Genomic DNA, 114,370 nt, shown 5'->3' on the forward strand with positions numbered 1-114,370 from the left:
TTTGTCCACGATTTTACCGGACAACCCTAGTATATTAGACAATATATCCAAAAACTGAAGTGGGCGACGGCGACAGACACTATTTTCTAAATGCACAAAAATGAGTCGTTTTGAGACTTTAATTTTCTGGAAAAAAACGTAGAGATGCACCAATTTAATGAAATTATATTTTCTAAATGTTCCTCCTTTGTACCATATTCTTTAATGATTTATTATATTCATCTACTCAACTAATGTTAATTTAAGTTAATTGAAAAGCTTTTAAAGAAGATCGAAAGTTAGGGCACAATAAAGCTCAAACTTTTAAATTTTTTTTATGAATCACTGAGATTTAATCTAATGTTAGGTATTCGTTATATCTGTCGTTAAATCATTATGTAAAATGAAACTTATGGTATATTCATTAAATTGTTAAAGATCCATGTTTTGTATTTTGTCAAGTTATAGATTCAAAACTTATTTTAAAAAAAACACGTATTACGAAACACCTTGGAGTGAGTTTGCTTTTTTGATCATAATGGGAGCTATCTTTTAGTATGAAATTTCTAATTTGCTCTGACATTAGAAAGACATATTTTAAACAATGTTTTATTATGGACCAAGTATTTTAATCAAGGTATGTCACTCGTGAAATTTGTTAAATCAGAGATTTTTTGAGAAAATATTTTTGATAAGTACTCATAAAGTGTAACTCAAAATCGCAGAGAAAATAGAGAAATTATGTAGACAATACCTTTTTTTAAACTAATGCTAGTATTATAAGTGACTTGAATATATTGCTGTGTATTGTCGTACTGTCGCATATGTGTATTATTATTATTATTATTACTTTTTTTTGCACTGGTATGGTGCTAATGTTTATTGTGAAAATTGTGAATTTAAAGAATTAAAACTGAAGCAACTTTTCGTTCTTTTTTTTTCTTTTACATTCACATTTAATTTAAGTAAATAAGTAGTAGTTTATTAGAATTCCACATGACAAATGTTATAAATATGATAATGTAATTCTTGTTGTATAAAAAATATAGGCTTTTTGTTCTTACATGGCTATTATTGCAAGATAAAAAGGGCACTAGACCAAAAAATATACAAGTTTTCAATCTAAGTCACATTTTAAAAATCAATTATTGCATTCTAGGGTTCCCTAATCATCATTCTGGTTTCTTTCAAGGGCACGGTGGTCCAGGCACGCCATTTGACGCTAGAGCCGTATTCTCCATTAAGATTCGCTTTGAAACACTCGTGAAACCACCATCCTCCTTTGTTGTTACTGGCGCAGGAATAAATATACAGATCATTGTCAACATCATGGGTAGAAAAGAACATTCCATGAAGGATGTCCAGGTCATTTCCTGTCAAACAAAAATAAGATATTAGGGGATATCGATGATACACTAAATCCAAAAACACCTTTAATTCTCTCAAAAGCGTCAGCTCTCAATCGCTTTTGCCTCATAAACTCAAAGAAATTATCAAACACATACACTTTACAGAACTTCTAAGTGTTCGTGCACTCTAATAAATGTATTTCTTTAAAAACTTCATTATAGATTAGTGTGATCTTTTCAAATTATCATAACCCCAATAAGTCTTCCCAACAATTGGGTGTCTATGTGTCTTTGATACTGTAAATCGTTTTAATTCCACGGTGTTAAAATTTCACGATATCTCAAAAAGTACCAATCGCGATGGTTTTAATTTCACGCTGCAAGAAATTAATTCAAAATTTCCTATAAGCATTTAAACGTTTCTAAAAACTAATAATGACATTCACGATGGGTTTAATTTCGCGGAAAAATGATAAATCGCGAACATAGCGAAATTAAAACCATCGTTATCATTTGCCAATCTACAGAATTACTTTAAATTTGTAAATTAGCAACCAGTATAAAAACCCATTTAAACACATTTTGTCATTTTAATTGCTAACTTATCACAATTTGAAAGCTTTGGACAAAATTTAACCAAACCGGAGGTGATCTGAATCTTCTTCTGAGGCCAATTTTTCGCGTCACAACCAGGTTAAAAGTTTGTTCCATTGTCGCTGAAACAATTTTAGAAACATTAAAACAAATAATTTCATTGTAATAAAATGATACGAAATTAGTGCTCGTGACAGTCTAATATCATCTCAAACAGTCTGAATAACCCTTAAAGCAGTACACATACGTGCTACACGCCCAAGAATATTAACTAAAAGGCATCTGTGTGATGATGCACTGCCAAATTCCCGGATCTGAATCCCATTGAACACATTTGGGATTTTTATAAGGAATGTCAAAGCCCCCCTTCCACACAATTTAATCGGTTTAGAAATATCCATGCAGTAGGTGTGGCAGCAGGTGGGTCAATCTCCAATTCAGGGGCATATTGTATCCATGACAAAGGTGGCAGACTAAAAGAGGATATTTTTAATGCCAAACATTGCGGAGGGGGTACACAGTCAAACGATCCATAAAAAAACATGTACATGGGGTTAATTTTCAGGGTTTTGGGGGTCTTAAAATCAAGGGCTCAGGCCTTCCAATTTGGGAAAAATTAGCGACATTTAGTTAAAAATGAGTCATTTCTGATGCCTGGCATCTGAAACATACTCCTCCGTCATGTTCATGTTCTTCTCCACCCTATAAGTATATAGTCCTGCTTCTCCACCCTATAAGTATAAGTATATAGTCCTGCTTCTCCACCCTATAAGTATATAGTCCTGCTTCTCCACCCTATAAGTATATAGTCCTGCTGAGCTAATCATTAAAGGTGACGCAAATGTAACTAAACTCACTTATTTTAAAAGGTCCTAAATATAGGGAACCCCAATCCTTCAAATGGCATCGTAATTTCATAAATATTACGGATTCCGTTGAAGATTACGCTAGACGATGGGCCAGATATGAAAAAGAAGACGTTGACTCCTTGTCAGAATGGATTAATTGTATTAGATCCATGTTGGAATCGCGTATTAAAAGATTGAGGGACAAAATGAGAACCATTTATCCTTCTGTTATGAATAATCCAGAGATGAAAAAAGAACTACATGTACATAGATTAATATTATGTGATCAGTATGTAATGGTCCATACGGAAAAAGCAGGTAACAACATTGTCTTTGTTTGTAAGGCTCATTATATAAATTTAGAATCTAAGTTCCATATAATATTTTCGGACGGAAGAAACAGTTTACAGGGTGACATGCATGAAGGAAAACCATCACTCCGATATTGCAGTGCTTTAATAAATGAATTTCGTAACGTGACTTTGCCGAATTTCCGCAAACAAAATCGTTTTACGCGGATTTACAAGGTTTGTTTATTGCTGGATATGAGACAGGTATTGTTAAATATGATTTTGCGTGTGAAACCTGAACAATTTGTGCACATTTTGAAGACAAGTTAAAGCGACAAAAGAAAGTTATATAATTATATGTTTTGGGTTAAATTGTGAATGTGTCGAGAAAGATTGCATGAATTAATCTTTCAGTAATCTTTCAACGTTGGGTAACGTCAATGATTTTCTTGTATTCATTATATTTTATCAATGTTTGTAATTATCAATGTTGTCCATGAACTTTACGGACAACCCAGGAGTCGTATATATTGGATTCCAAAACTTCAAAAGAATCCTTACAAACAAAGATACATTGCCGGTTCCAGTAAATGTTCAACCAAGCCTCTTTCTGTACTCCTCACTAAGATATTAACAGTAGTGAAGGAGACATTTCAAGAGTACTGTGAACAATATATTCAAGAAGTGGTGTGAATCAGATGTGGATACATAAAAATTCCAAATAACTTTTGGACAATTTGAAATCACAAGATTTTACCAAAATCAACAGCTTAAAAATGTACAGTTTTTCAATTTTATACACAGCCAAAGTCCAGGCTTTTTGATATCATTGACAGCTGTTTTTCAATAAAAAAAGGAACTCGTAAATTTACTTTTTGCAGTACTTACTTACTGCACAATTATTTTGCTAAAACACATTCTGTTTTCACACACAAGTACTCTGAAGCTGACAACAAAAAGATGCTTGAGTTTCTGATTGACATTATCTATGTGGTTTTTGGAGACCAGCTCTTCCAACAATCCATTGGAATCCCCATGGGTATCATTTGCGCTCTGTTATTAGCAGACCTATTTTTGTTTTCATTGTTTTGTTTGGCCTTCAACTCAACATTTAGATACATCGACGACGTACTGTCAACTAACAATGGTTATTTCCATTCCTTTGTCGATAGGATACATCCTAGCGACCATGAGATAAAAGATACCACAGAGTCTGACACATCTGTTTCATAGTTGGATATATTTTACTTGAAAAAGACATTAATGGTAATCTAACAACCAAGCTCTATGAAAAACTAATTAAAATTATATGTTAGATCCGCTCGCATCGGTTAACATCGATGTTAGAGTAACGAGTATGTGAGCGGATCTAACATCTAATTTTAATTAGATTGCACCCATCCAGTCCTACCAGGCCCGAGCGAGCAGGATAAAACATAAAGAAGTTTGAAAAACAATGTACATGCACTAATGAAAATATACCAATTGACATTCACATTCCGTCTGAGATACACACCTACTGCCTTTCACCTAAATTTCCTCTGCAACTGACCACGTGTCTTAATAACAACTGTTTATGATACGCATCATAGTGACATTAACTACAGGTTGCATATCATTTTTTTCAGCAAGCACTCTGCTACACTGCTTCTGATAATTTTTCTGCATAAAATGTTACATCAAACAGGGTATATCTCTGGGTTTTTTTTTATAAAGTAATTTTATTCTTTAGTACGAAACTATCCCCTGCCAGCAAAAGGATATGTCTTGCAGTTATCTGAGCGGGTGGCGGTGTTAGTCCATAAGATATTATTTTATGTGAATTTTCATTTTGAGGGTTCGTCATGTCCTTGACAATTGGCTTAAAATTCTGAGGAGATACATAAAATGTACAAATTGAAGAAATTGTTTATAATTATACACAGGTATTTGGATCGCTTACAAAAAAAATGTATGTGTAAAAACAAGATTTTTTACACCTCAATGTTTCTCTAAGTGATCTAAAGGCCTGTGTGTTCTCAATTAAAACTTTAAAAATGCTAGATGAACACTTAGAAATTTGGTTCAGTGTATTTAATTTAGCACAGTGAAGGGGGAAATGGGATAAATTACTGCTCGTTGTATTTGAGATATTTGAAGGTGATTTAAGATAACGAACTGTGATCGATCTAAAAAAGATTATAAACATAAATATGTAAAGAGGGCATAAAAACAGTTCCCTGTAAGTTACAGAGGCGGGATCAGGAACCTAGGAGGAGTAAACACCCCCCTGTTGACCTGTCAAATGCTTTTCCTAAATGATTTACTTAATCCTCCTGAGTGTCCAGTAATTGTGAGGTTATATTTGTTTTCCTCGCTGTCCACTGAAAAGCGACTGTACTCTGCGTAGTTCCATCCTCCAGTAGAATTCATCAGATCGACCCGCATATAAGTTAGACCATTCTTTGTTAAGTCATGGATGTTGTCATTTCCTGTTTAATACAAAATTATGAATACGTTAAAGTCATGTCATCTGAAACGATTTTTATATACATCAAACATTTTACCATTTTTAAAATAAGTCACTTAGTTGGGACCATATTATTGTTATTGCAAGAAAGGTATAGCTCCAAACGCACCTTAATTAGCATTACGTTTCCGCAATTTTAGATCACGAGATAAATATACGACACTTTGTTGTATACAATTTGTTGTGTAACTTGATTCATAAATATAATATAATTTATGTAGATTTTATCCGTGTGTCAGAGATCAAAGTCACACATTTGAGGAATTGCGATTTGTTAATAACGAATCGTTAAAAAGCATTATAGTAACGAATTTCTTGTTGTTCTTCATTCATAAGTTTGCGTTTTTATTTCATCTTACCGAGCCAGAATTCAGAATCCAAGGAACCAAACCCTGCTTTGTATTCGGACCAACTCCTGTTAAACAACACAGAGCCGTCAAATCGTCTTTGTATAACCTACAAGGTAAATCAACAGAGTTTAACATTCAACAATCAACATGTATGTAAAACTTTGCATCTTAAAATACATTGTTAAAAATGATTTGGAAAAATTCATTTGCCTACTTTCATGGGGTTTCAAACTACAAAATGTTGTTAACTACTCACAGTCCACATATGATAGTGTCCACGAAAACATTTAACTTCCATACGCTTTCCATTGACAGTTAAGTTATAAATACCAGTCGAGGGAAAACATGAACATGAATAGGAGCATCCTATAATTTAAAAGAAAGAAATGCATTTAGCCCTAGACAAAATTCTAAATACATTGACTCCCTTATATATACAATTTTTTTATTCTATTGTGGCACATGCAGTGTCATAAGCGTCAAAATTTGTTTAAAAACACCGTGCAATCATAGCATATCTTTTTTTTTTTTATTATTACGGTTTGTTTTGTGTTTGACAAATTTCCATGACGAAATGTTTAATTATTACGATACACAAATATTCGTTTTTTGAAATTAACAAAACTTATCTCCATATATTTCATTGATATTATAGATAAATAACGTATATGCACAAGCACTTGGCGTCACTTATTTTTCTATATATAAAAATATTAATAACGCCATACCTAATCATAAGTTAATTTGTTATATAAGAAAAAGTCAGTAACGTCAGTTGCCTGTGCGTAAAGTCCAGAAATGAAAGAAACGTCACAGATTAATGGTTTACAAAGCAAATCACTGTAAATATATTAAGCAAATATTAAGCAAATATGTTTGTTCTACGTGTGACAACAAACAAAGACGTATTTTTAGCTAGTTTTGATAAAAGAAATGTGTGCTCTGCCAAATTATTGTTACACTTGCTGCATGTCACGGTAATGTTAACGTTAGACAATACATAAAAGCTTGAAAGCGTAAACTAGTTGGACAAATAATAATCATAGTGGTAGATTGTCATACCAAAAAGCTGAGAAAATAAGTAAAATAAGTAATTTAACTGTTTAAACAACCAAAACAATAAACCAACAAGCGCAAATACACACACACGCTGGATATTACATTCCTATCATTTGACCCAGGGTATGGCCAATATACACAGGATGGTTACTTTTGCATGGCAAATAATTCAAACCCTGAATTTTTTAAAGGCCTTTCTTGGACCTCCTAGAAATTAGAATTGTTTCAAAAGTTGATAACTGTTCGTTACATTCATATTTCATTTCGAATACTGACCTAAAGAACTACAAGCAAAAGCCTGAAGTCACCAGGTGACTGTAAAATCCTTGCACAATCATAATATTGTGACAAAGTATAAAAAAAAAAGCTGTTTTATAAGTTGAGATTTTTTTTATATTTGAAAGTTTGAATCTTAGTACAAGAGCGTTCATAGGTAATTGCGTTATTTTTTAATGACATATGTAGACAATGAACAGTATTCAAGCTTAGCCTTCCATTGAAACAATACAAATCAGGAATAGAGCAAACACAGAACTCTAAATATGGCAGAGGTGGGATCAGGTGCCATGGAGAAGTAAAGCATCCCCTGTCGACCGGTCACACCCGCAGTGTGCTCCTTGTCATGATCAGGAAAAGGGGAAAAATCCGTAGATATGACGGCTTAACAAGTTGTATGAAAAACGCAAGTATTCGAGTTAATGACAGATTATATTTGCTGACAAAAACTAATGAACATATATTCTAGTTTAACGATGTCTTAGAATGAAAAATAAAACGAAATTGAACAGATGTAAATTATCATACAATCTTAAAACGGGTTCGGTTATTCAATAAACTTTTTTTAAATATCACAGTGAATACTTTAGTAATTCGAAGGATTTTTAAAAATTAATTACAAAAAATATGAATCCAGTGAACTTTAGAAATACCTTTTCAGTCAGCTGATAAAAGCATGTTTATGTATGTTATATACCAGTATAATATTTTCCAACCTCTTGTGGTTCAAAATAAGTTTAAAAATTAAAAAAAAATTAATATATAGGTCCAAACCGCAATTACTAGTATGACAAAAGATATTTTAAATAGATCATGTATTCATGATAATAGATAAAAAGCATAACTTCCCTTCTGGCTCAAAAATAAAGGATGTAACAAGAATAAATCAACAACGAAATAAGCGAAAATCGATGCGTGCTTTTGACTCTGACAAGCAAAACATATAAGAAATTTGATAAAAGCCTGTATACTCACTAATAACTTTCTTTTGATTGAAGAAAATGTGTAAAATTTTTTAAAATGTTTAAAAAGTTGATGGAGTTTCTATCTGAAAAGCAAATGATTAATAACATGGAATGGCTACCGTATATCCGTTTTTTTTTTTTCGTGGTGATCTATTTTTCGCTTTTTTCGCGATCATTTTTAATTCGCAAAATATAAAACAGGCAGAAATTATTTCAGCTATAATGAGACATAAAAACATTACCATTTTAAACAAAAAAAAAATATTCAATCGTAAAAATAACTTACGCAAAATAAAAACTGTACTTATCTACCCCATTTTCGAATTTCCAACACGCGAAAAAAAACCGGATATACGGTATAATGAAATATAGAGAAGTCATTTTTATAGGATATATATGATATTAAATTCAAAAAGGTAATGTAGATATTGCAATCTGCGTCAAGAAGTATCAATCGATTTATATTCAAAATTTTCATTGATGAATTAATGGACCCAGGCAGTTTGAAATGAAAACTTGATTAATCTTACCACGAAAACATTACATTTAGGTAAAAGAATTTCCAACACGCGAAAAAAAACCGGATATACGGTATAATGAAATATAGAGAAGTCATTTTTATAGGATATATATGATATTAAATTCAAAAAGGTAATGTAGATATTGCAATCTGCGTCAAGAAGTATCAATCGATTTATATTCAAAATTTTCATTGATGAATTAATGGACCCAGGCAGTTTGAAATGAAAACTTGATTAATCTTACCACGAAAACATTACATTTAGGTAAAATTAATACTATTGTGGAAAACATTTGAGCCGTGGTAGCTTAATACCTTATTTTAATTCTTAAAAATAATCATAATGAGGACAGTATATTTAGGATTTTAAGTCCTTCAGTCCATGGGGGAATGAGTTTGATGGGTTGCAAATATTTCAAGATTTTGGTTTGATGCTTGAATAATAAAATATTATTCTCGCTTTCTGAGATAATGAGCATCATTTTTTTTAAATTGAAAACAAGCTTTAATAATTTAAAGAATACACTTTACAAAACATCTAAGTGTTCACTGTAATAAATGTATTTATTTAAAAACTACATGATAGAATGGTATGATATTTTTAAATTATTATAACCCATGAGTGTTCACAACAATTGAAAGAAAATGAATTATCACCGATGAAAACCAATGTCCCGTGACGAAGCTTAATAAAAAACAATAAACCTTTACTTTAAGGCACGTGTTTTGTGTAATCAGCATCTTTCTGTGACCAGTATCAATATTTTACAACTGGTTTAACTAAAAACAACACAAATCATTGGCATAATGACCTTTGAGGTAGGAAGGAGAGGCGTTGGAATGTTGATATCTGGATTATCCTTGCACCATGCACGTTTTGCTCATTTTTATTTTTGTGTTTATTTGTCCTTGATATTACTTTTAAAAATTAACAACCAGTATCAAATGAAAATTTAACACACTTTTCTATAGGTTGTGCGTCATTTTCATCACCAGCTTATCACAATTTGAAAGCTTTGGACAAAATTTTAACAAACTGGAAGTGACTTGGATCTTTGTTTGAGGCCAATATTTCGCGTCACAATCAGGTTAAAAGATTGTTACATTGTCCAGAAACAATTTTAGAAACATTTAAACAAACAACATCAATGGTGAGAAAAATAATAAGAAATTGGTGCTCGTGGCAGTCTAATATCATCTCAACAGTCTGGATCATCCTTAAAGCGGTGCATTTACGTGTTAAACACCCAAGGATATTGACCAAATAATGCACTGCCAAATTTCCGGATCTTAATCTCATTGAACACATTTGGAATTTTTATAAGAAACATCAAAGCACCCAACCATCCCCCCACCCCAACCCCCAACAACAACACACACAACTTCAACGGTTTAGAAAGATTCATGCAGTAAGTGTGGCAGCAAATGGGTGAATCTACTATTTAAAGGTACTTGGTATCTATGAGAAAAGGATGATTGGAAGCAATTATAGCGAGTGGTGGCCTTACTCCATATAGAGATTATTTTATGTGAACTTTCATTTTGAGGGTACATCATGTCCTTGACAATTGGCTTAAAATTCTGACGAGATACTTACATGAAATTTACGCAACATCGAACTGAAATATGCATCATTAACAGTGAATTTTGGAAATTATCGTATGTATGCATTCGTTCTTTAAAACTTAAAAAAAAATGTTAGGTGAACATTTAGATGTTTCGTTCAGTGTATGATTGCATTAGTGGATTTATCTTCCGACAACATTTAGTAATTGATTTCATGTTTAATTATGCTAAATGGAATAGAATTATTGTTTTCTTAAAGTTTTTATGTTAATATTACGATGGTTGTTCGAAAAGTTACAGAGTATCTGTCACTCGAATACTGCCTGTACTATTTGTACACACATGCACAACTCGCTTATGACATATTTTTTTATTCCTCCAACATTTTTAGACTTTATTCAGAATTTTTCCTGAGTAAAACAAAATTGCACCGTTAACTGCTGCTCTATGACGTTCTAAAACGTCATCGTTTTTGTCGTTTTCAATAAGGACTACCTATCTTCTCAAGTTGATTCCTTTCCAACAAAGCAAAATATTAAGCCATAATTTGGAATGCAAATCAACGTAACAATTCTTCACTCAAATTTCTAGGTTGTTTTTCGTTTTGTTCCATTTGATAAAGAATATGACGACAGACATTATTTAGTGTAGTGGTTGTAACTTGCTAAATTTTGACCTGCTCCGCTGTCCGGTATTTACATTTTTAAAATCTGGATAAGTTTTGAATTACCTGTTATATCTTAAAATAAGAAACAACGGCTTATTGTAACAACTGTTACAGATGTTCTCCAAACATTCCCAACTCCCTTTTAGCGCCTTGTTCCCTGTAACTTTCATTAAATGACAAACTTTATGCAGTTTAGACTTAATTAAACAACCTTTTTCCTGAAGTGTACCAAGTATTTTTTCCATGTTAGCATTGCATGCGCACGCACTTGCATACATATGCGTAATGACTATATCATCTTATCTACACTATTAATGTACTTTTTTTTAAAATTCTGAATATCGAAGCATTTTAATGAAGTATTTAAAAGTATTTAAAGATAAGCTTAATGAAGTGTATTTGTAATTAAGTATTGCAAATGCGCGCACGTGCATGCATGTGCATCATGACCATAACTTAAAATTTAAGCCAATCAGATTGAGCGCACGTGCATGTGCCTGATTTCATGAAAAATTCTTCATATCATAATGTAGAACATCCTAATGTATTACATGTATAGTGTTTTATCAAAAAACAAGAAAAATATTGATATTTTTGTTTCAGCCAATAAGAGTAAAACGCATGCGCATGCGCGTGGGCTCATGCAATTTGACCATGTTGTCTTATTTACACTTCTAATACATCTTTACATTGTGTATTTGAAAGCATTTTATTAAAAAATATAACATTTTAAACTATATTACATAAAACAGTCTTTTTCAGGCACCCGCACGTGCATGCGTATGCGCTTAAAATGACCTTCGTTCCGCACATCTACACAACACGCCTTTTAACCCTAAAAGTTTGTTGTTTTTTTTAACTCCATGGGATGAACAGTTTCCTAGAACACTCGCGGAACAAAAAGTACCAGAGAAGAAATAAGAAGAAATGATAATAATAATAGTCAGAAACAGATTAAAAACAATATCTTCCCAAATTTCGTTTGGAAAACATAATTAATACAATTCATTTTGATTTATTGTTAAAATATTTCAACCAAATTTGGATAACCTATGACGTCAAATAAAAAAAGATATGACAGAAGTCCACGAACTTTTCGAACAACCGTCGTATTCGTGAAAAATAAATTGATAAATTATTTTTTCAAATGACAAGAGTCGCCCTCGTGGTGCATTGGTTAGATCGTCTGCTCTAGAGTCGCCAAGTAAAGAGTCAATCCTTACGTCGCGGGTTCGAATCCAACTATGGGACGTGAAGACCGGTCCTTCGGATGAGACGATATAAACTGAGGCCCCGTGTCGCAGTAGGTACTGGCACGAAAAAGATCTCTCACTGCTCAAAGGCCCTGAGTGCCGAGCATAGAACCGGCAAGTGATGGCGTCTCCATATGAGTGAAAAATTCTCGAGAGGGACGTTAAACAACATACAATCAATCAATCAAATAACACGAATTCAAATTCTTTTGAAACGTTTTCAAGAATTATATAATTACAAGAAAGTGTAGTTAGTACCTTTGTATAACGCGAGCACTTGGTTGCAACAGGATCCGAACCATTGTGTGTGAATTCCTTCTCCCAAAGTCGACAGCGAATTGGGATTGTGTTACAAAGTTCCATACCATTGCAAGTTCTCGATTGTGCACATACAGTAGCACACTGTATTAAAGGACTACCAAAGCGTACTATTTCAAAGTCTGAAAAAATGTCAGAATTTTGTTCTATATCCATTTCTGCAGAAAATGTAAAAGTAGACTCCATGATTTCAAAAGAATACACTGGCAAAATAAAGAAAAGTGTCAACATATTCATGTTACTATTTGGTGCCAGCTTCTTTGTTTGAAAAAGCGTCATTAAATGTTAAACGTTGTTATTGACAGTAGGGTGATGCGTTTGTAATTGATACATTGATTTTATAATTTCAGACACGTAGATCACGATGGGGAGCTCAGAAGTGATGCTTACACGAAAGTATCCTTAAAATCGTGACATTTGACAAACTTCATGATTTAAAGCACATTAATGAAAAGGTTAAGTTTATGAATAATGATCGATTTCAAAAATCTACAAAGAACACAAATCTTTGACGTAGGTATAATAAATGGACCCCTGAAAAATTTCGGAGGTGGAATCAGGTGCCTGGGAGGAATAAATAGGAAAAAAAAAATCATTCAGTGCTAAAGATCTTTCATTTAAGAATGGGTACCGAAAGCCTTTCGTCGCCTGATGTCGTGAGAATCGTAAGAAAGCATCTTTGAGACTCCAAAGGAAAGTAATAATGTTCGTATAGAGGTAATGCTTGACCCGAGGGCATTCTTGTGATAGCGTTTGCTTGTTCTTTGTTTTATTGGGTATTCGACACATCAAACATCAATTAAATTATTTGTACTCTGTAACAGATTTACTGCACTTATGAACAAGCGAATATTTCCTGCAAATCGGGCTAAACACGGTTGCTAAAAAGACTTCAAATTATTATAGAAAGAACCTGTATTCCAAACACTGATTCCAAATGATACAAAATAGAAGAATTCCTAGTATATAAGTTAAACAATATGATAAAGAAGACCAACGGAAAGAATTTACATTTCTAATTATACGAAAAGTACGTAATACATGCACTATACAATTTTCCAGATCGAGCTTCCCGTAAAAGAATGGTATACCTTCATTCTATGTCTTTTTACACTTGTCTGCCTCATTTGAAGACATTTCAGTTTGACCAACCGACTGCATTTTTCTTTTTTTTTCTGCTGTTGAATTCTTAGGACAATCCGTCTTCCTTGTGCTTGTTTTTACCTTGGGACAATCCTTTACCTATCTTCCTTGTGCTTGTTTTCACCTTGGGTCAATCCGTTACCTATCCTCCTTGTGCTTGTTTTTACCTTGGGTCAATCCGTTTCCTATCTTCCTTGTGCTTGTTTTCACCTTGGGTCAATCCGTTACCTATCTTCCTTGTGCTTGGCGACACCTTGGGACAATCCGTTACCTATCTTCCTTGTGCTTGGCGACACCTTGGGACAATCCGTTACCTATCCTCCGTGTGCTTGGCGACACCTTTGGACTATCCGTTACCTATCCTCCGTGTGCTTGGCGACATCTTGGGACTATCCGTTACCTATCCTCCTTGTGCTTGTTTTTACCTTGGGTCAATCCGTTACCTATTTTCCTTGTGCTTGTTTTTACCTTGGGTCAATCCGTTACCTATCTTCCTTGTGCTTGGCGACACCTTGGGACAATCCGTTACCTATCCTCCGTGTGCTTGGCGACACCTTGGGACTATCCGTTACCTATCCTCCTTGTGCTTGGCGACATCTTGGGACTATCTGTTACCTATCCTCCTTGTGCTTGGTGGCACCAGGTGCCTCTACAGAGCGTTTCCACTTGTTTCTATCGGCTCTTACTTTTATTGTTGCTTTTCATGATAGGCATCCATCATCTGTACTCTGCCTTTCACCTTTGTAGCGCCATGTTAGCGCTATGTTACAATCACTGGTAGGATATTGTCTCAGTGTGTGTTCAATATACTACCATCGCCTCGTTAATTTGTCTCTGATTTGATTCATCCTAGCTCTCTGTAACAACAGGTCCTTCCTTCTCACTTAAACAAAACCTTTGTTTCTTATCATCTATTTGACTTCTTTGTTCAATTTCCATGATCCACTCTCAAATGAAAGCATTGGTAGTTCAAGCCTATTGTATGTATTTATTTTAGTGTTTCTTTTGATGCCGTTGGTTCTTCGTTAAGTCTGGTTAAGTTTTTGATCTTTATGTTAAGAACTTGTTTCTTTATCTAGTCCCATTCCCTTTGTTTTTCTGTCATATTTTTAAGAAAAAATTTGTGTTCAATCACCTGCAAAATCTACATAAACTAATCTGTTGCAGCCTTAACTCATGTTTTCACATGCACCAACCCGCTCCAATGTCTACCCTTCATCTATCAAAGAATTGTAAAACCTTCAATATGTCTTGATTGTCTTTGTAAGCTTTCTCTATGGATGGATTCAAAAGCTTCTTAGAGCAATGTAAATGTAGCTTGCCATTCATTTACTTGTTCTATGATGTTATGAAATACGGTGATCTGTTTCAGTTATACTTCTTTTTTTTCAAATACGAGCTTGAATTTTGCCGTAGTTGTGGATTACTTCTTTATATGATTATAATTTTTTTCTAGGATTTTGCGTACACCGTATTTTCCCGACTCCCTCTATTTGGAAACGTAATGAAGAGTCGATTATTTCATGTAACAGTATTTTCTTTTTATTTAAGATCTGGTCAAGAACATTCTCATCCTATCTTGTTGAATACTCTATGTCTGCTCGTAGTAGACCCCCCTATGATAGAGCATATTCCTTGTGTTTAGCGTTTTCCTCTTTTTGGTGTTGTTTTAGAGCATTTTTGTTTCATCATTTTTAAATTCATCAATCGCATTTTTGGTGCTGGAACTCCGGTTGTAAATTTTGTGAAGCATCCTTTATAGAATTTATAGAATATTATTGAGTTTTGATTTCTAATATCTTGAACGTTACGACCATGATACCCATTAACTTCTCTTGCTTACAATTTTTAGAATTCGGTTACCAGTAATTTTTCATGAGGTGTTTATTCAACTTTATTGTGATCGTTATATTTGTAGAAAGAAAAGATTTGCAAATTTTCACTGCATTAGAAGACCTATTTTTCTATTTATATGAAGCAGGTTTTATTTAAAATCTTATACATGAAAAGAAAACACTAGCTGTGGCCTTCAGCTCGAGATATATCTACGAAGTATTACTAAGTATCAATTAACAAAAGTTACTTCCATTGTTAATTCGATATATCCCAATGACTTTGAATTAAAGGATATTACAGAGTCTGGTACGTCTGTTTCCTATTTTGAATTTAACGTTAATGCGTTATTGGTAACCTAACACATTGATGAAACAAGAAAGTCCACAGTTTCGTTTAAAGTTATTATCAAGTTCTAAGGTCTATTTAATGATCTTGTCAGCAAAAACAATCTATCACAAAACAAATTCTTGCTAATTTTTCATACTAATTAGTCAACCATATTTTAACCTATGAGTTTTCAATGTTTTTTTTTTCATTTTTCCAAGGAGCAAACGGCGAGTTTGACAGGTCGGCAGGGGTGCTCACTCCTCCATTGCAAAGGTTTATCCCACCTCTGATATTTTAGAGGTCCTATAGTTTCCTCTGCGCCTGATAAGTATTGTATGAAAGTACTTTTTTAACTTGAACTCTCTTCATTATCTCCATATTTCATCTACAAATAAGGGGTGTTTTCTGGACTGAAACTGTGAGTTTGTACATTTCATTGAAATTTTTATATTTGTATATAAATTATTTATTGTGTTAATGATTTTTGCTTGTTTCTCGTGTTATTTTGATCCATTATAAGCATTGGTCTTCGGAATTCTTAATTCTTGCATGTTATTTTTCTTGCACCATCTCAAAGCTATTTTACAGTCGATATTGCTTTCTTCACTTTTGCTTTCAATCATTCTAGAACTTTCCATTATTCTTTTATTTGTGAAAACATTTTTGCATCTTATTTCCAATATTCTTTTTAAGGTTTCTCAGTTGGGATCATAATATAGACGTTTTTTTTTTCGTTTTGTGTGTGTGTGTGTGTGTGTGTGTGTGTGTGTGTGTGTGTTTTTGTCCATGTCTCAATTCCTAAACTTTTAACATGGTGTCGGCGTCTATTCTTCTTTCTATTTCTTTAGAGATCCATATTTTCCAAATCTTTGCTCTCTGTAGCATGTACTGGATATATTTGACTCAACCACCTTCGTTCATCATAGCACTGATGGTTTTTATCCGGGTTTATTGCTCAAAGAGCAATTGCCGGCTTATGTCATCCTGTTCAAGACAGGATGTCAACCCCATTGTCGCCATTTTAAAGTTACGTGTAAAAATATAGTTCTTACTCTCAACCGCTTCTGAGATAATACAAACAATACAAAATACAAAATAAAGCAACATAAATAAAACGAAGTTTTATCTAAATAAATAAACATTAGTAGTAATGACTTTGAAAACTTCAGTCTTAAGTCAAAGAACATACTAGTTTATTAGCGTAAGGATTTCTGATAATCAGTGTTATCGTAGTTCTCTACACTGACGAGGAAAAACAGGAGAGGGAACCAGACTGGCTTGTTTGTTTACATTTCAGCTGCGGTACCAGATTAATTCTGATTCTGACAAAATCGGACCGTGGTATTTGTCTTATACAGTGTAATTTATATTGCTAGTTTTAAAATAATTTTTTCATCAGAATTTTTAATCTGATATTCTTGTTATTTATCTGTTAATACGATATAAACGTATGATTCATGTAAGAAATTCATTTTACTCTGTAAATGAGCCCGGCTCTCTGTACTTCTGAGTACTTTGATTATCCCTCGTTGTTTACTGTGATGAAACTATTTTTTCTGCTGTAACCCTTCTTTGAACAGTGTTTAGGTCTCTTTGCATTAAACATGAGGTTATTCTGGCTGGTTCTAGTTTCCCTTTTCAATCCTATCTAAAATATTGTTGTTAAAAGATATGTATCATCTGCAGTTAGATCTTCTAATAATGATGCTAAATCCAATCTTAGTACTCTTCACACCGACTGTTGTTTCATCGAAAAGGCAGTCTCATAAAAAAAAGATGAATCGGACGTAAAACAACCCTGTTTCACTCTAGTCAGTTTCATATTTTATAATCATCGATGAATCGAACAATCGAACCCTTCATAATGATAGATAAACTTTCCCTATTTACCAAGTAGATGCTTTCTAAAAGTCAACAAAATATATATGTGTCCTCCTTTTGTTTGATTGTTCAAAGTCGTTTCCTTAAATTCTTCGCTGTTGTTCTTCCTTTTCCTATCTTACCTGATCTTTCCTTGCTTTTCTGTCTACCCCTTTCTTATTCCTGTATTCATTCTACAAAAAACTTAATTATACTCTTTTCTTGAAAAGTGTGTGTGTTGGAGGGGGATATGATTGGATGGAATGTCCATCCTTCTTTTCCCTCGTTCTTCTGCATTTCATAAATTCTATCGGTTAAAATGTAAAGGTACAAGCTTAGGTTCCTCCACGCCATTTGTTGTTCTCACAGCCTTATTATTTCCTCTGGCTTTGTTGTCTGGTGAAAATTTTTTAATAGTAAAAGACAAGAGTTACACTTACAGTTTTATGATTTTTTGTGTAATTTTCTGACCACTCAGACCTCTTCAAATTAAATATGCCTTCCTGTCCTTCAATGTAATTCAATGAAAAAACAATTAAAAACTCATTACCAATAAAATTATTGTATCTTTTCTTCATTGTAGAATAAAGTTGATGTGTATTAACGCTACATGATGACCTCATCATTATAGAGCCGTGTATCAGAAACTTCAATGAGCTGGCGCTGTGAGATAGCTCGGTAACACGCCATATCAGTCAAAGAGGTCCTTAATCATGCAGGCCATCAGTACAGGGGTTCATGTCAACTTTCTCTCTTTCTAGGAAATAACAAATTTAATTGACGATAAGACATTGGATTAGTTTAATTAATATGTTGTTCGTATTGTGTATAATTTTTTTTGTTTATCAATAACAGATAATTGTAATTAATGTCCCATTTCATGGGAATTCCAATTTTGAGAATTTTTAATGACTTTGATTAAGCACTATCATGTCGGTTGTTTGGAGGAACAACTTATAAATAACCTTCTCTTGCTGTTTATTACAATTCTGTCTGCTTTTTATCGGTTTGAAATAATGTTCAAAAACAAGAGGCCGAAGGGTCTTAATGGTCACCTGAGTGGGAAACAATTCATAGAGAATCCATAGAGTACTACAGTAAAACTCGCTAAGTACGAGCATAGATATTGCGATTTCACGGATTTAGCAATACCAGATCATATTTTTTATTGGATCCCCAACTTCATAAATTTTACGAATTCCTTGTACGGATATAACGAAATTCGAATATAGCGAAGTAATTTCAAGGTCCCAGTGACTTCGTTATACCCGAGTTTTACTGTAATATACAATAAACTGATGGAAGAAGATATTTTGCCAAAAAGCAAGAGAAATAGAATGATCTGGATCATTGAAATAATAAATCTAGTATCCTTTATGTGTTCCCATGTAAAACGTTGATCCCACAGTGTGGGCCAGCCCTACCTTCTTGGATCATGATTTGAACAAACTTGAATATTCATTACCTGCGAATGATTTAACATAAGTTTCTTGGCCTAATGGTTCTGGAGAAGATGATTTTTAAAGATAGATTTTTTCTATGAAACTTTGATTGTCCATTGTGGCCCCTACAAACTTGTGTCTACACTACCTGAGAATGTTTCCATATAAGTTTCATCTTACCTGGTCCAGTGATTCTTGAGAGAAAAAATTTATTTAAAAGGTGCTATTAATTTTTCCTAATTTTCAATTATCTCCCCTTGGAAGAAGGCATGGCCACTCATTTGAACTTAAATCTTCTTACCCAAGAATACTTTGTGGCAAGTTTAGTTAAAATTGAAGTTCACGCATGAAGCACAAACGCACGACGACGGACGGAAACAGCTAGTAATACAGAGTGACTCTCTCAGGTGACCTAAAAATACTTTCCATACACTTTCCAACAGAAATGTGGAGCTACTGAGAAGGGAACAGGCTTCGTTAATGTTCGGAAGAAGTTGACCATGCAATTAATGTGTTAAATTGAACCGTTAAAAAAAGGACATCTTAATTTTAATAATTTTTAGCTTAGTGCGTTCATAGCAAACACTTCATGGATACGATATGATGTATTTCATAGACTTGAAGAACAGCCCTCTCGATCTCATTTCCCTTCTATCGGATTATGCGTCATAAAATGAATTTTGCAAAAACAATTTATTTCTTACCTTTGAGGATAGACAATCCCTCCAAAAATCAATTATCATTGATATTATTGATAAATCTGACACTAATTCTTGATATTTATTCAAAACAAGGAAATTATTTTTTATCTTTTAGCAAACAACGATACAAGTTTGGTGCATAGTTAAAAACATCATCTATGAGTAGCAGTACAACAAACTTGATTAATCATTCAATCGGAATTATCATGATCCCAGTACAAATGTTGTGACGTGACGCACGATGTCGGAACTACAATATAGGACTCTTTATACGTGAGCTTTTCTGATCACATTTTGTCCGGCGTCCGTCTGTCTGTCTGTAAACTTTTCACATTTTCGACTTCTTCTCAAGAACCGCTGGGCCAGTTTCAACCAAACTTGCCACAAAGTATACTTGGGTGAAGGGGATTCAAGTTTGTTCAAATGAAGGGCCACGCCCTCATTCAAGGGGAGATACTTGGGAATAAATGAAAATTTGGTGGCATATTCTAAAAATCTTCTTCTCAAGAACCACTGTGCCAGGAAAGATGAAACTTATGGAGAAACATCCTCAGGTAGTGTAGATTCAGGTTTGTTCAAATCATGACCCCCAGGGGTAGGGCGGGGCCAAAATGGCCGACCAAAGTTTTACATAGAAATATATAGGAAAATTCTTTAAAAATCTTCTTCTCAAGAATGACAAAGCCATAATTGATCATATTTATATGGAAGCATGCTCAGGTAGTGTGGATTCAAGTTTGTTCAAATCATGACCCCCGGGGGTAAGGTGGGGCCAAAATGGCCGACCAAAGTTTTCAAAGATATATATAGGAAAATTCTTTAAAAATCATTTTCTAAAAAATAGCAAATCCATGATTGGTCATGGGACTACTTTTGGATTTAAACTTTACAATAAAAAATAAAACATTTTCTACTTTTTCCTACCCTTAGTGCTCAGGTGAGCGATGTGGCCCATGGGCCTCTTGTTTATTGTTTGAAATGGTTTGGGATTTTTTTTTCTTTACTACTAGAAAGAAAGATAAAAGTTTTCAACAAAAAAATTGTTAAAAATAAAACAAGATGCCTAGGGGCCACATCGCTCACCTGAGCTCTGGCTATGTAAAGCTAAAAGCAAAAAAACAGTTCAGTATTGAAAAATTTAAATATTAAAGTGGGTTCAAGTGGGATCATGATTTGAACAAACTTGAACCTACACCACATGAAGATGCTTTCGTATAACTATAACCAATCATGGCTTTGCTGTTCTTGAGAAAAAGAATTCAAGATTTTCCCCGTGTATTCCTATGTTAATCTTTGACCCCCCCCCCCCCCATTGTGGCCCCATCCTACCCCGAGGGATCATGATTTGAAAAAACTTAAATCTACACTACCAGAGGATGCTTCCACATGAGTTTCAACTTTTCTGGCCCTATGATTCTGTAGAAGAAGATTTTTAAAGATAATACCTGTGTATTCCTATATTAAACTTTGAACCCCCATTGTGGCCCCATCCTATCCTCAGGGGTCATGATTTGAACAAACTTAAATCTATATGTACACTACCAGAGGATACTTCCACATGAGTTTCACCTTTCCTGGCCCACTGATTCTTGAGAAGAAGAATTCTAAGGATTTTCCCTACGTATTCCTATGTTGACCCCCCTCCCCCTCATGCCCCACCATACCCCCTGGGGATTATGATTTGAACAAACTTGAATCTACATTACCTGAAGATGCCTCTACATTAGTTTCATCTTTCATGGCCCAGTGGCACAGGCACTTGTTTCGGTAATAATTTTTTTCCCTATATTATTAAACTATGGGTTAAAACTTTATTACCGAAACAAGTGCCTGTGCCCAGTGGATCTTGAAAAGAAGATTTTTAAAGATTTTCCCTATGTATTCCTATGTTAAACTTTGATCCCCCCCCCCCATTGTGGCCCCACCCTGCCCCTGGAGGTCATGATTTGAATAAATTTGAATCTGCACTACCTGAGAATGCTTCCACATGAGTTTCAGCTTTCCTGGCCCAGTGGTTCTTGAGAAGAAGATTTTCAAAACATGCCATTACTTTTTCACTAATTCATAATTGTCTCCCCTTGGAAGGGGGCATGGCCCTTCATTTGAACAAACTTGAATCCCCTTCACCCAAGGACACTTTGTGGCAAGTTTGGTTGAAATTGGCCCAGTTGTTCTTGAGAAGAAGATGAAAATGTGAAAAAGTTTACAACGACGCCGACGACGCAGACAACAACAGACAACGGGAAAATTTTGATCAGAATAGCTCACTTGAGCCTTCGGCTCAGGTGAGCTAAAAAAACCTATATGTTTCTTTTGCCGTAGTACATTTTCCCAAATGTTTAATATAAAATGCTTCTGGCCTTTTGCAAATTAAGAATTCTTCATAAGGCAAATATAATTCAATTGTTACATTAAATTCCTAATTTGATTTCAGTTATAACTCTACATAAAAGGACTTTACAATACACTTCACCCATTTTTCAGTACGAGTGAAAAATTATTGAAAGGGACGTTAAACAAACATTTTTTGCACTCGATACTGTATCCATCAAGACCACTATTTTCATTTTTATAACTTCGTTTTTAATTTCAATGCTTTCCATTAGATACATTATAGATATTGGTATAATATTAAACCGAGGACAGATTGTTTTGCAGTCCGAGAACTCAAAGGAAGTACACTGGATGTGTCTGATTAACGGGATCATGTCGGTTAGTTGTATCGATTACTCGAGTACAAAACTACAAAATACCTAGACGATGACGGTGTAATGGGTAGGCCTATAATATAATTTGTAGTTTTGTACTCTGTATCTGAATGAATTTCAATGCACTGGAACCATTAAAAATAAACAAGATAAAAATCTTAGAATAGCGCAGTTAACTGAGTATGTTTGTCATTCTGTCTGTGCGTAACACTCGATTTCAAAAATACCCCAAAAAGATTTTTAGCTTTGTAATGAACAATGAACTAGATGATGCCTGAGGGACACAGCGCTCATTTGAGTCACGTTTGCCCTGCAGTTCTGCAGCGTCAAATTTTGTTTACAATATATACATGTATTCCTGTGTAAAATACGGTATTGATCGCCTTTTGTAGTCAAATGCTATAAACAGTAGCCGTGCTTCTAACAAATATGAATCTACACTACCAAAGAATGCTTCCACATTTAAAATATGATTCACAATGGTTTTCCTGTTCGTGAGAGAAAAAATTATATATACATGTAATCCCTATTGTTGCCTCACCTTACCCTTGGGAATTATTACCTGAACAATTTACAAGTTATACTTACTCAGTGACCTTTCATGTTAGTTATTTTCTTTTATTTTTGATTCCAGAATTTATGCGCGCACGGTTCATTGTTATGTCTTTGTATAAAACATTCAGCATAATATAATAAATATTGCATGGAGTTGAGTGTAACATATTGAAAAAAACGTTATTTGGTAATAACCAATATTTGTCCCCCAAAATCTTTAAACGGAGAAATATTTAATATGTTTTTAAACAGGGGGATATATGCTGACTTCAAAGCACTGAATATTTTCATATGCAATGACGTCATATGATTGAAATGACGTCACGAAGATGACGTAAATTTAAAATTTCCATGATTTCTACAGAAAAATGTATATATTACGTCGGTATTTTGAGTAAAAGTCACCGAGCGCAGGTCTGATCCCGCTCAATATCTTGATATAATGTGTTGAATGATAATATCAATGAAATATGTAAATAAACAGTATAGTTCCTGAGCAAACTTGCGCTCTATAAATTTTAAAGCTAAAATTGTTGTAATTTTGTCCATTTTGTCCTCTTTCTTAAAAATGATATAAAATCGGACTAGTTTGTGACATCATAAAAACAAAAATTGTCAATAACTACTTTCAAACTATAATATGTTCTGTTAATTTATATTTCTCATACAATTTATAGACTTCAGCACATTTCAAGAATTTTCAAAATTTGACTTTTGTGGGGGCAACGATATGCAATATACCGCATATAGTTCTTTTCACCCCTCGAAAACCATTGTCAACCTCGGCTGCGCCTCGGTTGACAATGGTTTTCTTGGGATGCAAATTTTCAGTGTTACACTCAACTACATGCAATATTTATATAATTGATAATGAACATAAAAGTCGCAAATGAAACTTTTTAGATATTCTCTTTATACTTTCTCCTAATGATTGTTACAAGTTTAAATTTGTTTTCCATTTTTCAGCAGATATTCATCAATTTGTTATCTTGTAAAAAGTTGCTGCATGAACTGCTCCCAAATGTGGGTGTGCATAAGCTATAGAAGCAAAAAGCATTGAATTTCCGGATAAAAATTACAGTGCCTAAAATAACTTTTAATATATTTTACAAGTTTTTAAGAGGAAGTTAATTTTGAAAACATTAATAATTACAGATGCAAAGGACACTATCCATATGTTTATAATTTTTTTTTTGTTCACACTGGAAATTAAAGTATAAAAAAATGTAGCATGCTTGGTAATGTAATTTTTGTTTTTTGATTTTTTTCCTCGGAATTTACTTTTGCAAAAATTCCATAAAATGCTAAAATGATACGTGTTTGCGGCCAATTTGATGCTTTGTATCAATTTATCTTGTAACAATTTAAATTACAATTCCCTTTATCAAGGGATACATTGGACTAACTTTGATTAAAATTGGCCTATTTGCTCTTGAGAAGAATTTGAAAATGTGAAAAGTTTACAGAGAGATGGACAGATGCTGGACAATGGGTGATCATGTGAGCTTATAATTCCATGTGGTTGAATTAAAGATGAACAAAATTTTTTACCTTCAGTTTGAAGTCCAAATCTTAATCAATTTATCTTTTCACCAGCGCCCCAAATTAGCATTTCGGGCGCCCCAAAGCTTAAATTAACTAGTAAAGAACCAAACTTGTGTCTTTGATGCGTGTTTTAGATTAAAAAAATATTTTATAATTCACGAGCGTCCCGAATTATATTTATCAGTTGTTAATCACGAGTGCTTCAAGTTTTACGATGTATAATAACGAACGCCCCAAGAAATGTAAACTAGCATTATATTAAGATAAATGTAAACATATTGAACAAATGGAATTCATCATATTTATAATTGCATTCCCGAACCGTAATTTATTCTGATTTTTTAGGTTTTTAGGTTCAAAATCGCAGTTTATCCTTTGTATAGTGCACGTACCGCGCGTTTTCGTTGCCTCTTGTGTACCTGATTATTATGTAATGCTACATAATATTACACACCTTTTACTAGATCAGTGGGATTTGTAGTCTGTGTATACACAGTAATCATAATTTCAGACACACGTACAGTTCAACAAACATACGCCGTAATTCTGGTCCTTCGACGACTTATACCACTTTTCCATTTGAATTATATATCGAACATGCACAGACGGATCATGCATGTAAATTAAAATGAATACATCTAGAAATTAATAACAAAAATAAATACACTAACGCATTTTAAGCACTTATCTGCATTTCCACAAAGGAAAAGAAATACTGTACGTCATAGTCTCCATGACGCAGATTTAGTCAAGCAACTATCACAATTTGTCAGTAAGACTTTATTTAAAATGTTTTATTTCCCCCAATATTATCTTGCTTTATCGCTAAATTAATTCAAATTTCTTGATATAGCCGGCATTTGATAAAATTTTGTTGCCTTTTATTTGATTATGGACTTTAATACAATTAAATGACTGAAAGTGTATTATTATCTTTAATTACGCGAATAAAACTTGATAATTTAAAAGAATATCTCACCAGATTTCTTTGAAGGAAAAGTAAACAAATTAATATGTATAGACGAGCACCTGCATGTGTATCTGTGACCAAATTATTTGGGGCGCTCGAACTGCTAATAAACTTTTAAGTTTGGGCGAAGGTAACAAATTTTATTCTAATCATAAAAGAAGTAACCCATGTGAGCTTATAACTCCATGTGGTTAAATTAAAGATGAACTTATCAGTTTGAAGTCCATACAATTTATCTTGTAAGAAAGTGTCCTGCAAAATGACTTAGCATTTTTAAATACACTGTATCTACAACAATACTGTGTGCTATATGTTAAAACCAGTAATCCAATATGTAAAATATACTCATGACAAATGTTAGCAAAGAACTAGAGTGCAATTAATTTAGATTTGGAAAGAATCTGGGCTCTCCAGCTGTGATCAGCTATTAAACCAAATCATCTGCCTGAAAGGGCATTTAAACTATTATAAATGATTTGTATGCAGGACTCCTCTTGAAAAATCAAGAACACTGTCATTTACAATGTATTTCACATACAGTGTACAGTACTCATAACAAATATCTTAACAAAAGTGATAATTTGTATACTCAGTATCATAATAAATACACAAATATTAACAATAGAAGAATAATGGTAGCGGAAAATAAGGTGCCACAAAAATTAAGAGATCCACAGTATTTGACATCTATGAGAGTTGTCTATCAAGTTTAAGGACAAAAGAGTTTTTGCCAATTTGAATGGACCTAGATAGTCATAACAGTATGGCTTTAATTTTTTAAATTTTTTGTAAATAATTTATAGGATGTAGATAGTGAGCACAATCCAGGGTTGAATATTTATAAAATTTTAAGTTTTGGATGAAATGATTATTCTAATCATAAAAGAAGTCAAAGTTTAAAATTGAAACTTTGAACTGATATTCCTTCACTTAATCAGAGTCTATTTTCAAAATTATTATACATGTACAGGTCACTGTACAGATATTTCAGCATTTGTCTACTAACTTTATAGACAACCCTCATGTATGCCATTGTTTGTCACGGGAGAGCGAGATTATAAATGTTTGTGAAATTAAAAAAATAATAAACAACATAACAAAGATTCATTAATCACATTAAATATACATTGTTTACATCAATTAAAAAAAGAGTATCTTCAACACTAGCATGTTATTGAAATACATACACATGTAGCAGATATGCTGCTGAATGTTTGTCACAATACTGTCAACAGAGAAAATGAAACATGATCTGAGATGTATTACGAAAATTATATACACAGTTTATACAGTAATACTATATATATAAACTTTTAGTTTTTGTGCAATTAAATTTTTTCTCAAAGCTAACATAATTTACAATAAAATACATTTATAACCAAGTATAAGTACACATACCTAATATTACACTAAATGTACATATGCACAAAATGGATAACAGACTTTTAAAAACATCCATGGTTATTTCCTTAAAAATATCTGAAAAGTAAGTCAATTCATAACAATGCAAATGTATGTTTGTATCAAATCTGGATGTATTTCTCTCTGAAACAATCCATCTTAATCTTGAGTGGACGATTAAGATATAGAAATTGCACTGTATATTCATCCAGTTGAAGGATTTAGTAATATCTGAATTATTACTACCAGAGCATTCTCAATCTTTATACAAGTACATCGTTAATTGAAAAGATTTCCACTAAATTGTTATATATATTCTGTATATACAGTTGTAAACAACTTGTGATTTACAATAGACTCTGTTCATGATATAGAAAATATGTTTTAGAATCTTTACTTTTTAGACTATGGTAACATAGTGTCTTTTCCACAAACAAATCAAAAAATAGTACCAATGATCTGATTAGATATAAAACTATACATGTAATTTGTATCTAAGGATTAAAGAGTGTTGACTCCCAAAACATGATATAATGTTTAACATTAATTATCCGTTTTTTTTCAGCCTTGATTCAAGAATCTCTGAACAAGTTTTAAGCCTTGAGTCAAGAGACCCATGCCATGTAGAAATCCATGTCAAATGACTTCAGAATATACTCCTACTGTCACTGTCAAATAAAGGAGCCATTTAAATCAGTAACAGCCCACTTAATGTCTCAGCTGATGGCACCATCCTCATCCTCCATGTTATCTATCTCTGAGGTGGGGGAGGGGCCGTCATCAAATCCCCCCGTCATGTTGAAGGGGGACATGTTACTTGTGTTGTCATTATCATTTCCCGAGAAAAACTCAGTCTCCGTGTCTGCTGAGGAGGATTTCTGAAGCATAAAAGCAAGTGGTTCTATAACTTCTATGTTAAAGTGCAACCTGCATCATTGCTAGAAAACTGTATACAGTAAACCTCAGTTAGAACGAACACAGATATTGTGAATTCACAGATATAGCTAAGTTATCTTGGACCCACACCTATATAAATTCATCGAATTTTTTATACGGATATAACAAATTACAGATATATCAAAGTAATTTCAAAGGTCCCAGTGACTTCATTATAAGCGAGTTTTACTGTATATATATATATATGTATAAAATTGACGTGGACCTTTTTTCCTTCATTTTATTAAGATGCTGATTTGTGTTTAGCTATATGTCTGTTAAAATAAAATCATTTTAAATTCCAATACTCTCTTTTTTTCATGAATAGACCCTGCAAGTTTATTACAAATATGAAATATGCCTTCAAATGTGTTCAAAGCTTTCATGAGTGACTGTGACGGTGCACACAATGTTCCTTCATCTTGTTCATTACCCTGTTTTCTTGAGAGAAAAATTACCTCATCTTTATCAGGATCCTGGTCCTCAGTTTTAGGACTGACAAACGAGGAGAATGGAATCTTCTGGGCATTGTCCTCATCTTCCTCCTCCTGAAATGTACAGCTTATTGTCAACTTTCTTTTACGTTTAACTTAACTTTCAAATCTGAGTTGTCAACATTCAATAGTTTGTTGCATATAAAATTTGCTGAAATTACAAGCTTATATTGTAACACAGAAAAAAATCTTGAGAAAACATGACCTTTCTCAATGTCAACCCCACACATAGAGATTATTTGATTTTGAACATTAACAAAGATAAGCACATTGCGATAGACACACCTTGACTGTCAACAGAAATTTAACAAAGACAATATCATTTAACACACACCTGTCCTGATGTCCTAATGTCGCTGGGTGTGTTGGACCTGCTGCGACTTTTAGGTTTACTTGTGTCTGTTCTTAGGGCAGCCATCTGAATTTTGATTTTGTCGATCATCCACTGTGGAACAGAGAAGCCCTTCAGACTGTTCACATGTACACTAGGATTGTCTCTGTCATGGAAAATCATCATTTATACCAAACCGTCAACTTCAACTTACATGTAGTTCAAAATCTTCAGAAAGTGCAGTACATTTTTGTTCATAGAAGGAGCCAATATTGAATATTTAATTAGTGCATATTGAAAATTTTTGCAACTTGGCATGAAATTTTTTTTACTATAAAATTTATTGCCAAAAAATTCAACAAAATGGTAATGTCAAGAACATTTAATAAAGATCATTCCCTACTTATAATCATCCTCCAGGGCCAGGTCTTGGATATCTTCCAGTATCAACATGTACGTCTTCCCTCCAGTGGCGGGCATGTGTTGATTCTCATACAACCACACCTTATCATCCTGGTCACCAGAGTACTGAAAAGTTAAAGCCAAGAGAACTTTTGATTTCAGAAACTGAACAGAATTCTCTGGTATGTTGGATGCACACCATTTCTAGCATTTGTAAGTCTTTTAAAATAGACATTTATTTAAACTAAATGTGTGTACCTGTACTTGGAAAAAATGAATCTTACCTTGAAAGTCTCAGGATGTTTGATATAGATTCTTCCTCTTGTTGCCCCCAAACCAAGTGCCCTAAAAGGAAATAATTTGAATTTTTTATTGTTAATATCTAATACATCTATAATTCAAGTACATGTAATGGCTATCCTGATTTAGATCACAAAAGATTTATGAAAAGAAACATGCCACACATAGCACAGTTGACTATTTGCCTAACTTTTTACCTACCATACTTTTGTACTGGTAGTAAAAGATTCAATTAAAGGTAAATGTATGTTATCTCAAAAAAAAAAAACTCACTTATTTGCCTTGGCACCCATTACAAAGAGAGTTTCAGTAGTTAGCCTTTCACAGTCCCACTGAAAGAAAAATATATCTATGTAATATACTAGTACTTGTAAATAAAGACTTCATATCATCTTCTATTTCTAGTTCCAACAATTATTTGAAGTTAGTCATTAATTTCAAAACAATCTGTTTGACTATTTTTTTTGTCATTAATTGTAATTAATCAGAATGTTCTGTTTAAACATTAGGACGACTTCTATCATATACAATGTAAATTTGAAGAATGTTCACCTTTGGTCCTTCTCGTTTAATGGGATCATTTGTTTTTACTGTTTTAGAGGGAGTACTCCTTCTGTTGAATAAAGCAAACATGAAATCAATGTAAATTACAATTTAAGACCACATATGATTAGTCCAGGGATTAATTTAATTGAACTGTTGAAAATGCTTTCAAGGTCTGAAAATGCAAGCTTCATGATGTAAACCACTTTCTTACTTTTTAACACTTGGATCATTACATTTAATGTTGTCATTTATTTTTAGAACTTACCCTGAGACATATAATGGTGGCCGCCCCTTCTTCTACAACGAAAATTATCAAAACTTAGAATTCACTGTACAAGTAACTCTCAAAATTTACCTTTTGTGAAAAACATGTTTGATGATTTTATTTTTACTTAGACTAGTTTTGCCTTTGATTAAGCCCTCTATCTAAAGCTTTGTACAAATATTTTCCTGATTATTAACTATGTAAAGCAGCTGTTACCTTTCTAGGGACTGGGAGAACACTCTTCTCTGAATCTGTATCAGATCCTCGTCTTTTCCGAGAGATAATCTGAAACAACAGCAAAATCATTATTCCTCATTTAAAATACTGAAACTGATAAACAATGTGGGAAATAATTTACCAATTTATAAAATCTGGCCCCAGGATCATGAAATGATGTCTGAAAGATGTTTACTGTCAACTTAAACACTAAAATTTCAAATAGCATTTCTTTGGTAATGTAATATTGAATAATGTTTTCATTTCTGACAGTTTGACTTCTTCATCATAACAGAAAGCATCCAGACTTGCACTTAAACTCAAAATGTTTCATGACCCTGTGGCCTTTACTGTGAATGCTTAATCTGTAACTGAATTACGTATTCTTTAATAATTTGATACAGCTGTAGTATTGAGAGAGTTACCCACCCTTCTACTTCCTGTGCTGCCTGTTTCTGAGACAGTGTCTGAGATTTCTGGTCTGGTGGGAGTGAAACTTTGATCAGTACAGTACATTTTCTTGGCCTAAAAGTAGAAAAGAACTACTTGATCTGCACGATACATTTCCTAAGTCTAAAATTCAAAGATAATACAGTGGACCTTCAGATATCTGGACGCCAGATATCCAGATGCTTCAGTATCCGGACGACTTTTCATCTGAACAGAATTTTTAAACATAATCTTGTCTTCTTTAACTGGTGATTCAGGTATCCGGACGCGTCACATATCCAGACAAATTGACTGGGAACCAAAGTGTCCAGATAAATGAGGCTCCACTGCAATTTTTACATACATGTATATAAAAATCTATCCATAGAAAGTCTTAACCCTAATAAACTGGTTCACTTATAACATGAGCATGACCATCACTTAATTATCTAGATTTACATACCTCCTCTAAGATTTGTCTACAGACTGCCTGTACATGTTCCTCATTGACAGAATTCTCCCCATTGTTAAGCTTTATATTTCTTATCCCAGGGTTGAAAAATTTCTACAAAGATAGGATAAATGTACAATAATGAGAGGCTCATGGGCCTTGATGGTCACCTGAGAATCATGATATTTTCATGTAAGTGTTTATAAAATTGTTACATGCTTATGAGAAAAGAAAAGGGTTTTTCTTAAAATCTGCTGGCTTTCCATGCAAAAAAGTTCAAATTTTTTTAAGGTATTCCAGAAGAAGTTAAAGATATTCAATTAATAATTTACAATAGCATAGAACTAAGCATGATGCACAACAACAAAGACCAATCATGATATATCAGTTATCATGAGTAACTCAGGTGACCTGAAAAGAAATGAATTATCTATGATTGCAGTTTTGAAATTATCAAATTCATATTTCAACAGATAAAATCTGACCTCCATGTAATCTTGAATGATGACATCAATTTCTTTGTTGATGAATTTCTGTAAGTTTTGTCTCAAGATATCCAGAGATTTTGCAGTGCTTGTAATGAGCCCAGCCCTGTAATATTCAATAAAGGTAAGTACATGTACCCAGAACTCAAAATGTTAAGCTACTGACATGTTTACAATCCTAAGCCTCCTTACTTTGCCCTGTGAACAGCTACACTATGGGCCCGGTATGTTGATCTGTTGATGGAACTTGTAGGGAGATTAGCTATGTTCTGTAACCTTTTACTGAATGGAGCTTCCTGAAATGGGAAAAAAATAATCACAGTGCTACAAAGTACATGAGCATTTCCAATATGGGAAATGCTGATTGATACCTTTGTACATTTCAAGTCTAAAAGCACAAACACAAATCAAGATTTTTTCACAATCCATTCCTTACATCACACCAAATGACACACTTACCATTTCCACCATCTCTGCATTGGGGTCCCGATCTTCAGACTTAATTGGGTCAATAGGGGTCAACCTGGGCATTTCGTCAGGACTCCCCCTCTTTACCTCGGGTCTGACTGGGGGTAAACTCCTCCGTTCCTGGTCGAGCTGGGGCAGGTGTTTGGCTTCTGTGTCCTTGTACTGGGAGAAGGCATGGGGATTCACTTGAGAAAATGATGTTGGCATTTGTGGAGGAAATGTAAAAGGGTTTCTCTGCAACTTTGAATGAGAAAGAAATATAGTTAACATCACACAATGGTTTTGTATATCTACATTTTATAGATAAAATGTAAGAAAATTTTCTTTTACTAATTCATTTGCTTTTCATTAATTCTATCCATATCAATTTTCATTCCTGCAAAAAAACACAATAAAACATACCTGTTGAGGCTGCATTTGAGCAGGGTTTGGAGGTGCTTGTTCTCTCTGCTTGTTGTCAGGGGAGATATGTGGTTCATATCCCTGAGACAGCTGTGTCTGATATACAGGGTTCTGTCTCTGTGTCCCAGACACATCCGGAGGTCTTGCAGAAACTTGTGTCACAGAATGAGAACTCACAGAAACACCACTCACTGGAACATCCTGTAAGCGAACCAAGTTCACAAAAGGCTGTCGAATAGGAACAGATGTGTTTCCAATGCTCACTGTAGATGGGGGCAGCTGAGGCCTGGGATTAGTTAGGGCGGCCATTGATTCCTTGTGCCTGTGCTGGGGTTTTGGGGAGGGTGTCCTCCTGGGGACACTGATCCCACTGGCACCCACTTGGCTGACCGAGTCCCTCCCTCCTGGGCCACCAGATACCACTCTGATTTGTCCTGGTGAGTGTGAGGGGCTGGGGTATCTTTGTTGGGGATTCTGATGCGGGGATGCCCGCCTGGGGTTTGGTGAAACCTGTCTTTGAGGGGGTGAGGACAGCCCCTGCTGGGGGGATGTGTACCTGTCATGAGGGGGTATGTGTCTGTGTTGAGGAGATGGATGTCTTTGTTGATGAGGGGATATGCGGCCCATATCAACACGAGTAGGGGGAATTGGACTGGGGGTTCTCCTAGAAATGTGACCCCCTACTGTGTCTTTGTGATGTGGACTCACTGACTGCTCCTGCAATTTTGAGAGAGTACATTAAGACGGATAAAGGTGTGATGTACCCATGTTTTATAAACATGTACTGGATAAAACAGCAATGCTGATGAAGTATGATACCTCAGAACATATCTCATGAATAACACACTTAGTACATAAAATATTTAAACATTCTATAAATAAAATATCTACACATGATCAAACCAAACTTTGAATGCTTGAACAATAAATAACATATACATAACTTGGGATAAATAGACAATGTTATGTTCTATTTTCACTTTGCAAAGCAGTATCCATTGACATACAATTACCAGTCAATTGCCAGTGACTCAGCTTCTTGGCTGATTCACACTTTGACATAAAACCAAATGTGGCAAACCATTATTATAACTTTAAATGGACAAACCATTATCATAACTTTAAATGGAAAAATGTGCATCCTCAAATTTTAGAAATAGCACACTATAAATGGGATATGATATAAATATATTACTCTGTGTGGAGACTTCTGGAAAAGGTTACTGCCCTGGACATGAGGAGGCAGGGCACCTGTCATTAGTGCATGCTTCAGCAAATCGCCCTGGGTCTGAGCAAATATCATCATATCTTTGCCCTACAAATGGTTTATTTTTATTTCAATCACTATGGCTTAAAGTTTATAGTATAGTTTTAGCTCTGATACATTTCTACACACCATTGAATTAAGATTCATAAATTAGGAAACAATGTCATGCCAGCAAAACGATTTTTTGGGGTAAAAATATCTGTAAAATACATGTACAATTAAATGCTATAATAAAACGCAACAATACTCTTTTGACACAAACTTACAGAGGTACTTTCCTCCTCTGAGCTGGCTATTCTGTGTACAGGCCCTGAGTATATTGTCCCTGCCTGGCTCTTGGTCATCCTTGCTGTGGCCAGTGTCTCCCTGATCTCTGACACAGATAAATTCACAGGCTGTGTCGTCCTGTCACCTGATGGCCCGGGTGATCTTCGTTGTCCAGCGGAAGGAGCCGGGGATATTCTGCCAACTTGTATGTGAGCTGGAGAAGGAGTTCTTCTTATTGTAGAAACCTGTAAAATTGAATTCAATATATCTAGATGTAGTTTCCTGTAGCTGAAGTTTGAAGCACAACAGAAAAATTCAGTTGATAATATAAATATATGGAATACTCATGTTATCATCCAGTGCAAGTATTTGTTTTTTTGAGAAGGAAAAATCAGCCCAAGTTACCTGCTGAGGAGGACCTGGAGAAAACCTCTCCACTGAGTGAGCTGATGGTATATCTTTACTGACACCACTTTGTCGACCAGCCTCTGTCATCTTGCTGTGCTGTTCAATCAGTCCTTGAACTGATGAAGCTATACTTGATGCAGGTCCTTGTTGATATTGTCTAAACACATTTTCATGACTCTGTGTTTCTGGGTAGTGAGATATTTTTTGGAAAAGCTGTTGTCGCAGCATTCCATTTCCCTCTGCATTGGGAGGAGTGATATGCCTCTGTAGAACAATTCTCTCCCCTCCATGTTTGCCCACAGGCCCAAGCTCCCTGATAACCTGCTGTTGGGGGGCTGGTCTGGGAAGAGGTACACTGGGTCTGTGTGGGTTATGTACCCCCTGAAGGACCCACTGAGGCTGTTGAGGTTGAATTGGCCTTTGGACTACCCTCCCTGGACCTTGAGGTCTGGATGGAGAGATGCTTCTGTGGTACGAGCTGTGGTCATCTCTACCACTGACCGCATGGACTGGAGCCACACTTCCATGCTGAATAGTTGATAGAGGCACACTGATGCCTTGAATGTTTGATGCCACATTTTGTGCCATTTTTGACTGCATTTCTTGATCATTTAGTTTCCTTTCTGCCACTGTAGGCACTCTGGCTTGCTCCAAGGTGCTTCCTCTTGGAACATTATCACCAGCCACTTTCCTAGATTTGGGGTCAGGAGACTTCTTCTGTGGTTCTTTCTTAGCTACAAAATGTAACATCTAGATGAGATTTACCCAAAACAAGTTCTTATTTTAAATTAATCAAAATAACTGAAGCTTTTAAAAGAAATAAGGTTATATGCCTATTAATTTACTGTACACAACAATATACCTATTGCTTGGTGTGTTTTATTGTACTCACCTTCGCCTCTCTTTTTCCTCTCCTTTTTTGGAGGAGTTTTTCCTGTTCCAGAATCATCCCCAGAATGCATGTTTCTCACTTCTAAAAATAAAATTCATTGTTCATTCAATTAGTACGTATATGGTTTTGAAAATTTGGGATGAATTTTGCTTATTTCCTGAGAGAAAATATCACTCCATATTTATATACAGGTCTAGCTGTAGTACTGTAGTGTTATGGTTTTATATATATATCAGTCTTTGACCATAATGCCACAGATCCTGTAATGCCAAAAATGTGCAATTAATGGCACAAGATTGTTTTGCTTTCTGTTGGTGATAATTTCTCCACTATCCAGCATTGGTCAATCAGTTACCTTTTACTCCCTAGTTCTATCAATACATTCTTTAACCAATCTGTATATTTTATCTGTAGACAGACATCTCGGCCCAACGATACCTTAGCCGGTGACAGTTGACACCTTGGCCTTGACAGGTCGGCCCAAAATTATTGACATGTCGGCCCATATAAAAGACGACCCTGGCCCAAGCAAAATTTTGTGATAGAAAAAATAATTTACCTTATTTAAACAAGAGGCCCAGGGGCCACAGCGCTCACCTGAGCACATCGGGCTTGAATTTACCCCCCGCCCCTCCAGGCGTTCATCATTTGAACAAACTAGAATCTACACTACCTGAGGATGATTCCATATAAATATCACTAATCATAGCTTTGAAGTACTTGAAAAGTAGATTTTAAAAGGTTTCCCTATATATCCCTATGTAAAACTTGGGTCGGCCATTTTGGCCCCAGTCTAGCCCCGGGGGTCATGATTTGAACAAACTCTCTCCTGAGGATGATCCCACATGAATCTTTCCTGGCCCAGTGGTTCTGGAGAAGAGGATTTTTAAAGATTTTTCCTATATATTTTTATGTAAAACTTGGGTCGGCCATTTTGGCCCCACCCTTGCCCCGGGGGTCATGATTTGAACAAATTTGAATCTACGCTACCTGAAGATGATTCCACATGAGTTTCATCTTTCCTGGCCCAGTGATTCTGGAGAGGAAGATTTTTAAAGATTTTTCCTATATATTCCTATGTAAAATGCCAATTTTGAACAAATTTGAATCTACACTACCTGAGGATGATTCCACATGAATCTTTCCTGGCCCAGTGGTTCTGGAGAAGAAGAAGATTTTTCCTATATATTCCTTGTAAAACATCGGAATGTTTTCATGATGAACAAATTTGAAATGTTGTGGATGATTCCACATATTTATCTTTCCTGGCCCAGTGGTGCTGGAGAAGGAGATTTTTAAAGTTTTTTCTTTTGAACTCCTATGTAAAACTTGGGTCGGCCATTTTGGCCCCACCCTTGCCCCGGGGGTCATGATTTGAACAAACTTAAATCTACACTACCTGATGACCACGTGAACATCTTTCCTGGCCCAGTGGTTCTGGAGAAGAAGATTTTTAAATATATATTCCATGTAAAATTTTGTTTGATTTAGCAATTAACTTATTAAGATGATTACATAATTACAGTGATTATAGAAGATTTTTAAAGATTTTTCCTATATAATGTAAAATATACTTGCCCCGGGGGATGTTTGAACAAACTATAATACCTGAAGATGATTCCACAATTTATCTTTCATGGTCATTTGGAGAAGAAGATTTTTAAAGATTTTTTATATATTTTTTTCAATAAATACTTTGGCCCATTTGGAGAAGAAGTTTTTAAAGATTTTTCCTATATATTCCTATGTAAAACTTGGGTCGGCCATTTTGGCCCCACCCTTGCCCCGGGGGTCATGATTTGAACAAACTTGAATTACACTACCTGAGGATGAACGTGAGTTTCATCTTTCCTGGCCTAGTGGTTCTGGAGAAGAAGATTTTTAAAGATTTTTCCTATATATTCCTATGTAGGTTGGCAGACCGGGGGTCATCTTTGAACAAACTTGAATCTACACTACCTCAGGATGCTTCCACATGAGTTTCATCTTTCCTGGCCCAGCGGTTCTGGAGAAGAAGATTTTTAAAGATTTTTCCTATATATTCTTATGTAAAACATGGGTCGGCCATTTTGGCCCCGCCCTTGCCCCAGGGGTCATGATTTGAACAAACAAGATGTGATTCCACATGAGTTTCATCTTTCCTGGCCCAGTGGTTCTGGAGAAGAAGATTTTTAAAGATTTTTCCTATATATTCCTATGTAAAACTTGGGTCGGCCATTTTGGCCCCACCCTTGCCCCGGGGGTCATGATTTGAACAAACTTGAATCTACACTACCTGAGGATGATTCCACGTTTTATCTTTCCTGGCCTAGTGGTTCTGGAGAAGAAGATTTTTAAAGATTTATATATTTATGTCTGTTGGATTTGCCCCGGGGGTCATGATTTGAACAAACTTGAATCTACAAAACACATGAGTTTCATCTTTCCTGGCCCAGCGGTTCTGGAGAAGAAGATTTTTTAAAAATGCCATTAATTTTTTTCATGTATCCCCTTGGAAAATAAATTGACACTTAAAAGTGTGCCAAGAAATTGGCCGAGTGGCTAAGAAGTCGAAAATGTAAAAAGTTTAAAAGACGGACAGACGGACAGACGGACGCCGGACAAAATGTGATCAGAAAAGCTCACTTGAGCCTTCGGCTCAGGTGAGCTAAAAAAGTTAATTATTCTGTCTAAAATCAGATCGGGAAGGGAGTTATATTACTTTTTGCAGTGTTTTCCCCAGGCCGTTTTTGCATGGAGGTACCGACATGCATTCATGATCTCCCGCAATGCATCACATGTTGCCGCCATGCTTCCTGCTATGCATGAATTATTAATTGGGTACCATTTGATTGTTATGAGTTACAAATCTTTCAATAAAACAAATCAAATCACTAGAATCCTAGTGTGAACTGTACCCATTCTGTGCACTTGTTGTGAACTCGATGCGAATCATGGCACGGGGTATGATGCAATAGGCCTAACTGTCACTTTTTGTTTATTGCAATAATTTACTGGTATGTTACTAAGTATCAGGCTTTTAATTGGTTAAATATTAAACTGATAACCATAAAAAATAATTAATTTCAGTTACTTTCACGGTGTTTTCAATGAAAATGATCACCCTTGGCTCAGAAGTGTAAAAGCAATACACTTGTTAATGCACATGTGGGTTTTTCCAACATTCACAAGTCGTTCTGTAAATAGCATTGTTGCTCCGACATAAAAAATGATTCACTGATTAGTTTAACTCATAATATTTAAGACATTTTTTGCATTAAAGTGCTGAAAATAAACATATGTTATTAACATTATCAATGTTGATTTACTTTATGAACTATGGGGAGGTACTTAGTTCAAATATGTGCTTTTAATACACAATTACCTTCACCTATATTCAAAAGCGGGAAAAATCAAACACCAAATGAGTTGTCACAATATTTACATTGGAGCATTAGTGCTACATATTAATGAGCATCCTTTTTGTTTCAAGACAACTGCAAAAGTTAAGGGACATTAAAAAGAATAATAAAAAGGTGGAGGTCTCTAGGGGTCTATTTGTAGAAAGCAAAAATAACACAATACACAAAACAGTAAAAAGACAGTGGCTTTATAGAAAATTTTAATCTAGTAAATATTTTTTTATTAGTTCTATTTTTATTTTTTTAAAAACTCAATTGTTGAATATTTTTAAGTAAAATTTACAATATGTTCAAAATGTATTTATCATTTAATTAAATCAATGATTTTGTATTTTTTCATTTAAATATACATTTAGTTATATGTACAATTAACTTAACCAACACATGCCGCGCGCCGTCAATTCAGCAAAATTCCCCCCATGCATCAAAAATTTTCTGGGGAAAACACTGCTTTTTGCATCTCTCTCCTGTGTAAATGCGCAATGTAAATGCTGAGAGCAGAGACATGTTATTTATGTCTCTGCTGAGAGCTCAAGAGTAAAAAAAAAATCTATATGAATTTTCTTAATGTATAAAACGGTTGAAACCATTAACTTTCATGAATGTTTTCATAAGAAATGTTGTAGACAATATCTAATGGAGCCTGCTCGAAATTAACCCCTCATCGCCACCAGTATGACATGAACTTGACCACCCTCTAAAGAATGTGCCGCAGTATTTTGTTTGTTTCGCAATTAACTTATCAAACACCTTAATTACATGTATGTTTTCTCATTCCTTGACTAAAATTAATATACTCAGGGATGTTTCTATAATTAAGATAAATTTATTGTCATTTGTTTAATTTTTTCAATAAACTATTTTACGTGACAAATTCTGAAATCGGAAACATGATATATTTCTCGATGAAATTCTGTTTAGGCCGAGTTGTCTTTTAGGTTGGCCGACCTGTCTTTAATCTTAAGCAGACCTGTCTGCGCTGAGGTGTCATTGGGCCGAGATGTCAATGGTCCGAGTCGTCTGAGATTTCTTATCATTTTATCCAAAACAATTGATTTGAGTAAATTCAAAACAGATGAGTTTATCGATTGCATAAATGTTTCATGTGTCAAACTGCTATTTTATATGTGAGTGATTTTTTAATACAAAATCACTGTGATCAATATTAACTTGTAAAGACGATTATTTCATACATTTCATGGTATGTGTGCTAGATGATCAATAAGCTTTAATCATATTACATGCAGTAGCCTATTATTCTGTTTATAAACATATTCAGTTACTTTCAGTTTCAATTGTAAACCGTGGGGAACGTTGGTAGAGCACCTAAGTGGAAAGTTCCAGGTCCAGCCATGAAACAGATTTGGTGCCGTTGACCACCCCTGGACTTGCAGGTGAAAGTCCTGCCAGGGGCAATAAGAACTTGGGTTGTGTCTTCAGGGCGAATTGAATGTAATGGTTACAGTAGATACTGAGTTTATGATTGCCATGCATTTTCTCCTTTCCTGTTACACAATGAATGATTCAAAAGTCTGCAAACAAAGAAGGCAATGGAAAATGTTTGAGAAGTATTAACAATACTGCAAAGCGGTGCAATTTAAAATTCTCAGATTCTAATATGCATATGCAATCAATGTTTTATTTTACCTGCAAAGTGTGATTCGCGTTTCTGTGGTTGAATGACCGCCAATATGAAAAACCAAGAAGACTTCCGAGAAAATACGAAACTACGTGACGAGCTGAATAAACATAGAAGTTCAGTTTCGGAGAAAATAGCACAGTTTTGAAACATCAATGTTTGTTTAAGTAACTTTATGCTGAAGTAAACAAAATTCAAGGCAGCAAAATGCCTATAATTAAACCACAACATGTCGTGTCTTTTAGTAATGCTGAAACGGTAAGTAAAAGAACGAGACTAAAAAGACAATTGTGATGTTAATTGTAAAAATGAATAATAAAAAAAAAAACAGGTATAGTCAATAGGTAAGCAAAAAGAAAAGTAACAGAGCAATTTTACAACTGTAACACATATATGTATAAGTATCTTCTTTTTTTTTTTCATCTGTTCATTCTCTGAATTCCATGATTACCAACACAAAATATGTGAAAACAATTTAAAAAAAAAAAATATTTCCCCTCCTATTTTATGTGAGTGATTTTTTTTTCTATACATATCTTTTGAAACATTTTCGATATTTTAAGAACCATCCTGCAGAGAATTTATTAAAACCAGAGGGAACGTTTAAGTGGAAAGTTCCAGGTGGAAAAGCTGCAACTGTTGTACTTCAGGTATTGGTACAGTATATAACGAGTTTTATGATTTGTTAGTTTGATATCACATGTCCTCATAGTAAATGCAGTTTTCTTTATTATAATCATTAAAAATGGATTCATTTGATGCTTGGTTCATATGCATATTTGGTGGAGGCAGGGAGGAAGGGGGTAAATATCAAACTTGAAAAACATCCATCCTCCAAGGCTGTATGTGGGAGAAGAGGCAGTTATGCAATGCTTAGCCAGAATTTGTTAGTGTGATTGGTCAATCTCTGCCTCTCCTAAGACATAGAATTAGAATATGGACGTAAAGTATTCTTCTTGGAGATTTTAATACAAAAAGATCAAGGAAAAATCTTTTGAGAGCAGACGGAAAATCATAAGCCCCACAACATCAAAGTGGGAAGTGTTAGGGGCCAAGTTAGTTGCAACACAGTTCTGTTACTTAATCAGTACAAGGGACTCATGGTTATTGTGACACTTTGACAAGAAATGCTTAATTACTCTAGGCAAATGATCCTACCTTTGATATTTTCAGGGGTCTTCAGTTTCTCATTTTTCTCAAGTTGTTTTATTTATAAGGATTTATTAGATTGATGTTTGATCATTATTTTTACTTTTTTCACTTCATAGTTTGAGAAAGCAACAGAAATACATTCCATTGACATTGGCAATGAAGGTTCAGCATTTGTTGAAGTTCTTGCTGGAAAATCAACATCAGATTCAGACCAAAATTATGAGGTAATCTGATTAGATAATAATAAGATTTATTTCAACTTTCTACATTTTACAAGAGACTGCAGTTTATGTATATTTAGATTTATTCCCATTTTCTACCAAACAAGCAAAATTTTTGTGGCAGTAGTATAATACACTCTGTAGAATAGTTCTCTGATTTCCTTCTACAAAATTGTGTGTGTAAACAGAGTTGTTCCCCTTTATGCAGTTAAAAAATATTTAAATATGAAATGGTTTTACTGTAGTTATTTCCCCTCTGAATGTTTAAGAATGGACATATTTATATTTTTTTATTGTTTTATGACAGGTTTTACTGGTGGCCTCCTCTTTTATGACTCCAGTGGAGAGTAGAAATGGAACAAACAGAAACAGTGTCAGAATGTTTGGGCAAGACAAACTCAACAAAGCAGTGGCTAGCCAGAAATGGGACAGGGTTAAAATTGTCTGCACTCAACCCTTTAACAAGGCATGATTTCTGGTTAATTTAAATCTAACATTCAGTTTTATATTGAAACATATTTAGTACAATGCTTGAAAATTCGATATAAACTAATTAATTCAATGCAAGTTGTGTATTCACAATGCAAAAAAATAAAATTTGAAATTATTGAAAAGGGAAAATAAGAATCAAATGTTTGATGAAAAACTGACTAACTTTTGCTGTAATTCAGCAAGTTCAATTAAATTAGACACTGAGTATTTCATATCACTATATGTATCTTGTTGATTGGTCAGCCAGACTTATAGTAAGTTTTGTTATACATGTGTGTTATTTCAGACTGCCAGTTATGGTTTATCCTTCGTCACTTTCCACTCTCCACCAGAAGCCCAGGAACAGAAAGAAAAAGAGGTTTGGAGGATTTTAATGAATTATCTCATGAGATAACTGTCATACACAAGCACAGTGAAAAAAAAATTATTTTAAGTTACCAATTAATAAGAATTTCATTTCCACGTGGTTTATCATAGAGGCCAAAATGTTGCTATTGCACCTTTCATCTTTTTTTAGAAGAGTATGCCAGATGCAGACTGTTGTGATTTTCTGAATATTGTTGTGCATTTTACAGCATTTTTAGGTCACCTGAGTAAACTCAGGTGACCTATTGCTATCCGTTTTCGTCCGTCGTCTGTCGTCCGTCGTCCGTCGTGTGTCGTGTGTTAACATTTGAACATTTTCAGCTTTTCTCTGCAACCACTGAACCAATTTCAACAAATTTGGCACAAAGCATCTATAAGGCCTAGAGTTATCAAACCTTGACATCAAGCAGTCAAACTGTTTGCATTATTGTAATCAGCATTGAGTCCTCTTCCAAAATTGTGAAATTCACGGCCCTGGGTTCAGGGGTTCTAGTGCTAGGGCAGGGCTATATAAATTATATAGCGAAAATGCATTATTTCTTTGAAAATCTTCTTCTCTGCTCCTATTAAATAAACCAAAAGATAGTTATATAGCCACCAAAATTGTGAAAAAGGGGTTCTGGTGTTAGGGTTTGGCTCTATTGATTATATAGTAAAAATACATGATTTCTTTGAAAATCTTCTTCTCTGCCCCTGGGTATTAAATAAACCAAGTAAGTAAATAGTTATACAAGAGTGCCTCTACCAAAAAATTTTATGGCCCCAGGTGTGTCAGGGGCCTATTTCAAGGTCACTGTGAACTTTAATTTAAGTGATCTTTTTTTTTTAAAAAAAAATCGTAAAGCTAAAAATAAAGCTTTAAAATTTTAAAATTTCAAAATCCATAAAACAAAATGTAAAAATATCTTTTTATTTTCCTTATTAAAAAATGTTAAATTAAGTTTCCTCCTATATAAAACAATGAGTTTGTTAAATTTATATAGCTGTGACTTACAGCTAATTTCTATTTATTGTAACAGATGTTTATTTATGCTTTGTAAAAGTTATTGTAATGTACAAGTAATCTATCAGTCTGGTATTGTGTTGAAATAATGTATGACTATATGACAGTTTATGGAGGACAAATAAAACATATATTAATACATAGTCTTTATTCATTCAATGCAACAAATGAAAATAAATTATAAGTTACATAAATTTAATGATGTATAGGAGAGAAATTTACTTGCCTAAAATTTATTGTCTGGACTTGACCATGACAAAAAAAATTTTGAACCCCTGGTTCTGGTGTTGGGGCGGGGTATTGATTATATCTGAAATTACATGAATTCTTTGAAAATCTTCTTCTCTGCTTAGGTATTAAATAACCTAACTTGCATAGTTATGATGAGGAGTGCCTCTACAAAAAGAATTTTATGGCCCCAGCATTAATGGTTCCTGGTGGTTTGTTAAAGTGAAAATACATGAATTCTTTGAAAATGGCTTCTCTGCTCCTAGGTATTAAATAAACTAACTAAGTACATAGTTATGATAATGTAAGTGTTTAAAAGAAATTTTTATGTGGTGTGTGTGTGTATGATTATATAGTGAAATTAGTATTTCCTTGAAAATATATCATTAAAACTAAATATAGTTATGTGTTCAGTGTGCCTCAAAAAAAAAAATTATATTTCAATTTTTATATATTTGAAATTACAAATTGAAAATTATCTTCTCTGCTTAGGTATTAAATAAATTTATAGTGCATATTGATGATGAGAATTATTATAATTTTATGTTCTTGGTTTTTTTTATTAAACTGAATTCTTTGAAAATCATTTCCATTAGGTATTAAATAAAATATGCATAGTTAAACAATTTACAAAAATTGTGTTTAAGTAAGCTGCATATGTGAAAATACATAATTCTTTGAAAATCATCTTCTCTGCTGCTAGGTATTAAATAAACTAAGTAACACAACCAGTTTTGAATGATATGATGTATATATGTTATAATCTTTGAAAATTTTCTTCTCTGTCACTGTAAGTCTCTATATAGATGTATGATAAGAAATGGAAATTAGATCAGGGGGGGAGGGGGCTGACTTAATACTGAAAATGAATTAATTGTTTGAAATCAAGGCTTTGTTTTTATAAAACATTTATTTATTTTTTGATAGGCAATCCTAATCTTTTAAAAATTTATGAGGTTTATGTTGAACAATATTTGACGATTAGGCGTGCATCATGCTGTGGTATTCAGTAACCAAGGGCAACTTTAGTTTTTTTATGATGATCAATGGTGCCCTTTCAAAATTGTGAATGCCATAATGATGCAAACTGAATCAAATTGATTTAACTGGAAAGTTTTTGTTGTGCATTTTTAGTACAAGCATGCCTTAGTTTGATAATTTTATCTTTCTTTGTAATCAGAGTGGTTCCAAAAAGATTGGTGCATTCACTCTCAAACCAGAAAGTGAAGATCCAATAAGCACAGGGTCTGTGTTTGAGAAGAAGAAAACTCACCTTACCGGTAAGAAATAGTTTCACGTTCTCTTACTGTGTCTTTAACTGTTGTTATTATTTCCTAAAAAATAACAAAAAATAAAAATATGTTTTTAAATATTAGGGGCAGCAGCAGTCCGTGCAGCCTCAAAATTAGCAGAAGAATCTAGAGGGGCTCCAATCAAACACGAGGAGAGCAAACCAGTGCAGAAAGCAGCCACACCATCAGAAAAACCCAGTACTGTAAGTCAGCCATCATTCACTTATTTTGAAATACTTAAGGTATACATTCCTTATTTTATTTACATTTTACAGATTGGATGCACAAGTTGTTTTGCTATAAAAGAATATGTGATTTAAATATGTCATGTGCCAACCCGTTTTACATCCCAATAAAACTCAAAAAATGATACCTTATTACTTATATTTACATTTGTTACTGATTTATTAAAAATAGTAACTAAAGGCACTGAAGTTTTTAAAAATGCATAAGAGATTTACATTTTTTCAAAAATCAACGGTATAATTTGAATACGTTGAACACGTCATTCACTTATGACGTCACTATGAAATTATGTAATTCGCTTATGACTAAACAATCAATTTATGTCCATGATGAACATGTTTTACCGAGATGTAAAAACACCTTGTTCAAATAGTGTTATATAAGGGCAAACATTTGCAAATGTAAATATATGTATATAAAATACAATAAACTATGCTAAACCATTCCTGTTTCTCCCTAAAAAATAACAAAAAATAAAAACAAGCTCTCCCATGCTATAAAGTAATACAGTCAACCAGTATCAGCCTTTTATTTACATTTTCAGATTGGATGCACTGCATCATCCCTTAAGAAACATGGGAGTGATGAGATAAAAGCCTCCCATGAAGAAACAGTCAACCAGTATCAGCTCCACTGCATCAAAAGACCAAATTGTGTGTAAGATATAGACTTTCTTTTCAATATGTCTTCAGAAAATGGATGTAATTTTTTTTATAAAAATCAAGCAAAATATTTTAATTTAATTTTTAGAAAATTGTCCAGATATGTACATGTATGTTGCTTTGAATTGTTATCAAATCAGTAAATCTTGGTTTAAAATCTCTGCTACAGTAATTTATACTATATACATGTACATCTACTTTTTGCAGCGGACACATCAGGTCAGGCCAAGCCTTTCCACAAGCTGATGAAGGGAGTTGTATTTGTGCTGAGTGGTTTCCAAAATCCATTCAGGGGAGAACTACGAGACATGGCCACAGAGATGGGAGCTGTATACAAACCAGACTGGAAGAAGGGATGCACACACCTCATGTAATAATCATTTATTATGAGAACTGTTTACAAAGGAGCATAATGGCTGATTTCATCATTTCTAGAACATTTTGGATACATAACTCTCATCTTCTTCTGCAGATGTGCTTTTCAAAATACACCCAAGTACAATCAGGTGAAAGGAAAAGGGAAAATTGTAAAGAAAGAATGGATACAACATATGTATAAACAGAAGAAACCTCTACCTTGGAGAAAGTGAGTTCTTATAAATGTACTGATACTCAAAGGATGTTCTGCTTCATATGAATGGACATGAACATAAACACATAAGCAAGTGTCTTCATCCTTCTTTCAATGTACAGGTATTTCTCACAGTTTGATAATGACTTACTCTAACTTTTGTCATTTGTGTAATACAGATACAGACTTGGGGATGCAGATACACCAGAGGGAACAAGTGAGGAGGAGTCCGATGATGACAACACACCAGTTGTAAAGACACCAGTCCAAAAACCTAAACCAAAAGGTTGATCATTTGGTGGCATTAAAACATGTAAATAAATATTCCTTCCTTAGACCAGTTAATAAATATATGTCTGATTTTGTTTTGTAGAGAGCAAGGCCTCCCTAGAGAAGCACACTCCAAAGGGTAAAACAAAGAAGGGTGTGGACTTTGATGGGGATACAGATTCTGGGGGAGAGGAAGCTCCGATGGATTACGGGGGAGACACAGACTCAGGAGGGGATACAGAGGATGAACTGGAGAAGTATGTCTTAAAGTCCATACTTGATATTCAAAGATTGTGCCACAGGTTTTTCTTGCTTAATGCTAAATCACAGCTGAAGTCCTATATAACAAAATGTTTACATTTCAGAGTAAAGGCTAAACTGGCCTCACAATCAAATAAGAGCAATCCCTATGGTGATTCTACTGATGAAGACAAACCTTCAAAGAAATCCCCCCAAAAATCGCCATCTAAAAATAACTCAAATCCTCAGCCCTCTACATCCCACCAATCAGAAGCCAGCAAAAAAGCAGACGATAGTGATGATTCTGGCCTGCCCGATTTACCGGATTATTTCACAGACAAGCATTTTTTCTTGTATGGAGATTTTCCCAGTGGTGAGAGAAGACTGCTGACAAGATACATCACAGCTTATAATGGGTAGGATTTAAAACCATTGGTGGACTTTTGTATTATTTTCAAGTACTTTTTGAAGGATTTATTTGTAAATTTGACTTGTTTATTTTCAGGGAGATAGAAGAGTACATGAATGATAAAGTCCATTATGTTGTCACAAATTCTGACTGGGATAAAAATTTTGATGATGTAAGTTGAAATTATACCAAAATATTAGAGAAATGAAAATGAAATTAACTACACTGTGCATTCATTGTATAAATATTATGTAAAAATTCTTTGCTATAGACCATCAATGATTATATTCATGCTGTTGCTTTATACATGTAATTTTAATAAGCAAGAAATAACTTGGCTCCTTTGATTTCTCATTTCAGGCACTGTCTGACCACCCTAAACTAGTATTTGTGAAACCAAAGTGGATTCACACTTGTCACGAAAAGGAGAAATTAGTACCTTATCAGCACTACATTGTGATTCCACAGGATGATTGATGAATCAATGAGTCTAGAGATATTGAATTCAGAGTTTAGAGATATTGAATTCCAATATACAGATATTGAATTCCAGGACTGTGGTGCAGACTTTGATGAATATGATGAAATCATATCTTACCAACACTGCAGCAACATAATCGATGTTAATTTTTTCATTTATTTAAATAAATTCCTTGCATTTCAATGATTTTTGTCCATATTTCATCATAAATGTTTAGCAGAACTTGATATAGGCAGCTGTGAATACAAATATACTAGCTAGTACATGTATTTTAAATTTAACAGGTTGTTTTTCAAGAACTTATTTTGAAAAAGTGATTAATAAAATAAAGTAGAATGAAAATTTTGTTTGAACCTCAATAACTTGGGACTGGTGACTCTAAAAAAAATATAGGTTAGGCCATGCAAAGTTAATTACTTGGTTCTCAGGCCTTTTTTCAAGAAATATGATGAGGGAGGGAGGCATTTTTTTTCTTTTTTATTGCCCCCAAAACATGATGAGGCAGCTTTTTACATTGTACAAAACCTCAAAAAATGATGAGGGAGGTGATTTGGTGTTTATATTTTATTGATTTAGCAATGAAAAGGGTCAATGAGGCACCCTTGGAAGAGCTGAGGGAGGGCCTGAGAACCAAGAAATAAAATTTTTTTTTTTGCCTTAAATATTGGACTGTGCAATACAATCAATATTCCTGTATGTTAGGATTTGTTATAAAAAAAATATATGCTAGCATACTGCTGGGGCTTTGGATTTTGTAAATAAAATTTTAAATTAAAGATGTCAGGAAGGTTTTCATTCATGCCAATCAGTATCAAATGGTAAGGTTGTTGTATGGATGCATTTCGTTCCAAAATTGTAGTGAAATCCATTAGAACTTTTTTGCATCACACTCTGCTTATATATAGAGGTTAATTAAATGGGAAAAAAGAACTTTTTAACTGTCCTTTAATATTTTACAATACATATAGCAAAACAGTTTAAAAAATGTTAATACATAATTTCCAGCCAATACCCAGACCAAGTTAAAAATGTGAAATCACTTCACTTACATAATGGTAGATAAGGCCCATGGGTGCTTTGATGATTCCTAGTCTCTTGATATAAAGTATAAAAAATAGTTTACACATAGGGACTGCCCAAATGATTAATGGATTAGCAGCAAAAACTTTTTGAAAAAGTGTTTCAGAAAACTGATACTGCATATTTTATAAGAGCTGACCAGTATTTATCATATGTTGATACTGGTTTTAAAGAAAATTTTCTAAATATCAAAGTGATAAACTACATAAGAATGCAAATAATGGACGGATTTTCTTTATTTTAATAATACAGGAACATCTACATACATAGATAACAGTTACTGTAAAAATGTATATATACTCAACAAAAAAAGAAACGCATATTCAGATTAAACATGATAATCTGTGTTTTCAGTTTAATCCTATTTTTTTAAAGTGATTTTAGAGGGTTGTTAATAAAAATTAAACATCCTGTGTTGTAAGTAGGAAAGTGAAGTTTTTGTCATTGTCGACGCCTCCAAATTCAAGGGGCATAACGCCTTAACCAATCCATATATCCTTTGCGACGTCTAAGCGCTGGTGGATTTCCGATGTACGGATATCGTGCACGAGCACCAGCTCTTTTCAGTCTCTTTGGAACAATTTTTGCACTTTTATGCTGATTTTTTCATTCAGCAATTGTTGCAGCAGTTTTTACAGCAAGTTATGAATCGCGTGAGGTGCTGATAAGGGGGGGGGGCTGAAGGTTCTGTCTGGGTGTGGTTACCTGCAGACGGTCAATTCTTGGTCTTCCGACGTTAGTTTAACAGTTTAACGCCCACTGATGTATTCCAAATGCAGTTGCAACTTTCTGTTGCGTAGCTCCATTTAGTATCATCGTTAGTCTGGTTGTGTTCATCTTTGCTTCGGCGTGGCATTGAAGCATCAACACTTCAATCAAATATTAAACATGGGTTTAATAGGAGTGTTAATAGTTTCTCTAAATCCAAAATGTCAACGAAAATAGACACCCGATTTAGAAGAAATCTTGAAAAACAGTACTTTTATAAACACGTTTAATCAAGGGAGATAATTCAACACTTGGGTTTTAAAACCCCATGTTGTTCTTTAAAAAGGTCACAGGTATCCAATGATATACAAGATACTTGTTCCATGCATATTTTAAAAAATTCTTTTACGAGTTAAACAATATGCGTTTCTTTTTTTGTTGAGTATATAAATACAAGTAACAAACCCACATCGGTATCATGGGTATTGGTTACTTATACATGTAATCCAAATAGCAATTTAGTGATTCTCTCGCAAGCAAAAACACTGACCATTCAAGTACTATTATTTCTAGACTTAATCATGTAAATTATGAGGTTCATGTACATTTGGAAGTTCATATCTCAATCTATAAATTCTCCACACAGAGGAGCCTGTTTTGATTAAGACTACCAACCTATCACAGATTTTAAATTCAATTCTCAGTTTTTATTGAGTATCACTTTATTCATTTATTGGTCCTTGAAAACAGGTCGTCTCTGTGTTTTGAGTCCTTTAACAACTCCCAGGTGGCATTTTCTCTGGCAATCACCATCCTTTGTCGTGCTTTCTTGAAAGCATCTGAAGCAGCATAAGAGCACAATTTAAACACCTTTTACAAAAAACATTGATATTTATTATTTTCATGATAACAAAAATACTGTAGACATACTTTTCTCCATGTGGTTAAAATTCCGCGAAATATCTGTTTCCTTTTAATCCACAGGTAGAAAATTACACAGATTTTCTAAATTGTCACCATATGCCTTACATTTATATTAAGTATGCTTGGACAAATTTCCGAGGAAAATTTGTGACCGCGTACATAGCGTAAATAAATACCATGCGGAAAAAAGTACTTCTACAGTAGATACACACTAACAATACATTTAAGGAAATAATAATTATGTACAAATACTCCATACTGTTGAAGCGGAAAAGTAGTATTCAATTAGAAATTTGCACATATGTATATACACATACCTAATACAGACTGAATGTTTTGTTGTACTGTATTAATTCTGAAAGAGAAATAAAATTTTGTTGTAAAGTTCTGGACACATGAAAATATTTAAGGAAATAGTGAGATATCTATCATTGATGAAGTAATGATTATGGCCCTTCAGCAAGTTAGTCTTAACCTTTTTGTTTTTTCAACTTAGCAAGTCATATAAAAAGTAAAATTACCCAAGGGTATCCAAGAGAGAACCCAGTGACTTCTTGCTGGCTTTCTTTTCCAAAAATGACCTTCAAGAGAAAATCATTTACCAATAAATCATATAACGGGCAAAGTAATATTCCTGCTATTCTTGTTGTAGTCTTTGTCAAAGTACATGAATGTATATTTTAAATCTAATAAGGCTATCTTGTGCATGAGATGAAAATAATGTTTTGTTTACCTAGACTGCATTATCACATTGAATTTAACATCCACACTTCCTGTTGTTTCAGTGCGAAATCCATACTTGCTCAAATGAGGTCCCTGTTGAAAAGAAAAGAGAACAATAGATTTTTTTTATTGGAAATTATGTACCCAGTATAAAAATGGATCTACTTTGCAGCACATTTTTTTTTCTTGAATGTGTTTGGAGAAGGTCAAGACATAACTTGGACCATAAATATCTTGGCATATTCCTAATTTAGTGCAATCACTGAGTATTGAATGGTTGGCATATTCATGAATTTGGACTACATATAAATGTGCCATATATTTTATTTACAGGTATCTTATCTCTATCTTAGTGGTATTAATGAATTAGTGAGTGATTCATAATTTCTGCCAAAGCTGTTAAAATATGAAAACTGTTTTTATAAGTGCACTGAAACAATCTTTTAGAACCTTACATCAAAAGTGGATGGAATAGCAGTATATGTAGGGTCCTCTAGCTCTGGGGATCCACCAATGAAAAACCTCCTCATCTCAGAAACAAAGGATGGCCCTAAAGGTCGCCAGCAGTGGACAGTCTCCTTGTATACTCCTAAAAATAAAGCAGATTTGTTAAAAAGTTTATTAAAAATCAAGTGTATAGAGACATTTAACATTCTTCTATTCCAAAGTAATGTAAAATGGTCTCAAGCATCCTCTGGGGCATTTAGAGAATATGTAAATAAGAAAAGTAATGTAAGATGACTTCAGTTTTTATAGATTCTTGCTATACTGTAGATCATTTAATTTTCGCGACACCTTATTTTCGCTAGATAGTCGTTGACTCTTTACTAGCGAGACAAAATTTTTCATGAATTGTGGTCATTGCTCTATATAATATTAAGGAATTTTATTATACGCAAGAATGAAATTTTCGCTACACCTTATTTTCGCTAGATAGTCATTGACTCTTTACTAGCGAGACAAAATTTTTCATGAATTGTGGTCATTGCTCTATATAATATTAAGGAATTTTATTATACGCAAGAATGAAATTTTCGCGAGCATTCCATCTTGCGTAATTGCTCGAAAATAAAGTTCTCGCAAATAAAAAGTGATTTCCAGTATACAAATATATTCTATGAATAAAACAGATGGGAAATACAAACAGGTCCTTTAAAGTGTTGACAGTGTTAATGTTTACTTGGGACAGATACAGAAAGCATGGATTATGTCATTCTATATAATTATAGCTCACCTGGGCGAGGTGGGATAGCTAGGTAAGTGTAGCCCTCTGTCCTAAATCTGTTCCAGGAATCCAGAGATAACACCTCCATAAGGATGAATGGAAAATGGGGAAATGGATCTATAATGATCAAAATAATTTCCTGATTAAAAGAAATAGAATGAAATTGAAAGCAAATAAATATTTCTAATGAACAATTTTAAATGATGTGAGGTTTTCAAAATTATTTCTAATCAACTTCTGACAGATGCATTGGAAATGCATTTATAATCAATGGAAGTGTTTGAAACTTAATGAACAGATTACATGCAGATACTAGTTTTACTATTAAGATTTGTATATCTATGGCACGCCAAATTCACAAAAATGAGATAAACCTAGTTTCACATTTGATAAACTAGGTTTATCGACTGTAAACTATAGTTTACAAACCGTAAACTATAGTTAACGATTCGTTAAGTATAGTTTTCATCTGTAAAACTATATTTAACGGTTGTTAACTATAGTTTACGAATGATAATCTAAGTTTATCTGTCTGTAATAAGCGTTAACAATAGATTTTGTTGATAAACATAGATTCACGTTTGTAAACTATAGTTTACAATCGTAATCTATAGTTAAGAGTTGTTAATCATAGTTTCACAAATCGTGAAACTATATTTATCAGATCGTTAACTATAGTTAACGGTTTGTAAACTATAGTTTACAAATCGTGAAACTGTATTTATCAGATAATCTATGTTTTGCAATCGCAAATGATTGTTTTCAGTGTCAAGTATAGTTTACGGTTGTGAAACATAGATTATCGCGTTAACTATGGTTTACGGACGTAAAATATAGATTAACGTTGTTAACTATAGTTTACAGTCCGTAAACTATAGTTTACAACCAATAAACCTAGTTTATCGACTGTGAAACTATGTTTAGCTCATTTTTGTGAATTTGGCGTGCCATATATATCTATGACTGCAATATATTCAGTGAGTACATTACCTTTATTTTCTTCAATGTAAGTTTCATCTTTATAAAACATTTCAAACTCAAAAGGGAAACTAAAATGTGCCACATCATCCTGGAAACATACAAAAAGAAAAAATATGCTTTGCTATTTCGTTTAATTAAACTTTTGAAATGCCCAAATTTTGTCACAAAAGTATGTCTTACCCTGCCTTCCACTTTTGTAGCACAGGTCTGGGTTACCCAGGATAGCTGCTGATGTCTGTCCACCTTCCAATCTGTAAAATAATTACAGGTATTTCTTACAAAGCTTTACAAAGAGAAAAAACTTTTTCTGGTAAATATGACAAGGTTATTAGAAAATCTATTAATCTTTGCTGTAAAACTTAATCAAACATGACTTACTCTTAGGTATATCAACAAAGAAGTGAATATAAAGATCATCATATTCAAAATTTTTGGCTCTTTCTGAAAAGAAATAGATAAACATGGGTTCAGATATTTAAATGTGTGTATTTCTTTTTAAAAAAAATTAATTTGGATTAAAAAGCAAATGAACAAGGCAAAAAAATAAAAGTAAATGGAAGAATTTCTTAACAAACCTATTTCCCCACAGACCACAAGCCGCAACACTTCAGGAGGAGGCTAAAAATAGAAAACATTGTAGCAAATCAGAAGGATAAAAAATCCTGCTTTCCATACTGGTAAAAACTATCATTATCAAAGAATACTCACAAGTTCAAATTCATGCCCGACACATGCTGACAGGAAGTCTTTATGACGACTGTAAACCTCTCTATACATCTTCATCTCTCTGTCCTGATCTTGTCTGCAATCAATCATAATAATATCAACAATGCATATTGTAATGAATATTGTAGTTTTATTTAACAGAATTGCTCTCAAAAAGAAAAAAAATCAAATTACATGCATATTTTGTCACTTACCTACTCATAACTTTTGAATCATGCTCAATGGTATATTCAAAAACCTCTGCAAAAGAATAAAATACATCTATATTCCTGAAATTTATAGTAATAGTTGTGATATTTATAAACTACCACAGTATTTAATCCTCAGTATCTAATCAAGCAAACTTTAATGCACTGGCATATGATGCAGATGTGAATTGTTAGAGAAATGTATAAAAGAAAGAATATCAGAGCTTCATTCAATGAAACAAAGTTCGGCCAATGGGACACTAGCAACAAGAGAAGAAAAGTTTGTTGTTAAACTGCAAGCATTATGGAGTGGATGCTCCCTACCCCTTCCCAGACTAGCGGTCTCGGCGACATAAGGTTTCCTCCCTCTGTTGAAGTCTGGCCTGATACACAAGACACCGTTAGCGTCCAGCTGTAGAGAACACAAGATGACCTCATCCCCGTCCTCATAGGGTCTATAAATAGAAACATCTGTAGCTGTCACAAAATGAAGAGGAAAAAAAGATGGATACATGTATTATGGTATGGGCATATGAAACCTTGTTCTCATATCAATGAAAATAACATATTTCATATGCAAGAACACCACAAAATGGGTTTTTTCTGGCTGATTCAAATTGAGCAGGTAGAAGTTCACTGTATAAAACTGACCGGTCCTTAGGTCCCAGATCAGCCATGATGTACATGACTTGTGCCGGGGCTGCCATGATGTGGTTCTTGTTCCTGAGCTCCTCAGAGGGAGTCTCCTCCACAATGTTAAGCTTAGGGACAAATGCACTACTCCTGTAAAATAGATTACACTAATGATTTCACTATCAAACGGAATGCTGAATCTACATACTGGTATGTTTTTCCACTTTGTATGTCTATCAAAGATCAAGACTTTAAAAAACATAAAGTAATTGAAAATTTCATTGTCAGAACCCTGTCTGTACCTCTCTCTCGACTTTTTTCCACCACCAATTTTTCGTCTGCGTAGATGTGCCATTTTATCTGCTAGGATTGTAGGTGTTTCCTTTGGTGAGTTTGTCATGAAAATTACAGCCTACAATGTTAAAAAAGTCGATCAAACCACTGGCGAAACTTCGGAAAGATACATGTTAAAAAGTAATGTACATTATTATCAAATCAAGCAGATATCTGTTAAATATGTTCTTTCATGGTCTGCTGATGTGAAATATATCTTAAGTGTACAGATCATAACAAAGTGCTTGGGATGAACAACTCTTATTCATTATGAATGTACTAATTCATTCGATCTGTTAAATTTGAAAACCATATTTTAAAGCCATGGGAAAGAAAAATCACTTCTTGTAAGCACCAATTCATTATATGCAAGTTTTACTGTGTAACAACATTGACAGCTGGATGAAATTCCCTATTTATAGTAATGAAAACCCTTCTGTCACAGAGTTCTAGTTTATTGTGGTTATACACAGCTAAAAATATTTCTATTGTACTCTCTTGCATTTAGATTTACGAATACATACACCCATTGTCTTGATATATGACCCCATACCAATCTTTCAGAGAATGTATTACAGTAATACATGTAAACAGCAAGGTTAAGGACTGCCAAAGGTATATCAGTCTATGCAGAGTTTCAGGAAATCGATTACGATGTCACAGTGAAACTGCACATATGAATCTCGGCGAATAAATAATAATTTTCTTTTTCATAAACTTTTACATACATTGTTTTCTCCTTATTATTGTAAATATAAATTAATGTGTAACTTATCTTGTCATTAAAACACTATTTGAATGTAAAATTAAACTCAACTTGATCTCGCTGTACTGACAGATATGACGTCATAGACTAGTTTGACATGCAGTTTCTCTACACTTGAGATGCAGATCGAGATATTATTGAAACTTGTAAACGTGAAATTTAATTCTCATAAGCGTGATCTAACTAAAAATAAGTCATATTTTTGAATGCATTAATCAATATTTCACAGTCTTATTAACGAGGCCCAATCTACTTGATCTGCGCATACGTTTTAACGCAGCGTCAACTCAGGCACATCACAGTACCCTTGACTGCCGTCACAATTGAAAACAATAACATCACAATCAAAATGACGTCAAATTGCGCTAAAATGTTTCGCTGATCTTGCATACCTGGAAGCTCTATAGACTGTGCATATTGAAAGCTGGCTCATTCTGGCATTTCTATTATTTACATCAGGGTTTTTTTAAAATTGATAATCACTTGTAGAACATAATTTATTTTGAGGTATTAATTTCTAGGTACAGGTTCATTAATTTTATCTTCTTTTTTTTTCAATTAGTGAGTTAGAAAAAACAAACAAACACTGCAACCAAATTGAAATGTTAACGATTTTAGTCTTTCTCCTTGAACATGTTGAAGAGTTTATACACATTCCTTTTTACTGTGGACTTAATTATGCATGGATTAGCTTGAGTTTAAAAAAGTCTTTGAATCAATTAAATGCAATCACCAAAATATTTTATTTTTTGTATAATACACGATATTGGTAAATTTCGTAATTTTGTCGCCTTTTTTTACCCCCCCCCTCTTTTTTCCACGTAAAACAACGTCGTGTGTTAAGAAGAAATAAAGCATGGAGAGAAAATTATTTCATAATGTAAGAAGTATTTAATTTTTAGAAACTAATACAGTATTACAATCGTTTGTTGATGTTATGTAAACCCATTGCATCTTATATAAATGTCTAGTTGGATAAAATAAGTCCTATTTTTGTGTTTTGATATGTTCCCTTTTCACTGCAATAAAGGCTACCTCTGATTTTCTTTTCATTTTTTAAAAGAGGAATGAAAATCGCATGATATATGTGAAAATCAAACTATTTCATCATTTACATTTTTTTTTTATTTTTCAATTACTTTGTTTTTAAGGGAGTTTAGTATGTAATTGTGTATAAAAACACGAAAAATGGTCCATATCTTGAAAGTGCCCCCATTTAACTACAATAAAGGCAAGGTAACAAAATTTCACTCTAATTTTTCTTGGCATAATACATACAAATTTATTTCCAAGAATTGAATTTTTTTATCATATCATTTTCGTAATTTCCAACTAGATTAGGCCTCATTAAATTGATATCGAATAGATGTCTTATAAAGCCGCACTCATGCACTTTTATACACAAACGTACTACAATCACAGGCACAACCCCTCTAAAATCCCAAAAGTTGAACGATATCAGCTTAACTATAAAATATGATATTTTGTACACATATAGCTATTGTCCCTACTACTTTGAAAAGTGCTGGGAGCAAGTTGTGCGCTGATGATTTTTTCTGTAATTTTACATTATTTCAATGCGTATAGTGTAAATGCACGATGTTTATCAAAAGACAGCTAAATTTTATATAATTCCCGGGAATGGGGAAGTTGCTCCCAGCACTTTTCGGGTCAAGACATTTGTTTTTAAGAAAACACAATCAACTTCTTAGTGAAAAATTATCCGTATTTCATTGAACTTTTACGATATTTATATCCATACATATTTTTTCTAATTTTAACCATGTCACATGACAAACAGCTGATGTACATTATGTCGCTTTGGCCGAACTCGGTTGAAACCCTATACATACATATGCATTAGTACAATTCCCACTAAAGTAAAACTCATGCTAATAAAAAAGATATCAATAATATATTGATTTTTTGCAATATTTTAAGGCACAGTTCCTATGGGCATCCTTAACCTAGCTGATAGTAAATACACTATGACAGTGAGTTATGTTTCAAAATCCCTCTGAAGTTTCCACTGAAGAAGAATTTACAGATTCAGAAAATAGAAGTTACCTTATCTTCTTGTGAGAAATTATCATGGTCCACATATGTAAATAATCTGTTGGTTGGTTGACCTCTGCTCCTGGATGGATTTAAAGAAATTGACATCATTAGCATATTTTACACATTGTTACTTACCAACACTGTCTAGAAACATTGCCTTGAATATTTTCATATTCCATATTGGAAGACCATGCACTTTTATTTGATCATTAAATAATACTTTTCATAAACATTTATTTTTAGAACCTGATTTCACTGATCTTTCACTGAATTCTGATGAACCATTCTTCATACATGTAACTTACAGTATTTCTGTAACTTGAGCATTGTAGTCCTTCTCCAGCTGTGTTGTGCAGTTTGCAATGTTTTGGTAAAACACAACTTCTCGCTATAAAGACATTATATACATGTACTATACGTAAAACTTCTGTTGGATCCTTCATCATTATGTTTTATTTTTTAAAACTTCATTGTTACAATTAACTCTCATGTTTGAAAGTATTGATTTTCTAGGAACTATTTTACAGTCATAATAACATGTTTCAAAAATACAGTCATTTCTTTTTTCAAATGAAAATACTGTAATGCCTATGTCATTCCATTCATCAAATCTTCAATATTTTGTTTCATCAATCAATTATTCTTCAATGTTTTGCATTGTTAACTCACAACATTCATTGAAATTGGTTCCATCAATTCTTTTCTCTTCCTATCTATACTCTATAAACTGACCTTGCTGAACTCTTTTTGCTGCCAGTTGAACACCCTTTCTTCGATGTCCTGCATGCTTTCTTGCACCTTTTGCATCTCAAGATTAGAGCCATCTTGTTCTAGATTGCTTTGTGGCACAATGTTTGATGATGAAATTCTGCTTAACTTCACACTACAACAAATATTTTTATAGATAAATTCATGTATCAGTTGAATCGATTTTATTAAATCCAGTAATGATGTATGACACTTCGTGTCTAATGTACTATATCTTCATATTTTAACTGCTTTTGCACTGACAATGATGTGCTAATTCAATAATTTTGTTAATAAATCATTTATTAATACATTGTGTGAACATGTGTAGTGCTTACTCATAATTATGCCAACCCCAATATAATTTAATTTAAACAATATTTTATTCACTGATGTTAATGTGAATGGGATTAGGCAGCAGGCTCAGCCTATTTTAGCCCTCTCCCTAAATATACAATATACCTGGTGACTGCGCTAAATTTTGAATAGATGAATGAATTTATGTACACATACAGTATCTCGACAAGAATTTTCATAAGTTCATATAAAATAAAACAGGGTTATAATGAACATGCCCAAATGAAAAAGAAATCTAACAAAATACTTTCAAAATATCTTCAAAACACTACCAAATCATACTTTTATATTTTCTTAGTATGTTTTGAAAGTGTTGCATTTAACGAAACATCAATGCTATACTTTACAGGATGGGGTGGCATGGTATTTTGTTAATGTTTCATTACAATGTTGGTGTTTTATTGATGTTTCATTACACTCTGCAGAATGAAATTGCATTTTGAAAGTGTTTCATTATACTTGTCTGCATCAAATTAATATTTTGTTAGCATTTCATTTGATTAACAGACATGTTAAGGGTTGACTTATCTAAGAGCAGTAAAATCTTCCAAGAACAACTTATCTATTTATATCCTGTGTTACTAGTTTTGCGCCAATTTTCAAACCACCAGCACTAGGTCAGAGAGAAACATAGAGATTGGTGAAGGGACATGTAAAGTGTTAGTATATATATTGATCCTTGATTGGAAAAAGCAAAATCAGGATGAATCTGGATATAACAGAGGTATTTATTTATTGCATGACATAAAGTTCTTTTAAACTGGACTACAGTTAAACCTTCAATCTGTGAATGTGGATGTGTATATGGCCTGTTTTTATTGGGTTTTTGTTCATTTTAAGATTGACCTTTAATCCATATACTACCCAGCTTAGATCAGTTTATAAGCACTGGGTTAAATGAATTATAATTATACTTGAAAATTCTGTGAAAATGTTGTATGTGAATGGAGAAATGGTCAATGGATTGAGAATTATATCTCTTACACCAAAGGATTTCACTGCAGAGAATGATCGATATAAGAGAGTGCATGATCATGAATCGAACTTGGTGTTTTTAAATGTTGGAATGGTGTGCTATTGTCTATTGAACAATAATGTCAAACCTGGAATTCAAAATACTGTGAAACAAGATGTTTATAATATGTTTCAATATGAGACTGTGTTTAGATGTTTTCAAAGACTTGTGAATTTGCTAATTATAATTTTAAAAATTCAAATTTAGTGGTTTATTGATGATTTGTTACTTATGCTTTGTTAGTATTTTGTTAGAGTGTTTTGTTAGCCTCATTTGCATGTGATTTTCTATACTAATGGAATACTATCAAAACACAGTGTTTTGTTAGTAGTTTGTTAGAGTGTTTCGTAAGTATTTTGTTAAAGTGTTTTGTTAGTAGTTTGTTAGAGTGTTTTCAAAGTAACTTGTTATAGTGTTTTGTTAGCTCATTTGCATGTGATTTGCTATACTATCAAAACACTTTCAAAACATATGTTTTGTAAGTAGTTTGTTATAGTATTTTGTTTCCCCCTTTTTTTCATTTGGGTGCTTATAATGAATTGACGCTTGCAGCAAAGTGATTTTCATTCCCCATGACTTTATTACAAATACAAATACAAATACTTTATTGGCACAAACACAATTACAATAATTGGCAAAGGCCCACTGAACAACATTAAATAATGTTTACATATTTTTTCAAGAATTGTCAAGTAATTGACTTCTAAGATCAAAACAGTCTCTGATATATTTAACAGTAACTTTCAAGACTTTTTGTATATTAGTGTTTATACATAATTGTAGCATATATTTCTCATTGCTAAGATTAATATTTTTCTTTGTTATGTTATAAATATTACTAAAGAATGCGTTTCTTAGCTTAGAGTAAGAATTACAGTGAAAAAGAAAATGTACTTCATCCTCAATCACACCAGTATTACAAACATTACAATATCTTTCATTTCTTGATGTGGAAATATATCTACCACTTTCTATTGCAAGTTTATGTGCGCTTAGTCTAATTTTACTAAGAGAGGATCTCTCAGATCTTTTTTTGAGTAAATCAACATAAGGACTTCTTTTTCCTGAGTATACTTTCTTGAAGAGATCAAGTTTTTCTGAACCAAAGATTTTTGATGTTTGCTCTTGAGTGCACTGATCTACGATTCTTTGTTTAATGTTTGGTAAAAGGTGTTGGATGGAACCTGTATATTTTGTAATGTTAGAGAATCCAAGATTATCAAGAATAGAAAATAATTTCTTAGTCCAAGAATTACAGTTAATTGTGGATTGGTAAAGTTTAAAGGCCAAAGAATCAGAAGTTTTCAGGTGATTCCAATATTTGATACTTGAGAGGGAAATTTTGGACCAAAGTGGTAGTCTTTTAAGTTCTGCTAAACAACCAGCATTGGATGTTTTGCAGTGCACTCCAAGGATGTCTTTAATGAATTTTAAGTGAAAATTTTCAACATTTGAAATATCTTTGGATGAGAGATCCACTCCCCATATTTCACTACAATAGAGAAGAACTGGAAGTACAATAGCATCAAAGAGTTTTTCTAAAAGTTTACATGGGTTATCAAATCCAATAATTCTTTTCATTTTAAAACATGCCTTTCTGGCCTTTTCAATAAGCACAGCTGTTGCTAAATTAAACTTCCTATTACATTTCATCATAATACCTAAATAACAGTATCTTGGTACAATTTGTATTCATTACCATTAAAACTAAATTCATTTCCTTGAGGCTTGCCATTTGAATTAAATATCATAACTTTAGATTTATCTACATTAACTTGGAGTTTCCAATTTGAGCAATAGTTACTGAGAATATCAAGACTGGTTTGTAAACCGCTTTTGCTTTCTGAGAAGATTACAATATCATCAGCATATAACAGACAATTTACATGCATATTGTTTACTTGTACAGGATCACAATTTCCATTTTTTAAGTCATGGACAATACCATCAATAAAAACATTAAAAAGTGTGGGGCTTAAGACATCCCCTTGTTTGACACCACACTCAGAATTGAATACATCACTTAATCCATCAGAAAATTTGATTCTACTCATTGTATTACTATACATTGAAAATAAAATATTGAACATTTTTTGGGAAATATTACATTCAAGAAGTTTATAAAATAAACCTAATCTCCATACAGTGTCAAATGCTTTTCTAAGATCAATAAAAGCAGCATAAACCTTTTTGTTTTTGTAGTGGTCAATTATTGTTTTTATTGAGAATAAATGGTCTGATGTTCTACAATTTTCCTTGAAACCAATTTGGTTTTCACTTATCAGTGATGCAGAGTTTACAAATTCAAGTAGCCTAGTATGTATTATTCTGTTGAAAAGTTTTCCTAGATTTGAAGTAATTGATATACCTCGGTAGTTATTAGGATCGAGCCTATTACCCGACTTATACAGTAAAACTAAGTAGCTCTCATTCCAACTTTTTGGGAATATACCAGAATTAAGTATAAAGTTAAATAATTTTTCAAGAGGTTTCAGCATTACAGATCCCCCATTTTTTAACATTTCATTTGATATCATATCTATAGAAGAACTCTTTCCATTTTTCAAGGATTTAAGGGCATTCCTTATTTCAGCGACAGTAATTTCTGGTTCAAGGAAATGGTTATGATGTAGTTTTTCTTTCAAGACATGAAATTTATCTATTATACTTTTATGAAAATTATTGTGATTGTTGTCAGCTTTGTTAAGTTTCTTAAAAAACTGATAAAATTCCTCAGGGTGAACATCATGAGATGAAATTTGTCCAGTATTGATTTTATCTAATTTATTGAGTAATTTCCAGAATGACTTTGGATTTTTATTGATATTGTTGTTAATGTCATTACATATTGTGTTTCTGTAATTTTGCTCCTCAAATTTACATAATCTTCTGTATTTTGCCTTGTATGTATAGAACATTTTCCTATATTCTCCATTAAAAGGGTTCTTGTTTACAAGTTTTTCATAATTTTTTACTGTAATTCTCAGATCAGAACATGACTGTGAGAACCACGGTTTTTTCTTATTTTTACGAGTTTTATGCCTAGGTCCTCTCTTAATAAGTTTAGTCGATATTTTTGCACATTCAACAAGTATTGAGCTGAAGGCTTTTGAAATGGAATCACTATCAGAAAATTCATCCCTCAAAAATTCAGAAAATTTAATTTGGAATAGATTGCTGTGAATATTTTTAGTGTAGGATTCTATTGCATCATTATTCCACAAAAACTTTCCAGGAACTGGTTTTAAATTATTTGAGTTATTTGAGTTTGGTTCTGAACAGAAGCTGTCGAATATTGCACAACTAATTGGACAATGGTTTGATAGGGAAGTAAAATCTAGTACTTCAAAATAACCAATTGAATTTAGAAAGTCTTTTGATACAAGACAATAATCAACTAGACTGCAACCATTATAGGTTATACAGGTGGGTCGACCTGTTAGATCACCTGTTGTTCTACCGTTTAAGATTCGTAAACCCGATTCTTTACAAAGGTTCAGAAGATTTTTGCCACTATTGTTAATGTGCTTGTGGTCAAGATTATTTCTTGACAAAATTTTATCTGGTTGATAAAGAACATCATCTGAATTAATACGTTCAGAATCAAATATAACAAAATCAGGTTGGGTATTGGTGTAGGCATTGAAGTCACCTTGAACTATTACGTCACCGTTTCTACTATATTTTACTATGTCACTTAGTAAAACTGAATATATTTGTTCAATGTCATTCACATTGCCATTAGAATATTGGGGAGATATATAAACTACTGCAAGATAAATATCTCTTTGTAATCTAAAGAAACTTTGATCAAGTTTGATCCATAAAATATCTGGATGACTATTGTTAATTGGTATAATACCACTTATAATTGTAGGTTTTGCATAAATATGTATTCCACCGGAATATCGTCTTGCCTTTTTATGTTTTTTTCTAGAGCTTGAGTGAACTAAAATGTGATTGGGAAATGCACTGCCTTGATTTGTTTCACCTAACCAGGTTTCAACTAGGCTAGCTATGTGAAATTGTGACAACTGCTCTTGAAATAGGGGGTCTTGGATGTTCCACATACCCAGCTTCAAAAAATTTGAATTATTTGCAACATGTTCGGAATATTTTTTCATGATGAAATAATAGAGATAAAGGATACTGGATTACACATTTTGAAATTATAGTACATATATTTATATATATATATATATATAAAAAAAAAAAGATGATTTTATCGACATAGAAGCATGTCTTCTAAGATTACGAATTTAAGAAATATTCGTATAATAGTAACCACATTATACTTATTAAGTAATACATCAGTAAAGTATACAATTATGTGGTTTATGAATTACACTAAACAATAAAATGGATAAATGGTAGTATTAACTACATTAGTAACTGTAGATTGAAGCAAATTCTAGTGCACATAGATCAGTTTGATATCAAAGTTGAAAACCATATCTAAAAGCGTACTAAAAATTACAAATATAAAAGTATTAATTGAAACATCATTTCTTAAGCAGTATGATATCTTAGACAACATGATCAATGAAAGTTAATAATATAACAGTATTCTGATATAAAATAAACAGTTTCCCTAATAATGTAAGTATTAAAGATAATTATATATTGTAAACTTGATAGATATAACGAATTACGCTTTAATATAACGAAGCACAATTGTCTGTCACTAGCACTTCATTATGTGTTTTACTATATATGTGGAATGTATTCTAAGTGTTTCTGACTTTGAATAGTGTCTTGGCTATTCCTAAGACAAAGTTTGATTTTTAAACTGAATTTCCATAATTTCAATATCACACATGGTTCAAAATTGCACCTTGAAAATGAAACTGGGATTTATCTTCAAATGAACTCAAAGCATCAACTTCTGATCCTGTTTGTTTCTTCTCATACACCTCACAAACACAATTGAAATATATTGAAAAGAAAATGTATGGCGGTACTGGGAATGAAACCCCCTGCATTATTAGTGAAGTCCTGCAGATGCTCTACGAACTGAGCCATCCAGGCCGATTTCCACGGCCCGGGTTCGATTCCCAGCCCAGTCATACGTTTTCCATTTTCCTGTTAATCAATATAACTTTTTAAAATACATTAAAATACAGACTGAGGAAATTCGAAATGGTTAGAGATTGAAAAATATCGGGTTAATCAACTCCGTATGTAAACCAGGTATGAGCTGTGGAAAGATCGTAGAAAATCTAGGCTAAATGTTTGCATTACCGTATTTTTAAGTTTTTAACAGGGTCGCTAGACCTGTAATATGCAGCTCCCAAGTCAGGATCAGACAGGTCGGCCATGACGCTCAAAAACAATCAACGTCAAACAAGCGCTTGTAAGTTATAGGAAAAGGCCCGTGGGCTATAATCCTCGCCTGAAGTCCAGACTGTTTATTTTCTCTCCATCTAGAGTTCTATGTATACATGACCTTTTATATGTTTTGGGACAGGTAACAAGTCTTGTAAAAATTATTGTGCCAGAATAATTTTTAATGCTACAGTTTCTGTAACTGTATAACCAGAAATCTAGCTGTCACAGTCTGGGAGATTCCTTAGTTGTGGCTGGAGGTGACTCTGCTTACAGCGCTTAGTGACCAGCTAGAGTAAATGTGGGTCAAGGATTTAATTTAATAATGAGTTGGTTTAACAAATGCATTAGAGAAAATATACTGTCCACAATATATGTGGTAATTAAAATTGGGCTAGCTGGTTCATTGCATTCAACACTCCCACTGATGTGTTTGTAAACTTTTTTATCAGTGTTCTGCAAATTATAGTACCTGTGCATGTATAATTATAGTTTAATTTCTCATTAATATGTAAGGTGATATGCATCCATATTTCTTTGTTGTACTACAATGAATACAACTGTAAGGCAGAGAGACACATTGATCAAGGGTTGTCTATAAAAATGCCCGTTTTTAAATCCTAAGAGATGCTGCTGATCCTCCCTATCTTTAAAGCAATATGAGCTGCATGTTTGACATCGGAATTTTTTTCTTGCTAATTTGTAACTATTTCAATGACAGAAAAATAAAAACATTTATAAACTTCTTTTGTTCATATTTGCGATAGAAATTTTTTTATTAGCTTTGATTGAAGCAAAATTGAATTATTGTCGTCCTGTACAATAATGATTTCTTATATGATACTGTATATTTGGTTGTACAGAAATATTTCTTCTGAAACATTTCTAAATTTTATTTTGGGCTTATTGGTCATAAGGGTTTAGATGCAGTGGCGTAGCATCGTTTTTGAAAGTGGGGGGGCCAGGCAGAGAAAATTTTTTTTTTACTTACCTGAAAAAGTTGACAAGCAAAAAAAAAAAAAAAAAAAAAAAAGGGAAAAGTTGCCCAAAGTCGAAAATCCTATTTCGTAGGGGGGGGGGGGGGGGGGGGGGTTGTAGGTAAACTTTTTCTCAGTGTTAACTACTTTTAGTACCACTTCTTATACTACATCTTCGGTACATTTCTAAAAGTGGGGGGCGCCAACCAGGCTTTCAATTAACATTTCCTATAGTGTAAGTAAGGTTGGGAAAAAAAGTGGGGGGACCAGGCCCCCCCTGGCCCCCCCGGATACTACGCCCCTGAGATGGCATACAAATTAACCACAATAGCACATTTTACCAGCAAAATAAAATTCTCAGAAATGCAGCTCATATTGCTTTAATTGCTGGTGTTCTTAATGTGATACGTACCTAAATATTTTATTTACAATATATTTTCTTATTAAAATCCTAGTAACAACAAATTGCAATATTTATGCCCGTGACATTTTTTGAAGTTCTAATCTTTGTATTTTTTAATCCTTTTTTTGGCAGTCCATTTAATATCAGATCACATAGTGACAGACTGACCTGAACAACATATATAAAATATAAACAAGCAGCTGTCCATTAAACTTTGCTATTCATTCAACAATTTGTTAGTTCTTTGTGATAGGATTCACTGCACGCATTGTGGACAGGACCCCACCCTTGAATAAACATCCGAGGTTCAAGGATATTTTTTATTTGTCTCCTTTCATGAATAAATCTTGTACACATTTACAATGTACAATGTATTCCATATGAAAAATCAAAAAAATAATGCAGAATTAATGTTTTTATTAAAAATCATAACCCTGTTTTTATAAAATCTAACAATAACACTCACCAACTATTTTTTGTTATTTATATACAACATATAAATTAATTGATCTGAGGGCAGATCACAGTAAACTGCATGAAAATATCACCACATTTAAACTTTTTAGTGGGCAGTGAATAGAGCCCTTGGGCCCGTTTTACAAAAGAACTTATGACTAGGACCAAAAACTTCAGATGATTGTAAAATTTTGAAAAATTAATAATTCTCATGGAATTTGTTAGTGTAAAAATATCTTACCACATTCCTTTTAAAAAGTTTAAAATAATATTTTGATAAAATGTTAATTAAAAAGTTATATGAAGAATAAATCTTGGTCTTAAGTCGTAAGTCCTTTTGTAAAACGGACCCCTGGTTCTTACGTGTTCAATAAAGGGTACATGTATTATAGTTTCTATAATGAAAATTACATGTATTTAAATTCTACACTTGGAGATAAAGATATTCTGCATTATCAGAGAAGGAATCTTGTCAAGAACATAAATTTTAAAATGCACTTTGCATAGCTATATTATATCATCTATATAATAATATAAAACCAAATGTACACCTTATTTGACATCATGTAAGAATAAAATTAAAAAAATAACAATCTGAATGCAAAATAAAATTCAAATCAACAATATTAAACAACATCTAATTGTCTGCTTTATAATGTATTGCAAGAGCTGTGTAGATTCTCTGCAATGCTGAAATCTGCTTGTTTCTAGCATGCAGGATTATTCCATAAATGGTGCCAATCATCACAACTTTGTTCTTATCACAGATATATTGTCCTAGACAAGTCGCCAACACGTGTAACAGAAGAGGACAGTTACACTTCAATTCAATTACAGCTTTAGCAAAGCAATTATCATTCCTCAGAACTTCTGGATTCCGTTGCCATAACACACTGGCCCCTGGTTGACACAGTTTTTTCAGTTGTGTGTCAAGCTCCTTTAGTTCATTAGATAAAGTGTATGAATTAATTGCAGATATCGATCTCTGAAGCTCATCTTGGTCTTTGGTTTCTAAGTCCTCAGTGATCAAACAGTAGTCATGATCTAGCTTAATCACCCCAAAATCACAGGAATCATGGGTGATGTCAACTCCTCCTATGGATCTTGTGTATCCATGATCAAATAAAAGTCCTGGTACGCACTGAGAAGGTAAAAGTTCATCTTCAGGTTCATCATTGACTGACATCAAACAATCTTGAGAATCTTTGCTGGAAGATGTGTTTTCAACGGTATCAGTAATCAGTAAATTTTCTACCACAGTGTTTTCCTCCAATGCAGATGGTGGTGTTTCGGAAAGTCTTTTCGCAAAATCCATCGACTGAATCTGTTGATTATAAGTTACTAAGGCATCCTTCTGGAATGCTAGTGCAGCAGAGCATTTCTTGTAACAGACCTCACAAAGCTTCAAACCAGTCATCAGAGGGCGTTTCTGAATTTTAACTCCTAATAATTAAAAAAAAAAGTGTTCAGGATGCTTCATGTCTGAGAGTGCTGGTACATAATAGTGTGTCGGCTTGTGATTGAAAAAATATGTTTGCAAGAGGTTATACTTGCTAAAAAAAGATGCATGCCTCCTTTTTTTTTAAATGAGAAGTAGACTTTTTTCAATCTGACAAGGTCAAATTTGGGTTATAAGGGAATTGAGCACATATGAGGGTTGATCCAAAGTCATAACTTCCATAAAATTGCTACTAGTGGACGTAAATTGACAAAATTAAAAAAGATGGAAGCTATATTTATTTCAAATCAAATATGAACATTTCAGTTCATCTAATCCTTGTACCTTACTCTGGTTGCTCCTATTAATATAATTATTCTCATACATTTTACTCATTTTACATTAACTTATTTGCCTCTACTCTTTCTTCCAAGAAATGAATGTTTTACTTTTTTAATACATGTACATACATGCAATGCACATTTACATTTAAACTAGGTAAACAACTGTTCATCAGAGCTGTGGAAAACTTTTTCAGATAGCCAGTCATTCGAACCGGCAAGAAGACAAAATATGCCGGTCCGAGGTGATTTTTGCCGGTCCGAAATAGTTGCAAAATTAAAAGAAAAGCATACCATTTATTTTCTTAATTACACTTTACTTAATAATAACATTCAGTCTCCATTTCCAAGTCCTCCTCCGTTTTCCTTTTTTGCATTTATTACAATACTACATTTCATCACTTTTGTGCAGGTGTCAATGATAATTCTGCATAGTAAACATACTTTTTTAAAACATTAATGCATTTGCGAATTACAATTTACCTCGAAAATGAGTCTAAGAAATTCTGTACAGCGATAATTAAGATACCACCATCATGAAATCGATGAAAAAAAAAACGAAATCTGGGACAGTCGGGAACGACGGAAGTACTATGTATACCGCTTTACTTAACTGTGTTTGAATTTTTTCTTTAGAAATGTTTTACATACCCAGGTATTTAGCCTGCCTGTATCTTTTTTTATGTTTTCTACCTAATTCTGTCCTATTTGTAAATTTAAAAGGTCACGTGAGGCAATGCTGGTTTTGCTTTCATTTCCTATAGCCTTGATCTCGTGCAAAGAAAAAGTATTGCGCAATCGTATATAAGGTACAATAATTAAGCTGGGAAGTGCGCCGATGATAGGCCTGAATTAAAATGGAAAAAACCTTTAACAAAGAAAGAGGTCGGTCATTTGGATCGACATCAATAGCATTTTTACCGGTCACAGGCATTTTTTGCTGCATGACAGGCAGTTTTCCACATCTCTGTGTCAATATGGTCATCCATGTTTACTGAATAAGTCAATCAAGAAATTTACCTAAGAATTTCTCAACTACTTCCCGATAACTTTCTTTCATAGCCTTATTTTGAGTGAAGGAGTGTAACCTCCTAGTTGATGAGGCACAGAGTAAACAGGAACTCAATGGGATGAGTTTTTGTGAAGTTTCTGATTCCATATTAATGGGTATTATGTTCCAAGCAAAAGCAAATACAGCGTACGCAGCATAGCACCATGTCCGAGAAAAGCATGCCAAGGAGTTCCCATAGCATAAAAGTCACATTTCCCTGAAAAAGATTTATTATTTAATTTCCTTTGTAGAAAAAAAGACAAAATATTTTACCTAAATAACAACTTTAAGTATGACGAGATTCAATAGGTTGCTTACCTGCAATATGTTAAGTGATTTGATAGCTACTCAGTATTACATCCCCACAGGTGACAAGGAACATCTACCAGCCAAACTCTGAAATGTTTAAAAGATTTTTAAAAAATTTTATCCCTAAAATCAATAATCAGACAAAAAGTTTGATACAAACAATTATCATGACAGGATGCATTGTAGCCCTACCTGGTAGATATCAATATCCAGGAAAGACCCGAGTTAAACATGCATGTTGTATATAACATCCATTTTGAAATTTGCAAATACTTTTGTCAGGGTGCTGTAGATATTCTTATGATAAATCAGAACCACTCTATTTTACCGGTCCCCAGAAAAATGCCAAATCTCCAAGAGATGCAAGACAAAACTATGTGTGAGGACTATAACCCTAATCTCTCAGATGGATGCAAGACTAACCCTAACCAGTCAAATAATGTGCATTAGACTAACCCTTATCAGTTAAGTGATGCAATTCTTGCGTCATTATGAGCTAGTCCAAAGGGCAATGGGATCCTGCTGATCTGGGGACTGTTAAAGTAAAGTCTACCAAATAAATCTGAAATTCCATTTCTATATCAGTCTGATCTTTTCAGTATGTGCAAACCTCGATCTGCGATTAGAAGGATTCAATTTCAGTATGTGCCTCTTCTGCGAAGAAAATGAATGGATGGTGGACTGACAGACAGACAGCAGCAAAACAATTTGTTTTATATTTAGTTGGGGAAAACTTTTCACATAATTATGAAAAGTGTAAATTTAGTTAAAGTTAATTAATCCCCTGTTGGTTATGATATTATACATAAATATTAAATACAATGCTATTTTAATTTATATGTCACTGGTATGGATTTACGGAGCATGGAGGATACTTTGTTTACAAAATAAAAACATCCCTTGGTTTTTACAGCAGTTTTCAAGTAAACTCATTTAATTCACCTAGGGTAATGATACTTACTAACAAAGTTATAAATCAAACTATAGCACGTTTGAAACGTTTAAAACCATTTAAGCTTAGTTCCTTCGACTTTCACTTTCCCACCTCTGGCGCGTTTGCCTGGTTCTCTGTCACAGGGACAGGGAACCAGACTAAGAATTGTAATGGCCTAAGGACTACATCTTTCACCTGAAGCACCTACTGTTAATTTCATTTTCTCCCAATTTTTTATTTATTTTTTTTTACTTACCTGAAAAACTTAACTAGCAAAATAAAAAGGAGGGGAAATAGCCCAAAATCGAAAATCCTATTTCGTGAAGGGGGGGGGGGGGGGGGGATAGTGGATAATTTTTTTCTAGGACTTCTTTCACTTACAACCATACAATACTACATATCCTTGATATCATTATACTATTGTAACAGGTGGGGGGGGGAGGGGGCAACCATCATCTTTCAAAGAGACATTTTCAATAGTAAAGGTAAATAATGTTGGGAAAAAAAGTGGGAGTAACCCCCCCCCCCCCCTGCTGCTACGTCCCTGACTATATATTGAGTGGGTGGGTCTACAACTTTCAAATTTCAAAGTTTCGGTGTATTCAATGTGACGAGACCTTTCTTTAAGTACCACCAAATTTTACCTCTTGACTTTGACCTTAGAGTTTGACTTACTTTCATAAAAAATACCACACTTGGCTTAACTTTTGAACATGCACAGTACGTTGGCGCATAAACATGTATCCATTGTGACAATTAAGACTTTTCAGCTGGTATAAATATTTTTGACCTTGACCTAAGACTTTGACCCAATTTTTAAAAGCTTTAATTGTGGTCATAACTTTTGAACAGTTATACATGTATATATAATTTAATTTTACTTGTAACACGTCATTTGATTGGATAAAAGATTTTATCCATTTTGTATAACATAACTTGCCTACGTCACAATGAGTTACGTCAAAAAGCGTATTACTCCGCTTGACGTTACATTTGATTTAAAATTTAATCAATGTGAAGCCTTATCCTGGGGGGAAAATTGTCTCATTGTCTGCACTGAAATTAAATTATAAGGAATGAAGCTTATTTCAACTTATAGTTACGATATAACAAAACCCCGGGGGTAGCTTGTTTATAAACCGCTTCGCGGTTTATAAAGGGGAATCAAATTTTTACATAGAAATATATAGGAAAAATCTTTGAAAATTCTTTAAAACTGGGCCAGAAAAGCTTGAAACTTATTGGATATTTCACAGGTGTATTAATTCCTTGAAACAAGACCTTCCTTTGGGTACCAACATTTTTGACCTTGAACTTTAAGTTTTAAAAGCCTTTGAGATAATTCAAAACCCTTGCCTTAAGCTGCAATACAGGTACATCAGTGTTTTACAAACACATCTTGTTACCGGTAGTTCCATATACTAGCTGTATACAGGGAAATTTTCACCCCGTTTTATTTTTTGCCCCGATTTGCCTATCTCACAAGTGTGCTAATTTAGAATGGGTCGAAAACACAGAACACAGTTTAATTTCTTAAACAGAACTGTGACTGGGCAAATTTTGGGGAACAAACTTTTTACAAGTAAAATGAAAATAACAGGAAAAATCCCTTTAAAATTTCTACTTTACTTTCTCAAATTTATATTTCTCATTTTTACACAGAATTTCTACATTTGTAAGTATTAAGGATGTTTACGTCAAGAAAGTGGAAGGATGTGTATCATTCCAATAAGTCCTGAAATTCAGTTTTGAGACTGTACGTAATATCTAGATGAAAAGAAGTCACTAATTTTTTATTCTTAATTTGGCAGAATGGCCAAAGCTTCTCAGGTGAGCGATGTGCAACATATGTCATGTGGCTTATATATGGTATGAAAACGAGCAATATTAACTTTAAATCTGATGTAGAACTGATAACTGTAAATTTAAACAAAGATTAAAAGATCAAAATATTCAAAAGTGGAATAATGAAGTTCAAGCATCTTCAAAATTTTTAGCAGTATTAACTTTAAATCTGTATCTGAACCCCTGTAATATAAATATACATTAAAAAATAGAAAATTTCTGAAAAAGTATTCAATGACAAGCTCGTATTACCCACATTCTTACTTTTCATCAAAGGGGACACTGTTATTCAGTGAACATTTACAATTTTATTATATAGAAATGCATTTAAGTATTTAAGTTTCTGAAAGCAACACCAGATAATTATTATATTCATAAATTGCTTTCTATATAATTTTTCTTGAGTGTTCCATACTTTAATTGTCAAACATTCCAAAAACTAGCTATAAATACATCTGTGAACAACTTGATATAAACAAAAAGACAAGTTTGAATTTTGTCATTTGGTTTTATTCATTCTTAAATACATGTAAAAAGACATACAATATTGCATCTCCAGAGTCATACACACATCTAGAATTTCTACAAACAATAAATAACCTGGTATTTTTCTCCTCCAACCAGGGACAGCATCTACAGCAACCTCAAACAGAAATAGACATCATATGACTGGTCATGTGACCACCTGAATATCAATGACATGCACCCAATCTCTTAATTCGGTCTGTGATCATTTATAGTATACCTGATATTTTGTAAAATGTTCAGAAAATGAAAACCATCCATAAACTAGGTTTTCAGAGGTCAACACAGTTTACTTCCAATATACTGCTCCTCTGGCAGACAGTAATATATACAAATCTGTTAATTTTTGTTGTCAAATCCTCTCTTATAATTAAAACTCATGAAATAACATATAATAGAAACTCAATGTCTAGCATGGTCTAAAATATTTAAGAAAGTTTAACATACATAGATACATACTATACATATAATGGCTATTTAAAAAAAAAATCACATTTTACAGTCACGGGAAATAATGTTGAAGTGTATATAATGTAACAAATTCATTATCAGACAAACACTGGACATGAATCACTCTTGTCTATTGTGAACAACATATCATAAGCACCACTAAAATAGATTCCTTTGGTTTGACAAATTTTATTAGTAAAGAATGCAAAAAGAAAAAAAAAATTCTTCTAGTTTTTAAATCAGAAGTTTGACCTACAAAATTTCTCATTGTATTACACTTCAATCTTGTTAAAACTTGGAATGCCCCGTTTTAATTTTTGCAGATGTTAAATACTTTCAAAAAATTTCAGTAAAGGATGTCACTTTGAAAGACTATAATATATAATTTTTACAATGGCATGTAAAATGTAGATGAAATACAAAATGTTCTTGGTATGCACCCTTTAAAATGATTGAAAAACTTCATATGAACAATGCTAGCATATACAAATATGATCAATTTTTTTCCCAACATGTATACAATGCATCAGTAGCTCTAAAAATGCTACAAAACCATTACCCATTGTCAGACAAATGCAAATAATATATTTATTTACAAATTATCTTAGCATTCGCAACATGATATAATGTGTAACCCCTCCCACCCCCACCCCAGAAATCTCAAAGTTCATCAATTTATTCACAAAACCCTTTATTTTTGAATATCCAAGTTGAAATTTAATTCTTGATTTACTCTTTAGAAATCATTTGCATAAAATCAGCAACCTTCTAGTTCTAATCAAATGCCTCTACACATATAAAACACAGTCTAAAGTGGTTAATGAAAATTGTACATATAAAAATACAGGAAGGGACAAATTTGGAATGCAGTTGACAGAGTAATGCATCATAAATATTGGGGATCAATCAAGAATTTGGCCAATGAATAACCATGAAGTAGCCATATATTTTACAGAACTGTTTTTAAACATATTCATTCAATCAGAGCTTTTTAAAATCAATCTGATACCTGAATAGATTTAAGGCAGTGGCATTTGGAAATGTAACATGATATGAAGACAATAAAAGCAAAAAATCCTTTTGTTAATAACTGTAGTATATGTATACACATTTCTGAGTTTACATTCCAATTAAATGCCAAATTGAAGAAAAAAAAGGCTAAATCAGTTATACCTCTGACCTGCTTGGTCATAGCAAATCATAACTAATCAAAGAGCTAAAGATACAAATCCCAAGAAGATTAATAAAATGCTACTGAAAAATTACAAATAAAACAAAAACACATGCATCAACATACAGATAACACAAATGTACATGCTTTCATCTGTAATATTAATTTACATGTACCAAGATCTTTAACACAAACCTTAAATTTAAAGGTTTCAGTTTGTGTTCCCTGAGCATGTTGCAATGATGTTTTGAACACTTGCTCTAAATATTTCAGCAATGTAATTAACTTACAAGTAAAATACTTGAGTTAATGCAACTCTTATAAACTTAAAATTAATTTATACTATATTATATATAGTAATTTTCAGTTGTTTAATGCAACTGTGCATATGCTGTACAAAAATGAAATAACCCAATATATTCTACATAAAAGAAGATAAATAAAATGAGATCACATTTCGACTTTGTAATGCATGGACATTTTGCTATAATACTTTAACTTAATGGGTTGCATTGTAGTTCCTGTGTCCACGAAATGGCAGATGATTTATTTACAGACTTGGTCATCTTGTATGTACACTAATATCTCAAACGTAAAGGAAATACCAAGTATTAAAATGCCATCTCTGAGTTTTCTTTTCATTGTAAAATACTTGCTGAGCAACTTAGGATGGAACAAAAAATAAATGGAATTCAAATGGAGATAATAATGAATCAGATCAAATGCATTTGGTGTCCTAACAAGGAGTTGTCTCCCTTTGTATACACTTTCACACAATATAAAATGCAAATGAGCATTGACGGAACATTATGGTTAGGTGACTACTGTTAAACAGTGGCAGTTACAGATTTATACAATTAAACTTTTCATACGAGGGGAGCACCTTTGATTTTACACATTTTTACTCAATCACAACTTTGGAATTCATTATGCTTAACCCAAAGAGATCCTCATTGTAATAGCATTGTATTGCATCTGTTTCTCTGTACATCATTGGTCCAAAATTTTTATCACAGGTTTCTCTTGATGTGGCAGTTTTACTCCCAGGCGTGAGGGGATGGAGGGAGTTCTGAAGGCTGGGCGACTTGTGAACTGGAAATAAAAATAACAGAAATTATAAGATCTGAAAATAAATAGCAATGCTGACATGTATTTCGGGTTAATTTCATTGATTTTATACACAGTAACATGCAGAAAATAAAATACTAATAATATTATGAAAGATGTGCTTATTTTTCATGGCTAAACAAGACTGTGGGTTATATATGTAGTATCCTCTATCTATATTAATTTCAAGGGCTGAAGTGACTTCATAATATTTAAGATTTTCCTTCTTGTTTGAAAAATTCCTATGGGTTATCATAAAGAATATCCTATATGCAATTTTCATCAATTTCAGTTAAGCAAGTCTACATATTCTTTGCCAGTACCACGTGTGTAGTTTTATGACTAAGAAATTAAATAAATTTGTTTAATTGGAAAAAGAGGGAATTGCTCATCAAGGATTTTTTTTTTCGTGATTACTGAAGCTTGGGGGTTTTTTAATGACTGCAAATGAAGTGATGGGGAGTCACTGCAACAATGAATCAAAACCAAGCAGAAGAAAATAACATAAAAAGCCAGGCATGTACAATGTTCTAAGGTTCTTTTGCGCAGCAAACAATTTCAAATTTTCTCACACTGTGTACATCTATCTCTTCAAAGCCCCCTCCCCGGTAAATGGTACCCTAAAAATATAATACAAAGTTCATCAACATTGTTCTTTTTGTTTTTTACATGGTACTTCTCAGTTAATAATTTTTTCCCCACCCAACAAAACAGATTTGATGAACATTAGAAGTGTAAATAGGAGAAAACAAGAGGGAATAATGTCAAAGAAAGGTAAAAATGATGTAATAATTAGACTTAGCAAAACTGTCTTCAATGCTGCAGTGTTGTCCCCTTTTTTTGTGTTCATTAAAATCAAATATGCCAGTTGTTCTTTCTTGTGAAAATTTTTGAAACATTTTAAATTTGTAAACATTGAACTTTTTTCTGGATATTGTTTCCAGCCAAATTCCATTCACATAGTTTCCTGACAGGACCCATTTGAACACTAGCATTTTATACAGAGGATTATGGGTAAGTAATTAATGGCTGCATGGTTCTGTGTTGTTATCAAATCAAATAAGGTTATTTATAAATTATTCGTTAAGTAACCATCCTGGACTATGACCCAAAATGCTGGTTGGCACAGATCATTGAGATCAATGATTAAATTTGCAAAGAACTTCATTATTTTCCACTTGATTTTTCTTCATGTTTAACTCAGAAAAAGTATTAAAACTAAAGAGGGGGGACCATAGGAATTAGCACCATCTTTACCAAATTTTCAGCTAGTTCCTTATACTTATGGATGGTTGTGAGGTTTAAAATGAAAATTTTTACTTGTCATTACCAGTTCAAAAAACGCTCTTGAACATTCTTAAACTCTGGTAAACACAGTAGCTTCCACCTCTTTCTTTTCAATCTTACCTTGCAAAATTCTTGAATGACATGGAATTGGGATTGAGACATAGAGGAACTTTGTTTTTCTGTTGCTGTTCTAGAATATATTTGTGTAGTTTATCTGAAAGAATAAATAGCAAAAAATTGAAGAAAAAGTGTTTAATATGTATACATAGTACATATTAATATTCTTTAATTAAAATTACTGATGACTTTTGTGTTTGTTTTTGTCTTTATGTAATGAACACTGTACGATCTTCATTTCTCTGGACTGACGTTATTTTTTAATAAACACTGTTATCTTCTGTATACCTCTGCAATGATGCACTGAAGTCAGTCCATCTTCAAAGCCATAGCTGAAAGGCTGATGGCACACCGGTTCAAAATCTGAGGTATACTGACGTCCAGCGGATGTGTTATGGCAGCATTTACACATGCAGGAGTGGTAGCGCAACCGCCCCTCATCTAAATAAGGGTGAGCAAGGGCATCCGCTGCCTTTATTCTTTTATCCTACAAAGAGAACAGCAGAGTACATTACAGGGTTATATATAAAGCCAAGGTTATTTGGTAATTGAGACTGATCAATATTTCAGACCTTGTGATAAACATCACTGATTTTGTGATTTTTTTTTCTGTATATATGTTTTTTTTCTCTATTTCTCTTAAAAAAAAATATGTCCTCAGTATGGAAACCACAATTATTCATCAACACATCATTAATTGTTATTTTCCCCCCAGAATCAAACAAGATAGCAGTGTATTGATTGGAACTTGATTGCTGATGAGTGTGCCCTTGGCTACTTCTCAGCCAGTAATGGAACATCAAGTCAATATCCTAAAGACATTCACAGTAAAAGCTGTGAGAAAGGATGTTCTACCAGATTACTGAAGCATGACATTTACCCAGTCATTTACCCTTTGACCTTTACATACTCCTTTCCCCTTTCACCTGATGACTTATACTTACTGGATCAAAAACAAGCATGCGACATAGAAGATGCACGGCCTCATGGGAAGCCTGGCTGGATAGGGTGTACAGAGCAGCGAGCGATGGTGGTTTGTGTGCTGACCGCAGTATGTGAGTCTTGGCCCCTTCACAAGCTGTTCTCATATCCTCCAAGTTTGGAGTGCCCAAAAGATCTGTGATCAGGTCCAGCTGTAACATAATATACAACTATATTGAGACAAAATTTCCCCAATTTCCCCAATATTGAATATGGGCATGTATATGATAAGAAATATGATACTTTCAATTTCTGTTCATTTAAAATGTCACATTTTGCACTTAGTTTATATACAGGCTCATTGTTTTATTACCCATGGCATTTACCAGTTTCTGATTTTTATGTATTTGTGCCAGGACCTTTCAGAATATCAATGCAGTGTGTGGGACAGCAGAAGATCACTACTGTTAAACCAGTATAAAGTCATTATTTACATAAAAGGGATTAGGCTTCAAACTTGAACAGATGTAGTTTAGATAGGGCTCCTGTCAGCCTGAAATCTGCTGGTGGGGAACAAAGGCTGCTGAATGGCCAACCCCAAAACTCAGTGTAGTTAAAAAGTTGACACTCCATAAAAAGGTCATTCCTCTTCAAAGGTAACTCCGAAAATTCAGCCACATTTCACAGTCAACAACAATAACAACAACAGACAACACACCTAAACACACTCTGATTGGTTCAATATCACCATCACGTAAGATTACAACAACACGCCCACTCTGAGATCACGTTTGAAAGAACAATTCACACTGACGTAATCATCGCATTTACAGTCCAAAAATAAATACCGATACTAACAGAAAATCTGAAATACATAATACCAAGTAGGTATGAACTGTTAAGTAACAGACAATGTTCGTCACTACTGATTATCTTTAGCTTATAATGAGGTTCAATTACTTCAGAGAAAACAGTTCCTTGGATTAATAAACTTCAAGGCACCTATACATTATATAAGAACATGCACGAAACACCTGTTACATGTATAATTAATTTTAAGATTAGTAAATACATTTATTAATAGCAACATTCTTATATCCTGCTATACAGAGACCTCATATTTCAGTACTTTTTTTATGGTAAAACCTAAATACCCAATCAAGATAAAATATCCTGGGGTTGGGTTAGTTAAACAAGCAAGAAGGGCCAGTTCCATTGTCTGATAACAAGTGCTGACACGCACAATCACCTGTGCATTGTGTGCAAGCCAGGTGAAACATTTGTCCAACGGTCAGCAGAGTGTCACCCCCAGGGCACAGAGCACCACACAGAACCATCCACTTTATTAATGTCCTCTATACCTGAACCCAATTAAGAAAAACCCATTTTATTGCGAGCCCATAACTCATGCGGCAGATGGATGGAAAATCAAAGCCATATTCTGCAGTACTTACAAAGACAAAAAACATTAATGAAATAAGGAAATTCTGTCTCAAAGTTCTGAACCCCACATATTGATCCAAAAACGATGCCTTAATCCAATTCTTTAAATTCCTCTTAGGAATTTGATTCATAATACAAAAAGTATGTGTAGACAAAAGACTAGCACCTTTGTCATTACAAGTTTTGTTTACAATGTTTAAAATGTTGACCTGGATCACACCTTATCAGACTAGAGATCAGGATTAATGACCCAGCAGACATTCCACAGTTCTGCAGAGCCAGGCCATTTACTGCCATTTTAGCAAAAGTAGCTGAGGCACAGAAAATGACTAAAATCATTAGATGGCCCCAGTTCACGGTCTATTTCTGGGATGTCTAGCAATACACCATACATATTTACATAACCTTTCTTTTATGGTGGAGGCTTCAGCAATGATTGCTACATTATAACTGTGTTATGTCGATGATGGCAGCCTATGACTTATAGCGGCTGATGATTAAGGATTAGCCAGCTTTGGAGTGATTGTTGGCGGGTATATGTGTAATCCCTGTATTAATGATCTAACAGATCCCCCATCAAAAACAGCAGCCTCATACAGTTACACACACCACAGAAAAAAAAACATCTGTTACTGCATCAGGCAGGCAGCGGCCAGATACCACAGGGCACTAGATACATGAAAATTTACTTTTGATCTATTTCTGGCAGATAAATCATCCACCTCTCTGTAAATCTAGCTAATAAGGTACACAGTAAATTAATATAGATACAAATCTGTTACTTGGGTCTATTTACCCTCTTTTTCTTCTGATCAGGTCTAGCAGATGAATAATTGATGCAACAAATGACTCCATTGTCAAACATCCAGGTCTTTAATACAGAACCATTTCTCACATATTATTTTCACCAATATCATCATATGCTCTGGCTTATACAGGTTGAGCAATAAAGAAATGAACTTTTCTAGGGCTAATGCTTTTCTAATAGAGTCTGCTAATTTTTATCACTAAAGCCAGCGGGAGCTACAGGGGAAGACCTCATTAGAGCCTCATGTTCCTCTAGCAGATTTAATAACAAAATTACCACCACTGCAAGATAAACAGAATAAGTTTTCTATCTGAAAATGAATTTCAATTTTTTTTTTCTTCAGAGTATATGCAAAACACAGGATCATTTGCACTTGCTAAAAAACATGCTCCCCAGCTGTTGGTATGTTGCATAGTAACTTTATCTTATACTAATATTTCTAGGTGATAATGGACACATATTATATTTATGAAAACCCCAGACAATACGATGTTTTGCCAATACAGCACATGGATAAGGCATTCTAAATAGATATGGGTTCTACAGCTTGCAAACCAAGACACATCCTTTCATTACTGTCATATCACTAACAAGGCAAGAAAAATGACAACACTCAAGTTGTCATGATCCATCAGGGGAATTAAATATCACAATTTTTTTGCTATACATGTATAATCATTTTCTAAATCAAATTAGGGCTGAAAAGCCAATAAATTAGGTATGTACAATTGGTAATTACATCCTATGACTTGACCTGACTATTCACCTTAGCAAAATATAAAATCTCTCTCTTCATGTAGAACAATTTTTGTATCCAAGGTGAAACTGTATACAAACACATAGTAAAATACTCAGAAAGGAGAAAGTATGTGCCCTTGGACCTTGGTTGTATCAATTGTATGATGATTTAGTTTTTTCCCCCAAAAATTTAAAAATACACAAATCTCCTTAAAAACATTAACACAGCGACAGATTCAATGAATCTTCTAGGCTTCCAACTCACAATGAACCAGTAAAATCTATAAAATTATGCCCAAAAATTGAAAGCTGCAAGAAAGCAGACTAGCTAGATACAAAACTGTCTTGGCAAAGGCAAAAAGTACATTTGAAATCTGCTTTTTATCAAAATTTACAAATATGTTTTCAAACGACCCTTGAAAAATTTGTATAGGAAAAGGCCAAAATCCTCAGTATCTAAAGTAGTGAATACAATTATGGGTGTACTATAAACAAATTTGTGGGATATACAGACCTGCTGAATAGGACTTTGAGCCTGGAAGAGAATGCGACGACCCAGTAGTTCCGCAAAAATGCATCCTACAGACCAGATATCGACCCCTGAGTTGTAATGTTTGGCCCCCATAAGGATCTCTGGAGCGCGGTAGTATTGAGTCACAACCTCTTGTGTCATGTGGATGGATTCATCTGGCTCTTCAATTCTTGCTAACCCAAAATCACAGATCTGAAAGACATAAAAAGAGAAAACCCTGTTTAAGTTAATGTGTTGATAAAAGTTGTTTCTTTTTATGCCATCTGAAAAGATCTAAAAGTAACTGTATGAGAGATAACTTTACAACAGACAGAAAAAAGATACATGCATTTTTAAAAAAAATACTACCAGTAAATCGTGCAGAATACTAGTAAATTGCAATCACATAAAAAAAGCAAATGTTTTCCTTCACTCTGTTTTTTAAATTATCAACATTTAAATAATTACATTCTAAAATTTACTGCAACTACTATAATACGCTATATATTTTATACTAGCAATAAATTATCTTCAAAACTTCTAGAATTCTGCTGGTTTATACATTTGTTGGAAGGCATTAACCTTTTAAGCATATGATGGTAAAATGATGTTTAGTGTGGCTTGATGTCTTAATGCACTTTTAGGCAAAAGAGAGCAATGTTTCTGTTGTATGTCTATAGGAGTTTCATTTTTTTTATCTCTTCCTAATGACTTAATGAAGTGAAATTGGTGTTGCATGAAGCTTGCTGATCCTTTAATCTCGGGAATAATTGATACAGACCTTTAATACACAGTTGCTGTTGACTAGTAAATTCCCTGGTTTGATGTCTCGATGTAATACACGTGCAGAATGGAGGTATTTCAAACCTGCAAAATCATCGTAATTTACACCTTTAATAACATTTAAATAAGTGATAATGAGAGAGTATATTGTTTACCACAGAATTAAATGAAATGACAGTATTGTTACTAATGATTAATAAATAACATCATAAATTATATACAATGTATATAAAATATTATCAGTGATTCATTTACAGTAATTGTTTATGGACTTTTACGAGCAAAATGTTATTCTCTTTTCCAAATCACAGTCTTGATAATTATAGAATGTTTTTGTTTTTATCAGAAAATGGAAATTCCCTCCACATCTTTTGGGAAAATGGTACAGGAAAACGTCCTTACCTCTGAGTATTTGGTACAGAAAGACTTTGACATGGTCTGATGTGAGTGGCTGTGGGGAAACGATGATTTTGTGCAAATCACTTTGCATCAATTGTGTGATGACATAGCTAATATCTAGTTAAGGATCACATTTACCAATTAATAAATACCTACTTATGAAGACTTATCTCTTGTTCATTTCATTCCATTACAAAATCTCGAATTTCCTTTTTTATCCTGGTTTTATATACCGGTAATTCATTATCTTTGAGGCATATTTATTTACCATCATATCTATTCATAAACAGTCAGAACATCTCGTATTTCATCAAAGAGAAAGTATTTCACTCTGCTACAGCAGATCATTTGTTAACCTGTCTGGAAAATACCATCAAGGACCCTATTATGATACATATTGTATTTTATTTCCTTTGCTTTGTTAAAAATCAAATAAGCTCGACAACAGAATGTAACTTGTGGACGAAAACCTGAAAATGGATTCTTATTAAAAATTGAAAGATGTTGGATGATACTCAGTCACCATGGCAATATATTGTCATCAAGGAAATCTTTAACCTGTCAACAAATCTCGCACAAATAATCCAGGTTTCTGAACTTCTCCTACAATGCTTTTACCATTCCCCAATCAATACGAGGATTAGGCCCCCAGTACAACTTTCTCTAGCTTTCTTTCTCCCAATGGCTTCCTATTTTAGAAAGCTGTTATCCCTCTGTCTCCCTAATTATCAGTGAAAATCTATTTGTTAGAGCTTCGTCAGGGATATCATATTGGAAGAACAACACGTGTGGATAATAAATTAAATCCTCTCAGGTACCATGGTGAACCAAACTAGTACCACATCTCTCTCAGATCCAGCTATGGCTGAATTCACTATTAAAATCTTGATTTCTGTCACACAAAATGAAAAGATTTTCCTCATTAATCATGTTAATGCCAATAATCTGCCTAAAGCTTCTTTTAAGAATGAATGAGCATTTTCTTTCATTTAATTAATTAAATTTATCACTGTCATATTGACTTTATTCCTCTCCTTTCTTTGTTACGTAATCATTACCCGGTAAACACCCTTTGTCCAGTTAGTGTAAGGACTGGTCAGAGGAGCTTGTCCAAACAGGTCAACATGAGGTCACAAAAGAGGCAAGCCTTTCTTTATCTGGCCAGTAGGTGGATGATAAACCTCTTAAATATGTTCACACTTAAAGCAAAGTTATCCAGTGTAAAGTACAAATAACAGACCTGGCAAAGTGTAATCTAACTTATATCAAGATATACTGATTTGCCTTTTATCGAGCCTAACAAATCAATACAAAATCTTTTTTTAAATGCAGATCTGCCATATTTTAAATTTACATACATGTATAGTATAACCTGAAAATAGACACCACCCCTTTCTACTGGATTTAGCACTGGCATGTATTAATGATGTAGACAAAGAATCAATGGCGAATGTACTACTTACTATTTTTATAACCCAAGATATTTTTAGCTTTCTTAAACAAGTTTTTTTCTTTGTTAAGACATAGGTAAACACTTCATTAATCCAAATTTGCTACACCTACATCTAGAAAGCAAACTATTTTTTCTGAGGGAATTATTCAAAATGTAGTCTAGGTATATGGCCATGAAATACACACAATGTGACCTTTTTTCAAACCCCATGACTCTGTCTGTGAATGTGTGAAAAGTAATCCCAGGTAATGTACTTTCATGCCCCTCTTTAATCCATTCATTATTGCTATGAATAAGCTAAACCACCAAATTCTGGTCTATAAATAATTAGTCATTAATTAATACAGTCCGGTTGGCTGATCCAGAGGAACCACAAAATATAGGGAGCCAGTAAAATGGAACCTGGTCTGACTTCACAGGAATGGAACAAAGCCAGTTTATTTGTGCTCAGTCTTGCACAATAGTATTGCAGGTTGACACAATGAGGCCCTTAGAACAGCCACCATTTTTTGATGGCAGCAGCCCGGAATTAAATACCACACTTGATTTTAAGTCAATTATGACAGGAGAGGGATTTCACATAGAGAGTCTCTCTGACTTCATAATACAATTTTATTTTAACTTTCTGACTTTTATGAACTTAAGATTTTAAGGCAAATGACTTTTTCAAGTTTAACTTTGTGTCTGCAACCTTTGAACACACATTATTTTCTGCACAATTTCTTTCCCCTGGGAATCCCTGTGATCTCATTGGCTAACTCCGACCTAATTATTGGACTGTTTTGTACCTTGTCATTTGAACAAACAAGGATGTGCACTATGAGTTTCCTTGTCCGGACTCTTAACATCAGGAACTTTTTCTTGCGTACAAAGGGGGGATTAGATTATCTAATAATAAGGAAATAAAAAGGATACACTTCCTGAAAGAAGTCAATATGAGGTGGTTGTAGAATGTCCAGTGATGATAATACCTGTAAACAAAAACAAGGTCATTAAAGATGGTCTGCAAAGCAACTTCTAGTAAAAGCTCCCCAAACTTCAAAAATTTGTGTTTGTTTTTCTTTAAAAAAAACAAGTGAAAATTAACATTTAACAGCTCATGCCTAAACATAAAAGCACTTACAAGGTGCTCAAAATAGATGTATGTTTTCCTATTGCTTTTAAGCATGCATGATCTTAAAGAGCTTTCAAGACACTAAAATACTTTTTTTAAGCTGACCCAATTTCTCTGAACAAAAACTCTGGGTGACATCATATTAATGTAGTTTTTATGAATGACCATTAAACAAGTGGTCATTGGCTATCTAATGTGCATCAGGGTTAGAAGGTCAAGGAATGACAGGTGTCCTCAGGTGACAAATTTACAACAACTCCGACCATATTTCCTATATTTCTCTCTCTAGTTATTGGGACATTTGCTAATTATAGGAACTACTCTTTACAAAAGCATTTATGCATTAATTATGTTCTTCCTTTTTACCACAAAGATTGTTCAATGAAATTAAGCCATTAGCATCCTTAAAATAGCTGTACCAGTCTATTATATACATCTAATATAATCCACTTCCCATAACATGAATGAAGGAATGCTGTTAAAGTTCTTGAAAAATTCTTTAATGACCTATATATTTAATTTTTTTTAATGCACAAATCACGGCAAATAAAGATCAATAAACTTCAAAATTCATTTTTAAAGATGTTTAAATTGTTAACAGATTAGATGTCTAGCATTTTCCAAAGTGCGTCATAACCTCTGTCGTGTCAATTTTTGCACCTTTATCCAGGTGAATTCCAAATCGAAGGTCATGTCCTGTTTGGCTGACAGCCTGCCTGAACCTTAGAACTGATTGATAGCTTTCAGTTCTTGCTATAAAACTTATTCCACTTAACTTTTTGGAATTCTTTTACATATCATTTTTGATAAGATAAACCAATTTTTAAATCAATGTTAACTTTTTTTGTCTGGTGTTAAGACTTTCAAAAGAAAACTGAATACTTGAGATTGTTTTGTTATTTATAAGAAGGTCTTTGTTCTGAATATAAATACTAGTCATGAAAAAGTGAAATCCTTTGCGATTAATCTGTTGAAAGCAATTTTTTGGATACAATTATTGTATACAATGAGTGCCTTAGAAAAGTGTATGGTATGTATAGATAACACTCTCTAAAATAAAACTTCTGAAAGATGGCTATCATTGTCTTAAAAGAGCTGAATACCTTTTTTAAAGATCTACTAAGACGTTAAAGGTTTGACCCTCATAAAGACAAAAAGGGAATGATAAAACATAAAATATTCTAGAATCAGAACAAAATAAAGACTACTTAATAATAGGCAGCTGTCTAGGAGCATTGCCTGTCAAAGCTATGAAACTTTGCATGAATTAACATCTGGAAAACCGTGTTACAACCAAACGATGAGTTTCTCCACTCCGATAAGAACAAAGAGGTACACACAGAATATAATGGTTTTAGATCATACGATCATATACTTCTAGCCGATAGATGTTTCATTTTGGAATCCACAACTTCACACACCTAAACATGCTGAGTCAAAAGTCATATTTTTTCCTCTACTTTTTTAGACAAAGAAACCATGGATGGCTTGTTTGGGGGTTTTAATTGCATGTAAAAGTTCATTATCCGCAAGAGTGTTATTGGATCTATTTTTTAAATAGGAAATCATTCAGTCAGTACTTTATGGGGTTTATATGACAGATGTGGGTCAGATGTGGCCAACGACCTAAATAAAAGGTTGTTGTGTTTTGAACTTCTCTTACTAATGTCTGATTAAGTGATTAAAATGTATGACTTGATTAACCCCATCCAAATAAAAAGATAGATAGATATTGTTTCTATGTAAAATGAATAATATTTTCCAGTACTCACATTGTCATGCTTGAAGTGACACAACATTCGTAACTCTCTGTACACTCGCTTGCAGGACACAAGATTCTGGAAAACATTGGGCATTTTCTTCAAGGCGACTCTCTTACCATCTCTCGGATCTGTTACAGACCTGTGAAAACAGACAAAAGTCAATTCAAAATATGCTGCAGTAAGCAAATCCACACTTAAATATGATATAGTTCAAATGAGTATATATGAAAATTTCTTTAGAATTCTTTTGAAATTATAAACGGCGAAGTGATTGTGGGTTTTTTTAATTAAACAAAAATAAAATGTACAATAAATTATGTCCTTTTGATGATGCATGTAAATGTGATGAATCAAATAAGATCATCTTAATCATCATAGATCTTAACTTAGCAGCTATTATTAGATGTCAGGGTTACTGGGGTTATAAAATTCTCACTTGAAATGATAAAATTTTTGACATTTTTTGGTGAGTGTATGTTACAGAATTACAAGTTTGAAATCTAAATCGGTTTCTGAATGCATCCATGTTTCATAAATAGTGCATCCAAACTGGGAACCTTGAAATGTTCAAAACATTTATTTATAAACAATTTTTACCATCAATTTTACATCATCTGTCAATATTTTTACGAATCCATCAAACCTAACTTCAGAAAAATTATAAACAAGAAATAAAAAGCATTTGACAGACCTCATCCACTTAATTGTGTGACATATTTTTTCTGTTTTATTCTTCCTTGTCAATGAAACCTTTTTCACAATTTATAAAAATTTCTAGAATTTTGTGAAAACTGAAAATGATACTTTTAATTGTCAGTTATTAACTTGTATGTGTATAAACATAAGGCCTTAAATAAGAATAGAAAAATATTAATAATTGTGGATTTTAAAAAATTAAGGGGTGGAAAGTGAGCTATATTTCTCAGGACATAAATTAATCTTTAGCACTGTCTAGACATAACACTCTTCCTCTGAGTCTGTAGATATGATTAGATCCAGCATTCCTTTTGGTGTATATGAACTTGTGTATGTGTGAAGAATCTAGTTCACACACTGACATTATTACACAAAGTATACAGCTGGCTACCAGGGTAAAATCCCTGCTGACTCTATCAATAAAGCACAGCTCAGAAGGGAGTCAGACTTAGCAATCCATTCAACTAGGGGGAAATTAACTCAGTCATATTGAGCTATTTTTTATCTATTTGTTTGATAAAAACAACTTTCACCAGTTCAATTATATATAAAATAAACAAAAAAAAAAAATTTCTGTCAATAATAAAATAAAACACATTAAATATACTTTTATCTTATGAATTCTAATATTTTTCTATATATATATATATATTTTAATTTTGAATAAATTAATTTTATTAATGTTTTAATCTTTAATAAAATTTTGTCATCAGCGGGAGTGAATAACAATGGAATCTACATGATAAATCTGTTTTTCTCTGGAGTTCATTGTAGGTGGCTAATTGTTTATTGGATTGAAGTATATGAGTTGTGTGACGCAATACCCCCAGTAGTACTTGTAAAGTACAATGCTGATAATTATCCTCAACAAAAATTTCACACAATAATAAACGTCATATCCTTCTTAACTAAATAGTCATGATCTTTCTTCTTTCTTTCATTCAAAATCAACAATATCTTAAATCTAAAAAGTTTCTTACTGAAAGAGGTTTAAAAAATCAATCAAATTCATTCTATGTTTACAACATTAATTAAAAGAACATCATTTTATTTCACTAAATGACTAGAGGCTCGGAGATGTCTTTGTCTGGCCTCAGGTCATGTCTTGTCAACAAACAGCTGATCAGCGCACTCATGTCACACAAAGAAAATCATACGAATAAATTCCTCTATATTTCAAACACTGATATTAAAACATTTATGATGATTAGTCTTCTTTTTCTCGTATGACAAAAAATACTTAACAGAAATGAACAATTGATTTTTCTGGGGGAAACTCTTATTAATTCGTGCTTTCCGTGAACAGACTTGAATGGGGAACAAAAGGGGGGCGATATTCCTACTCACCAAACGACACCGAAAGCCCCGTAACCTATGGGTCTATCAGGCTGAATATCCTGGGGTGGAACAACTTGATAATAGGGCACAGCCACAGCAGCCGTCAGAATGGCCTGTTGAGAGGGGGCCGGGGCAGGTCCGCCCTGAAAAGCCATTATGTGACGTGCGTGTCGATGGCTCACCACCGCCATATCTTTCATTTGAGTCCTTTCAGGTGTCCGCACGTTTCCGTGTTGTTATTCCTCTATTTACAGTTCTATCATTGCCTTTCCTTGCACATTCACAAAGGTGTGTATCTCTCCTGTACACCTGGAGAGTTTGAGGTGCTAGTTTGAGTTAAAACTTAGACATAAAAACAATTTTCAACTGGTGTAGTGGGCTCCCTGACTCACACGCGGAGAGCTCTCAGCACACAAAGAAGTCACGTGATAACGCATAAAACCTTTCCCAGGATGCTACATTCTGGGTCAAAGGTCACAAAAACAAAACAGAAAATTCGTGTTTTCAAAGAAATGAAGTGAAAGCTTTTAATGTAAGTGTTTCATCTATTAAAAATTAATGTTTTCTTGTCATATAATCTAAAATGACACTTACCAATCGTTCCGTTTGGATAAAATAAAATCATTATTTCACATTCAAAGGCACGTGGCGTTTCTATAAATATATATTTTGGCCACGCCCCTTAACCTTTCCAAATCGGAAGCTTTAGCAACAATAGACTTGACGAATAAAGAAATTACAGACAAAGAAGGGTATCTGGTACATATACCTTGTTTTTCGTTTTGAAAGAGCACTGGTTAAAGATAAGAGACATTAAAAAATATGAACGTAAACTACAGATGCATATTTTTTTCGGAAAATTTCTGGCCTGCTAAGGTCAAACTGTTCTGCTGAGTTTGCATGATCACATGGGCAAAACTGCTTTAGTTATGAAAGTGAACTCACTATGTACAGTGTTATGTATATTGAACGGAAATCTCTATTGAAAATGTTAATTCAATGACCTTTTCGACAGGGTTTCTGATTAAGAAATGAATTATGATTTAGATAACTTCTGATTGAGAAAAATGATCAATTAATTACTCTTATTTCCATCTTGATGTCCTTTATATAAATTTAAATTATTATTATTAAAATTATTATTAAATTCTTAGTTAAAATTGTCTATTTTAAACTTTTCTTGCAATACCCATGTTGGATATTATAAAAATATGCTGCATAAAACCATACGGTACCTTAAGTAGGATTTTAGAAACTAGATGATATAATGATAATATCTTATATATTAATTTAAAAGATTAAAAGGTTGAAAAACATGAATCAATTTCAGAATTCCTGTATTTTCTACAAAGAGGTTTTATTTAAAAAAAAAAAATGATTTTTAAATCTATACTATTTACACATAAACTATGGAATGCCATGTACGACAGCCAACTGCTTACTGCCAACTGCTGACTGCTTACTGCCAACTGTCAGCTGCTTACTGCTAACTGCCACACATATTTGAATAAATTTTATTTTATATTGATATTTATGTGAATTTTCAAAAAAACAAAAACAAAACAAAAACAATAAAAATAAACAAGGCGCGGATCTAGAACATTTTTTTGAAGAGGGTCACTCATGTTAAAAAAATCTAACCCAGAAATTTCTTGACAAGAAAAAAAAAACGTAAAGTCCTTTACTTAATGTGAAAATTTATTTCGGCCGGGGAGAGGGGGTTCTCATGCGTCATACCTTCATGTCTATGAAATTTTTTATACCAACTTAACACGAATCCGTGTTTTCGGGGGTGGGGGTGATTCTTAGGTCCCTTTTAGTTGATTTATTTTATACATTGAATAACTTTTAGTTGGTTTAGTTTGTGCATTAAATAACTACAAATTTAAGAGGGTGGTCCGGACCTCTCTCTCTTTCTAGATCCATGCATGTAAAACATATTTTATTTGTATAGGATTAAAAGCAGAAAATAGTCATTTTATTACCTATTTCAAATAAGAAAATAAAAATAAAAATAAACAATGTACTTTATCAATGGCATATATTGAATATTACATAAATTAAAACACAATCATTTAGTCAGTTAATTTTACCAGGGTGACCTCTTGGAGAAAATGTCCTGGATCCGCGCCTGTTTTCTTCTTCTTCTTCTTCTTGAAAATTCATATAAATGTCAATACAAATATGAAATTTATTCAAATATGTGTGGCAGTTGGCAGTAAGCAGCTGACAGTTGGCAGTAATCAGTCAGCATTTGGCAGTAAGCAGTTGGCTGTCGTATATAATATATGGCATTCCATAATAAACTATTTTTTTTAAGACCAGAAAAATTTATAGATCCCTATCAACAAAGACTTCACCTGCTGTTTCATAAACTTAATTATTTAATTTAACTATACATAAATAGAAAGTTTAATTGTGGTCATTGTAAATGAGATGTACATAAAAGGAGTTAAATTAAGCTAGATTTCTATTTTTATATTAATTATCCCAAAAAATAGAACTGAATGAACATGTTGCTTTTTATAGTTAATTCTGTCAAAATCTAGCGAGAGACAAAAATATTTTGACCATTTTCTGCCATAAGAAAAGGAAAAAGAAAAAAAAATCTGAAATATTTCATATTACTTGAAATTTTCTTTTTGAAATTTGCTTTTTAATTGTGTGATTGAAAATGAAGTTATTTTACTAATTTACAAAGAAAAATGTTAATTTTAATTGTTAAACTAAAAAAGGAGTAACAGATTATGATATAAAAATCTTTTAAGTATATATAGTTATTAACATGTGAAAAATTGATAAAAGGAAATTGTTTCCTGAAGGTTTAAAAAAAAAATTGAGTTGGGCAGTTGGTCATGAGAGGGCAACCAAACAATTTTATAAAGATGGCCTTACTTTCATTTTTTTTTTTTTTTTATGAAACTGACTGGAGGTATAAGAGCTCCTCAAAATTTTTTAATAGAAAAAAGGATAATTTCCTTAATGATAAGCCCTACCAATGCATTTATTCTTGTTACATACATTATTTTATTGTGAACAACTGGTATTTTGAAATTGTCATTAAGAGTTAACGGTACCAGATTTGTGGATACATGTAATGTTTAGCTTACCTGAGCCTAAGGCTCAAATGAGCTTTTCTGATCACATTTTGTCCATATTTCTTGAAAAAAATCTCATTTCAACTTCTTCTCAAGAACCACTGTGCCAATTTCAACCAAACTTGCTACAAAGTTAACCCTTGAGTATTCGAGTTTGTTCAAATGAAGGCCCACATCCTCTTCCAAGCATGGATGATTATGAATTATAACAAGCATTTTGTCATATTTTAAAAATCTTCTCAAGAACCACTAGGCCTGGAAAGATGAAACTCAAAGTGGAAGAAAGTACATTCAGATTTGTTCAAATCATGATCCCTGTGGGTAGAGTGGGGCCTGATTTATAGTGAAAAATCAAAGTTTTGCATAATAATATATTATAGGAAAAATCTTTAAAAAATTTCTTCTCAAGAACAGCATGCATGCAAAGCCATGGTTGGTAAAATTTATATGGAAACTACCCGGTAGCATCTTCAGGTAATGTAGATTTAGAATTTTTGGAAGAAAAAGAAAAACTGCTTGAAAATAAGCAATTCGTACAAAATATGCTAAAATTGCTGGTGGGGGGATTTAACTTTGTTTAAAGTTAACCCCCCACCCCACCCCACCCTTCCACACACACAACTATTTAGGGGTTGGACCATTTATGCATTTAAGCTTTTGAAAACTGAACTGATGTTTGTTTTTTCATAGCCACAGTCATCGTCAGAACCCACAGGTTTTCTCTCCGTTACAAATGCAGTGTAACGGAGAGAATACCCGTCGGTTCTGACGATCAGCCACAGTGCTCATGTGAGCTATGTGACTCATGGGCCTCTTGTTTGTTTTATTACCAAGTGCACCATTATATCTTTTAGAGAATTTAATGGTCAGGACTCAGGTGGCTATTTAAATGAATTTTTTTTCATTATTTTACCATGAATAGGTCCCTTTATCATAGCCTATGTAAATTGTCAATTTCTTTTTAAGACTATCAGAGTTTTCTCCCTTTATACAGAGTCACTAAAGAAGAGAGAGCAGTAAACATACAGTATTGATTTCTATTTTAATTAATTGTCATTTTATTTTTGAAAGCATTATTAAAAAGACCACAGTCTTGAAAATAATTAGAAATATTAAAAAATGGAAAATAAAAAGGAATTTGATCAAGATACACTAGTGAATGCTGATCAACATCAGAAAAAAAAAATCATAAAAGAGACAAGTTTTTTTTTTCAGATGACAGCTAGTTGGCCAGGGGTAAGGAAAAATTACAGTGATAAAACTTACAATAATATTATAAATTATCTGTATAAATTCTTTTGACTTGGGTTATTTTATTTAAAAAGAGAGAGAGAGTTAAAAATCAGATCTTTGTAACACTCCGGAATTCAGATGGTTGCTGCTTATAAATTATATAAATTTAAAAAAAATGAATTGATTCTAATTGTGTAGAACATTGGCATTATATTCTTGACTGGTATCATTCACTTAGAGAAAAATATAAGGTAAGTAAGCAATTAATATAAACAGGGATATTTTACATATTCATTAAATCTTTTAAGGAACAGTTAACATATCACAGAAGAAAAAATATATCATATGTGTTAATTTTCATGGAAATAAATATATTTCTATTTTTAATTATCTGAGGATTATAGGCTTCCATTACTAATTCATTCAGCAAAGAGAAATTCTTTTTTCTATTTCTATACATTGCTGCATTTTCAAAAGGATACTGTATGGTGTATGAAAGTGGGCCTCATATTTTAGCATCATTGGTGAGGACATTGATACATAGAGAATTTTACATACTAAAATCCATATCATATGTCATATCAGCTCGAGGGCCGAGGGCTGATATGGGACCCGAGGGCTGATGTGACATATGAAATTGATTTTAGTATGTAGCATTTTATTTATCATATATATTTAAAATACATGTACTCAATATGCAAATTCACATATGGTCATTGAAGAATGTTTCCTGTTGTTTATGACATTTTTCTTTAAAATCTAATAGAGCCAATTTTAGGTAACTGAAAAAAAGTTAAGACCACAAATGTCATTAAAGAAGTAGTTTACATGAAAATTTAAAAAAAAAAGAAAGTAAAGTAACTTTTTAACTTTATACAAACGTTACTTCCGGTTTGATATGGGTTTTCGGCCTGCCCTTCTGATACATAATATGGATTTTCGGACCGGTCCGTGATATGGGGTATTGTGACGTCACCCGTATCACATCGTGCAGAATTGGTGTATTTAATACTAAGTATATGATATTTAATATTTGATATTTGATTAAACTAAATTATACATGTACTGATAGAAAATCATATAGATATGAAAAATAAGTTGCAGAAGTGTGTATTATAGGGCTAATTAATGAATACACTAACAACCCTGAAATACCTTGTGATTATGCAAAATTTTGAATAGACCAATTTATATATACCAGTACAACTACAGTATTTACGTACTGGTAAGATAATTAAAAAAATATTTTTTATTTAACAGTCAATCATATGTTTCCTTTGCAATATGGAAAGGAAGTCTAATCTTTAACAAATATCTATAAATGTGAGATAAAATTGGAGTGGGGGATACATGTATTTTGATTTGACATTAATTTTCTTCTTTGCCATTGTGCATGAATACAATGATTATAGCTATTTACTGCTTTGCTTTAGCTGGCACAACATTATTTACAATGTAAATATGATATGTACATTTCATCCCTTGTAATTAACATATGGTAAACATAGTAATGGTTATTTGCCTTACAGGCATATATTTTTATTTATGTTTTACATCTCGTCACAGGTGTATCAGCTAATTCTACAAAGTGGCTGCCTGGGAATACAGTGACCTAGAACCTTGACAGTGCTACAATGCCTTCAGCTGTCTGTAAAATCATTCACCCCTGGAACAGTTGCTAACAGGAAAGCTGCTTGAAGGTGGAGAGAATGTCCTCATCGTATTCCATGTGAGGTAAATATAATTTGATCCCCTCTTACGACAGTTCGGTTTTAATAATGACTTCCAGATATAGAAAACGTTTAATTAAAATTTTCACTTTTTCCACCATGTGTTATAGCCCTAGTTTTATTATTGATTAGGATGACAGCTAGGGGAATTTTTTCCTAGCTGACTTAGTTAAAAAGCTTTGCTGCATTTAAAGATGGAAACGGTGTGTAGTATGATCAATAAGTTGTCTTCTTAATGAATATTTAATGTCCTCCTAACATAATGCCTGTCATGTAGTAATAAATATCTAATGTCTGACATTCTGTGCCTGCTAATTATGTGCAGATCTAAATTAATGAGAACAGCTAGTATAGGTTCAGAAAATGGAGCTGTCATCACACAGTGCTGAACATGGAACATTTCAAATTTTGTGAAGTGAAATTTTCTTCTCAATCATTTTTTAAATCAAAAGACAGAGTTTAATTGTTTTCATAAGAGTACAGGTAAACAGTTATGGTTTAATTATAATAGTATTACCTGTAAGTGATATTATCTAGTTTGCTGATCTCTGGTTAGAGAAATTTCTTTTACAAACAAAGTTATTTTAGCCCACTTGTGTCATAGACTTAAATGAGTTTTTCTGCTATTTAAATTCAATCTTTTTATGCTTATTTACATATTGATGGCAGGTATTCAATTGTATTAAATAACATTTTTCCTTTACCTTTCTTTTGAAAATTTGACATCACTAAAATTTGTGTTTTGTTCAATTTCAAATAACACTGATTTTTACTGCTTAACGTCTGAAAAGATCTTTTTTTCAACAATAATTTTGTTGCTTATCAAATTTTAAAGCTCCAATAACACATTTTATTTTTATGCTTGATTTCCACATAATGAATGACTGAAAAGCAGTACTAAGTATGTGCTTTTGTTTTATAAAAATCTATATTGATATTAAATAACATGGAGTTTCATTAGAATTATTGGAAACATATGGCCCTTTACCGTGTATTTTTTAGGTTTGACTACAGATTGATAGAAACTATTGATAAAATCTATACATTCCATCAATTTTTGAAAAATGTTTTTTTTTTTTTGAGAGAGAGAAATTTATAGAAAAAAATCTTTTGATTGTAATTTTTGTGCAACAGGTATTTTGTTGAATCTACTTAGTCAGTTTCAGAGCTAGTAAATTAATAGAGGAGATTGTTTCTTAATGAATTTTTTAATGTGAAAAATCATATCTATTTATTTGGTAAAATGCCTTTGTCTGTGTAATTAAAATATGTTAATCTCAATAAAAGCATTGTTTCAATGAAAACCTTTTTGTGCAATCTCAAATCTAAAGAGAACACATATTATTTCTTAGGAATAGTGAGCTGTTTGCATCAAAACAATCATTTATGAATATGAACATTTCAGATTTTGTGAAGTGAAATTTTCTTAGAACTCAATTAAAAAAAAATTTTTTTAAATCAAAAGACAGAGTTTAATTGTTTTCATAAGAGACAGGTATAAATTTATGATTTAATTATAATAGTATTACCTGTAAGTGATTTTAGTATATTCTAAGGCCAAAAATAAAAATAGTCTTTTCCTGATCTCAGACCTAGAGAAATTTTTTTACAGCCCAAAGTTTTTATTTAGCTCACTAATGTGTCAGCGACTTAAATGAGTTTCTTTTTCCAAAAGTGAAAGCAATATACACATTTTTTCTTGAAATATATATGTTTTATCTAAACAACTTTTAAAGAAATATTGACCAATGACATATTTAATTTCTTTTTAATAGTTATCCAACATAATTGTAACATTTTTCCACCTTTTTTTTAACTTTTCTTTTTCTAAAATTTGTTTTTGGCCAATTTGAATCAAGCATATACCTCTCAAAGTTTTTAAAGCTGGGCATGTCAATGATGGAGATCTTTTTTTTGCAACATTTACTTGTATCTTTTATTATGGTATAGTCATTAACCCATGAAAGCTCCAATAACACATTTTATTTTTATGTCTTTTCCACCTATAATTGTGATTTCCACACTTTTTTTTCTAAACCTGAATATCAGCAGGGGGCATGCATTTCATTAATTGATAAATTATACTGAAAAGCTGTAACAATCATTCAGTACTAAGTATGTGCTTTTGTTTTAAGGTCAAGTGTACCAGATACTATATTGATATCTGTCTCTAACAGGAGACTGCATGGAGTCAGAAAACAAGGAAAAATCAACATTAGAATTATTGGAAACATATGGCCCAGGAATGTAATTTCATTCACGCTGATGCCAATCCGTGTATTTAATCTAATTAAACTTTGCAGGTTGAAATAGGCAGTATGATCATCCACCTAGGGAGAAACAGCTGTAGTGGTATGTTCTTCTTTACAGATAGGATAAAACTAGATTGATAAAATCTATACATTCCATCAAAAATGCGTTTTTTTTTTATGGAGAGAGAGATTTATAGAAAAAAATGTTTTGATTGTTGTAATTAACTTTGTGCAACATCAAAAATAATATTTGTTGAATCTACTTGGTCAGTTTCAGAGCATAATTGTAAATTAATAGAGGAGGGTTTTATAGGTTTACATGCATTTCCAACGACAATTTTGTCAATGCTGAAAAATCATATCTATTTATTTGGTAAAATGAAAACCCCTTTTTCCTGTGTAATTAAAATATTTGTTACTTCTCAATAAAAGCATTGTTTCAATAGAAAAAATGCTTAAAAACTTGTGCCAATACCTCATAATCTTTTGTTTGAACACTACTGTTATTTGAATATTAAAAGTGAACTGAATATTTAATACAACATTTATAGAACAGATTTTTTAAAATCATATAAAGTCTCTTCTTATTTACCCTGTACTTTTATGTGACATTAATGCTAAATAAATTTTTAACCAACAATAAAATTTTATTTCCAAACAAGTTTACCTGTGACATTCTTTTAGAAATTTTATAATACAAAATTTTTCCAAATCAAAGAGGAGTCTCCAAGCTCTGATTTTAGATGTGCTTATACAGACAGACAGACAGACATTAATTTAAAACTCTGTTTCAGGTAAGGATTGTTAACTCTCATATCTTATATGCGCAAAAGTTTTTCATTTCAATATATATTAAAAAAAATTAGATACCAGGTAAATTTTATTTGATTTTACAAAAATCATTGCATAAAAAAAATTGATTTATTATGTTTATTGGCTTTTAAAAATTATTTAAATTTATAGAAAGTTAATAATGTTAAGCAAGTGATGCATTTTACAAACTTTTACAATTTCAACTTCAAACTGTGTATATTTACAAATATACAAAATTTTAATTATATGGGTACTTGAAAATCGAAATTTTAAGCGTCGTGGTCCTTTATAAAAAGTACAAAGCATTTTTTGATTGTACAAACATTTTCTAAAAAGTTAGTGGATTCTGTGTGAAATATATAAGGAAAATAATTAATGTGTCATAAATTGCAGTTTGCAATGAATATATATGCACGTGTACCGTACCTTTATTTGAAATCTCTCTTTGGTTTGAAAAGTCAATGTACATGCCAATGACTATTCTTAATTTCCGATTTTTTTCTTTAAAAAAAGGACGCGCTTTACATTAATTCAGCAATTCTCAAAACATTGAAAAAGTGCATCTTTACAATTATGTATGTGCTATGATAAACAGTATATATAGATGAATGCGATATATCTACAATATATAAATAACTGTCCCACCTGTTTGTTTACCGGCAAAGCGACATTTTTCAAAATATCAAATTTTCATGCTTTGAAATAGCTTATTGTTGTTATAACCTACGGACTTGCATATTGTTATGTGATTTGAAAGTTATGAACTAAATGATTTAAAAATTAAAACTAGATACAATATCTTAAAACAAATTTTAACTGGTAAATTTGACAACTAGGCGATCGTAACACATGTATACCTCTCAAAGTATTACAAAAGCAATGGATCCTCAACACTCGAAAAAAGTAGCTTTTAAAATGGAATGGAGATTTTACATTTAAAACAAACCTATTATACCTCTTTTCTTTATAGGTGCCATATAGAAAAGTCATTAACCCATTATAAGTAGCAGAAAACAGCATTTATGTTGTGTAGAAGTCACTGATAACTTTAAAACTAGTGTTTAGTAAGAAAATAAAGAAATAGGATATCTTAGAGTTATCATGAGACTAATATGGAGGATTAACAAGCATGAAGAGTGAGTTTTGATTAATTTTAATCCAAGTGTAATTGATTATGTATCCAACTATCCAACCAAATTAAAAACCAAAGGACTTGGACCAGATTGACTGTTGGTCTACTGGTTTGTACCTATAATGATCAAGTGGGGAAAAAAACAGGCCTTGGAGAGAAACACAAATGAATGCATGAATTAAAATTTGCAGTTAATTAAAAAAAAAATAATTGATAATAAAGAATTTTCAGTAAATAAAAGAAAAGAACTTGACAATACTTTTCACTGAAATCAATAACAGATATGAATTATTTGCTGAGGGCTGGTGCTCAAATACACCCATTTTTCTTCAAGTTTCTATAAATTAAAATAGTAATTTTACAATGCCTGTCTTCCAAAACCTGATCTCTCAGAGAAAACTTTTTTTTACTGGAAATGAAAACACCAATTCTCTACTTTATATTGATCATTTGGATATGGTCAGTTAATTGGTGTATGGTCAGGGACATTTTATGGATATAATGAACCTAGCTCTTTATTTGGAGAAAAAAAAGTTATATATGGCCCTTCTTTCCTCTAATTTTTTATGGCCTTACACTATCAAAAATCACTTAAAATATATATAGTGACAGTCCTACATTGTGCAGTAAATCATGCATTGACATAATTGTCAAATGAGATGAATGCTAAAAGGGTTTGATGAACCATATGGCTAAAAAGTGTATGATGGTTCTATCGACTAATTGCGGTTGTCAATTGCCTCTTGTTGACAGTTTTGTGTTTTACTTGGCTATATCAGTCCTCTAATCTTAAAAAAAGGCAAAACAAGTATGTTTTGCCATTATGAGGTCATATGTTTGCACGGCTATATCTGGCTTTAAAATCTTAAAAATAAAGCGCAAAAAAAATGTTTTGCTATTGTGATGTCATGTGCAAAGTCATTTAAGCTAGCTTTGAATATAAAAATGTACAGAATATTTCGAATGGAAAATTAAAGAAATTCCTTAAACCTCCAAACAGAATAATCTCAGATAACATATTTAACCCTGTACTTTTATGTGCATGGTACTTGCAGACAGTGGTCTAAGTTTAGAGGATATAATTCACATTCCAGGTCTGTTTACCTGACCATTATTTATCGTGTCTTCATATACTGTTACCCAGAGATTGAGGATGTAAGCCATATAGATGTCTGATTTTAGGAATGTGAAGGAGACCTCCCATGTAAGAGCTGGATACTCCCTGACATCTTTATTAATTTAAAACTCTGTAACAGGTAAGGAGCTGTCTTCATCACCTTATATGCAAGTTTTTCATAAAATAGATATAAAAAAAATTTAGATACTAGGTAAATTTTATTTGAGGCACTTTTTGATTTTATTTTGCAAAAATCATTTAATATAAAAAATATTCATCTATTTTTATTTTTCAATGTTTGATTGCTTACATAATTCATTTACTTACATTGCTTACTATTTTTGTTCAGCAATTTGTGATAGTTTTCACAAACTTTTATAAAATTTCAAACTTCAAATTCCTTAGTATAAAATTAAAGGAAAGCAATACCAAAATTTTTGAATTAATAATTAATATTCACATCAGATTTTGAATACTAGTGCTTTCCTTTTTAGATAAATACTGTGTAACATTTACTCAGCAATCTTTTTTGCATAATTTTTTGAGCATTTTGATCCATACAGACAGACAGACAGACACTGAGAAAAGTGATGTCTGTGTGTCACCATGCTCTGCAGGTGATACAATAATAGTAACTTAATTAATATGTATATACATGCATTTTGTTAAGAAAACTATGCAATATATATTCATGGTTTACCCACTGAACTTTTGTTTGATAATTCCTTGGTTTCAAATTTCAATGTACATGCAAATGACTATTGAAATAATTTCATAGATATTTTGACTAAAAGTCAATGGATATGAAATATACTGGTAACTTGGTTCAATAATAATTTTGCTTATTTGCACCTGTCTTGGGTTAAGCAAACACTTGCAGTGAAATAAAAACAAAGTTTGAAATAGGATATCGTTAACTATACCTTATCACATTAAATATTGATCATACTTTTGCTGTAATCAATGTAATATTTTTCTTCACAGTGGAACGAATTCAGAAAATATAAGTTTAATCTGGGTAACTGTTTTATAGTTCAGGATAAAAATGAAGATAGTTTTCTTGAGTGTGTTGCTGTGGGCCAGTGTCCTCTGTTTGGATTTTAATTACCATGACAACAGTAGACTTGAACAGTTCCTCCAGAACATGTCCAGTATCTACCCAAACCTGACCAAGCTCTACAGCATCGGAAAATCGGTAGAGAGTAAGTATATATTATTAAATGTAATGTTGGAATCAGGTTTTTTTTTCTTCTGTTCATTGAGTGCATATATCTTATTCAAAAATCTACCTGCCTATCTACTAAAAGCACATATGCTGATAAATATGTATAACAAAAAAAAAGGTTTGTGTCTCTGAATTGGATTTGAGAATGCCCAGTGCTTTATTACAATCATTCTATTGGGATAATCCACCAACCCATTAGTAAGATGCCATTTATCTTGTACTACCACATTGATCCCTTCCAAAAAAAATAAGATATCCTTTATTTTATTAATTGCCAGATATCTTAGTCCTAATTTTGTGTACCAAAATGGATTTGAACCCAGGACCTGCTGGCTTGCCAGTCCAGTACCAATCAAGTTGCTATTATATTTAGTGTGTAAGATATTTGTTGGAAATTGATTTTTGAAAAGGTTAGCGAAGATTTGATTTAGCGCATTTCTCAATGTTCTTTTTTTATGTCTATATGTACAAGACATTTAGCGTTGTACTTGAATTAGAGGAGGGTTCTCTCCGCCAAAAGTGCTAAAAAGAATACACAGCCAAGTGTAATATGTTTACAGTATAATGGAAAAACTATATTAGCCATGCTAGTAGGATGCCATGAATCTTACACTTAAACACTTCAAAAGTCATGCAAATGCCATCATATGAAAAAGATTTTATGTTCTCCTTTCTTTCATATGAAAAACACTTCCTCAATCAGTAAATACTAGTAAATCCCCTTTTAAGCCATCTGTATAGGTAGGTTTCCTATGCAGATCAATGTAACAATGTCATACATATCAGTTATCTTTCTTTGTTAGTATTAGAATTAATGTTACAGCTATTGCAGAAAAAAAAATTCATGCACAAATCCAACCACACGGCATGCCAATTTAAGACACAGTTTGCTAAATTTCAAGCATCTGTGAAGAGCAGTTGCTGAGAAATCTATGACAAAAATTTGTAATGGACAGTGAGACAGCTAGACAGACAGACAAACACACAATGACACAAGGGTAAAACAATATACATCCCTCTCCTTTGGATTAGGGGAATAATTAGTTCAATAACACTTAAAATGTATTATTTTTATGCAATAACTGCAATGATCCCTTCTATCAAATATAGAGTATCTTATTGCATATTGATAACTTATGTGTAATAATATAAACTAGAGGTACTGTGAGCAATGAGCTCACTAAATGATACCCCCCGCCTCCCATATGAATATAATGGCAGTGTCCATGTTTTGCTCTGGAAAATCCAAAATATATGTCAGATCAAAAAGTAAAATAGGAGGTGCATAATGGCAATATGTAATGAAGATTCTGTGAAAGTTTCATTAAATTTCCTTCAGTGGTATGAGAGGAGTTGGGGATAAGAGATGGGTACCCCAAAGCGTAACAGACAGACGGACAGACGGAAATACTGATTACTATATACCCTCCCACTTTTCAAGCTGGGGGTATAAATATAATATTTAGTAAGATCAAGAACAAAATGGGAATTTGCCAAGAATAAAGAATCAAAAAAAATTATTTATACCACATTATAAATCATATTGTTCCAATGTTTTTATAATAGCAGAATAAACTTGTCTTTCGTAGATTTGTTCAACATGAAAAAAGGGTTAAGGATGGTTTGGGTTATATATGAGTTTCTTAAGCATTGCGCCATTGCCAAATAAAAATATGTATACTGAAGACATAATCCTTTTAAAATTCTTACATTCAAGGCCACACAAATTTGAAAACTGTTATTGTTTTATGAGGCCGGGTTGATCCAAAAATAATGACACTTGAGGTACAGTTGCATGTTACTATGAAATCTGTTTATTTTCATCATTTAATTCATGTAAATATATATATTTAAACTTTGTTTGACTTCATGGGTCCTCTTCCCATTTTATTCTCGATCTTACTAATTTTTTTATTTTATATTATTACACATAAGTTATCAATATGCAATAAGATGCTCTATATTTGATAGAGGGGAATTAACAATGCAGTTGTTGCATAAAAATAATACAGTTTTATAAGCACGGTTATTGAACTAAATATTCCCCTGCTCCAAAGGAGAGGGATGTATATTGTTTTACTCTTGTGTCATTGTGTAAATGTGTTTCTGATGATATGCTTGCAATATTTATAATGAAACATTTTACATTTATTGACTGGGTTCAAGGACAACATGCATTTTATGAACCACCATAAGCCAGACATGATAGAATGTGAAAACTTTATTATACATCTAGATACCTGTAGTAATTAAAGATTCCTTGGACCAAGATTTGTCCACAGAGGGAAATAAGGGTTTTACTTAAAAATATTTTAAAATCTATTTTTGAGAACCACAAGACTTTACATTTATTCGCAAGCATCAATATTCATTACGGTAGATTCAGGTTTGGGGGCCAAAGCAGGGGAGAGACAAAAGAAATGAGGCCAAAGATTTACTTAAGATATTCATCAGAACAGTCCTCACAGCTAAACCATCTATTGTTTGCACAACTTTTATTTACAATTTATAAGTTTAAAATCTATCTGCAATTACACTTTAATAAAGTCTGAGAATAAAAAAAAAGTTCATGGTGAGAAATTTTCAGATGTAAATGAGAGTCACAAAACTTGCAGATGGATCCTCACACACAAGTTTTCAGTGCTTCGGTCTTGTAGCTTTCCCATTACTTGTAAATGTGAGTTATTATAAGTCACAGACAAGTAATATAGATGCATTGGACACAGTCCCAAGTGCTTAAACTTTTGGGTGCACCTTATAGTCTTCTCAAATACATACTGTAGAAGTACTTTTTTCCGCGTGGTATTAATTTACGCTATGTACGCGCTCACAATTTTTCCGCGGAAATTTGTACAAGCGTACTTAATATAAATGTAAGGCATATATAGAAACAATCTAGAAAATCCGCGTAATTTTCTACCCGCGGATTAAACAGAAACTGAGATTCCGCGGAATTATGACCCCGTGGAAAAAAGTACGTCTACAGTATTTCATCACAGAATGTTGTACAGAATAATCTAGCTGATGCCAGGCTGTAATTCTTTTTAAATGAAAACTTACTTTAAAGAGAAACTCCTCATATTTTGAAATTGCTCTTTATATTTTCAGATAGGGATCTTTGGGTGATAGCTATTGGAGGAAATCCAGACAGACACGAGACACTGCGACCACACGTAAAATACATAGGCAACATGCACGGGAACGAGGTAATCATTGGAATCTTTATTCCTGTCTTGGATGTATTTTACCAACCCCCAAAGTTCCTTAAACTTTTTTCTGTGAATAGTCATGGATCCTGATGGCTAGCTGTATTTCTGACAAACTATAGTTTATGTCAAATGCCTTTTGAATTTCCTTTCATATTTTCAATTTCCTCTCCATAACATTTTGGCAATTTAATAGCTCACACTGTTAAGATAGTAATTTTGATGGGCAACTCCAAAGAATATTGTGTTAAAAAAAATCAAATTTTTCATAAATTAATAAAATATTGTTCTTACAGGTTGTAAGTCGCGAGGTACTGTTACATCTAGTGGACTACTATCTGACGTCATACGGCAACAACGACACGATCACGAGCTTCCTCAATAACACTGTCGTCCATATCATGCCCTCCATGAATCCAGACGGCTTCAGTCAAGCAACTGTCGGGGACTGTAATGGAATTGTGGGGAGGCAAGTGTTTAAAAAATGCTTCCTTTAAGTTGTGTGCTTAAATATTGTGTACAAAAATAAAATTGTTTTTAGCTCACCTCAACGAAGTTGGGGGAGCTTATGTAATACCCTCGGCGTCGGCGTCGGTGTCGGCGTCGGCGTCGGCGTCCCAGGTTAAGGTTAAGTTTTTTGGAGCAGTTTTCTTTTTAAGTACTTCTATGTCCTATATTGATTAGACATGCATGGAAGATGGTTCTAGTGTGTTTCATTGTACCAGTCAAAGTTTCAGATGCTGCAGTTTCAGCAAAGGAATGACCAGGTTAATGTTTTTGGAGCAGGTTAACATTTTTGGTGCAGTTTTTGGTTTAGATTTCATTTCCAAGTAACTATAAGCCCTATGTTGACTAAACTTGCATGGATGATACATCTAAGAATGCATACTACCGGGCTTGCTTCGGATGCTGAATCTGACCTACATTTTCCGGTTGAGTGAACAGGTTAAAGTTTTTGGTGCAGGTTTCATTTCCAAGTAACTATAAGCCCTAAGTTGTTTTTTAGGCCATTTTTACAGAGTTTTGCCCCTTACTTGGAAAAATTCCAAACTTGCATGGATGATACATCTTAGAATGCATACTACCGGGCTTGCTTCGGATGCTGAATCTGACCTACATTTTCCGGTTGAGTGAACAGGTTAAAGTTTTTGGTGAAATCCGGTTTCATTTCCAAGTAACTATAAGCCCTATGTTGACCAAACTTGCATGTATGATACATCTAAGGATGAATACTACTGGGCTTGCTTATGATGCTGAATTTGACCTACATTTTCCAGTTGAGTGAACAGGTTAAAGTTTTTGGTGCAGGTTTCATTTCCAAGTAACTTTAAGCCCTAAGTTGACCAAACTTGCATGGATGATACATCTAAGTATGCACACTACTGGGCTTGCTTCAGATGCTGAATTTGACCTACATTTTCTGGTTGAGTGAACAGGTTAAAGTTTTTGGTGCAGGTTTCATTTCCAAGTAACTATGAGTTCTTTAATGACCAATCTTGCATGGATGATACATCTAAGGATGCATACTACCAGGCTTGCTTCGGATGCTGAATCTGACCTACTTTTTGTGGATGAGTGAAAATGTTAGTTTTTGATATATGTTTCATTTCCAATTAACTATGAGCCCTATAATGAGCAAACTTGCATGGTCGATACATCTTAGGATGCACACTAATGGACTTGCTTTGGATGCTGAATTCGACATACATTTTTCAGATAATAGACCAGGTAAAAGTTATGGTTGCAGGTCTATTTCCAAAAAACTATAAGGCTAATATAACATAGTATAAACCAAACTTGCACAAATGATGCATCAAGAGATGAAAACTCTCAAATTGCTTCAGATGCTGGATTTTGATTACATTTTCATTAAGAAGAACTAGTTTAAATTTTTTATGTAGGTCTATTTCAAAGTATCAGATCAAAATTGCTTAAATATTTTCATTTTTGGAATGAACACTTTTTTGTTGGTTAATTGTGTGACTTTGCCTTACTTAAAGACAACATTCGTTGAGGTGAGCTCTGTAATCTCTGATTACCTATGTTTATTGTCCTTGTAAGACGTGGGCATTTACCAAGTACTGTAAAATCACATATTTTCGTGGGGTTAAATTTTTGAGGTTTGAGAAAAAAATGTTGGTTCATGGGGATTTGATTTCATGGATAAAGGACATTTTAATAATTGAGTATAGGAAATTTTACATTTCGTGGTGGACATGAATTCGTGGGTCTCTTCATCCCTTGAAAACAATGAAAATTAAACCCCCATGAAAATTAGTGATTTCACTGTATGTTCCCAAGGAGATCACTAGGGTATCGCACAATACATATCTGCAGTCTGTATTAAAGGTCTATTTGTGTCCATGCTTCTCCTAAATTCTAGCAAATTTTCTATTTCTTTATTCCAGAAGTAACAAGAATGGCTATGACTTGAATCGGAATTTCCCAGACTATTTTGCTGTAAATCCTGCCCCAATCCAGCCAGAGACTGCTGCTGTAATGAATTGGACTCAGCAGTATCGATTTGTCCTCTCGGCTAACCTCCATGGAGGAACACTGGTTGCCAACTATCCCTTTGATAATTACCCAAATGGTAGGAAGTGAAGGACTGTAATCTGTGACTATCATGAGAGTCAATTGGCTGAAATAATAAAAGTTGAAAATGCAGAATTTGAAATGCAATGCTTGAAGTATGAAATTGCAAATAAATTGGCAATTAATTATGAGCATCTTACACTAAAACATACCAAGTAACTCAATTTTAACTTTTTTTCAGCCAATGGTATTCCTAAGTATGTGACCTGCCCTGATGATGATACATTTATTTCGTTATCTAAGACATATTCCTACAAACACAGTAACATGTCCTCTGGCAGCCATTGTGGAGACCGATTCCCAGAGGGTATAACTAATGGTGCTCTGTGGTATCCAGTAACTGGTAATTCTTTAAGTCATTTCAGAGGAAAATTTCTGAACTGCACAACTCTTTACAAGACCTGGAAGACAATATACGTGCATATATACATTTATAAATCAATTTTTGACCTCATTGTGAAAGTCAAAACAGAAAATGTGAATATGCTCAAATATTTTTTTGTAGCACTTGACTGCCAATTGAACTAATTTCTTACTCTTGTGCAATAATTAGAAGCATTTTCAATGCTTAGCATACGTTGTATTTTTTGCCCAGACTTCAACCATTTTCAATGCACTCTGGGCTATTTACAAGATTTTTTAATAAAACCTTTTTTATTTTTTTTTCCTGTACCATACCTGAGGTCCTAATGATTCTCCTGTGCAATTTTGTATACATGTTTTTCTCTTCTGTTCCTTTAGGTGGCATGCAGGACTGGAACTACATGCAGGCAGGGTGTATGGAGATCACCCTGGAGATCAGCTGCTGTAAATACCCTGCAGCATCAACGCTCCCAGATTTCTGGAGTGCCAACAAACAGGCTCTGGTGGACTATCTCATGAGAGTCCATTCAGGTACTGAAATTGAATCCCTCACTCAATGTTTAATGGTTCATTCTTGAATCTTTGTATGTTTTTCATTCAGAGAGCAGAATGTTACCTTACCTGCAATTAAACTACATATAAAGAATGTATCTTAATATTATGTACTGTAATGGTTTTACTTACCTGTAACTCTATTTGGTCCATGTAAGTGGTTGTTAAATGGTGATTTAGATTAATTTACTGGTTGTATCTTGCTGTAGATGTGTCAAAGAGCTTCTGTTTTCTACAATTAATCTAAGTTATGCAGATAACAAAGGTTGAGAACTTTAATGACCGATAACATACATGTTACATTTTCTGTTTCAAGGTGTCAAAGGCATAATATATGATCAAGAGGGAAAAGTAGTCCCAGCAGCGACTCTCAAGATCAAAGGTCGTGAACTGGTATCCTTCCGCTCCTCAAACTATGGAGAATACTGGAGAGTCCTTGTGCCAGGCGCTTATGTTCTCCAGGTAACACTGCAAAAAATCAAAGTTTGAAAAATTATCATTTATTTCTAAATAGTAAGACTTAATTTTACATACCAGTTTTTTTTTTTTTTGCTTGCATCTTATATCATTTTGGCAAGCTTGTTCACATATCTCTTTTGTTGACAGTATCCTTCCAAGTATCCTTCCCGGTTCTTATTACTAGTACTTTTGAAATAAGAGAAATCTTAAAGAGTGCTTTTTCTTAGATTTTTTTAAAATTTTTAAGGTGTTCAATGGAGTAAACAGTACAGAGAAGAGTTTTGTTGTTACAAATGGACAGGTGACCAGACTGGACATAAGATCCTGGCAGCCTATAATATCCGCCGGTACCTCATTAAATCAGCCATACATTCCCATTCTACCAGTATTGCTCATCGCATGTTATCACCTGATGTACATTTTATTTTTCTAAGTGCCATTAAAATGTACTTTTTCACTCTTGTTCATAATTCATGGAATCACAATTTCTGGTCAATCCATGTGTAGAAAATTACGCCAATTTCTTGGATTGTAATTATACGTCCTTAATGCTTTTTAAGCATGCTGTGACAATATCCGGAGTAAATTGAGAGTGTGAAGTATCCCAAAGAAAAGAAAAATTAATTCAATGGTAAAAGAAGTATTTTTACAGTATTTAGTGAAATTACAATTGTACCTTTTTTTTTAATAAGTATTATATTTTCTTCTCTACCTCTTGATACGTTTTAACAAATATAGCAAGAAATATATCTACATGTATTAAGATGTAATGTCTGTATAAATATGATATTTTTCATATACTTAGTTTCAAAGACATCATATTTGAAAAATGGGACTTGCATCATTGAAAATAGAGGAGGGGTTTCCTGCTTAACTAAACTCCATTGATTTCACTAGTTTCATTTGCATACACCTGTGTCAGTGATATGACTAATAAATGTTTATGTCCTCAAGTTTGAAATATATATATATTTCCCAAGTTTATAGAGAAAATTAAGTGCTTGAAAAACAATTGTATTTTTAAGTATGTTTGAATAATGAAACAGTTAAACACTTGCCTCTTACTTTTTAAAACAGTCAAAATGTTTTGTGATTGTATGTAATTTTGTATTTTGTTAAATTGCAAATATATGAAAAAGGAGCATAGGTTACTCTTAGGTTGTGCATTGACAATGAAAATTAACTAAGACTTGTAAATTGTTTATAATGAGATTTTATTGTTTTTATATTTTAGAAACAGAAATTTTATTCTTGAACCTTAAAAATAAAATAATTTTTATAAGAATTTATTGACATCTGAGATGTTGACAGGTATTAGTGTTAGGCACACAAATGACAACTCAGGGTAGAGAATTTACTGTTAGTTGACCTGACAACATGAGTGCATTTAATAAACTTATCAATTACCTGTTTTTGATTGAAATATTCTAAATCAGCACCTCTTTATATGGTCATTTTGTGCTTGTCACAGCAATTGTTTGTTTCAAAGTATTGTAAGATGAATGACCACCATACTAGGCCATCATGACAAAATGCATATGTAAAAGGGAAAATACAAATTGCATATCATGTTTGCAAAAATGCAAAATCATTTATCAGCAAAAATTCAATTTTTTTTAAGATCTTGTGTGTATTATGTTTCTTATGTCCACTGTTAAAAAAATGCATGCATATACTAGTATCTGAGGTCTGCATAAAAATGCTAGTGATTTATATATTTTAATTAATTTACTTGCTTAAAATCAAGGTCATTCAAAGTTACAACCTGTGCCCTCCCCTTACCTCCACCCAGTCCCATTTGCAGTTGTTGCCGACTTCAACAAACTTAGCATTTAGATCTATAATGGATTTATCATATTATTGTATGTTCTGTAGTATTGTCTATTAATATACATCTTATTTACTGAAGCATGTATATTATTATTCAAGTGAAATAGTAATTGTAGCTTTTATTTTATTTTTAAAGGTCACATTGTTTTATTTTTTTTTTATAAACCAAAAGCCCAAAATACATGTTCTGCATTTTGCTGCCTTTAGTAATTGTACCAGAACTTTAATTAAGACCTCTCGTGTATATTTACAAGAAATATAAAATGTACAAAATCTGCATATTTGTATTTTAAATTCTTATATAAAAGTCAAAATTTGCAGCATTATTTTCCTGTGATATGATATGTATAAAATGTAAGTATATAGTTATAAGTGTGGTTTTTAAAGACAAAAACAGTGGAACTTGCATTGCTTGAACACTTGGTATGTCAATAACATGGTATATGTGAATTTGGATGAATGCCCTAATCATAATGTTAATGTGGTATTTATATTCTTGATATCAAATTCCAGTTATGAATATTGAAGTTCTAAAATTTTCTGGATATTGAGGTTTAACTGTATGTTTCTGTCCTATTTAAATTCTTTCAAGTGCCTTTCAAAATGTATGTTTTAATTATGTATGTTTAATAAATGAATGATTTATGATGATAAGTTCAAGATTAATTTTTCTCAACTTACGGAATTGGAGACTTTCCAAGTTGTGATTGAGTATAGTAAAGTACATGATTCTGCATTAATTTGAATGAGATAGCTTTTATGTTAGGTCAAGTGTTATATCATATTACAGTCAACTGATATGAATGAGAGACATTTTTGTACATTGCTATTCGACCTTTAAGTAAGCCAGAAGTCTCTGACAATACTGCAGCTCTACTGGTTTTTACTTATAATGAAGGTAAAGAAAAGGAGCATTTGAACTTGAAACTTGCAACATTTTTTTTTTTTAACAGCCTGTCTCCGAGAAAAGCATGCAAATTAGTCCGAAAGCAGGTTTCTCCGATTGCCTTCAAATTTTATGAGCCAAATCTACTATGCATAAAATGAAATCAGACAAATTTTTATTTAGTTAATCCAACCCACATACTTTTTATGGCCTGTTACTAAAAATAGCTCTTATGCAACAAAATTTAAGGTAATTTTTTAACATTTTAGACATATTTTGAGGAGAGAAAAAATTGCAACTTTAAAAATTATTCAAATATTTTCATTTGTTGTAAAAGAATAAAGATTAGTTCTTCTTAAATGCATAGTCAGAATGATTGACATTCATTTTGTTTTAGTGCAAATAGGTCATGAAATTGGCACTGTTCCAAAATTTGGAAAAAGTGACATTTTTTCGTGGAATTGAAACTTTTCTATTAAATAGGGGGGATGTTTTAATCCAGTAACTTTTATTGCTTGTTGTTAAGAATGCCTCTGTGAACAAAATATACAAAAATTGCCCTTGGCCAATGTACACTTTAGAAAATATTGAAAGTCAAAGTTTGTGAAATTTACACATAAAAAATTTCAAGGATACAGTTTAAGCTATTCAAAAAATAGCTCAAAACATGTCCAAAACTAAAAAAAAAAATAATTTCTATAGTTCTTCTTATCTGTATTTCAGAATTTAAACAAACATAGCCCTCAATCTAATACTTAATGAATTTAAATAAAAAATACATAGAAAAAGAGGCCCGGGGGGGGGGGGGGGGGGGGGGGGGTGGCTATGAATTTTTTATATTTCCATCTCTGTGATAACTCTTTGAAAGTAAGCAGAGTTGATATCTTGATAATTCTACCGGAATGTAAATAAGGCAGGTTGATAGGTCAGGAGCTAAGGAGGCCTAATATGCATGAAAATCTTGTGTGCATCTGTCTCTGTGTCTGACGCTAAGGAGGCCAAATATGCATGTAAATCTCGTGTGGCTGCCTTTGTGTTTGATGTCAGTGGGCGAGGACTGTTTAAATTGGCATGGGAGTACTTCTGTAATTTAAACTATGTCTACATTTTTTAAAGTCTAAATGTACAATTTTATTTCATAATGAAATGGAAATATAAGGAATCACTGTCTAATTAGTAAAGTATGCCAGGGACATCAACAATAGTGGGAATCATGGGATAATTTACGCATAATGGGCGAAACGGGCAAATTATCCCATGTTTCCCTCTTAGTAGTGTTGATGCCATGGCATACTATGCTAACTAGACAGTGATTCCTTAAATAAACCACTAAATGGATAAACTTAAGTATAAACCTTTATTTACATTTAATGCATGTATACATACTTGCTCAACATTTACACAAGTGAACCAAGTGAACACATTATTCATCAAACTAGTCGTTTGATC

The 114,370-nt window shown here is 33.0% G+C and overlaps 5 protein-coding genes and 2 long non-coding RNA genes across 12 annotated transcripts; 2 read left to right on the forward strand and 5 right to left on the reverse strand.

Annotated features, from left to right (window-relative positions):
- Positions 1 to 965: 965 nt before the first annotated feature.
- Positions 966 to 6,304, reverse strand: LOC134253239 (fibrinogen-like protein A). Its single transcript, XM_062735757.1, has 4 exons — positions 6,176 to 6,304; positions 5,929 to 6,025; positions 5,367 to 5,531; positions 966 to 1,352 (listed from the first exon to the last, which is right to left on the reverse strand). Exons 1-4 carry the CDS (start codon positions 6,215 to 6,217, stop codon positions 1,135 to 1,137), a joined length of 522 nt encoding a protein of 173 aa, XP_062591741.1. The 5' UTR covers positions 6,218 to 6,304; the 3' UTR covers positions 966 to 1,134.
- Positions 6,305 to 26,142: 19,838 nt separating this feature from the next.
- LOC134253250 (uncharacterized) lies at positions 26,143 to 66,074 on the reverse strand. The gene is made up of 39 exons (XM_062735766.1): positions 65,969 to 66,074; positions 59,341 to 59,491; positions 58,914 to 58,996; positions 58,618 to 58,687; positions 55,754 to 55,863; positions 55,470 to 55,601; positions 55,143 to 55,273; positions 54,825 to 54,870; positions 54,613 to 54,706; positions 54,480 to 54,522; positions 54,283 to 54,345; positions 54,085 to 54,155; positions 53,914 to 53,992; positions 52,933 to 53,040; positions 52,154 to 52,287; positions 51,709 to 51,791; positions 51,497 to 51,556; positions 51,293 to 51,330; positions 50,784 to 50,890; positions 40,639 to 40,906; positions 35,591 to 35,671; positions 34,696 to 35,432; positions 34,290 to 34,535; positions 33,952 to 34,071; positions 32,745 to 33,473; positions 32,346 to 32,594; positions 32,079 to 32,182; positions 31,887 to 31,992; positions 31,414 to 31,515; positions 30,951 to 31,046; positions 30,522 to 30,590; positions 30,306 to 30,337; positions 30,047 to 30,107; positions 29,768 to 29,826; positions 29,479 to 29,539; positions 29,196 to 29,320; positions 28,796 to 28,958; positions 28,426 to 28,515; positions 26,143 to 27,909 (listed from the first exon to the last, which is right to left on the reverse strand). Exons 1-39 carry the CDS (start codon positions 66,043 to 66,045, stop codon positions 27,748 to 27,750), a joined length of 5,340 nt encoding a protein of 1,779 aa, XP_062591750.1. The 5' UTR covers positions 66,046 to 66,074; the 3' UTR covers positions 26,143 to 27,747.
- A 1,664-nt stretch (positions 66,075 to 67,738) lies between these two features.
- Positions 67,739 to 100,310, reverse strand: LOC134253227 (uncharacterized). 3 transcript variants are annotated; one of them, XM_062735742.1, is made up of 4 exons: positions 71,989 to 72,074; positions 71,037 to 71,114; positions 70,688 to 70,935; positions 67,739 to 69,331 (listed from the first exon to the last, which is right to left on the reverse strand). In XM_062735742.1, the coding sequence occupies exons 3-4, from the start codon at positions 70,824 to 70,826 to the stop codon at positions 68,526 to 68,528; spliced, it is 945 nt and encodes a 314-aa protein (XP_062591726.1). In that variant the 5' UTR covers positions 70,827 to 70,935; positions 71,037 to 71,114; positions 71,989 to 72,074; the 3' UTR covers positions 67,739 to 68,525. The 3 variants fall into 3 exon arrangements, with proteins under 3 accessions (XP_062591726.1, XP_062591725.1, XP_062591727.1); XM_062735741.1 differs by lacking the exon at positions 71,989 to 72,074 and adding an exon at positions 71,220 to 71,276; XM_062735743.1 differs by lacking the exons at positions 71,037 to 71,114; positions 71,989 to 72,074 and adding an exon at positions 100,288 to 100,310.
- LOC134253231 (serine/threonine-protein kinase NLK-like) lies at positions 74,295 to 90,849 on the reverse strand. Of its 2 annotated transcripts, XM_062735747.1 has the most exons (11): positions 90,440 to 90,849; positions 88,406 to 88,535; positions 86,435 to 86,490; positions 84,070 to 84,176; positions 83,666 to 83,751; positions 82,888 to 83,097; positions 79,408 to 79,596; positions 78,752 to 78,950; positions 78,467 to 78,560; positions 77,632 to 77,679; positions 74,295 to 77,044 (listed from the first exon to the last, which is right to left on the reverse strand). In XM_062735747.1, exons 1-10 carry the CDS (start codon positions 90,628 to 90,630, stop codon positions 77,643 to 77,645), a joined length of 1,299 nt encoding a protein of 432 aa, XP_062591731.1. In that variant the 5' UTR covers positions 90,631 to 90,849; the 3' UTR covers positions 74,295 to 77,044; positions 77,632 to 77,642. The 2 variants fall into 2 exon arrangements, with proteins under 2 accessions (XP_062591731.1, XP_062591730.1); XM_062735746.1 differs by lacking the exon at positions 77,632 to 77,679.
- LOC134253271 (uncharacterized) lies at positions 91,112 to 98,850 on the forward strand. Its single transcript, XR_009989097.1, has 3 exons — positions 91,112 to 91,189; positions 96,328 to 96,495; positions 98,795 to 98,850. It is a non-coding gene; the product is annotated as an uncharacterized LOC134253271 (long non-coding RNA).
- A 357-nt stretch (positions 100,311 to 100,667) lies between the features above and the next one.
- LOC134253213 (carboxypeptidase D-like) lies at positions 100,668 to 111,356 on the forward strand. Of its 3 annotated transcripts, XM_062735726.1 has the most exons (10): positions 100,668 to 100,692; positions 101,871 to 101,944; positions 102,844 to 103,007; positions 106,139 to 106,236; positions 106,533 to 106,705; positions 108,645 to 108,829; positions 109,013 to 109,174; positions 109,573 to 109,725; positions 110,063 to 110,208; positions 110,453 to 111,355. In XM_062735726.1, the coding sequence occupies exons 3-10, from the start codon at positions 102,851 to 102,853 to the stop codon at positions 110,636 to 110,638; spliced, it is 1,260 nt and encodes a 419-aa protein (XP_062591710.1). In that variant the 5' UTR covers positions 100,668 to 100,692; positions 101,871 to 101,944; positions 102,844 to 102,850; the 3' UTR covers positions 110,639 to 111,355. The 3 variants fall into 3 exon arrangements, with proteins under 3 accessions (XP_062591710.1, XP_062591709.1, XP_062591708.1); XM_062735725.1 differs by lacking the exon at positions 100,668 to 100,692 and having other exon boundaries at positions 101,603 to 101,944; positions 102,839 to 103,007; positions 110,453 to 111,356; XM_062735724.1 differs by lacking the exon at positions 100,668 to 100,692 and having other exon boundaries at positions 101,603 to 101,944.
- On the reverse strand, positions 108,752 to 109,633 carry LOC134253218 (uncharacterized). The gene is made up of 3 exons (XR_009989086.1): positions 109,510 to 109,633; positions 108,984 to 109,232; positions 108,752 to 108,877 (listed from the first exon to the last, which is right to left on the reverse strand). It is a non-coding gene; the product is annotated as an uncharacterized LOC134253218 (long non-coding RNA).
- Positions 111,357 to 114,370: the final 3,014 nt, after the last annotated feature.

The sequence above is a fragment of the Saccostrea cucullata genome, unplaced genomic scaffold, assembly GCF_032062105.1.
Source record: "Saccostrea cucullata isolate Sc308-1 unplaced genomic scaffold, CSIRO_AGI_Scuc_v1 ctg28, whole genome shotgun sequence".
Lineage (NCBI taxonomy): Eukaryota > Metazoa > Mollusca > Bivalvia > Ostreida > Ostreidae > Saccostrea > Saccostrea cuccullata.

What these genes read in the sequence shown, in the direction of transcription:
- LOC134253227 (XM_062735743.1), bottom strand. Translation starts at nt 70,826, where the DNA reads ATGGAATCAGAAACTTCACAAAAACTCATCCCATTGAGTTCCTGTTTA. An exon ending in AGTAGTTGAGAAATTCTTAG is followed by an intron (nt 69,332 to 70,687) that starts GTAAATTTCTTG and finishes TTTAATTATTAG; the next exon opens with GAGTTAAAATTCAGAAACGC.
- LOC134253231 (XM_062735746.1), bottom strand. Translation starts at nt 90,630, where the DNA reads ATGAAAGATATGGCGGTGGTGAGCCATCGACACGCACGTCACATAATG. An exon ending in GTCACTTCAAGCATGACAAT is followed by an intron (nt 86,491 to 88,405) that starts GTGAGTACTGGA and finishes TTTTGTTTACAG; the next exon opens with GTATTATCATCACTGGACAT. An exon ending in TCATTCAAGAATTTTGCAAG is followed by an intron (nt 77,045 to 78,466) that starts GTAAGATTGAAA and finishes TTTTATTTCCAG; the next exon opens with TTCACAAGTCGCCCAGCCTT.
- LOC134253213 (XM_062735726.1), top strand. Translation starts at nt 102,851, where the DNA reads ATGAAGATAGTTTTCTTGAGTGTGTTGCTGTGGGCCAGTGTCCTCTGT. An exon ending in CATCGGAAAATCGGTAGAGA is followed by an intron (nt 103,008 to 106,138) that starts GTAAGTATATAT and finishes TTATATTTTCAG; the next exon opens with ATAGGGATCTTTGGGTGATA. An exon ending in TCTCATGAGAGTCCATTCAG is followed by an intron (nt 109,726 to 110,062) that starts GTACTGAAATTG and finishes TTCTGTTTCAAG; the next exon opens with GTGTCAAAGGCATAATATAT.
- LOC134253250 (XM_062735766.1), bottom strand. Translation starts at nt 66,045, where the DNA reads ATGGCCGACCTGTCTGATCCTGACTTGGGAGCTGCATATTACAGGTCT. An exon ending in TCTCTCTTGGATACCCTTGG is followed by an intron (nt 51,331 to 51,496) that starts GTAATTTTACTT and finishes TTTCTCTTTCAG; the next exon opens with AATTAATACAGTACAACAAA. An exon ending in AGGATCCTGATAAAGATGAG is followed by an intron (nt 27,910 to 28,425) that starts GTAATTTTTCTC and finishes TTTATGCTTCAG; the next exon opens with AAATCCTCCTCAGCAGACAC.
- LOC134253239 (XM_062735757.1), bottom strand. Translation starts at nt 6,217, where the DNA reads ATGGAAGTTAAATGTTTTCGTGGACACTATCATATGTGGACT. An exon ending in GACACTATCATATGTGGACT is followed by an intron (nt 6,026 to 6,175) that starts GTGAGTAGTTAA and finishes TTTACCTTGTAG; the next exon opens with GTTATACAAAGACGATTTGA. An exon ending in GGATTCTGAATTCTGGCTCG is followed by an intron (nt 5,532 to 5,928) that starts GTAAGATGAAAT and finishes TGTATTAAACAG; the next exon opens with GAAATGACAACATCCATGAC.